This window comes from Telmatherina bonti (genome assembly GCF_933228915.1).
Source record: "Telmatherina bonti genome assembly, chromosome: 6".
In the NCBI taxonomy this organism is placed as follows: Eukaryota; Metazoa; Chordata; class Actinopteri; order Atheriniformes; family Telmatherinidae; genus Telmatherina; species Telmatherina bonti.
In genome coordinates, this window is record NC_136624.1 from 35,474,891 (window position 1) to 35,592,201 (window position 117,311).

Here is a 117,311-nt window from a genome sequence, read left to right on the forward strand (position 1 = left end):
AACAGTCTGGCACTTTGGCCTCAGTGCAGCACCTGTCTCCCAACCATGTGATGTGTACAACGTTCATATCATCATCACCTGCACAGGTGTTTCCTCACTTCTTCTGCAGTTAGATCAGATAATATTTTCCAGTCGGGTCCTCTGGGAACAGCATCGCTTTAGCTGTCCTGCAGGTCGTTTGCTATCCTGTCTGTAAGGTCAGCAGCCGGATGGTTGGGGGGGGGGGGGGGGGGGGGGGGGGGGGGCACAGAGGACGTATCCACATACAGATGAAGAGGTTGGCAACAAATAACTTCTAAAAGTAAAGCACCGATTGTTTGAATACAGAGACCCGTAGGAATGTTCCCTCCCTCCACAAAGTACAAGGTAGGGGGACGACGAATAAATTAACAAAAATAATTCACACAGTTTCAACAATAACACCATTCAGTCACACACACTGAAAGAAGAGTTTTCCAGCGATGTCTAAGCCCAGATCAGCAACAGTCAACTGATGAAGACGTGACATGATTATCCGGCGTGTTCAGAAGCCAGACAGCCACAACCGTCCGAAACGCAGCACCAGAAGTCCAATCGATATGTGAGCAGATTCATTCTCTCACTGTCTGAAACCTCGGCAATAGAACAGAAGGACACTTTCATTTAGACCCAGGCTGCGTGGGGGGGTAGTTTTCAGATCAGGTGGGGAGTGGTAATGCCTGGTGTTTGCACCGTCCCACAGACGCAGGTAGCACCGCACCTGAATGGCACTTTCAAAATTGGCAGTAAAAAAAAAAATTCTGAAAGGCATTTTTTAAAAATCTTTTTAAACTACGCGATCCATCGCTTGATTGCCTCGAAAAAGTTTTTCATCTCACATGTTGTCGCTGGAAGTGAGCAGGTCACTGATCAGCAGCTGAAGTTCCAGCAAAGTGGCTGACTAAGGATCCACTGTCACTTTGGTTCTCACCTCTTCCTCCACACCTTGGACAGCCAGATCTTCACCGTCTTGTCGCTGCAGAGGGAAAGGGAGGGATGTGATGGTAAGCAGAGGTTAGGAGAGCACAACAAAGGGTGGGGGGGGGATAACAGAACATCAGTCAGGCAGCGCTCCCTCAGAACAACTCATCGTACATCAGACGCAACGCCAAGACATTGACTTCAAAGTGCATTTCTCTGACACACACACACAAACGCACTTCATTAGAAAACCTTCTCCACTGTGTCAGCAGCATCCCTCCAACCTCGCTGGAAAGTTCCGTACGTTTGCACGCGGTTACATGTGCACGTTGTCATGCAGTAAATCCACTTTCCATTAATGAATTAGTTCATACACACGACAAATGCTGGCCAGGGAGGTTGCGCTCTGGAGAAGGTATGACTACAAAGTGGCTTTTTCTCAGAAACACTAATAGCTTTCTTACTATGGCTGCATTAAAAGGACTACACTAAACCCAGAAGCCACATCAGTTTACTCACACCTCACGTGCTCCTGTCCAAATGTCTAAAACCAACTAAAATCAAAATACTTCTCCTCACAGACGAGTAATTATCTCATGTACTTAATCTCTAATTACTACAATTTGTGGTTTTGCTAAATATAATTGAGAACAACAAGCACAGTGGGCAAATTTAAATGGAATACATGAGGACAGGATTGTTATTCCGAGCACAGCAGAGGAGAAGATGTTTGCCTTTGAGGGCAGCAGCGATCTTAAAATGAACCAGTAACCATGATGAAAGTTTAAAAGGAAAACAGAGGCTAAATGGTGCCAAACAGAGCAGCATGTGTAGAGACAAAAAACAACAAAGACTGGAGCTACAGACGTGGAACTAAAATATTTCTTTTCTTTAAAAGGGATAGAACAGCAAGGGGGGTGGGGGGGGGGGGGGCGGCAAAATGGAAGCTACAACCAGTAAAAGGTACAGAACAACATCATTTCAAAGTGGGGAAAATATGAGGAGCAAGGAGAAAGAATGATTGGTTAAGAGAGTACCAGAGGAGAGGAGGGGTGGTGAGCAGAAAGTGGGCAATCATGGGAGGCTGGTGGCTCGGCCCTTGATGGCCAGGACCCGACGAGGGAGACACGGGGTCAAACCTGGCACATAGTTCCACAGCTTCACCCTGCAGTCACTGGGATTGGCAGGACAAGGAGGTTGGGGGTGGGGCAGAGGAGGAAGAGGAAGGCAAAGTTTGAGAGTCCACTCAAAAGGAAACATTTGCTCACAGAGAAGATGGAGAAAGAACAAGAAAAGCAGAAGGTTTTAAATGTGATGAAATGAGGGCGCTGGAGGAGGCGGGAAGCAGAGGAAGTTAGTCCACTTCAGGTAAAGCCAAACAGCTGGATGAGAAGTGGGAAGAAAAGTTTTTAATAAATCTGTAGGATCAGCATCTGAGTAACTGAAACATACTTACTAATGATCCATTATTTTATATAAAGACCTTTTTGTTTGTTTTTTCTGGCGAAGGCCAGACGCTTAAAGTTTCAACTTTACAGACTTTAAAAAAAAAAAAAAAAATGCAATCATTAAAATGTCTGGCTCTCAGCTTTCAAACCCTCGACTATAATCCTTTGCAGTATCCTCTGAAGTTTTCCTGTTCCATCCCTCTTAACAAACCTTTACACAGATCCGACTTCAAACAACTAACTTTTTACAAACAAATCTCTTTATCCTGTCAACACAAAACAACAAATAATATCCGTTTGGTGGACATTTCTGCTTCACACAGCAATGCGACGACACAACTTCAGTCTATTTATGCTGGATCACTGTTGTCTTCTCTCTTAAAACGTACCTGGACGCAGTGAAGATCTGTCTGGAGTTGGTGCATATAGCATTGATGGGGCTGTCGTGACCTCTGACCTCTCCTATAGGTGTGAAGTTTTCCACGTTCCACACCTTCAGCATGCCCCCCCGACAGCCACTCAGCAGCATGGGCCTGCCAGGTACGTATGCCAGGGCGCACACCCAGTCCTTATGAGCGTTTGGAATTTGCTGTGAAGTCAAAGCAGAGAGAAACTGTGAGAGGAAAAAAACTTTTACGTGCTTTTCAGCATGCAAAAAAAACAACAAACAAAAAAAAACCCACCCATCTCGGTGCATGTGACCCATCTGGGATTCAGCGTTCTTTGAATAACAGCACATAAACACATACATGTGTTTAAGGCAATTATTCTGCAGGTTTTGGATGTATCCTGTTGCAGCACACCTGCCTGTTCGCCATTCATTTTGAATCAGGTGTGTTTGATCAAGGAAACATGTAAAACCTGCAGGATCGCCGCCTTCTTGGAACCAGAGCTGGACACCCTTCATGTAAGCCATTACCAGTGCATCCGCATTTTCCCTGAATGAAAAGTGAACTATGCCGTTGCTAGGCAACATAAAAGTGCAAGTATGGTTAAAATTCACTTAGAGACTGTTTTTAGATTCAGTGCTGTAGTTATTCTTAGATTGTGTGTCAGTGCGCTCTGCGTTTTACAATGGACTCAAACAGAATACATGAAGTGAGAATGTTCTGCTTCGTGTTCACAAGTCACGTCAACGTGACGCTGCGTTCTACAGGACAACAGAACAGTTATATACATATATGTATAAGGTTCATTTGAGGTTAATCTTAACCCTGCAGGCGAATATAATCCATGCAATGTCCAAGTTTGCATAGTTTGCAAAACTTCTGGTGAACCAGGTGCTTCTACTCTCTTTTTGTCAGGGTGTGCATGTGTGATTAAGTAGCAACTCATGTTTTTAGCCCCGTTCTTTACCTGTGAAGTACAAACTGTGACATGAAAACATCGGACTAAAAGCTCCAGGCTGGATATCATGTTTTTTATCATGTTTTTTTGCATATGAATTAAAGAGACATTATAAAACAGAGGAACTGCAACCGTTATAAATCACTATAAAAGGTATATTCAGTTCAGCTATCCTAATTATTTAAAATTCAGGGCGAACACACAGAGAGCAATTCAAATTTTATGCAGGGATTTATCAAACTTTTATGACTCCCACAGTTTCGGTTTTAATGCTGTTCTATTATTCTGTGTACCTCAGCCAACTGGGCTGCACATTCATTTAGTTGCGAGCCGAGGAACACATGCACTGGAAGACACCTTTTATTATGCTAATCTGTGTTTCCATGCCATGTTTTCCTGGCTTCTCGTTACTTTCATGCTTTTTTTCTTTTTTTTTACTCAGATTAGCAATAATCAAAATAACGACTACAACCAAGTTTTCCATGTTTTATTTTTCACAACCATATTAAAATGGATTTCATTCATTTTTCTCCTCATCAGCCCACAAATAATTCTGCACAATAACCATGCAAAAGCCAGACTTTTCCATTGTTTGTTGGGATTTTTTGCATCTATAACTGGGCCAACTAGGAGAGCGCAGACCTCCACTAAGATACTAATTTCCACATATATTATGATTTCCACCTGATGTTCTAGTTCTACTCTCACTGTATATGTATAAACTATTAGATTCCTAGATTAATGAATCCGCAGTGTCCCAGCTCCATTGTGGTGTTTGTTGTATGTTTATATCTTCATTTGTTCTCTTGCACTGATGAAAATACCAAAGATCTTCTATTTTTTCCTGTTCTGGGTTGTAATCTCTAGAATTTTGACTGGATCCAGATCTACTTGTGTATTTTTTGGCGAAGCACCCTGAACATTTACTTAGGAGTAACATGCATATATGCTGAAAATGGCCTTGTCTCGCAATGATAAAGAATCTTTTTTTTTTTTTTAATTCCTGGATCCAGATGGTGATTCACTCCTAAAATTTCATGGAATCTAAGTTAGACCAAGACCCACTCTTAGGAAGAAAAATCATAAAAATCCAAAGAGTAATTTTTGTATAAATTTGCTAACAGACAAATAGATAAATGCCTGCAAAAACAGCCTTCTTAACGGACAGTTCTTATTCATCTCTGGCTTTCTCGTCAGAAAAATAAACCTTCCCTTAAATCAAGATACTATTAAAACATTCATTTTCTGTTCAGCGATTCGACAAAAGTCTGAGTCGAAACCACTTTACTTACTGCAAATGACATTATCCAAACTGCTGTAATTTGCTCTGTACCTCATAATTTTGTGCGGCAATCAGTGTGTGACGAGTCTGAATAATTATATTTTAAACAGCATGACTCAAAAACTGTTTTTTTTTTTGTTTGTTTTTTTTAGTGGGAGATAGAAGTGGGGGGGTTCACACAAAATAACAGAGATGGGACCAAAATTGTGTTCACTAATGCTGTTATTTATTAGACAGCGGTGCTGACAGGAGAAGCTGCATGTGGATTCACGCTGTTTACACGAAGTCAGATGCACTGCATCAGCATGACATCTTATAAACAAGATTTGATGAAGCAGATCATCCTGTTTACACCCTGAAACATTCAAATCCACAGAAAATGTCAGCGCTGCCTGATGGCAAGTCATTCTTAACTGGATTTCAACATTACAGTAAATTCCAGAACAATATGGAAATCTTTTTTATTTCTTGTAATTTCCCTCTGGGATAAATAAACTACTTTTCATTTCAAATTCACAAAACTGAAAAGAGTTGATCTTTTCATCCTTACTGTCAGCAAACCTGCAACTGCTGGTTACACAACACTGCACATGACTGTCAAATTCATTCACCATCAAACGCTGCATGAGTGGATAGATACGTTCACTATTTGAGTATTATACTGTAATTATCTGTAACTAAAATAAGAGGCTTTTAAAGGTCTCTTTGCATCTACATAAGGCCATCGGATTGTTCCAAAGGTTGACAGAAAGGACATGGTTTAACTCAAAGACATAATCCACTCATTTATCAAAAATATTACTAAAGTCTGATGTTTACAAGAAAAGTTTGGGGAACTGTGTTGTAGCATCAGCAAATGACAATCCACAGTGATTTGGCTTTTTAATCCAAAGCGACGTACATGTGAGAAGGGATCTTTCCTCAGCAGTTAACCTAACACGCATGTCATCGAAATAAACTCTTAGAGTTTTGACTTCAGTTCAATTTCAATTCAACTTTATTTATATAGCGTCAAATCACGGCAATGCCGTCTCAAGATGCTTTACAGACAGAAAACGAAAAAAAAAAAAACATAATTAAAGCCAATTCATAATAGCCTATATAAGGAAACCAACAGATTGAGTTGGAGGATCCAACTTCACAAATTTGCAGTCAAACAGATGTAAATGGTGGAACAGTGGAAAGTTAAGACCACTGTGAGATCACACAGGATTGCTTAATCAACTAATATTTCTGCAGAGAACCCAGGATCATTTCCTCAAAGTCCTCTATCAACTGAATTCATTGGCTTCAGAGTCCACCACTGGACGTTGGTGTCCCCGCTGCATTTTGCTCAACATGATGAGAAGAAGACAGAGGGATGATAAAAAAATGTTTTGCAGATGCATTATATGAGCTTTTCTCAAACTAGGGGTCCCAAAATAATTTCAGGGGGTGTCAGATCATTGTAATAAGAATAATAACAAAAAATATTTATATTATTATTATCATTATTATTATTTATCATTATAATTATCATTATTATTATTTATATTATTGATAATGATAATAACAATAATTTAAAAAGGCCTACATTTATCAAATAAATTTGGGATGTTTGGCAGTGAACTGAATCCATTAAAAATCCCTTTATTGTCCCTTTTTTCATAAAGTTTATGATATTTTTCAAGCCTTATATTTTGTATTTTTATCATCAGGTGTCCAGAAACAAAATTATTACAGGTTCTGTTTTAAAAGAATTTGTACAGACAGATAGTTTGTTAAAGCTATTAGTATTATTCACTAAAAACCTTTTTTATTAAGAAGATTTATGAAGATTCTGAAAGTTTTAAAGGCTTACATTTAGAGGATGGCCGCAGGATGAGCCAGATGAGATAAAGTACAATATTAACGACTTATTAACCGCTCACATGTGAAGTGTTATAGTCTAATGTAATTAATTTATGCTATCTTTAAACCATGCTAGTGGTAGTATCATGATTATTAAATGATCAGTTATTATTTACAGTGGTAAATTCTAGCTGTAAAATAGCAGGACATTTGTACAAACAGAAAAAACAAGACAACCACCACCTTATCAGTTGCTCCACAGAATGGTTGAAAATAGAAAAATGTTCATTTGCAGATCAGAGTAATTCTGTCATGACTTTAATTGAAGAGAAATGTTGTGGAAGGTTTCATCAGATGCTGGCAGCAAAGGTTCACTGGAACGCTGAATCATTTTTCATCAGTGAAACACCACGGTCTGATTTGTTTAATTATCTTCTCATTCTCCAATTTTCATATTTGTGTGAAAATCTGCTTATTTCTGGGTTGCATTGATTCACAATTACAGGTTACCATGAAAGGTTCACAAACACTGTCAACAGGTTTGGAAAAAAAAAAGAAAAATACATGTGGTGTATAATAACTGGGTTGACGTGGCCATGTAGGGTAAGGTTGAGGAATCATGGAAAACTGATCCTGGGACTCTCCGACATGACAGTATCAGAAGCAACATACACGAAGATGAAAATGTGTAGCCAGCGAGTTGCATAAGCTCACCAGTAAAGCAATAAAAAATGCACACACACACATTTGAAACTGTTTTTGGAAGCTATATTAGAATTTTTTTATCGTGCAGGTGGGAATCAGTAAACTGCAGTGTACAGTAGTAATAAGGAGATTACTTCACATATCCCGCAAGGAGGAAACTCTACAGAGCATGCATTTTATCGAAGTGGTCAGAGCAGAGCAGCTCCCAGCTTCTCCAGCTCCTGGAGAAGGCAGAGTTTCAGTCCACTGTAATATGTTCTATTACACCCCGAGCCACAATTTCATCCTATTACATAATTAGACAGAGACTACTGAGTTAGAGAGGCTGTAAAATGGATTGTGTTGGCTACTTCGCAAATGAGGTTAAGGTCATCCACCGAAGTCTGCACGACGACTCGACACATTCAGCTCCCGTCTTTAAAAAGGAAATGATCACTGCAAGTGCTCTGGTTTCGTCTGTTCGGATAAACAAGGGCTCAATAGAAGTTATGCAAAAAACAACTTCAGAAAGTACTGTGCATGCAAATGAGCACGCCACATCCGCCCACGAACCGTATTATTATGCATTATTAACTTATGCAGGCAACAGAGTATACACAGGAGATGCCTCACAATTCAGCACAGCCGCACAAAGACACAGTGGAAACGTTTCTCTACCAGTACCTGCAGCTGTGGGGTGAGCGGGCTCCGACACGCCGCTGTTGACACATCGCTTTACTGCCACATTGCTTTACTGCCACATTACACACGACGACACACTGTTGACTACCTCCACAGTGCAAGCACTCTGGGTAGAGAAGACATGAAGGGAGCACTCGAAGGCTAGGAAGCTGCCCGCCAACTGAGCGCTCAACCAGCAGCACAGCTTTTCACTGCCATTGCTGAGCCAGATTCAGAGAAGAAGTAAAACACAGTCTGCACAAGTGTATGCATGGAGAATGTGTGTCTGAACTGAGCGGAAATGTGCAAGTTAGATATAACAAGTGGACTTACAGTCTGCAGTCTAAGCAGGCATGTCTAATTTGGGTGATAATTGAAGAAAATGTTAATTATTCCTCTGGCACGACTGCATTTCAGTTTTATTTCTGTTCAGGCTACAACTAACTGACCCGTTTCATTTCACTTCATTTTAGCTTGACACTGGACTCATTTTATCCCATTTTTTAAATATAATTTTTAAGTTTTTCATGTCTAATTTATTTCTCACATGGTCATACAAAAGGTAAAACAAGACTTTACAGTACAAAAAAACAAAAAAAAACAAACAGAGCACCATGCTTGAAAAGGATTTGTTATAAGAAGTTGTTTGGGCCAAGCCAATCAGCAAAAGTGACGTTTCCATCCTAACGACGTCGATCAGGGCATTAATATATATATTAATATAGATATATATGAGCAATCCACCTCATGACAACTTCTGCTTCACCATCAAATAGACTTACGTCATCATTTATGAAGTTATTTTGCAGCTGCTGTTCTGTTGTCATGGATTTCTCATGATAAATAGCAACATTACAAGACGGAGGTGCAGCGCTCGGACTGGCAGAACAAACCCATGTGAATTATTGGTTTAGTAACAAATAGAACTTTTCATTGATCAATCTTTCATCGTCATCGTTAAGCGTCTATCTAATGAAATGACAAAAAGCAAGGCAGCATTTTTTTTTTTTTATCTTTAAAGTCAAATATCATGAGATCTATGTGGTAACAATTACATGTGTAACAGAGAAAAGCGACACATCTGACCCGACCAGTTTTCCTGTCTGTCAACAATATTCCAAAACAGTTCTGTAAATTCCCCATCCTCGCTGACGAGAAGCGTTTCACTGCAATCATCCACTGAAGTACCTCGCTGGTACTTTTTCTGCTCTCCAGACTCTACAGTGAAATAGAAAGTCTGACTCTGCCCTGCAGATGATGAGGGTCAAGAGATCATGAATTGTCTTTCAGTCTTTTGAACTTTCAAGCCTGTGAACTATAATTTTACATCTGAACTCCACATTCATATAAATATGAACCCATTCCTCTTTCTGTTCACTTAACCGGCTGACTTCAGACTAGTGGAGGACTTTATGATTAGCATTGTTTAAGTAACGCTTTGCTTCAGCTTGTATGTTTTAAACAAGAAACGAGTGCATCTACACACACCTGTATGAGTTCCTGCTGCTCGAGTTCCCATTTCTTGATGCCGTTGTCTCTCGACCCACTGAACAGCACATCCCCCTGAACTGCCAAACACTCGATGCCGTCGTAGTGTGGAGGCTCAAAATTATGAGTCGGACCTACGTTGCCCAGAGATCCCTCCGCCACATCAAACACCTGCAGAAAGGATGGAAAGATAAGGCATCAGTTTGACTCCTCACTAGAAGATTATTTTGGATATGAACCTTAGATCTGATCTGTATAAGTGTGCATGTGTGTGTGTGTGTGCATGTGCATGTGTGTGTGTAATACCTTCACATAATGGTCTTTGGAGCCAGTGATAACGTGATCTTTGCCCAGCAGAGACCGTCCCACTGTCAGACACATGACAGATCCAATGTGGCCTGTCAGCTTCCCCGTTGCTTGCATCCTACACACACACACACACACACACACACACACACACACACACACACACACACACACACACACACACACACACACACACACACACACACACACACACACACACACACACACACACCGAACACCAGGAGGTGAGGCAGAGGTCTGTGAAATTCATTACTCACACAAATCAGATTTTCAAGGTGCCTGTGTTGCCAAATGAAATCGCTTTCCTTCTCTCAAGTCAAGTAAAACCAGTGAGACACAGGAAGGCCACTGGCAGAGGGGATGCAGAAATGTTTCATACATTTCAGTTTTCATTTCTGGAGGCTTCTCACACATCATTAAATAGTTTGGAGCCCCTCAGCATCAAACTGTCTGGTCCAGTCTGTTAATGATGTCATTCCAGAAGCAAGCATGGCGTTGCCATGGGATGCCAAAAAGCTGGGTCATCGTGGAAACCATGCTTCACATCACCAACTCTGAGCTTCTTCACTGTTTGGTCTCAACTTTTTAAATCCCCCCCCCCCGCCAGATGTTAATAAGTCTGTGAATGAACTATTCATGAATCTAAGACTAAACATTAGTCGGTGAAAGAAGTTATGAATATTTTCAATAAACAAATGACGGACGGCATACTTAAGTCTGTAACTGAATAACTAATCCATGAATAAATGATCCTCTGAATAGATGACAGATTGAAAAAAATGTACCTGTTGAGGTCCCACATGCGAACAATGTTTCCAGTAGCAGCATAAAGCACAGATCCTGATGGGTTGAGAGCGATCTGATTGATCTGACACTCGCCCTGAGCAAAGGTTATTGTGCGAGTGGTCGTGCCGGCGCAGGCGTCACCTGAAACCACCTGCCCTGATGACCTGTTGGGGTGCAGACAAGCCAAACAGAGTTTCCATCAACAAGAGAGTTGATGGAAACAGATCTGGTAAGAGACACAGCAGTCCCTTTAGAATTGGTAAACAGTTTAGCGACATGAAGCATCTGGTTAAATAGAAATGGATATTTGCAAGTCAGAACCATCAAATCTCACAGTTTCTATTCGTTTCAAAATGTTAAATCAGGCTGATTCCATGTAGGAAAACTTACGTGAGTGTTCGGATACACTTAGCAGAGTCACGGATGTCCCACACCTTGATGTACGAAGTAGAGACAGAGAAGACCAGACCAGAGGATGGGCAGTATTTCACCGACACCACGTTGTTGGGGTGGCCTTTGAGGGTGGCGATCTCCTGACCTGTCACCAGGTTCCACATCTTACAGGTACGATCTGGATCAGGGAAGCAGAAACATTTATAAACCGGTGTAAAGTTGATGTTTGTTTTCCAAACAGCTCAACTTTCCTGTGTAATGCTTGATATGTTTGATATTAGTTGTTGTTCTGGAAGAGGACAAGCCAACGTTTAGTAGGTGTGTGTTGAAATCAGACACATTTTAGTCTTTATGCTACGTTTGTTTTTTCACAAAAAAAGCAACAATTACGGTAGTTATGTTTAGTGGAGACAAGTAAATTTTCAATTCAATTCAAATGTATTTATTCACCATATTTACCACGACCTCCGTTGACCAAGTGCTGACCAGAATTACAATCAAGTACGCATACCAAAGATATCAATAAAAAATATCTTTGGTTTAAAAGAAAATGCTATAAGAACCGGTAAAACATAATAATACAATTATAAACAACAATAAAACCCTAGTAAGAAAAAAAAATCAGTCAGTAAAGTCAGTAAAAATTTAAATAAAAAATAAAAATAATAAAATAGCCTTTTAAACTGGACCTATGTGTAGGTAATAAAGAGCCTGATATACATTATAAAGTAATTTAGAACTTTGGGAAATGCAGTGTTTTGCTTTTTGAAAAATAAGAACAATCAATCAATTCAGTAAAATAGATTTCAGTTGATTTACAAATAAATAAATTTACAAAGAAATAATCTTTACTTTTATTTTTCAGTGTGACTTAAATCCACCTGGGTTTGAGTGAGAATGTGGGGCAGAAAAACCAGTCAGACCAGTAGCTGTGAGGAGGAACAGAAGGTAACTGAAGTTTATAGAAGCTGCAGATGATTTTAATCTTCTGGTTAATCATATTACAATAAAAATGCTTTTTATCAGTAATATCAGGCTTTCGTCCATCAGTACTATAAGTTGTTCTCTTATATTCTTTATAATAAAACACAGATTAAGACATGTTGTCTGGGAGAATCAAAAACTCATCTCTGTTGTCTTCAACTTCAATGTAGAAACTTCAAATTGTTGAGAAATAAGCTGGTATTGATTTCGATACGAATACTGTATCTCGATTGGTTTTATCTGAAAGGATCACTGGGAGGTTCATTTTTAAAATCACATCACTCTCAAATTGGATTTCAGTGTCTCTTGCTTGACTTGTTGTGTGACGTACATGAACAGGTCAAAGCCAGGGACGGCAGAATCAATAATACTTATAGCATAGTGGTACGTCGGTACAGCTTTGTGGACAAACGCCCAGCTGAACTCTGCATGCTAGCACCTCTGGTTGACGTTTTAGTCCAGTAGAAGCTGAAAGAAAAGCCTCCATTTCAGATAAAATGTTCCTGACTGCCACCCCGCTACCAAGGCAACACATGCAGATTGGCTGGTAAAATTCTCATTCAGTTCCTGGTAAGCTGCAGTCAAAACAGCCCTTTTCTGAAGATATGAATGGAGAAACAACTTGGTTTTAATTTAATTAACATTCATTTAACAACTGTAGCTGGAATTTACAGGATTTGTTCTTTTAACTTGTTCTTTTCTGAAAGCATAAAAGAAAAAGACACAACTTATTAATAATTAGACTAATGTTGGTACCCTGATAAGGTAAATGTGTATTAAAAAACACATTTTCCAAATATTTCCACTTAAATGGGCCATATTAACACAAAACACTTCTATTTAACATTTAGGTTCTACAAACAAACCTACAACACCTAAAATGATTTGGGCTCCACGCTGCGCAACGTTATATCTACAATCACACTGAAGAGCACATCAGGAGGAAGTTGGTAGTTCAGCATCAGTGGGAATCAAACCACTGACCTAAAAGGAAAACAATCACTTCTGGCATAATTATATAATAAATGTGAAGATTTTGTACCTTTAGATCCAGTGAACAGCAGCTCATCTGTAGCATCCACACACAGAACTGGCTTTGAGTGGCCCTCAGCTACAGAGACACATTGCAGGGGTGCCGTCCGGCCCCCTTTCACACCCCCGATGGGATTGATCACTCCCCTATATTTCACAAAAGTAAAACACAGTGTCAGTCCCAAAGGGTCAACCAGTCAGGATCATTTCTTTCAACAGATTAAGAGCATGTGCACTATGAGACAGATCAATCACACACATGCACAAAGAAACAGCTTCAAAAAATGTTTGTTTTTTTAATCAAACGGACAAAAAACAGAAATCTACACATTACTGTCACCTCAGGTGCACTGAGTTTTGGTGAGTTCACAGAGAACTACTCAAAACGTATGAAGATTAACATGAAAAAGGAAGTAAACCATGTTAAAACTTCAAAACTTTATGCATCAGGACATAATAAATGGGAAAAAAGGAAAATCCTTAGCAGGTTTTAAAACTAGCTGACTTCAACTCCAGGTGAACTACACACAACACATCTCACTGTGTCATCTTTTATTTAAATTTAAAAAAAAAAAAAAAAAAAAGTGCAGAAGCAGCGTCTGAAAACCTGGACTAATAAAAGTAACTTATTACTTCTAAAGAAATTAAGAGGATAAGTAACAACCTGGTATCCACAAACCAAATATACCTCAGCTGATCATCAGCAAGTGTAAACGCCACTAAAATAGCAAAAGTTTTGGCGGCTTTCTGGTCTGGAGCACTGAAGTGTGTGTTAACACCATGCAAAGGAGGAAAGACAACAATAATATTATAAAGCAACAGCTGCCGCTGGTCAGTCTGGGAACGATTAAAAAACTCTTTCTACATAAAGTCCGTTGTTCTGCAGAGGTAAAACTTAAAAATGGAAAACTATTAACAGTTGTCACTGCATACAGCATATCAGAATAAACACCTCATACATGCTGTTCAGCATGAACTCGTCTGCAAGGCAAAAACCATCAAGGCCAAAACGGGGTCATGCAACGGTAAAATTATGCCCCGCCCAGCAGCAAACTTCCACCTGAACGGCTTGAAAACGAAAAGAATCAATGTGTTGAAAAGTCCCGGTCACAGTTCGGACCTTAACCTGACATAAACGCTGCGTTGGGACCTTCCTAAAACTTTGCATTCAGTTAAATGAACTGAAACGATGCTGGAAAGGAGTGTCGTGACAGAATGAAAACGCAGCTATTTCTGCTCTAAGCCGGTGAATTAATGGGCATATTGAGGTTTTTTTTTTTTCTTTTACATTCCACTTCTGCATTTTAGTTGCGGTTTTGTGAAACAAATTCATTCCCACTTTGTTGGTCATCTGAAATTTTACTCACCAAAACTGTAATATCTGGTATTTTATGATCTTTTCTATTATATCCTAATACAGTAACCACTTTCCTGCTGGTTGAAGCACTTCTCCTGCATCTCTCATTCTATCTCCATCCCCTTCCACACACTCCAACAAACACACACACACACAGATTTGTGGAGAAGCCCAATTAATGCACTATAACAAAGAGAACTCCTTCTCTTTTCAACTGGTCTCCACAGCCCATCTCTTTCTTACCTACCCTCACACATACAAACACAGACAGACCCTGCTATATTATGTGCACTCAATCTCTCAAGCTGGACCTCTGCCACCCCGCTGCAACCCCTTCCCAATCTATGTCTCTCTGACAGGCCAGAGTCCCCTTGTGCCTGCAGAGCAGCCGGCAGAGTGAGACAGAGAAGAGAAAGGGTGAGAAGAAAAGGGAGGGTTGTGGAAAAATTGGTCCCCGGTGGGCTTCACGGCTAGTGGTTAGTGTGCATGAGAGAATGCAAGTGTGTGAGAGTGTAAGAGACAGAGAAATGTGAGGAGAGAATATGAGGCTGTGATTGCACACAAAGAAATCTGGACAGATTTGTTTCTGCGAAGAGAGAGCTAAACAAAGACGGCAACATGCTCCTCTTCTGTGCTCACTGATGTCCAACCATGGAAATGTGCACAAATGAAACACTAACCACACAATCTGTCTTTTGTGCAGTACGTGAAAATGCCAACTAAAGTCACAAAGTCGCATTCGCCGGTCGGTGAAAAAGGCTGCCATGCGTGTCTGCCAACTTTCACAAATCACAAAAAAAAGCCCAAAAAAATAAAACTGAACTGCACAGAACAGGCTAAGAAGCGTTTATTAGTAACAGCCACAGCACGGACACCCACATCCACAGACACCAACCCCCAGCACAGCATGCCAGGATGTCATCAATGCAACATGCAACCTAATGTACATTCTCGCCTAAAACTCAGGAGGGAGCCGACTCTCAGCGCCTCCGCAGCCTTTGGGGCTCGGGGAAAAGACTATGTGGCACATGTGGGCTAAGTGGAGAAATGTAACAAGCTGACAACAACGTCACATTATCAGCTTCTGCAGAGCCGAGAACCAGATGTGTAGAGTGAAATCAGCATCCAGTGCAGCTCTCCCTGCACTCTTTAGACCACTTTCATTTTGCAAAGCTGGGTTTTTAGGAGTCAATACAAATCTATATGCAGCTTAGACTAAAAGTAGGGCTGTGTAAAAATAATAAAAAGTAAAAAGAAGAAAAATAAAAAAAGAAGAAAAAGAAGAAACTAAAAGCTCAATTAATTATTGCAATCTGAAGACTGTTGACCAAATTAGAACATTTAAACCTTACACTCCTTTCTTATTAGTTAAAAGAAAAATTCAGACGACACAAAGTCATTGTGTTCTGTTAAAGTAACAACATATTTAATGGTAAACATAACAAGATAATATGTTCACACAGAATCCATGGCCAAGAGATTTTTTATTTTGTTTCTAAGAAGCTTTAACAGTGTATCAGTTTGGACACTTCCTTAAAGTTTCTCTAGGTTTGTTTTTTTTTTTCTCTTCGGTTTTCTGGTTTTTTTTCAATTCCAAATGACCTTTAGGACAGACTCTACTATTTGACATGGAGCTCCATTTCTCACTACAGTGTGAAGTTCCAAATGATACAAATTGCTCCAACTCTTATCAGCATCTGTGGAGAATATCATGGTGCGTTGCGTTATGCACTACATGAAAGCTGCTAATGGATGTTGCAGGGCCAAGACCTAAGAGACCAGCACTAATGAAAACATGGAGGGGGAGATCAGCGTGCGCTGTCTGCAGTGCACAGCAAAACAGAAGGGTCTTACTGAGAGGTGCATCTATTTCTGTGTGTTTATGTGTGTTTGTTAAAATAAAATCAGAAGGAAAAAAAATATTGCAATGAAGAGGAGAAATTCAGTTTGTATTATTACTTTTGTTTTCATTTTCAGATTCAAAGTGTTTGTATTAGAGGAAATTAACGGAATAGCCAGCAGATTATTAGCTTAGCTCAAATTATTAAGATGAGAACATAAAGTGTGCAAAAGCAACCCTGTGCAGAGCAGCTGAGAGTCTGCATTTAAAGGTTAATCAAGTGAGAAGAGATTTTATTGTTTGTCAATTTTTTTCCTTTATAAATGAACACCAAAATAACCATGGAAGTATAGTGTGGAAACATTTAGCTTGGACTCCCTCTTTCTGCAGCTTTCACACACAAACTCCTCACAGTGGGACGTTCACAGCCGGAAATATGTTCTCACAACTGGAAACGGTGCAGTGTGGAATCCAGGCACCGGAGGCAAAACAGGATGCTTAAGATGTACTCAGTGGAAACCACAGTGAGTATGTTTATGAAAAATAAGCGAATACGTTCAAACTGAAACTGGACTTTTAAAATGATTATTCAGCCTGAACGAAACCAAATGCATTCAAACTTCTCAAAACTGGACCGCGACACTCTGACGATGTTCTACGGAAACACTCAACTGGGTTTAGGTAAACGATGTCCACCATCAGTTCCTGAGAGCCGCTGTCCTGCAGGTGTAAAGGTTTCCCTGCTCCAACACACCTGATTCAAATGAAATAGATCTCCTCAACAGCGTGTTGTCCACCGAGCTGTTAATGGGCCATTAGTGTGAGACGGATGTATGAAAGCAGGAAACCCTGAAAAACCTGCAGGACAGCTGCTCTTGACAACCCACATTAGACATCCCTGGCTCAGGTGCTCAGGTGTTCCGCACATTAAAAAGTTCCTCCTGTTGTTTAACCCTATATACGTGTCTACCACACGTATATCCAGAGTGTGTGTATCGCACATACTTCAGCAAATAACGGTTTAATAACGGTGTAATGTACTGGTATAATGTAATGGTTTACTCTTCTGTACACAAGATCTACTTTGGCAACCAGTTCAAACCCAAATAGTGATTAAACTGAACTGTACATTGTACAAAACTAAATGTTTTTCTTACATGTCAATGACAGCACATCAGGCCAACAATTTCAACATATTATTAACTCCAATCAGTTCACATTAACTAGATTAATTTCTGCACATTTCACTTCAGTTCAGACAACTTTATTTATCCATAAAAGGCAACTAAGTTTCATAAAGTGCACAGCAGACCTGAGCAGTCTACTTCCAGCAACACTTGCAACTGCCTCCTAACGTAGGCAGCACAGAGATGAGAAATTTGCAAAAAATAAAAAAAGACACAAATTACAATTTAGAAAATGAATAAATATAAATATATATCAGAAAATATTCAAATGTGATAAGCCACGTACATGAGCATGGTATTGATCACTCAAGAACCACTAACATAGTAAAATAAGTATCAACATGAGTTACACAAGTGAAAACCTGGTGTTTTGCACCCTTATGGAAGGACATGGAGTCGTGATTTGTGTTGTGAGATAGCTTTTAAGTGGTGACCTGAAGTATTTGCCTGCACAGATGAGCTCATTTGACCACTTTCATGACATCCAACTGAATAGCTGAGAGGAGGACTGTGTTGTAAACCAGAACCTGTGGCGGGCGAATAGCGGCACTGCTGCTGTAATCTTCTGGAAAAATCCTGAGGAATATCTTGGGACACAGCTGTTCTCACATGAAGACGCACAAGAACCCGTCAGAAACATTTCAGAGCTACATTTACAGGTGGAGTATGTAAAATTTTCGATATTTAAAAAAAAAAAAACTACAATCATATTTAGATAGTTTTTTTAACATGTAGGTTCCAGTCTGTCCATTTTTGGTGCGTTATTAAATTACAAGTTTAAATAATGACAAATGACAAAAAGCACTTTTTTTTTACTGGTAGGCAAACATTTAAGAAGGGTCTTTGTCAATAATTAAACTTGTAATTTAATAACACATCAAATATGGACAGACTGGAACCTACATGTTTTAAAAAACTATCTAATTATGATTGTAGTTCTTTTTTTTAGTTCTTTTTTTTTTTTTTTTTTTTTTTTTTTTTAAAATATTGAAAATTTTAGATACTCCACCTTTAACATGTGAAAACAGCTAAACATGGTTAAGAAGTTTGACTTGGACAATCGACTGTTCCCACCTAGTGGCCATTAGAGGTATTGCAGATTAAAGCAACTCCCACATGAGCTTTACTTTTTAGATCTGAGAGTTACATCCATTCTTAAATAGATCACGAGTTGAATAGATTCGTTACATGTTGTCTGAGACTTCCAGCATTCAGAGGTCAACAGTCAAGCAACAGTCAGGACATAGACTTGTGTCTGAGACGTGTGTGTAGTTTTATCCAGTCAGCATCACCGTTTCACTTCAGCATTTATGCTCAAAAGTCTTGTCTAAGTCTAAACAAGCTTACAAGTGTTTCAAGCTTTTCATGTAACTCATGTATCACAATCTCATGCACACCATGTAGGTGGTTTATTGTTGCATTTGTCCCATTTCATGTCTGTTTATCTGCAGATTGCCAAAACGTCAGTATGGTTCATTCATATCCTGCATGTGACCACAGAGAAACACACCAGCACAAAGATAGAAAAACCTCCTGTGGTTAAAACATGCACCACAGTGACCCCACCAATGGAGGGCTACAGGGGAAGTGGACGACTAATGGAGACAAGACAGCGTGCGAGTTAACAGGCACAACGGGAAAACAGAGAGTGACAGACACGATTCCTCTACCTGAGCACCTCGGAGAGCGAGGAGTCGCTGTCATCCGACCTGGAGGCAGAAGAGGAGCAAGGAGAAGGAGGGGCGGGGTGGGAAGAGGAAAGGGTTAACCACGCTAAGAAAAGACAGAAGGGTTACTGGCAAAAGGGTTAAAAAGGGAGGAGCAACTAGTAGACGGGTTTGAGATCTAAAGAAGTGCACAAACTGGAGGGAAAGATCAATCAAATGGCAGAGCTTGTCCAGAGATAATCCAGCAAACATGTTTGTTTGAAGAGAAAACAAAAAAACCTCAACAAGCTGTTTTCTTTGACCTTTTTCTGCAGATGTGCTACTGTAGGTAAAGGCACATTTTCTCCAGCGGGGTTAGAACAAACATTCAGGGTTAATAGTTGGAATAAAGAGAGATGTTTGGGGAAATGCAGACATTTGGATTCTTTCCACGAATTGAGAGGAAAAGACGAACACCGCTCAACAGCAACATCAAGCAGCTATTTGGCTTAGCTTAGCATGTAAGAACGGAAAGAGCACAAACTGTGCACAAAGATGACAAAATCTGCCCCTCAAGTACCACAAATCCATATAAACACCATTTAAAGACCTTGTAAGTTGGTTTATAATGAGGTTTTGTATCAATTAAGCGCAGAAGTCAGAGCAAACTCGGCTGCTTTGGAAGCTTTGGAGCTGCTAATAGACAACTGTTTTTGTTTCTTTTGTTTCCCCTGATGGCTGCAGAAACAGATCTAAATTAAGCCAAAAGCTGCTGGCTGTTGCCTCACATTTAGTGAACAGACATAAAAAGCGGTGTCAGTCTTGTCATCCAAAGCTTTGTGAGAAAGCAAATATTTTCAAGTGTTGAATAATCAGTTGGAAGAAAGAAAGAGAAAGGCACCCGGAAAAAAGGGGAGGTGGGCAGAAAGGAGGATAGTCGAACATAAAGGTTGCAGAACACGACCGTTTTATACTTTTCTGCTCTTTATGTTTGACTATGAGGTCAGATTTTTCTCCTTAGTTTAGTCTTTCCAGACATATTCAGGATATTAGTACAGAAAAGGTATGAGGAATAGCACACAGGGTTAACAGAGGGAACAATCCAGCTGACCGCAGGATAAAGGAAAAACTCCACACTGCACCCACACCTTCAGCTGAGATCAGACAGAAACACCAGTATGTGTGTAACAGCGTATTAAACATGCTATTATACTGTAAATATTTTATAGTTTCTGGTTCGTCACCTTGAGGGCCCGTGATGTTCTCCGAGCATGAAACAATAAAAGTAAATGTTCTGGAAATGTCTGCAGGGAACAGCAGCATCACAAGGTGATAACAATTCTGCCATTTTTCCCATGTTTACTGTCAGTTACGGTGGCTATCAGCATTAAAGTATCTCGGCTCTCACCACAAAACCCTTTTAAAAATTCAAAGGTTTCACAAGTGTGAAGTGAATTTTAAAAATGGGTCTCAGATTCAAAGCCTCTTCATTCAAGAGATAACAAGAAAACTTTGTTGTAAGTGTCTCTTCTTCGTTTTCATCTTGCGTTACGAATCCACGTCAAATGCGTGATCTCAGTCTCCAAACCAAATTGCTTTAAGATAAATCAGTGGAGAAAAAAAGGCTAATTAAAGTCACGCAGGAAAAAAAGTCTTACTGCATTTTAATGGTTTTTGTGAACTAGTAAAGCATCAGGATCACCTTTCTTTGTTTCGCATCGGAGAGTTAGAGATATAAGATTATTCAGTTGGCTTCACATTTTAACATACCAGCCACATTTACATATATATACATGAATGTATGCTTGTGATGGTGACGTTAAGGTCTGAGTTCAGTCAGTGTCAGGGATAGAAGGGCAACGAAACAGGTCGAACGGAAATAATGGGTTAAATGATAAATACTAGTTGAAAAAAAAAAACAAAAAGCTCTGAAATAATATTTGTAAGCGCAGTATTTAAATCCAACACACACAACAACAAAGGGACTTCTGTTTATATTAAAAAAAAAAAAAAACACAAAGGAACAACAAACGCCTGCAATCAGTCCGAAAAGAAATCTTACACCACTCCATCTTCCTGCACCACGCTCGATGAGAAGTCATCCCCTGTGCAAACCCTATGAGAGCCCATGAGTATGCACGCCCTCCTGTGTTTTCAATCCAAAATGGCTACAAACTGCAACAGCTGCATGACAACATGACATCAAATGAGTCATCTCATTTACCTACCCCTGGTCCAGATAATGAGGAGCCACAGGCTCCAGCGAACACAACACATGCAGTTATTAACACATACAGCAGACATCCGCACGGCAACAACACCCTAACTCTGTCTCACACTATCACTGATACCAATTAGAGGGTCTGTAAAGCTAGGAAATGCCCAATAACAAACACAAAATAAAGGACTTTATAGCAGAGGCTGGTTGAAATCAACTGCTGACGTTAATCAGAACAGAAAGCTGGAGTTGAATGTGAGGAGAAAAGACATGAGCCTCGTATCGACATTATTCCTCCTTCTGATTAAGCAGTATACACAATCAGGAGCATCTTTTACCTCGTTGTGCGTTAATGAGTAGGAAAATACAACATCAACCTATGGACAAACTCAATGACTATAAGTTCGGATTAATTGCAGAGCTTTTTTAATCTAATTCTGCACGATGACACAAGCTTCACGTCTCCTCTATGGTCAGAATGTACATAAACCAGATCATCTCACTGATATACAAAAGCAACTGCTCTGACAGCACATCGTAATGGAGGGTCTTACTATTTGATCTTCCAAATAGGTTTCCTGGTCTGTCCTCCGTGTGGATTGAAAGCACACACTAATTACATCATGTTGATACTGTTACCAGATCCACGTTTAAAAAGCCTTTGTGTATATACATATATATGTAGGTGGGTATGTATGTGCATATACATGTATGCATTGATCTCTTTCTTTTGTTTTTTTTTTTTTGTTTTTTTTATGTTCTCTTTTCTGTTCTCTTTCTGCCCCTTTCCTGTCCTTTCCGGTCGGGTCCAGTAGCATAAACTCTGTAATACAAGCTATTATCCAAAACAAATTGAAAAATAAAATAAGAATCAAGAAATACAAGGGGATCATTACATCTACAAAAGTTCCCCTTGGCAAAATAAATTTGCTCAGCAGAACACAGCATCCAGAACATCAGTCTGCTTGCTTAAATGCTGGACAAGACAAAAAAAAAAAAAAAAAAAAAAAAAGCCTTTGTGTTTCGACTCTTAATGCATTTACCAGTCAGATTCGATGACTGTTTGCACCATTTCTTTCTACAGCATCTACATGCGTGCCAGAGGAAAAGTCAGAGATTCATCTGCTCTCAAAAGGCCTGACCTTCACTCTGTCTGCAAAACCTTAAACCATGAGCAAGGAGAAAAGAAAATGAGGACGAGGATGGCTAAGATGCTCAGGTGAGTGTGTGTGTGTGTGTGTGTGTGTGTGTGTGAACAAAACGGACAGTGTGTCTGCTTCTACGCGACACTACACTCACTTGTCCAGAGCAAAACCTTGGGTTTGGTTGCTGGTCAGCCTTGAGAAGACATTTCGGTCATTTCTGGTCCTCAGAGGAGGCGAGGAAGGGGGGGTGTATCCGTCAGTGGGCCTGAGGAATGCGGGGAAGGTAAGAAATTAAACTTGATGTGGTCGGTCAAACAATGTGAGCAGTCTGCAAGCAAAGTAGCTGAAGTTGGAGGGTTGCACATACCTGTACGCACGGTCGTAAGACTTCCGCCGTGTTATGGGGGAAGTGTCATAACCCCGGGACTGCCTGGGACTGACACAGACAAAAGCAAGCAAACTAAGAGGAATTTCAGGGAGATAAAAGCTACATGCAAAATTACAAAAGAGAGAAATCAATGTTGACAGTTGGAAAACTATCAGCAGCAAAGCTGTTATGCTACTGGACCCATAGCTGGTCTCAGATTCATCCAATCATCAACAGTTTGTCACGGTTAGACTTACAAAGTGTGTCCCCTAATAGGCAGGCTGATGGTTCGGGATGCTCTGTCCCTGTGGTAAGGTTCACGCAGGGCCAAGCTGAGTCCCAGAGTCCCTGGAACCAGACTCAGACCATCCTCCTGTATATCTGTCAGTGATGCCAGAGACTTGGTGATGTGCTGTTTGCTGCCTGATGAGGGGTCCAAAGTGGGACCGAGGTACTCGGCTGACACTGCCTTCATCTGGGCCGACAGACGAGGCTCCATCTGGGTGAAAAACGCAACCAATTTGTGTTACAAAAGAACCACAGAAGAAGAATAAAACGAAGAAGAAGAAAATGTGAGGCATGAAATACAAAATGAGAATTTAATTAAGACAGTCTGAAAAGAGCAAAGAGAATCTGGAAGCAGCTCCGAAAACAAGAAAGAAATTGATTCTAGGTCATCCATTCATGGGGTCAAATAAGGTCAGGCTACAAAAAAAACAGCAAATGAATAAAATAAACAAAATAGTGATAAAAGGATAAATGAATTTGTGTCAAATCTGTGTTTCTCACACCAGCAACCTTTATAAAGAGGGTTTGTTCGAAATGTTTGCCTGCACTGCCACTCTGTGGCTGCAAGACGGAACAGCAGACACTGAAAAACAAGGCGGCTTTGCTGCACACACACTTGCAGCATCCTGGTTCTGACAGCCAGCGACTGGTTTTACCTTCAGCTTAAAATCATCCTGGCTGTTGGACTCCTTCATCTGAGACACACTGCAGGAAAGACAAGGAGAACACAGGTTAAAAAAAATAAATGTTTTTTTTATTTAACATTGTAATTTTACTTCAAACTTTTTTTTAATTGAATAATAGATAAATCATTTCATTTCATTTGTGTGTGGTTGGTGTTACCTGCTGTCGGAGGCTTGGCTGAACTCAGACGGCTCCTCATCAGTGCTTGCATAACCATTTTCTGCAAGTACACAGAACAAAAATCTATAAGCCTCCAGTACAAAGTATAGACCAGGGATCTGCAACCTTCACAATCCAAAGGGCCATTTTCACCATCAGCCCATCCACATAAAACTTCTGTAAAGCCACAAATGAGAACACTTTTATACCTATTTAGTCTTTAATATAAAGAAAAGCATAAAACTTTTGCAAAGAAGAGAAATGCATTTTCTTCTATGGGATGTAAATATTTGTAGTGTAATAAAACAAAGAACAGTTTCCAGCCTAAAAACAAGAAAAAACTGATCTTAGTGTTAAGTTGCGGAAATTCAATACAATTATTCCAAGAAAAAAATGGTAATAACCTGCTTTTTTATTATATCTATATATATATATATATCTATATATATATATATATATATTTATATATATTTATATATCTATATCTATATATATATATATATATTTTTTTTTTTTTTTTTTTTTGGTAAATGTTAAATCTATATACATTTGTTTTTAGCCAATGTTGTCAAGAGTCAGGCCGGTCCCTGGTAGAGATTCTAGATTTTTACTTCTAGGAAAAAACTCTGAAGTTACATGTGTTGATGAGAAAAGGAGGAAAAGAGGGAAAAGAAAAAAAAACTATGAATATCACCTCCTCATTATTTATTCTTCTCTGCTATTTGTGCAGATATACAAAAATCGGCCAATTCCTACAGGTTGGAAGTAATAAAGTACAAAAACATTACTACGATGCTGAAGTAATATACCAGTAGGTACCAATACCAAAATATATATATATATATTTATATATATATATATTTTTTTTTTTTTACACTTTTTTTTATTTGACCATTTTTTAACATTTCTTCTACTTCTGGCATTTTCAAAAGAAGCTTATTTTATAGAAGTTAACTTTGGGGTTGCATTTGGCTGATGCACTCTGCATAACGTGCACATTCCCGAGCTCACACACACACTTCCACTTCAGCTCGCTCAGTCACGTCTGTCAGTCTGTCATGAGACAGACAGCTGGGTGTCAGATGGATAAAAAGGTAGGGAGTAAAAATACCACATCATAACAAGATGCAAACAGCTAAAATAAGGCTCAAATTACTTTTAAAGTTGACAAAAATTATCTAAACTGCAAGTTCAGAGCTAGTGAAGCTAACTGATAAACCTAAGCTAGACTGTCAGGTTTACATCACTCTGAAACGTGTGCAGATGAGAGGGATACGTTACCTTGCTTTATTTTCATTATTAATATTTTTATGAGCATTTTATTAGTACTTCCATTGCAACTATAACACCAATGATCCCCCAGTTAACCAATCCCAGTTTAATCCCTGCTGTTTGATGGGAATTAGCCTTTCATCTTTATATAGTATCTAAATGGAATTCCAAACACTGAGGCCAAATTTAACCTACAAAAGAGGGCAAAGCTTATAAAATGAAAACTTACTAAACATAAACAACTAAATAAACAAGCGTGGAAGTTTAATCTGATGAGAAGTATCAGTTATTAATGACAAAGAACCAGACAACATGAAGTTGGTACTAATCTTGTCAACTGCACTATCAGTCTAATTACATATCTACATCCTGATGGAAGGATAGCTCCACTATATTATTTATTATATCCTAGATCAGAAAGATTGAGTATTCTGCGGAACATTTAAATAAGCCTCAGTTAACTTTGCATTCCCGGAGCAGCAGGAATTGTCCTCACCCTGCTGGACGTTGTGGATGAGAGCCTGAAGTTCAGGGATGTATTCAGCCTTTTCACGTAGAGCATCCAGGATGATGTGATTGTGGGATGAGCCGATCACGTCTGTCTGCCTCAGCTGACCCTCGAGAAGCCTGATCTGAGCTTCCTTCTGAGCCACCTGTAAACTCTGCACACACACAAAGAATCAACAAGGTCCAACTCTACAAAACAGTCCTGCAACAATAAAACTTCACACACAAAATACTCCATTAAAAATGCCATGTGGCAGTATGAAGACACGCCACTAGGTGGCGCACTGACATTATTTCCAGAATCCTCAGAGGGCTGCTGTGTCAGGCAGGCGATAAGTTTATTTGTACAAGAACATTATACCTTTACAGCTGAGTGCAGAGGAAGCATTAAAACATACATTTAAATGAAATAAAATAACTTAGATAAATAGAGAAAAAGTAAAAAAATAAAATGGAGCAAATAAAAGTTAAATTGTGAAGAATTAATAATTGTTTTAAAGCTGGGGTAGGTGATGTTGGAGAGCTAGTAAGATGTGAAAGTGGCGCCCTGTCTTGGCTCCTCCCCCTCTTGTTTTGCTCCTTGCATGATCCAAGGCTTTTTTTTTTCTTTTTTTTATTCGCAGCTTTTTCCACCAACGATTTTCTCTTTCTCGGATGTTTAGCAGGAGGCAAATGAACCGAGCCGGGTAGGGAAATCCTTACTGCATTTTCTCAGCCATGTTTGCCTTCAGAGTTTCTTCTTCACTACTTTATATTTCATCCTAACATGCTATTTATATGCAGGGTGTAGCTATCAGGTATGCGCGGCGGGAGGGGGAGGAGGGGAGCCGGGAGAAGAAGCTTACGAAATATAAGAAATAAACAACTTCATTTGGGTCCGAACGTTTGGATTGGTCAAAGTTGTTACAGATTTACAGTAAACTGAGGGGTCTAACTATATTTCTTATTGTTTATGATTATAAATGTATAGACTACTATCAGGACGAGGAACCACTTCCCACTACCCCAGCTTTAAATGGCTAATAGAAAAGTTTTTTTTAAAACAACTGTGTGTTTTAGCAGACATGGTTTCTGGGCATTTGTTTCACATGTGAGGAGCATAAAAACTGAACGCTGCGTCTCCATGTTTTGTTCCGACTCTGGGAATTTGACCCTGATGACCCGAGGGTCTGTTTAGTTCATAACAAAGCAGGAGAACCTGAATGTATTTTGGCTGTAAACCATTCAGAGCCTTGTAAAGTAACAGAAGGATTTCAAAGTCAGTTCTTTGACAGACAGAAAACCAGCTTCTGATCTGAGGACTGGACTTATGATCCACTTTCTTGGTTTTAAACCTGCTACATACTTCATGTTCATGTTCTCGAGGCCCGGGAAGAAAAATAACATCATTTCGTTCTCGCAGTCGGTTCTTGACACATCGGGCTGATAGAACTTTTATGATTGGTCAGATTGGTTGGACATTTGAGGTGGGCGGGGTTAACACAGAAAAGCATGAAGAGGACAGTTGTAGCTTCAGCATTTATTCAGGTTTAACAGATTGTTTTAATAAAACAGCTGATCAAAGTGGTGAGAAAGTATGAGTACTTAAAACATGTGGCACATGAACACACAGCCACGGCCAAAGCTTCTGGTAAAATATGAAATAACCAGGTTTATTGCACATAAAAGTATCAACATCACTGCCCGCGGTGATCCTAACCCTGTTGCTGATTAGGCTTCTGGTGGAGTACGACTTAACCAGACAAAATACTTTTTTCTTGTTCTTGTGTCATTGAGAGCAAGAACAAAGTTCTTGCTTCTCGTGGAGGATGTCAGACGTAAGAAGCGAGTGAGGACTGAAGCAGCTGTGTTCTGGACTAACAGCAGCTTTCTGATGGACTTTTTAGGGAAACCTGGAAGGACAGCGTTACGGTAGTCTAGTCTACTATAGATAAATGCATGGAGGAGTCTTTTTTAAAACCCTGCTGAGACATCAGTCCTTTAACCCTCCAGACTTTCTTTAAGTGATAAATCTCAACTTGTTGGCTTCTGACGACTGAAATCCGAACATTTGCTGCCAGAGACACCAAATGACGTCTGCTGTGACTGTGAGGTTTCTGTAGTCCTAGAACTCATTACTCTGTGTGTCCTGAAAGATGAGCCAAGCTGCTGGCAGAATGGCGCTCTCTGCTGTAACAATGGCTGGCAATCTATGAGGTAATGCAACTGCTGAAGTTCAGGTCTGAGTCCATGACTAAGACAAGATTTCTGACTGTGTTAGTTTTTAACTGAGCTGTTTGAGGCTGGGTACTGACTTTCAGTCTCTCTTAAGTCTAAAAGGTCTGCCTGTCATAAGTCCTCTTATTGTCTTTGATTTGTTTGTTTTTTTCTTTATTTTCAGATTCTCTGAACAACAACCCACCTTATCTATGGAAGCTTTCAGGAAGTGGTCCAACAGGTGGCGGGCTTCAGCCAGGGAGCACGAGCTGATCACCACTGAGGTGTCCACTGAGTCCAGCTCATCCTGTAAACACAGAAACTGGAACATCAGAGGCATCCTGAGAGGTGCAGCTATGCAGTTGTTTTGGATGTTTTCGTACCTTTGTTTCCTCTATTTGCACAATGGTGACCTGGCAGTCCGACAGACTGTCATTGATGTAGTCTATATTAGCATTCAGCACCTCAATGTCCTCATTAATCTCCAGGAGGAGGCGGTCCTCAGCCTCTGGTCCCTCCCCATCTGCCATCAGTACCTCCCTCTTATGAGAGAGCGCTTCCTGCTGGGCTGTCAGCTCTTCTCGCTTCTGACTCATCAAAAACACAAATGCACACATAGCAAAAAAAAAAAACCAAAACAATAAGTGCCTCTATTACAGATAAATATGATAAATCTGAACTATGACACTTACTTTAATGCTCTGATCTCTTTGCAAAACGAATAGTTAAATGTTTTTAAGATGGCTGACTTCACACATTTGCTCTCTCTCCCACATTTGAACATAAACAACTACAATTTAAAAGAGGAAGTAAGAGGCCCGCACTTTGTTTCAGTTCTTTAATACTGACTTGAAGTAAGTCAGACAAGCTGCAGGTGTAAACCAGCAACCACTCAGTTCAGCTAACCATCAGCGCCTCATTCTAATAACCACTTTCAGCTTGTTGTGTAGAGCTGCAACTTAAACCCACTTCTTCCACCAAACCACATCCAACCACCTTGATGAGACGATCCATGTCTGCTTCCACATTAGAGATGGTCAGTCTCTGCATGACTATGTCCGTGATGCGGCGCTCCAGGGCCTGCCACTTCTGACGGGCGGATTTGGAGAAGCTGTTGGCTCTTCCAGCTGCTGCAGTGCTGCCCAGGCCGACTGGCTTCCGCTGCAGCTTCTTCCTGCTGCTGGGAAGGTGTAAAGAAAAAGGAGAAGAGATAGAAATTGAATCCTTGACAAATACAAACAATGTTCCCTTTGACAGACGGTTATGCGAGGTCTGAATAACAGTATTTAAGCTTAGATTAAATCAATTCTTTTCTGTCAGATTTAAGTTCAGCGAGTACAGAATATATTCAACTTCCTTAACTTTTAAGTAGCCAGCATATGCAGCACATTCGCTTACAGATAATTATGCTTCTGAATGCATATTTATCAGTTGTGCAATTCAATTCAATTCAATTCAGCTTTATTTGTACAGCACCACTTCACAACAATGTTGTCACAGGACACTTTACATACACATCATTTCAAGCCAATTCATACATAGCATGCACACAGCAACAGTGGGAAGGAAAAAACTCTCTTTTAACAGGAAGAAAACGTCCGGCAGAACCCGGCTCAGGGAGGGCAGCCATCTGCCTCGACTGGTTAGGGTGGAGAGGACAGGAAAGACAGATCAACATGTACAGCTGCACTTATTCAGGAAGACCTGCGGAAAAAAGGAGAATTAAGTTAGATCGTATCAACTCTTCTTACCCAATGACCCGCGTTCCATCCATGCTCCCCTCGCTCTCCCCCAGGTATCCGTAGACATTGTTCTTGTTGTTCCACTGCCGCACCAACCCGCTCACAGTCTTCGCGGTCTCGGGCTCAGAGCTGCTTGCCGTTGTGCTGGCTGACAAATCAGCTCCAGAATCTGTAACCGGGGGTGTCTGGTTCCAGCGGGCCACCCGCCCAGCTACGCGATCCGACATGGGTTTGGCCAGGCGCCGCAGGGCGGTCACCTCCTGCGTCTTCCTGCGCAGCACCAGCTCTTGCTGCCGCTTCTGAGACTCCAACGCTCGAATCTGGTACTGATATGCAGCAGGAGGACATATGCAGGTTTTTATTACTCGGGCACAATGTTTTTGGTTTTTTTTTACATTTTGTACTTAAATGTTGCTTCAAACATCAAGATGAGCCTGTTTACTTTTCCACACAAGATACTTAGAAAGTTCCGACTGAGAAGGGATTTAAGACTTAAAATGGGGCCTTAAATAAAAGGATTACAAAGGAAGCCCAGAAAAAGACAGTTTTAACATTTTCATCCTCGCTCATAATCCCACCCCTCAAGGGAAAACAAATAAGGTGGAATGTGATGCTTGAAGTGCAAACATTAAATATGAAACAGCATCACATGCATGAATCCGGTTTTACTTGTGCCAGGCGAACAGATGGAGGCGTTTCTGCGCATCGACACACATTCGTGCATTCTGCTACCAACTCAACCGCTTTAAGGAACCTTTAAATACACTCAGACTCTTCAACTGTGGATGAAGCAGCGACATACCTACTGTAGCATTTGCTGAATCTGATATTTTATAACAATTTCCCAATAATTGTAGTTCTGACACCGGAGCTAAGATGTAAATATGCATGCAGTCGGTACGGCCTGCCGTCCCTGCTGTCTTGTCAGATTTATGTTCTCCTCGCTCAGATGCTGCCTCACCTCCTGCCGTCGCTGCTCCTTCTTCAACTGAGCGATCTCACGGTTCCTCTTCGCCTCCACCATCCTCCTCCTCTGCTGCTCCTCCTTCATCTGCTTCATTAGCACCACCTGAAAACAGCAGAATATGCACCTGGTCAGACATGTTCTTCCTCCCTGCCACGATCCCCGACTCCCCTCATCATCTCCTCACCTTGGCTTTCTTCATCTCGTTCACCTCAGCCTGCAGTTTCTTCAGCTCCCGTTCGTACCTCCCCTGGTTTTTGAGGAGACGCGCGTGCTCCTTCTGCGCTGCTTGCAACTTGAGCAGGTCGCGGTTCATCTCCTTCAGGCGCTTCTCATACTCCTGCTTGATCTTGTTGGCTTTTTCCTCCGTGTAGTTTTCCATGGACACTGCACAGCGGCACGATACGGTTATAAAGATGCAGGCGGGACGCTTTACGTCACGCCCGCCACATTGACTGAACTCACTGAGGTTCTGCAGCACGCGGTCTCGCTCCAGCTGCGTGTCGCGGATCTTGTTTTGCAGCAGGATCAGCTTCTCTTCGTACTGTAGCTTCAGCATCAGCAGCCTCCTCTGGCTGTTCTCCAGCTCATCTATCAGCTTCTGTTTGATCTCAATCTCACAGGTCAGGTCTGCCAGGTCTGCCTGGAAGTTAGCTGCTGGTTTGAGGGTTTACACAAGTTTTAAACTCTATTTAAAATGTTTTGCACGTTACATGAATTTTGAAAGAAAAAAATATTAAAACAAAAGAAGTGGAGGAACTTTTAACCTTTCCTATTTAGTGACCCCTGTAATTTGGAAACTGCAGGTCTGTGGTTACATATCTAAGATATCTTCATCCTTACTGGAAATATCACATGGAGCTACAAGATGATCAGATGCGCATAAACAAGGAGACAAATGCTGAAAATCTCCGGTTATCTTTTGACAGCAGCTGTCACGAGACAAACCTTTCTCGTCTGAGTCAGAGTCTGAGTCCACCAGACTCTCGTCACTTTCGAAATCATCCTCCTCCTCCCTGCCCTCCTCTTCGTCCTCACCCTCATCTTCATCACAGCCACTCTCCTCCTGCAGCGGAGACATGATGTCCTACACACAAACACACACGTGTATAAATCAGACTTTGTTCTGATCGTACAAAGACCAAATGTGAACGTACACGTGCGCCTCACCTCGACGTAATTATCATCCGAGTCGATTTCTCCATTCTCTCCGTTTTCACCACTTCGCCGATTCTCTCCGTTCTCATGGGTGTGCAGCTTTACTCTTTTCTTCAAGCCCTTCTCCAGCTCTGGACTGCAGAACAACAAACATCGGTGCACGTGTTACGAGCATGTGGATCCACCAGAAAACCAAAAAGCAACACATATTTATGTTAACCTGCAATAGTAATGCAGATGGCCCTGCAGAAACACTCTTCATCCACAGAGAGATGGCACACACTCCACACAGGGTTTTAGGTGTGTTGCCAAGTGCAGTATTTATGCTAAAATCATCCCTCTTAAAAGTCTACTTCAGTGCATCAGTTTTATTACCACTTTCATTTTCCCCCTTTGCTCCTCTCTTTTACGGTGTTTATCACTCATCCCATCTGTAAATCCCCCATCCTCCTCCATCTCTATGTCACTAACAACAATTAGCCTGTTAGCATGTGTACTCTGCTCTACCATGACCCAAAGGCCAACAGACGGAGACCTTTTTGTGTCCGAGCCAACGTTACTGCTGAGCAGCGGCAGCATTTCACACCCATAATTGACTCGTGATGTGGCTTTTAAAGAGAAAAGTGATGAAGAGGGGAAGAGGATGAACACTGAGAAAATTAGTCCCTTTTGGGGAATAAAATGAGCAAGACGGGGAATTTAGAAATACAGTTTCCAAAGATATATGACCACTGTGCACACTTCTTGTGATGTAATTCCTGCTCTCTCTCCATTTTTTTTTTTATTTTTTATTTTTTTTTACCCTGTTCTGTCCAGCATCATAGCATGAAGAACGGCAGTCTGTGTACCAGATAGATTTACTCTGCCAAGGCAGACATGTCATACAAATGGCTGCCCTTGATATTCTGAATATTTTAACTATTCTTTTTAATTATAACAATCAGTTCTGACATAGTAATGCTAAACCTATCAGGGGAAAAGATTAAAAAAAAAAAAAAAGCTATAGATACAAAACATTTAAGGAGGAACAGAATTCCAGCGTCAAAGGAATAAATTTCCAAGCGACCATGATGACAGTATTCACAAATACAAAATAAAATGCTATAGTACTACAGGAAAAATAATGATATGCAAAAACACAACAGCTATAAAGAGAGCAGAGGAGGCCCCACCCAGACCAGAACCCCAAGGTGCGACCAGGCAGCAGCAGACCTGGCGGGCAGCGAAGTGCGGGCCGAACAGAGAGCCTGCTTTAAACTCAGTCATCAAGAAATCTGCATCCCTTTCTCCTCACCTCAGCCTTCTCTGCCTTCTCTCCTTCTTCTTAAGCCTCTCGATGTCCAGCTTGGCACGGCGCAGCACATCTGACATCTCGGCCTCCATGGACATGGACACAGGAGAGGATCCTGGGGGGTGGCCGGGGGCGGGGCTCAGATTAGAGGCTGGGAACGGGGAACGGGAGGAGAGCCGAGCCACCTGCCGACGCAGTGATTCATTCATGGCCTGGCTCTCAAAAAGATTTGTTCTGACATGGGCAGAGAAGTAGACAGAGAGAGACATTTCAGATCCGATTGACTGATTATGAAGCGCTGTAAGTCTCAGTCAGAATGAAAGCTGCAAAACGCTTACCTCAGCTCTTCAATCTCTCGGATATAGTTCTGAATGAGAGTCCTGATCTCCTCGTTGCCTTCACCTGCACATGAAAAGGAAAAATAATCTAATTCAAGCATTTTAAGAAAGAGACTGTAAGACTCTCAGCTTCCAATGTTTAACCCTTAAAACTCTGGAAGGTACGTTTGGCTAGTTTTAGTCCACCTGTTTTTGTTTTTTGTTTGTTTGTTTGTTTGTTATCTGTTTACAGAAAATTGCACGTAGAACCTCAACCCTCGAAAGCACAATAAATCTAAAGATTTTTTTTAGGATATCCTTAGATGGCAGAATAAGACATGAATGTGATGTAAAATTAATAAATCAATAGATGTAACCTCAGAAAGACCAACCAAACAAGCAGAGCTAACTTATTATTGACAACATGTAATAAACAACATGGATTAAAGGTGGTCAACCATTTTCTTATTGGTAAATCATTCTTACACAGCAGAAACTATTTACTATTTACACTTTTTTCCTTCAAGCACTGTTCAGTATTTACTTTATTTATGCTTCTATTCACCTGCTATCCTCACAAAACAAACTCTAACTCAACTTGTTTTTGGTGCAATTTAGCTAAAAAAACGTTTATAAATGTGGGTTTATTTTAGCAACAGAGCACTTATGACTTGACTTATTTATTTATTTATTTATTTCAAGACATAACTTCCTTGTCAACCGTTGATCTTTGGCTGCTCCTGATTGGATATTCCCATCAATTTAAGATATTTGATTGGTCGAAAGTTTGAGGGGGAGTAGCTTCAACATCATTTCTGGGACCTGAAAATAGAGGTCAGGTTTTTTTTTTTTTTTTTTTTTACAAAAATGTCATTTTTTTGCTGTCATTGATCATTGAAAGTGAATTTACCATATAGAGACTCTAGAAACTCACTACGGTTTGCTTCTGGACTGCAAACCTCAGATATTAATCCCCAGAAAACTTCTATTGGTCGCAATTTAGGCCACAGAGTTACTGTACATGATGAACTGTGGACAGAAAGCATGAAAGCACTCAGGATGAAGGTGCTCCCACAGAGTTTTAAGGGTTAAACTTTACATAAGTGACTAAAGATCTTTTTCACAAACTTGATTTGGTGAGGAGGGCATTGATCTCATTGGCCAACAGATGTGTGACACGGGTGTTGAGGTGGTCAATAGTCTCCTGCATGGCCTTCACCCTGAGACGCAGCGTGTCATTTTCTCTCTGCAGCATGGCGTTCTCTTGGTACAGGTCGCTGTAGCCCTCCGAACCGTCCTCACATGCGACACGCTTCCCCTGCAGGGAGCAAACAGTCAGCACCAAGAAAACAAAAGACGCTCCAGGCCAACCAAACACTAAGTGATTGTATGAAATGACTCAGGTTGCCTGTGGCCCTTCAATCTGCTATTGTTGAATTTTGCAAAATAAATCCAGCAGTTTAAGCCTCGAACAGAGTGTCACTATCTAAACCAGTCATAGCTCGCGATGCTCCATTACTTCTAGTCACATCACATCCCTTATTACCAGATCCAGGTCAACTCGCAGCCTCGTGTCAGTCACTTCCCTGTAGTAACCATGGCAACCCTCTTCGCTTCTACCACAGACTGACTACTTTTTTTTTTTTTTTTTTTTTTTGGGTTACAATCTGGAGGTCAAAGTTGATGAAAAAGTAAACTTTATGCTTGCCTCTTATTTTTATTTGACTCAAAAACGGAGCTGTAAATTCAGTCGAATGATCAGATAATCTCTATAAAACAATATAAGATGCCGATATCTTGTCAATTAATCTTATTCATAGCTATGCTGCACAATAGCAAAGGCATAAGTGGAAGTGTGTGTGTTCCCCTAATGGCATCTAATGTAATATAGTTATCAGCAGCTGCAGCAGGAATGGCTTCTGCACCACCATCTTTTACTTCCATTAGCATTGTCCATTTTCTTTTTCTGCCCAGTGACTGTGATCTCTTACGGCTTTATTGCATCAGTTAGACTGACAGCAGAGAGTTCGTGCTCTCTTTCAACTTGTTCATTTCCATTTGTCATGTCCTTCCCCCCTTCTGTTTTTTTTTTTTTCATTTCTGTCTCTACCGATGTTCCCTCTCCTCTGGTTCTCCTTTTAAACTCACCGCCTTGTACTCCATCAGCTCCATCTGGAGTCGGGCTATCTCGGCACGGAGAGCGCTGATCTGCTGACTGGTCTTGTCTTGATTCACCACCACTTTGTTCTTGATGTTACGGGCACGATTGGCATACTTCAGCGTGTTTAGTGTCTCCATGAAGTCCCGGTCTGACGGACTGACGCAGGCGATCATCATTGTGCGGCTAGAGGAGGAGGATACAGATGCAGTAATCAGATGCTCGAACAAAGATCAAATTCAGCTTGTTTTATCGGTGATTGAACTAGTGAAGTGTGTGAGTGTGAGTACCTGTTGCCTCCAAGTGAATCTTGCAACAAGCGGGTAAGTTTGGAGTCTCTATATGGGACGTGTCCACCCTTCTTGGTCTGATCCCCCAAAGCGCTGATCACGTTTCCTAGCGCCAACTATCACAAAGAAGAGGGATGTGTGATCAAACACATCAGAGTAAAGTTACACACACTTAGAGCAGGAACAAAAACTTCACATGTTCGGCCCTCGACTCACCAGGCCACAGTTAATAGAGATGCCCTCTCGGGCCCTCTCCCCAGTGGCCCCTGTACGCTTCAGCCTCTCAGAGCCAGCCAGGTCCACGAAGTGGAACTTGGCCATGAGGGTTTCGTACTCTGGCTGGGTGATGGGATTTGAGTCCACACCATTCAGTTCCCCATTCTCCCCTGCTCCATTCTGCTCATGGGGGGACAAAAACACACATCCAGGGAAACAGCATGTTAATAAGTCACAGGATCTTGCTAGGAACTGGTTAACTCTTTCATCACATTGTATGATGCGATGTTTAATACATGAACTTTTTAATGTTCTTCAAAAACATCTCATCTTTTCTCATTTTTGAAAAATGCATGTTTTGTTTTGTTTTTTTTAAACCCATCATTTGTTTTACCTCTTATTTAGTCTAACCTCAGTAACAGCTGACAGACTTTTACATAAGGAGATGAAGATAAACTTTTAATAACATCTGCCTCACTCTGGACCTCCCTGTCATGTGGTTTTTTTTGTTTTTTTTTAATGATTTTACTCCCCTACCATCTATAAAACCTTCTCAACTCTAACACCCCCCCCCCCAGTCTCACCATTTGCGGCTGCTGACACACTCTCATTTGACAGAGATGAATGGTGAAGATGGCGTGAGAGCGGGAGCTTTGGGCATTCATCTGCGTGCTGGCTGTAGTGCGGGACAGAGCGCCAAGCTTCAGACACTGCAGCAGCTGCAAAACACACACACACACACACACACACACACACACACACACACACACACACACACACACACACACACACACACACACACACACACACACACACACACACACACACACACACACACACACACACACACACACACACACAAAACATTTAGAACATCATACTTTTAGTTGAAAATCCCAGAGACAAACTGATGGTAAAGGGAAAAACAGGCCGGCTCAGACATTAAAACAAGCTGCATGCAAATTTAAAACAAATGTCGCATGATGGGGCTCAGGTTTCGAAGAAGAACTCCACACACTCTCCAGTTTAATTCATGGTGGTGAAAGTCTTCATTTATTCGATTTTAAACTTCCTACTAAACTGTTCTTGACATTTCTGTCACCTGCAGGAGTTCCTCTGCTGCTGCATCCTCTCCTCACGGTTTCAACAACCTTCCTTCTGTTTTTCCTCCAAAGACTCCATCATTGCCGCACTTCGCCTCCCTCATCCTGTTGTGACAGTTTCATTCTTCTTTCCCACAGGAGTACCCATCTGTCTCCATTTGTGTCTCAGCTGTTTGCTTTTTGGGAATTTAATTCACAGATTAAATTTTTATGCCTTCTCTCAAAATCTGCTCACATTTTTCCGTTTACTTTGTCACCCAGTTCTGAAAAAAGATGAGCAACGCCGCACGTTTTGTCCGACCAAATATTTACTATAACTTTCCCTTTTGTATCACCACCTGCTTTTTGTGTGAACCTGAATACCAGACACGCATTGTGCACTGCTGACTCCTGTCTGCATCCATAAATTATTACTCAATCCTCACATGTGAATGTAAACAAGCCAGCTTGGAGAAAATTCAATTTTCTACATCTTATATAAAATCTGATGCATCACATCAGAGTCAGGTGTCTCATTATTCATAATCTATTTGTTGTTTTTTTTTTAATGATCAAACATCTACTTGTTCCTGACCTCTGCCACGCTGGTGAGGTGCAGGGCAGCTCATTGTTCCACAAACTTTGTTTTTTTTATATCTTTAGTTTTTAAGACTATTAAGGCAACAATTTCTAAAGGATTCCTCCATTTGTCATCATCAAGAAAAGGCAGCCAATGGAGATTAAGTTAGGATTAATAAAACTGAGAAAACTGTTCATCAGATTGTAAAAAAGGCAACTATAAAATAACTTTCATGCAGAGTTATCAGACTTTGTGGTGGAGGTGAACTCCTCTGTTGTGCAGCTGTGCAAACATGGTCGTCATAGAGGAGCCATCAGATAAAAACAGAAAACAATTCTGCAACTGTAAAAATTTTAGAAACATCCTAAGATATGAAGAAGTTAAACATAAAGCAATTATCTTTTTTGACTGCAATTAGCAGAGATGCATTAAAAAAAAGTATGCACACTGCCATTAAATATCACGTCCTCTAAAGCTTATGCTGCAGCCAGTGGCACGGTGAACACTGCTGCTGGAAGGAAGGATGGATAAAACAGAAAACAGAAGCTAATTCTTATGGAAAACATCTTTTTATGGGAAAAAAAAAGGATATAAAGAGAAACGTTTCCACAACAGGATACACTGATATTTTTGTGGTCTGTACAGACCTCTGAATAAGCATCAAAGATGATCATCAGATAGACCTTAAAAGAGAAGTGCATGAAAGATCTTTTGTGAGGAACGAATAAAAAACGATGAAAAATACTCTTTGCTAGCTTCAAAAAGCCAGCACACACACACACACACACACACACACACAGAGAAACGAGGACCGACCTCTTCCTCTGAGTGCACCAGTCTGGATGTGACCCCTGTGGTGTAGATGCTGCCACTGCCATCCTCATGGATTCTGATGTTGGACTTCCTGCTGCGACTTTCTGGGTCTCTGGCTCCGTCGAACAGGTCCAGGATCTCCTCATTGTACAACTACAACAAACACACACGTCGACACATGACCAGTCATGACGCATGCTTCTCCAGAGCGTGATATGACCCCTCCTATGTGAGAGAAACATAGCTAATGTGTGTGTTAGACAGCTGTTGTATTCACACCACATCATTGTTAAGCTGCAAATGAATCCAATTCTACAGGAGAGTTTGCTTCTGTCTTTCTTCATCACATCAGTGTTTGTTGTTGAAACACAGTTCTGCGCCCACAGTGATCAAAATGCTGAACTCTCTGAATCTGCTTCAGAGAGGTCAAGGGTCACAGAGGTCAGCTGGAAGCTCAGCTGCTCCCACCTACTGCTAAACACACACATACACACATCTGTTAACCATCAATGAAGATAACCTTTTGACCTGAAAATCTGCAGAAAACACACTAATAACAAAAAGCAGGACCAAAAGGAATAAATAGAAAAATATCTGAACAAATGAAAGAAAGAAAAACGATTTGTTGTCAAATTGGAATTTCTATTTACAACACGGTCATTAAAGTAATCAGGTTATACACACACACACACACACACACAGCAGTACCCTCCCAAATCCAGCCCAAACATTTGCCTGCCAGATATCCCAGAGGAAATGATTAATAGCCATATATCTCATTTCTCCTACATGAGCATCCCTCCCTCCCTCTGATCCTGCGCTCTTATCTGTCTTCTACCCCACAGTGATGAGGAATAATGTCAGAGGTAATGGCAAACATTAATCAGGACCAACAAAGAACGAGCAGACATTCCAGCCCATCTGTCTTCAGGCTGTCACTTCCTGTTTGTGGAAGAAGAGGCTGATCTTGTTGTCTCCCCATCTGGTTAGAGTTAATACGGACCAGCACTCTCTCACACACATTCACACACAACCGCAAACAGGTACGTTTAGCAATAATACAGCCATGTTTAAATGTAAGATGGTGTTATGTACCTCCAGGAACTGGGCGCTGACTTTAAACTCAGGCGGCTGCGTGCCAGCATCCTGAGCACGTGCCCTCCTGTTCTGGATCCCCTCGAACAGCTGGTGAACGGCCCGCGGGATGATGCCTTGCTCGGGCGGACTCAGGCTCACATCGAAACCAGTCCCCATGGTGTAGGTCTTCCCTGAGCCCGTCTGAAACACATTTCATCAGCGCTTTTTGTGCACAATGACCAGTATTCTGATCATTTATGGTAGTTTATTCAGTTTCAACAAACTCAGAGTAAACTTTTGTCTGTATAAAACCAAGTTGTCTACAAGAGTTAAAAAAAAAAAAAAAAAAAAAAGTGTTCTATGTAAATGTTCTGTGTGTTATTTCTAAGGATTCTTGCTGTCTTACCTGTCCGTAAGCAAAGACGGTGGCATTGTAGCCCTCGAAGCAGCCCTCAATGAGCTTGTACACACAGGTCTGGTAGATGTGCTGCTGCTCTGACTCGATGTCAAACACAAAATCGTAGGTGAAGGCTTTGTCCTTTCCCAGGAGGACTTGCGGTTCTCCAGGTGTGACCAGTGTGCACACATGGCATCCTTCTATCTTCTCCTTGGCCATTTGAGGACGAATCCTGCAAGAAACGGGACAAAAGAGTCGAAGATAAGCAATCAGAAATTGAGAAAATAATAACTTGATGTGGGAAAAAAAAGAAAAAATGTGCAAATTTAGTGCTTTCACACAATCTCAGCCTACAAACTGAAGGAACATAAAACTTTTAACGCGTTATGCAGGTAAACCGAACAAGCTTTAAAGCTGGGGTAGGTAATCTTACTCAGAGACATGTTGTTTTACTCTGGGTGAAGTAGTTCCTCGTCCTGATAGTAGTATATACATTTTGTAATCATGAACAATAAGAAATACAGTTAGACCCCTCAGTTTACTGTACATCTGTAAAAACTCTGACCAATCCAAACGTTCGGACTGAAATGGATTTTTTTTGTTGTTCATTTCTTATATTTCGTAAGCTTCTTCTCCTGGCTCCCCTCCTCCCCCTCCCACAGTGCATACCTGAAAGCCACACCCTGCATATAAACAGCGTGTTAGGATGAAAATGAAAGTAGTGAAGAAGAAACTCGGAAGGCAAACATGGCTGAGAAAAAACAGGAGGGATTCCCCGACTCGGTTCGGTTTATTTGCCTCCTCCCGCTAAAAAGCTGAGAAAGAATCTTACTAGCTCCTCAACATTACCTACCACGGCTTTAAACGAGGAACAGTAAGAATCTGAGATGATGACATTATTTATTCATTCTTATAAACTTTTCGTTTCAACAGGGCAGCTTATAAAATGTTGACAGGGCAACTAAAATCAGTAATCGAGGGCAGCATCGTCGTATGGATTCATGGATGAGCAGACACATCTTTACATTGTTTTTTGTTGGAGTCATTTAAGCTGAAGCTTCCTGGACAAACTAGATCTTCTACTTCCAAAACCTTTCGAGCTTTTGGGAGCTGAGATACAGCCATCTGCTTTGTCAGCAGCCGCCAAAGCTAAAAACTTTCTGTGATTTCAGTGCTTTAAAAAATTTTCCACCTTCATCAGCTGATGACCATGATTATGGTCTGGATTTTTGACATTATAAAACTATACTGAAAAGTTTTGGGTCATTGCTCATTAACTTTCCATCTATGCATTACATGAACTAGTCAGCAGTTTACAGCGAAAGTGCTGAAAATAATGACTTCGCATCACCGTCTGCTCAGGTGGGATGTGTACTCTCAAACATGTGCTTCAAGTACGAGGAAGACAGGCTCATAAGTCATTATTACAGCTGCTGTTAATCCTCCTGCTCTGGCTTTTGGGTTCTGCTGGGCTTTCCACCCTGACAGGTAGTTCTCTGCAAGTTAATTGCTTTTACCTGACATTCCCTGCTTTACAATAATCCCTGATAAGACGCTTCCATAAGGAAGCAGTCCTAACTCTAGAACATCTTTGAACTTGCTGACACAATGAAGGCCGAGTCATTTTAATTTATTTGACAGCACCACGGCAGAGAACCTTCCGGGCTGATTAATTTAGATGTAGCTGTTAAAGATGGACCACTTTGTTTTGTGCTTGTGCTGCAGTGCTGATTAACTGGGAGAAAATATGTTAATCTCACATAATGGGCATAAAACAGAAGGTCTGACAGAGCGTGTCCTAGGCTTTCAAAAGGTATCATGTGGACAGAGTGGGGAGGTAATCATTTTAAGCTGCAGAAAAATCCATGAGCCAGCATTTATTGAAGTACTGGGTCAACCTCACCACATGCAAACCCCCTCCCCCCAGGTTCAATCCTGAGAGGATGCAAATCAACTTCCCCCGCAAAATTACGACTACACCACAGACCAACAAAGACACATAGAAATAATGTATAATCCCAGAGAAAGCAAGACAAACCCCCCCAACCACACACAGCTGTGGTAGGATGGGGAGCAAACTGCAAAAACTCCCACACAGTAACTCTGCAAACAAGTGCTGTACACATGCATGTCAAAACAACCACTGTACTATCTTCAATTCACACAGTGTGCATTAAGTACCACACCCACCACACAGACACACACACACACACACACACACACAGTAAATCCCTTCACCACATGTCTTTATCGTGCCACAGAAACATACACAAGAGCCTTTTCTGGCCCTCATTCAGGCTTTAAGGCATCTCTAAAGAATCCTCCAGGAAGGAATTAAATACATTAGAAAAGTGCGATTCAGCAGCACGCTCATCCAGAAAACCTGATTACTAATCGTGCAACTTTGAAAGTAGCCTGCAGATAGATGAGGTCCTTTTATTACTGGATGTGACCTTGGCACAAAGGTTAATGTATCTAAAAGTGCTGTTTAAGCCAATTATAATCATAAAGTGGATATGGAAGAGGAGCAGCACAGAGGCTCTGTACTGCAGTGGGAATGCGTGTGCGCACGTTTTTCTGTTCACACCTCACGGACAGTTTATAAGCAAACATTTAAGTCAATGTTGGACAAAACAGAAAGAAAATCAAATTAAAATGGATCAAAACATGAAAAAAATATTTTAAATCCCATCTTTGTACAGGAATATCTGGTAGTCAGCAAACTGGACTGGAAATGAATACATCTATAAGAAAGGTCAGAGCAGACTCTACTTCTTAAGGAAGCTGAGAACATTTAACGTCTGCACCAAGATGTTGCATATCTTCTATAAGTCTGTTGTGGAGAGTGCAGTCAGCTTTGCAGCATCTGCTGGGGTAGTAGCATCAGAACCAGAGACTTGAAGAGAATCAACAAACTGATCATTAAAGCTGCTTCTGTGCTTGGAGGAACTCTGGAGCCGCTGGAGCTGATTGTCCAAAGAAGAATGCTGCACAAGCTGATGAAGATGATGGAGGATTCTTCACACCCTCTCCACAACACAGTGATGAAACAACAAAGTGTGCTCAGTGAGAGGCTTCTTCAGGTCCGATGGAAGACTGAAAGATGCAGAAGATCATTCCTGCCAGCAGCCATCAGCTTCCAGAACAAGACCTCCTCAAATTAATTATCATCTACTACAATACTGAATTTCACTAATAAAATCAATTTTCACCTTTGATTCTTTTATCTTTCCATTTCTTACACTCACATTCATGGACAAATACTAATATTAGCAATGTCCAGACTTTTTATGTACCAGTGAAGCAGTTTTCCCCTTTTTCAAGCTAAAATACCAACAGAAGCCGAAACACTTTTGTTAGCTGGTGTTAGCATGCTAACACAGCCAGGTAACAATGAATAAGGCAAAACTACTGAACTAGTTATACAAAAAAATACTACCGCATCCAACCATCTTAGTAAACCAGATCACTCTCCAGATAGCAAATGAGGAACAAATATGACCCACATCCGCAGTTTTGTTTAGCACATATTGACTTTTGATGACTCCGTGCCAGTGCGGTCACATGACCACCACATGCAGCATGCAGGAAAACTTCTATGTTCAGGCTGGCTTCTCATATTTGGACCAATTCTGGACCACACAACTAACAGCTGGATCACATGTGGCCCAAAAGACACATCCCACACCTCATGTCCAGGTCAGAAACTGTCATCTGGACCAGATCTGGTCCACACATTTGCCAGTGCTGTAACCATAAGTGCAAGACGTAGCCCAGATTAGGTCAAAATGTGTCTGCTATCAGCGTACAACTGATGCAAAGCTCACTGTGGGAAGATGTTAGAACTTGTGTTTACATAGTAAAACTTGTTTGACATCTTAACATTCCTAACCAGCTGGAAAAGTTCATAAAAACAGGATGAAATGCAAAAAGAAGCCCTGTCAGAGTATTTCAGTGAATGGGTGAATATCGCACATATTGTTCAGCTCTTCATTTAACCTATAAAAGACCAAGATGCAGTGTGGAGAATTTAGCAGAATCTTTACTTTCCTACAAATGATGAGAGACTATAAAAGGCTGGAGAAATGAGCTTGTGAAGGGAGATGGACATAAACAGATTTAGTACCTTAGGCTAGTCATAACACCACAAAATAGTTTGCTCTTTATGGAAATGTAATGTTTTAGAGATATTACCTAAATTTCTTTCCATCATCACGCAAAAAAAAGGTTAAAGCCCTCTGAATCCGACCAGTAGATCTAACATGAATATTTTAATATGTAAGAGACACTCACGCACAGGCACAAAAATGACAATGAGATCCTGTCAGACGCCCCACAGGGCAAAGAGACAACAGCTTTCAATAATCAGTCCAAACACAGACACACACACACACACAGTCACACTGCGGCTCAGCTGGATGAGCATTTAAGCCAGCTGCACCCACAAAGGATGGGATCCATAGCATTGATTGAAAGAGCAAGTATAGCACACACAATGCACATACAAAGATCCAGACCCAGACCACACATTCAATAAAGCACATCTGATGCTAAAAATAAGCCACAGCAGCACGATTAAAGTCTGAATGACACAGAGGCGTGACGGTGAAGCAGATTGTAAATCTGTGGTGCATCAAATTAAAGTTTTTATCTCTTCTCATCATAGTCTAGAAATGGGGAAATGTTTCAAATATCCCAAGGGGTAAACAAGATCCCACAGAGCCTGAATACCAGACATCTCCTGGATAAAATCCTCACGTCAGCTAATGGGAAGGTGGATGGGATGTCGTGTTTTCACTCACCGCCTCAAGAGTTTGTCAAGAGGATCAGACTCAACTCTTTGATTCGTAATCAAGATCTCATTATCCACAAGCTTTTAGGGAATTCGCTTATGATAATATCCAACCTCACAGTGCTAATTAGCAAAGTAATGAAAGGCACAAACAAACACATGTGCACTGCATACACACACACACACACACACACACACACACACACAAGTATCACATCAGCCATGACAGGGTTTAAATTCACTGATGCGTGACCTGAGGGCGATGCTATCAGCAGCATGAAGGAGGCAGCAGATGTCAGAATGCTGAGTCCTCCAAAGTTTTCTGACATTTTCAGCATTTCTCATCAGATTCCTGCCTCTTAAAGGTAAATGGCTCCTGAGATTTACAAGCAAACTGAAATGGGAACAAGGCACAGGCCAAAAACAACAGGTGTCTTTAAAAATTGGACACGTCACCAAATAATGGGAGTCACACCAGCAAATACCCAGACCTCACGGATACAGAAGAGGAACAATAAAGATCTCACTTTTAGACTAGTTCCATCTAAGTTTAGACAGTTTGGGTAGTTTCTTGTGTGTTCTTGTTTTGTTTTGGGCTTTTTTTTTTTGGGGGGGGGGGGGGGGGGGGGGGGGGCTAAGCTAAATTTGAATTACTCATAAATCATCTTTGCAGACAAAACAAAAAAAAAAACCAAAACATAAATAAATCAAGCAGGTTCTGCCTGTTTTTGTATGCATTAAGGTTTTGTCTGTCACCATCTAACCTGGAGACAGTTAGCAGGCATCATACCAGTGCTGGTGGGTCTTTCATTGCTAAGGCAGCGCAGTGGGAGGAAGTGGACAGGCAGCAGGAACACAGCCGCATAAAGGAGACAGTTACTGGCAGATCACATTTTATGAGAGAAAAGAGCAAAATGAAACAGGAAAACTGCTATTCTCTGTTGTTATATAAGTATACAGTCCTTGTAGGTACTAAATATTGACATGAAATATCAAGAAAAAGTTATTTTATTAACTATATTGGAGGCTTTTTTACTTTAATTTAGTTGATGCTAAGCTTCTGTTATGTTATAGATGTGAAATGTAAAAAATTGTTAAAATATTTTAAGAAAACATTCTGAGTCTTGTAAGCTGCCTGATATTGTCAACTTCCTTCTGTAATTAAATTTTCATATTAAATCAAAATGGTCAGCAAATAATATGAATGTGTGAGTAAAGTTACAACATTTTCTACATTAAATTGGCAAATTTATTAAAAATGATGACAGTTCTGTCATGCTGTGTCATCTGAAATGATCTGGAAACTAGTAAATTAGCATCACTACACTTTACAATACACACACACACACACACACACACACAAATGGCAGTCCTTTAAAGAGTCTAATTTATTTGGGAATACACAGACTGCTCAGACTCTAATAATTGCTGCATATATGAACATATAAACATATGTTAGGGTTTATGATAATTGAATTGTACAATCCTAGTGCTTAAACTGCAAAATGAAAATGCTAATACGCAATCATATCTGCTTGTGCTTAATTTTAACCTTCAACACAACTGCTGACCTACAGTCCAATTACAATCCAGAAAATAGCCTGGACCAAATGCCAAGTCGGCTGCCAATAAGAGGGACGCAATCATTCCGTCATGCAGAGATCGCTGCCTATGACAAGAAAGTGCGAGAGAAAGTCGTGTGTGTGTGTGTGTGTGTGTATATGGGCGTGTGCATGTGTGCGTGCGCTTGTGTGTTTAGTAATGGGTGTGAGTGTTCATGCTCAATCAGCCTTCAGCGATAGGCTGGTGATAGCCAGAGAGTTCATTTCCCTAATGTAAACACTTCAGTTAAAACAGCACACACACACACACACACACACACACACACACACACACAGACGGGGTTAATCGTATTCACTCGAGCTGCGAGTGTTTCAGAGCTCTGTTGTCTCGTCTCTGGCACAGAGCCAGCGGAGGAAGCTACTGTCCATTAAACACATCGTTTCTTCAGAGGACAACCTCTTCATGTTGTAGTCGCCTACTATTTGAACAAGCCGGATCTTTTTCTCGGCTATTCTTATTATCTGTACGATCGCTGCACTGAAAAGAATCACTTCTTTTCCGCTCTTGTCCTCCCTCACACCTCCCTCTGTTTTGAGCCCTCTCTCGGTTTGTTGCCAACGAAAGCAGACTAGCAGGACAAAAGCTTGAAAGGCAAAGGCAGCGGACGGGCTTGTTCCATTTTCCCTTTCCTCTTGATAACAGGAGAGATGGGTCATTAATGTGCACTTCACCTCTATCCCTCACTTCCTCACCCTCAGGCTCTCTTTCTATCAAATGTCAGCTGGTTAAATGGAAAAACACACCGAAAGCTTTCTGTCTGTTCCTTAACAACTGTTTTACATGCAAATAAACATTCATCCCCTCCTCCCATCTCCGAGCGCATCCAATACCCGTTGACAGATAACTCAATAGTGAGGAAGTGTTCAGTTGAAAGGCTGAACAATCTGCACACAAAAGACAACAGGCAGGGAAAACATACAGAAAAATGTTCATTCAGGACAACATGTGCATGAGAGGAGCAGTCTCAGATGTCTGTCCACGTCACCTTCTTACAGTTAGAGTTGGGAAAGTTGGTTTATTTTATCACTATGAACAGAGGTTATTCATTCTGAAGGAAACATATTAAACACTGAGATATTTACGAACAAATGTGGGTTGATATCAGTCCATCTGCAAACGACTGACCGACTCACTCAAGCCTGCAGTTTAAGCTGCACAACATGATTTTACCGACTGCTGCAGAGCTCGTGTTTAGTATAGAACATGAGATGTTTATCGCCTGACAGCGCAGGTTCTCCAGGTCAGACATTTGTTTTGGTTTTACGTCTCATGACGACAGTTTTGGTCCAGTCTCTCCCTTCATTTTCCACAGGGAGCTGTTTTCTGTGAAAATGCCGAGGAACTTTACAAGACGGGTCAGCTAGGCTGAACAGATGATGGTGTATCAGGGGAAGACGCGTCAGAAAGAGCCTTGTCACTGTGTCATACTTTCCAGTTGTTTCTTTTGTTATTAAAGGTGGATCACATTAAATTCACAATAAGGAAGAAGAGTAAAAATCTCGCCATCTTTCTCCACGACACTCTCTAAGCCTTGTGATGCACAGCATGCTACCTTGTTTGTTGTTTCTCTCTTTTTTACCCAGCGCGTAACTGAGAGGGTTTTGTTGTAGTGTGTCAGGTGAGACACAGAACACACACACACACACAAACACATAAAAAACATCCACAGTGCCTGAAGGATACTGGAGAAAATCTTGATGCTGGTTGTTAAAGCTAAGGAAAACTGCCACAAACAGGCCATTATTTATTTGCTTTTTCATCTATTAATCAGAGCGTTTGCAGGAATCATTCAAACTCAGGAGAGGGAGGCATCTAGAAATAGCTGCAGGGATGTTAACTTTGCTTTGCTTCCATGCTGATATTTATGTTCATTTATTAGTCCAAAACTCTGCTGAAAGATGTTCTGAGCGTTGCCGTCTGACCCTCCAGGGTAGCAACCTTTCCGTTAACCTCTGATCTCCTCATTTCCATGTAATGAATAAAATAAGAATATGAATTTTGTGGAAAAATAACACAGCAGCGGTTCATTATGCACTACTACATGTGGAGTGAAGCTGCATGAAGTGGAAACGCATCAAAGTTTCACTAATTCTGCCAGACTGGACTATTTGGATGGTTGACAGCTGTCGTGGGATTTTCCTCTCAGTTGTCACAGAAATAATAACAATGTTATGATTATGAAACTAATATGTCTTCATTTATTTCTCTTTAAGTTTAGGATCTTTAAGTTGGGCTGCCAAAATTAAGGTGTTAATTCATGAAATGATTATTTTGTGGAATGAACTGAATCGTTTTTTTGTTTTGGCATTTAAAACACGAACAACAAAGTTTTTACCTGTGCCTTAGTAAAAATCTGAACTTTGCATCTTCTCTGTGAGAGAAGCTGATTTGGGGCAGGCAGGTGCCTTGTCACAGCAGTGGACCGAATCCACCATCATGTAGTCTTCTCCTGTATCAATTTGATTTACAATAAATAACCTGATATGATGTTTTGAATAAACATGATTCCATATCAACTCATTTAGAGATGTTTCTATAACGGCAATAGTTTCTCTTGAATAATAAAGACATCATTAAACTAAAAAAAAACTAAAAAAAAACAAAACACAGAGCCCATTTATACAAACACCAAAATCAGATATGTGGGAGAAATCAGATTACTGCAATAATCTGATCTGATGTATGTGCACTTGTGAAAAACAATATTTGAAAGATTTTTATCTACATCAACTAATCCATTACTGGATTTATTTGAGAGTATCCCACATGCATCTTAGTATTAGCTGTGAATGTGAGCAGGTCATAAACTGCTACCTTTAAAATGGGATGCAATGTAATGGTGGATGTAAGAATAAGAAACAAGCATTATCTCAGCCTGAGAAGCTGCTGTAGTTCAGGACGAAGAGAAGTCGTCTACCAGGATCGATTCCAGGCTTCCTGACATGCCTACTGTAATGCCCTGACTATAAGCAGCTGCTTTTTTCACACAATTTTAACCCTGCGGCTTAAACAACAATGGCTTCGGTTACATGAGGTATTTTCATTCGGAATTAATCATTTGGAATTAAATAATTTGCTATTAAATATTTTGGAATTAATGTTTGCCCTACGAGTTTACTTGAAACACGTCCTCACTTAATTCCTCTTTAGAGCGGCGGGTTGGGAAGGGTTCTGTTTGGACAGAGGCTGCACATGAAGTATGACGCATGCGGGAAATAAACAAAGTTGGCTGCCCTGCTTCTCGTCTTTGCAGTCGTAACTTGTAAAAACTACATAAGTATCAGTTTCGCCGCTATTTTTATTATAAATGTTAAGTAGCAGCTCAACATGAGCATACTACTTCACTTCATGCAGCAACTGAGAAGGAGAAGAAAGACAGACCACCGAACACGGAAGGCAAAACAACACGCGTCATGGGGGCATTAGGATTAGGATAGGATAACTGTTTACATGGTCGTTTTTCATCAGTTTAAAGCGGAATTAGCTTTTATTTGTTTTTAAAAGGAATTAAAACTCCTATGTAAATGCAAGGAAAGTGGGTAATTTCTTGAGTTTTACGGTGTAACATCTTAAGGAGCTGCGTGTTGACGTGAACAGCACAAGCTCAGGAGTGAATTTAACTTGGTAGGTCTGTGACATTGAAAGCGACAACAAAAGAGACTGAAAAAGTGTGTGATGAAGTAAATCTATTTAATTTTGACCCTGACGAAGACAACTGTAACGGTTTTTGTGCACACGAGGAAGTTTAAGACAGCGATCAATGACTTTTCTTTCAGGCCACTGTGTCATCAGCTGCCGGTCACCTTTTGAAAAAAAAAAAGCACGTATTTAACTCAGGAGAGCACAGCGTGACATATATGATAAATACAGTTTCTGTATCTTTATTAATCCCAACTTGGGAAATTAATAAATTGCCCAAGTTGGGAAATTTAGTAGATAAAATTAGACTACAAGAAGAAGATTACACTTCTTTGCAGATTACAAGGAAATTAAATTAAAGATTACACTTTAAAAATGTTGACAAATCACACAACAATAAATGGTAAACGTCCTTAAAAAAGGTAGCTACATTTTTAATTTACATTCTGTTAAAGGGACAAATAAAGATTTCATTTTAGAAATGGACTTATCTGATTGTCTTTTTAAAAACATGCTTCCACAGCTGACAGGCTGAGCAGCATCTGCATGAAAAGCAAACAGCCTCTGTGTGACGGCTTGCAGAAATTACTGGCTGGCATTAAAGAAAAGCAGATTCCTAACTGCAGCTGTCTGTTTCCAAAAACCAAACCTGGCTTCATGCTGATGCCTGGCTCCCATCCCTCTTCTCCCAGAGCCTGCTGGAGAGATGCTTAATACTCCTGAGTCATCATCCCACTCACTTATAACCACTCAAAGAGGTGAATGCAACACTGGTCACTGCACCCACTTCCCTGCCATCCCTCTTTCACACACACCTCATTTTCTTTGTATAAAGAAGTTTTTAAAAGGCTCTTGGGCTTTGGCAAATATTTTCAGGGAAGTCTTTTCACTGTGCAGTGGTGCAAAACAAAAGAATGAGAAGAGTCAGTAAGTTTATATTTGTGTTTATATATCCATTATGAGATGATCCAATAAATATCTAGATACATGGAGTACAATACAATTTAATATACATTTTACATCTATTGTAATAGAAGTAACATGTCATGAAAGCCATTAAAAACGCTGCAAGGCTGCAGATCTTCTGCAAGCGAAGCTGCAATAACATCAGACAGCGCCTAGTTATGAATAAGTTGTTTTATTTATTGGTGATGCTGCTCCCTCGTGCAGTAACTGTAGTCATGTCCCAGGATTCTGCAACAATTTCACTAATCTGTCTTCATAAGTTTATCGTTTAAATTTAACAACGTTCAATGCTGCAAAAGGCAAATGACAAGATTTGTCCCATTCTTCTTGTTTATTGATCCAAATGTTTTCTAGGAGTTAGAGTCAAGCTGCACGTTGCACAATATCCCACAAGTTTTTGTTATTAACTCGCACGCAAAGATGGAAGTCATAAACGATTTACCACCCCTAAAATCTGGCTTGCCCCGACATCGCACCACAATAAAAGAATCTAACACATACTTAGTCTAAACAGACTTTATCTGAGTTGACCTCAAATACCCAAGTGTAAGTAAATGCAGTACGTAATCTATTTGTCCTCGTTGTTCTACATCAGCACTGCCACGTTCTTCGCGGTCATATTACGACATTCATGCATCGTCATCTGATCAAACCACAAGTGTGATCATATCTGTCAGTCCAAACTGTTTGTTCAAAGGAAGTAAAAGTCATAAAGTCACCAGATGTGACCACTGTGCAAAGTTAAATGATTGTTTTTGCTGCAGAAAGATTGATTTAAAAAGATTCAGGTCAAAGGAATATCATTTCTCATGAGCAACAAAGTTATTGTCATCAGTGTTTGCGCAGCAGTGATTAAAATCATAAAAACCAGAATCATCCTGAGTAAACAACTACTGATTTAAAAAAACTAAACGACTAACTGTTTAACAAACTTACCTTATTTTTTTATTACATGATTACTAATCAGTTCATTATTTCCTAATATTTACACCCTCAGGTGCCTTTCTTTTTATATGCATCCCTGGGATCTGAGCAGATCATCTGGTGAAAGAGCTGCAGATGTTTGCCTGATGTGCAGATTCAGACAAATCTGAGAGGATACAGTGCAGATGCATTAACATGGCTCTCATGTCAGCAAAACCTCAGTCAACAAACTTTTAACAAAAGTCTGTGTCCCTCATATACATTATGGAACTTTTAACGGGATGATTTTGAGTTTGTGTTTTAGTTTCGATCAAATTTTTATGTTAAAAATGAGTTAATTTAAATATTCTAACGTTTACACCCATATTTATTACAATAGTCCTGTTTACTAATAGCTGTGTTTTTGGTTTTATTGCACATTTTAAATAAGAATTTAACTCCTGAGTGTTTTTCTAAATGACCTAACCATCTAAGGTGTTAACCTGCAGAAATTATCACTGCACAACTAACTCACAGTATAATCCTGCTCCAGAATGAAATAATCATAAATAATGTGATTTAGGAACTTAAAGCTACGCTGCACACCGAGTTAAATAACATACACTTAGCATCTTTTCTGGAATAAAAGATTATTTTTAGTCTTTTAAACTTTTCTATTCTCGTGGAAAATTTCAGAGCAAGTTCACTTTCGAGCCATATGTGTGCACACGCCTGCAGGAGATCTTACATGAGACGGATGCCAGTCTGTCTGTGTTTGCATATTTAGATCTGAGAGGCAATTTCCAAAAAGACCTTTGAACATTTTAGTCCAGAAACTACACAAAATATGCAAATACAGTAGAGCAATCCTAAACTACTCTTCAAAATAAATTCTATCATTTTATCTCATAGCCTACCAAAGATTGTACTTATTGATGTTATTAGTATTTGTACTTTTAATTCTATCTTTGTTCAGCTGAGGTTGTGTTAAATGTGACATATAAATAAAATTTGAATTGAAATTAATTTTTTTTTTAAATATTCAATGTGCTCCAAATTATTACCCGTCCATACCAGAGTGTGATGTCTTCTGCTGATGATAGTCGGTGTTCCAAACGGCTTCAGGCTGATTTCACCGCACCACAGCCTCACCACACTGTCTGCTGCTTGGGTGTTGCCTCCACACACACATCACAGGCTCAGTTTCTCATAAACTCTAACAGCACTCTGCACAAGCACCTCCATTTATCAGCAACTCAATCACATTGATCCTCAAATGAGCATGATTGTGAAGGTGCTTGTCGAACTGCTGCCAGACTCAAAGCTCTGCATGTTCATGAGCATAGAAAACCACAGAGGCCTCCAGGATTTCAGAGAGGACTCTTCGGGAACCTTTAGGAACAACAATTCATCTCAATAAGTCGACAATTCAAAAGCATCTTTTTGTCACTGCTGAATGTATTAAATAACTTTTCTCTCTCTTTTATTCTGTCTCTCTCTCTTCTGAAATGAGATTACCCAGCCTGACTGAGATTACATAAACAGGAGCACTGAGTCTCCATCTGGTTCTGTTCTGCATGCTTGTACCATACCTCCGATTAGTGCTTCGTCGTTTATCAGAGTTCAGATTAGGTTTAATCCAACTGCCATGTGTGTTTGTCTGCATCCATGCCACGCAAAAATGATCTTGCTTGTGGTTTCGGGTATTACATTAAAGGGACTATACGTGATTTTATTTTAATCTCGTTAAGAAAAATGCTTTCTAAGCTCTGTGTAAAGTGGTAAAAGATGTCTTTTTTTTTTTTTTTTTAATTTTTAAAAAAGCTCATTAATTATGCAGGCTTTTTTAGTTGGTGGAAGCTGCTAATGCTAACTAGCTGCTAAGCTTTCCATGTCAGTTTTTCTCTGACAATTCCTAAACGTAGGTCGTTGCCGGAGCAACTACACCGTCTCTCATAGCGATTGCACAACAGATCTTTTAAACACAACAGCAACGTCGCCGAGGGAAAAGATGGGGATTTAATTAAAAAAGAAAAATGTCATCGACGTGGGGTGCAGCCATTTACTGAAACCACAACAGTAAAATCACTGGAAGATGCGACTTTCGTCTGGTGAATCGTGCACGAGAATGAGATGTCGCGTTATGACATGAATATGGAGTGGGAGGAGAGAATAAGGGGGTAGGAGTGTTTCTCACAGGGAAAGGTTGGACTAAACTGTTCTCCTCCCTCATGGTTCAGAACTGTGCACAATCAGGCGTATTTCTTCTGATTGTTCTTGTTATTGTTAGAAAAACATTGTGGCAACGCTGACAACACAGCTGATTAAAAGAGTGAATAAGGTTTTAATGTCATTTTTAAAACTTTTCCCAAACTGTGAAAGAAAATCATGAAAACAATGGTTAGTTTCTAGATTTGTTAAAAAGGCAGTAACAAAAGCTCTCTGAGCTACATGTCCAGTTTGTGTCCGAGTGTGTGCTCGTTTTAACTCGGGCTCTTATCACTGACCGTATGAACATGTCTAAACTATGTTTCCATAGCAACTGGGAAAAGATAACTGTGCAAAGTCTCTCAAAAGAAATTCACAACTGGGGGGGGGGGGGGGGGGGGCTTCCTTAAAAATAAGGAAGTACAACATTTTTTCCTCCCTTTTCTTATCAGTAAACCAAGATGTCTTAAAGGAAATTCCACCCAATCTGGACAAGTGTAAATTCACCTAAGAATGCAAGGCTGTTAACAAGAAAGAGAGATGGAAATGAAAAAAAAGAAATTTTAGGTTCTCTTAAGACATTGTTGACAGAAAATGGAGGAAGAGAGACAAACGACGGCATCTAGGAGAGAGGTCTCCGTTAGGGACGAGGATGTAAGTTGTATTTCTTTAAAAGCTCTGTGTTACTGTAAGGAACACCAGATTGACTGATTTGTGAACGGAGCTGAGATTGAAACGTGGTTTACAAATCTCAGCAGGCTTAAGGTGTCCTAGAAATTTGCAAGAGCACTAACGTTTGTCACAACGTGCACCTGACAGAAAACTTCTGCAAAGCTGTAGTGCTGGAGCTTATTAATGCTCTCTGAAGGGTTTTATCTTTCTTTTCCCCTCGCTGTGTCTTTCTGTGCCATACAAGGGAGCATAAGAGAAATGAAACCAAGTACAACAAAGGGTGGGTAAAATGGCAATTCAGGAGGACTGTCGCATGTTTGACATGAAGAGCCCTGAGAAGTCAGGAAATTTAATCGGCCTATTTTGGGTTAGGAGCACTGGGCATATCAGTGTCTATGGGATGAAAAGAGAGAGCCCCTGAGGTGCAGCAATAGATGGAGGAGAGGGAGACCACTGGCTGCTAAGGTCAAAACAAAATGACTAACAAGAAAGAATGGACAGAGTGGAAATATGTGGTCCAGGAGCAGATGGTCAGAGAGTCGTCCAAAACATCTGCAGCAAGCACAGAAAGCAGTTTTCAGACATTTTTAAGAGTTTAACCCAAATTCCATGTTTTCCATTTCACTCAGCGTGTGAATCGGCACAGAAAAACAACAAAAGCCTCCACTGGGACCAACACCGCAGGGAATATCTCCAGCTTTTCAGGTACTTTGTCAAACAGTAAAACAAGATATTGTCCCAGTTAAAACAGCAGCTCAGTTTCATGACCATGGATGATGACTGAGGTAGACCAACATGTCCACACGCCATTTACATGGTATAGAATGAACAATAAGTTTTTGCAACAACATCTTCTGCAAAAACTGCATCTTATTTACCTAATGCAGCCTTTCTGAGCAACATAGCAAAAGCTCATATTGCTGAACCCTGGACCAATCAGCACCTTCTGGTATTTTAAAGCTTATTAAAAACCCCTCTATCAAAGTGCTTACTCACTTATTTCCTGCTTTTAGCAAGGAAAACAGACTCCAGAACAGTTTAGCTGAAAGATTTTGTTTATGTAGCTTCAGGAGGCATTTCTGTCCCATTGCCCATTTAATCAGCGCTGCCATTGATTTTCTGGATCAGCAATCTGCAGTGATTCCACACATAAAACCATCAACTGTCTCTCTCTCTCTCTCTCTCTCTCCAGTCAACCTTCTCATCCCTTCATCTTGGTCTTCTGCCAATCATAACCAATTAAAGACACTTCTACCATAATGCCTATGCTATGCTCTTATTGTAATCAGTAAGTACCCTTGTATGAGTGCGGTAAGAACACACCCTCTGCCAGAATGGGTCACGGAAGTAGACTATTCAGAAATGTGTCTCTCGCTTTGGGCCTGCAATCTTCCACATGGGCCCCGACGTCACAGCAGGCCAGCGGGTCGGTGGCCTAAGGCCTGCACACACATTCAGAGTTTCATATGCTGGTCCACGAGAATGGATGAAACAAACAACAGACACCTATCTGTGCCCTGTCCATGGCAAGCTAAGGTCTGTTAGCTCTGAAAGACAGAAGATAGCATCAAATTAAATGGAATAATGGCAAGAGAGGTTGTTTTTTTGGCCTTGAGCTACAACAGCAGCACAGCAAGGGAATAAAGAGTTTTATGAACACACAAAGTTTTATGAAGATAAGTGTTTGTATGATGGGAGCAGCACCAGAGAACAGCATCAGAAGCCCTGCTCTACAGACCGCATGTTAAAAATTGTTTAATTGCAGAAACAAAGAAATTACTATGAATCTGATAACAACTCACAATTCAAAACTCAGTTTTGGGGTGACGATTTGATTCAGAATCGATTCTCAATTCAAACAGATTTCCGATTCATAATCATTACACTTAAGTGAAAAATGGAGCTAATTTCCCAAGTTACTTTCTTTTTCTTCATTTTCATTGTTTATATTGATAATTTCACTTGTCTTCTTGTCTTCGTGGGCATTAAAGCAAGTCTAGCTAATGTGTTGTTTTTTCCTAGTTGAAATCAAGAAAAATAATGAGCAAAATGAAGTTTTGTGAAAAAAAAATTTGTTTAAATTCGGCAAAAAAAAGCAATATTGAAGAATTGCAATTAAAATCAAATCGGCACCCAAAGAATTGGAATAGAATAGAATCGGGACAAAAGCATATCGTCACAGTTCATATTATATTAATATATATATATATATATATATATATATATATATATATATATATATATATATAAAATCGTCACAGTTCAAAATATATTATATTATATTAATGTTTTATATATATATATATATATTTTTTTTTTTTTCATATATATTAGTTTTTATATTTTCTTTTTCTTTAACAATAAGAGATGTAAAACAATTAGAGTATTTCTCTCTTTTTCTAATAAAGCTGTCTTGTGAGTAATTGTCTGCACACCCCCACAGACATACAGTACATGAGATCCTGTGTTTCAGTCCTCCTCCACATTTGCCTTATCTATGAAACTGCCTTCATAGACCGGCAACCCCGGTGGCCTGAGGCAACACTGCCAATTGTTAATCTGTGATGGGAGAACAGGGTTCACATACTCTCTGCACATTGGTTTGACTGGTTGTGTTAGCATGCTGCATCCCACACTGGAGAACAATGAGCGAACTGGTTCACTAATGTTACAACGAGCATTTCCTTAACAGAGACCGACGTCAAGGACAGAGTTGTCCCACATTATCTGGAAAGACCCGGGTCAACTCTTCCAGAGGTATCGGCTAAATGAACAGTCGTCTTTCAATGTCTCCATCAGGAACGTATTTCCAAAAGACTCAGACTGGTATCGGACAAATAAGGCCGTCCAAATGCACCACTATGTTTCTATTTTGTCAGTTGTCACTCAATGTGATTTCATGCTCCATAGTTATCAAAGGAAAAAGAAAGAGGAGTGAAGCCAAGATTTCAGAATGGAATCAAATTTCCCATTTTGGTGCTGATAATATCAGGTAAAGTAGGACAAAGCTGTGCAGAAAAGCTTAACAGATCGAGCATGAAATCTTGGCTGTGAAAGATGCTGGCAAAGGCTTAAAGCCATCAAAAACTCCTATTTGCCGTCAGAGTCGCTGCCCTAAAGCTTCTCGCCATGCTTACAGGGCTGAAAAAGGAATAATTTACCTGAACATAGATGCTTTGTTTTACTCTTTTTGATAACACCAATAATGAAACTACACAATAACAGACTTTTTTCCCCCCAATCACAGTAAAACCAGAGAACATTTAAGTCCTTTTTAGTGTTGAAGGCTCCAAGACAAGCTGTAAGAAACTAACTTCTCATCGCTGTCAAATGCAGCCATCATTCAGCTTCAGATGAGCATCGCTCATTGTTACCGGAGCACATCATTCCGCATCATGCAAGCCAATTCTGGGTCAATCCCTACCCCATTTCCTCATTCCCTCCCCCTCCCCTCATCTGCTCTGTCTGCTGCTCCATGGGGGGAGGTGGAGGCATGACAAAGAATCAAATTAGCTTCCTCTCCTACATTTTCATGACAGACAGTCTTGTCAAGGTCAGCGAGGAACCATCCCATTTGATTCTAATGAATTTTTATGATTGGAAAAAGGGAATGAGAGAATATTAAAGGTTGCAGATGGTATTGTGACTTATAAAATGTGTATTGTGAGAAACACAATAACCTCAGATACCATAAACTTGGTCAATAACTTAATTGGGATTAACTTGATTGGAACTGGGAGATCGAGGAGGGATTTTCCAAAGGGATGAAAGTTTAAATGCTAAGTAGCAACAAGAAGCAACCCGTAACATAGACAGAGCCAAACTGTACGCGACATACAATTCTATCATTCTGTATAAAGAAGATTTTGCCATCCTTGTATTTAAAGCATGTGAAGTTTGATACTTCAGCCTTATCTGAAATTACAATGAAATCTATTTTCAACATTTGATGTTTTCCATTTAAAGATGAAGAAGCACCAATCTGCTTTTCTTTTTGGTTCTGATCCGATTCTGATTTCTAATAATTTGGATATTGGCCGATACAGATGTCTTCACATCAGTTTACGTTGTTGTCCTTATGGTCATTATTGCTGTTATTGTGTAAGCTTTCATTAGTTTGCAATAAAGCACACATCACTTCTTAATATGATAGAAATTGATAAATAAAATGTTTTTAAAAATTATTAATACGAAAAGAAAAATTCTAAATTACATCAGATACAATGTCTGTAGTTGCTTTATAATCTAAATAAAAACAAAGGTAGTTATAACGGCTTTTTTATATATATATTTAAAGTCCAAGATAATGTGTTGAAAGGGAACCAGGATGTATGTGAATAATCTGGAAACACGATCTACTGTTACAGCATTGCAGACAGACTGTAGTCTATAGTATCAGCTGCTGAAGAAGACTTCTGATGATAGACGCCAGGGGTCAATCTGGCCAGAACGTCTTCATGGCGCCGATTTGCAAAAACGTCTAGTTCAGTTTGAAGATCCTAGAAACGGAACTGTGTGCATTGCGAATGGTTGAAATGCTCCACAGGTTTACATGCATTTGTGAAAGTGCTGTAAACTTAGCCTGTTAGGCTCAAGGATCCTTCATGTGAGTTACATTACAGATGCAGGATTACAGATGTTCTAGCTAGCAGACTATTCCAGAGTTCTCCTTGACGTAGATCCACTGCCCAGAAGGATGAATTGGAGCAACTTTTCTCTGCGCTAATCCCTTGTCTGCTGGAAGTTTACTGGAATGCTTCCGCAGTCCCTAAAGCATGCGCGGTAAACACCGTTTTACCCTGGAAACTAGGGCTGTGACGATATGCTTTTGTCCCGATTCGATTCCAATTTTTTGGGTGCCGATTCGATTTAAAATGCGATTCTCACAATTCTTCGATACTGCTATTTTTGTAGATTAAAAGCAAAAAAAAAAAATGTATAAAACTTTTTTTCTTTTGCTCGTCATTTTTCTTGATTTCAATTGGGAAAAACAACACAGCAGCCAGACCATCATTCTGCTGCTATAATGCCCAAAATGACAAGTAAAAAGATCAATAAAAACAACAAAAATGACCAAAATTTTGTTATGAATTATATCTATTCATTTGAGAAAAAAAATTGTGATTTTTTTTAACAAAAAATCTATTTTAAAATTGTGAAGCAAAATAATCCAGATTTTCAATTTTCCAATTCGATTTTCCCACCCCTACTGGAAACCTTGGCAATACACACTTGTCAAGTTGCCACTTTGCTTTTTATGTTCCCAGACTAAAACCCATCCAAGTTAGTGACACGCTTTAGGAGCAAAGGCTGCTCGTTCCCCATCACACCAGTTAAAGCAGGTGTACAGGTAAACGTCAGATTCATGGAGACGGGAGATGTGGACCCTAATGCCAGATGAAGCACAAGACACGAGGCTGGTAGAATGCTGTTTTTCTTAGTTTAATGAACTGATGGACAACAGAGGAGTCTAAAAACAGCAAACTGGGAATTGACAACTGAACCCAAGTAGTCTGGAAGTAGTAGGTGGAATGGATAAGCTATGTGAAACCAGGTGAACTAATGAAGAGGAAACCAGGCTAGACAGAAAACACAAGGGAAACTACAAATTAAAACAGAAAACCAGAACTTAAGACAACAGAAAAAGCTGTCAACATATTTTATGAGGCTTAAAACTGCACAATAACAATAAGTTTGTACATACAGGAGCTCAAGCCCGATATCCAATCTGTAGATACCGTCAGTATCAGAGACCAATATGGACATTCGATTGGATAGTTTAGAGGATTTATTACAAGACAGGAAAGGGAACTTGTGTCTAAATTCTCAAGAACTGAAATCATGTCTCCTACATGCTAAGGTGGCGGTATTTCATTTATTAAATGTCACAAGTCAAACTAACAGCCGTGAAAGCCGATATCTTTGTTCACCTTTTTCTCTCTAACACAGTGTACAACAAATGCAGCTGAGCGGCAGACTGCTCCATGACTCTGCTTGTCTGTCTGGCCCCCTGGAGCGCTGGTTACCATTACAACCTGCCCCGCCTCCTCCTGTGTCAGACAGCATTTAGCATGAGCGCTAATGCCGCCAGCCACCATGTCTCGATGTCTGTCTGTAGGAAAGTGAATTTAGCCCGGGGATCCAGACTTTTACATCAGATATGTGCACACACACATGCATCTTCCCCTTACCATCTTGGTAAAAGTGTAATTTATATGATATATGGAAAAAGTTTGGACTTTGACCTTACAACAATGATTATAGAGAATGTAAAGCAGACGTCACAATGTGGAGTGTTTAAGACAGCTTTGAGGATCAGGATACATCTTGCAAGGAAGAGGGCTTTTGAATGCACACAAACTTTAATAATCATGTTTTGATGCACACGTTGTAGATGTGTGTACAACAATACTACAAATACAAAACAATAGTGTACAATGTGCAGGGATCTAAAAGAAGGTAGTGCATCAGAGCCAGGGATTCAGTAAAAGCATATCTCTGGCAAGATTACCAGTTTTCTCCTTCTCTCTTCTCCTTTACACTTGACCATTCTGACCTCATTTTTAGCCAATCAAAACCAACCACTGATAGTTTAAAGGCAGCAGGGGGCACACCTTGCATGGCTCCCTGGTCTAACATAAAACATGGCATAGATGAATCCTTATATTCTCCATTACCCCATAAAAGGTATAATGGTGCACCAAGGGTCTCAGTTTCAGGTATTTTGCCAGTATATACACATTAAAAGTGTGTACCCAGCAAACATAAAGATGTCCCCTGAAGATCTTGAAACACCCCGGCATATGTTGCTGTAAGGGATTCATTGTTATTTACCAAGGACACCCGTATAGCCTCCAGCCGACTCTCAGAGGAGCCTTCAAATCAAAGCCAGTCCTTCCACAACACAGTTACAAACTACAATAAGTTCTACTGTACAACAAAAGCAATTCCCAATTCTTTTTTTAAATCTGATTTGGACGGTTAAAATTAGATTTTAAAATTGATCAAATGCACAAGTATTGAAACTGTTACAGTGAGTGACTTTATAAATATGTGTATGAACAAACACACAACAGATATAAATGATGAACCTGCAGTGGCGTTCTGACACTGCCCTGCATGATGAAGGAAGAGAGTGTGATCCAGAGGACCTTAAAGGGGACATCCTTGTAAGGCTTGATTTGAGTCTCATTTAATATTTCACAATGTCACTTCACAACAAACATCTCATACATCTACAAGGGGTACATTTCCCTGTAGATGTATGAGATGTGATACCCCTTGTTTGCTGTGTATTGTCCTGCAAGGTCTTCTTCTGGAAAGTAACATATAAACAGTCTCACGTTTAGTTTGTTGCTCGTACTATTAAAAAGTAAATTATCCTCATCAGTTGTAAAGCTAAAAACGGTATTTTTTAACTTGTTCTCCTCTCTTATAATAATTGTGAGGAGCCACAAAGTTGTTTTCAGCACACAAGTTCTATTAAACTTATTGTGCATATGTTTGAAAAAGTTAGCTCCATCCAGATAAAAACAGCATTCAGCAGCTGAACAAAAATGCATTTTTGATAAATACATAGCAGAGTTGAAGAGGAAGTAAAACAGACTTGAATGTTACTGTTACTTTTCTGCCAAATAAGCGATCACACACAAACTATTTACAGTCATGAAGCCATGTTAGCTTGTTAGCATTTTCCCAAATGGACTAATTAAGTCAAGTTATTGTCTTTCTGCAAGATACCATCATCATGTCACATAAACCTGCCAGATAACAACCATTACAACTTGTACCATACACTTCTTAGCACATTTTATTCCCACAACACACTTACTAGGACAATTTGAACTTTGATAAAGACAATTCTTTCATTTTCACTGTTTAATATTATAGCATGCTAACATTTGCTGACTCACTGTTAAAAAAAAAAAAAAAAAAAAAAAAAAAAAAAAAGTTGAGATGATAATGATGGAAATTTTACAAGTTTTTTAAGCCTAAAGCATTAAAAACTGTTCTGGACAAAGTCCTGAATTATAAAGTAATTACATTTCACAGTATGAGCAACTAATTTCATGCTGATTTCAGCTACTTTAAAGCCAACTGTCCTGCTGACACCTCTGTCTGTCTGCACATAGTGACAGAAAGCACATTCAGAGACACAAACCCCAGCCGTGATTAAGCCACTTAATCTTGAAGGTGATTATGGGCCAGCTGGTCACTCACACACACACACACACACACACACACACACACACACACACACACACACACATGCCATCTCTCCATATCTACCCAGCAGAACGAGGCTGAAGATAGGAGAGTGTCGATGTGTACAAGAGTATGCTTCAGAAGAGCAATGACACCAAGAAGAAGTTGAATTCTTGAACATAACATTCTTCTAATGTCATATTTTTGCTATTCGAGCTTCATTTCCACTTCAGAGCCGGAAAAAGCAGAAGAGAATGTGAGTTTTTATTGTTTATAAAAGAATGACCCGGATGAAAATAGAGAAGTAAATAAACACTTTACAGTCTAGACACAACACCTGAGGGCTTCCATCTCTCTGCCTCAGCTTCTCTCTGCGGGAATATGGCAAACACGTGCAGCTGCGCCCAAATTATTCATACGCTGCACACTCAGACACACACACACACATGCAGTTTATATTTTCACGCTACAGTAGCCCTTTTGACGGCAGACCAGACACTTGCTCCTTTATCCCACTTCACCCCCCCACCTCTGTGTCCACCATCTCGCTTCTGTGTCGATCCGTCTTTGATTTTTCTTTGTATTTGCTGCGCTGAATTGCAGGAAGTGTTGCTCTTTTAGAGGAGAGAGAGAGCAGTTTATAAACCCAAGACAACAAAAGAAACAGAGTCCACAAACCTCTCCTTTTCCTTTAAAGCCTTCCACTCTAAAAAAAAATACTCTTAAAAATACTCCAGTGTCTTTATCTGTACGTGCATGTGAGTTTGTGTGTGTGCAAGCTCAGCAGAGTCCACAAAGACCTGCAGTGACATCAGGCTCATTCACACTGTGTCCTCTGTCTGTGCTCGCCCATGAGGTGCTCTGTTTAAAGGGCTTCTGTTAACCCCCCCCCCCTTTCCCCTTCCCCCTCCACACACACAGCCTCCTGTGATCTCTAAATGACCACAACAATGTCAACACACACATATGGTTCATCAGAATATGCGGACAACAAGAGATCTCAGACGGCATTTTAAGCCAAATGCAACCATATTAGGAAATTCATTATTTTCTACTCTGACCGCACGAGCCGTGACAAGGGTTTCCTTGTGTTCAAGCTGCATGAATAATGACAGTCAGGACTGTTCAGAGCGCATACTGACATATGATGAGACCCTGATAACAGCAAAATGCAAATGCTAGATTTGACTGGAGCACCTTTCCTCACTGAATTCAGATAAATATACATCAGTTTGTCTGATGTCTGCATGCATGTGCATAAGAGGAAGATTAACAGGTAGACGAAGCTGGTATGAGACAGTAAAATGGTCACTTTCAGGCAATTTCCCCCTCAGTGCAGGCAAGGGTGAACAAGAGGAAAGAGATGCATTTAAAGGGAAGTTTAAAATGGCGTTGGATGAAAAGGGAAGACGGCTTTTATTCAGCAGAAGACAACAGAGTTGCAAACGGACCCCAACAAGGTAAGTCACAAAGGCTCCTCGTTTGTCGTGAGTCTGGTTCAGTAACTCAAACCGAACAGTTTCAGCATCAGCAGCTCATAAGCAGGAAGTGAACAGGAAGTGTGGATAGTTCAGCAGCAGCCTTACAGGAAGTTATTCTGCAACAGCAGCACACTATTTGGGAGTGCTGATGCACTGAATCAGGAGAAGTTCATCAACTGACTGCCCACAAAGCAAAGACCCAAATATTTTTATCCATATCACATATAATCTGCTACAGCTTGTCTTATTTCTGAGTGCACAAACACAGCTTCCTCAATCATCATCCTGCAAATTCACACCAACATTACAACTTGCAATGTGACTCTTCAGTCAAATTATGAAGCGATGCAGCTCGGAAAGTTCAGATGTCTTTGCTCTGCAGACATTTTTTTACACTCTTTCAGTTACCTACAGTCTGCTACAGGCCTTATCCCAGAGAGAAAATGACCAGAACCCGATTGTGTCGTGACTTGCTGTGTGTACACGTGTCTCATATCTTGTGTCAAAGGGGTTTTTTAGTGTCGTGACACATGCTTGCAGCTTCATTAGCAGTCATACCACAAATTACATTCACACAGAACCATGAAATATTGGAGGGCTCAGAGATAACAGCAGCCATAAAAAACAAAACAAAATGTGACCTTGTGACCACAAAACCCCCAGAGCAGCCTAAGATCAATAAAAGCCCGAAAACCGCCTCCAAAAACAAAATAAAAACATTTGAACGCCACTGGGCAAGGAGGAAGTGATGCACAGCTGCAGACGGCCAGCTTGGGTGTGTGCTCTGCCACGTTTCCTGCTCCTCTTCCACCCCCCCCTCCAGTCCAAATCACTGATTAGAAACAACTTGGGAGCTGCTCTCATCGACTAATCGGCGCTTTCACTTTTCCAAACCTGTGAGTGTAAATCTGCATCAAGCTGCTGGGGGATTGGCAGGGCGGTGAATGTTGAGTCCAAGTGTAAGAAGGCTCTGATGTGATACAGCAGCAGTACAATCCTGTGACCAGTAGCTTTGTCTCAGACATGCAATCTTTCCCACCAATTTCAGCCATTTAAACAAGAACCCCCCCCCCCCCCCGGGGAGGTGTGTAACACAGACAGAGCCTGTGTGGCAAACTATTAACACAGACAGGAAACAGGCGAGACGAGCAGCCGACACCAGACATACGTCCAACAACAAAACACCTTTTTTTTCTCCCATTTAAATCCTTTGTGTATCAGCTGTGAGGGACTCTTTCCAAAGCTGTATTCTTCTACTTCTTTGTATTGGAGCAAGAGGAGCACCTTAATGGAGTTATTTTTTTAAATTGCATCAGAAAAAGGGCAATTTAAGATTGATTGATCATGAATTCATCAGCTGAGCTTCCATCGCCTTTCAGCTACAGATGCCCTGCGTCACAAGGCCACATAATGCCCCAGTCACCCACCTGCGGTTGGCAAAGAACACTGAAAATGTTATGCTCTCTATGCAGGTCTCGTTGCTGTTTCTGTTTCATTCTGCCTCATTGCAGTCACCCTCTCGAACCACAACAACATGGAGCACAAAGAAGTCAAATCTTTGCTGATTCCTTAGATAATCTGCTCAAATTAAACAGAGAGCGAGGCCTCGAGAGAAAGGCTGTTAAGGTGAGAACATCTAGCAGCGGTCACAAGTTCAGAGACCTCAACTTGTGCTAAACAGATCTGTCTTTGTGCCTATTTATACGCAGCCGCGGAGGCTGACTTGGCAATTCAGCGTCAGACAAGAAGCTCGCTGGCCTGATATGAGTAAGTGACAATAAGAGAAACAGCAGGGGACAGAGATCAATATGCAAATAGGATTTTACACAGTGCTCATAACTCTCATGTCAAGTTTCACCCAACATGCACATAAAAGCTGAATTATTGACATTTACAGCCACACATGGAAACACTCAGGGCCAGTTTTAAGGTAAAGCTTCCAGTGTGTGTGTGTGTGTGTGTGTGGGGGGGGGGGGGGGGGGGGGGGTGTAGCACTTAACATAAAATCAGCAAGAGGGGGTGATACTAAGCTGCAGGTGAAGTAAAACCACACGTGCTTCTCCACATGTGGTTTTATAGGGGGGGGCTCATATGAATCTACTTATCCTTATAGAGTGTTTGCTTCACACTAAGCTGATTTTGTAATAAATGCAGCTGCATAAAGATGCAAAAATCCAGACTGCAAGCACTTCAACAATACTTACATTATCGTGCGTGCATGTGGTCATGTCTGACCTGACAGCAGTGCAGGTCCAGAGTGTAAAAGAGGGAGTCTGTGTCCAATCCATTCCTCAGGCAGTTAAGTCTGAACGTAGGACTGTAGGCCATGTCGCTGGGTATAGAGACATTGTTCAGGCAGATATTCAGGAAGTAGATGTTGGCGTTTTCAGTTAGCATGTTGGTTTCAACCTCGCAACAGCCTCAGTGACCTCCACGCACACGCAAACCTGAAGCGCCGCGCTGCATGTAGTTTGTCTGAGGGCAACGCAACATGGGAGCAATTAAACATCATCCCCTCTTATCAGAGTAGAGAATTTTCTCAGAGAAAGGAGGCTGTCGGGGAGAGGAGGGGGGGGATTCTGGTTCTGCAACAGGAAGTTATCCTTCTCCATGTGTTTATTTGGCTGCTTCCCATTTCCTGTTAAACACACACACACACTTTTTGTGGCACTCACAGGGCATTTAAAAATAGATGACACATGATGAAAAGGAGCGGTGCAAACTCACCCACGAGGAGCCGCGTAATTACACAAACTCTGCTCAAGTTCACGCTAATTAAACTCGTTTAATTGTACTGTTGTAATTTGGGAAGTCCTTTGTGTTCATTAGACTTTCTTGTGCCATTTTAGTGTGTGACAACAATGGAAGCGAGCGCACAAAGCGATACAAACAAAGCCATGTATCACCTCACAACGTGCCGCTGCACAGGGCCGGGTTAAAAGTGCACAGGCCCCTGGGCCCAGTGAGCCCCACGGGCCCCCCTTCCCCAACGCAACATTGTGAAAATTGTTAACGACATTTCTAACATCCCAGTAGCAGTACACTATACACTGTGGTGTAACTATCTGGCTTTTATGTACATTTCGTCTCATGTCTAAACTCCTGGTGTATGGCCTATGTGGGTCCCACTAGTCTCTGAATGGACCCCAAGTGGGCGTGGACCCCTGGGCCTGTGCCCATAACACCCACTGGATAATCCAGCCTTGCCGCTGCATTGGTCTTCATGCCTTATTTGATGACTTCAGCTGAGCAGCAGCAACCAGCCGTCTATCTAGTTTCTCTTTCGACCTTTTCTTTTTTGTGTATTTATGTGTGTGTGTGTGTGTGCGTGTGTGTGTGTGTGTGTGTGTCAGCAGCACCTACTCTACTTCCTGTTTCAGTTGGAGCTGTGAACAAGCACAAAGGAGATTCACTCGATGGCTGACGAGAGACTGAAACATCCCCTGAGGGAAACAGAGCGACTGGTTTGGAGTCTCATCTTCGTAGGACCGATCCCTATTCTCAACCCCCGCTGAGCTCAATCTGCCGATTTCAAATGGGGTCTTTCACCTTTAAATGGGTCCTAACTCGTGCACAATTTAGCCATTTTTCACTTTTTTTGCACATGTGCTGGCAAAATGACAAACCCTGCGAGGTGACCGACCGAGCAAGCAAGCCTTGGTTGATGTGACTGATTCTGGGAGGGTCTGACTTACATGAACTGTGGGTCTTGTCAGACCACCACCTCAGCAGCATCACACTGTAAAACGAGCACGATTACAGACACAATTATAACAGCCCGCCTACTAATTTCAGAGGCTGCCATCAAGCAAGTGCCAGCACACGCAAGCACATTTCCATGATCTCTTTGATTCTACTATTATTTTTAGCACACAAAGCGATCAAGCAACCACGACCCTCACTCATGTTCTAAAGCGGTTCTGCTGGCAGGTTTTCTTGGCTTCATATCCATTAAGGCAGTGAATGAGACAGCAAAGGGAGGAGAGCATCTCTTTGTGCTCATCTTACTTGCAAAGGCAGGACTGAAAAGCACAAAAAGGCTTCCCTGTCCTGCTTATGGAAGTAACTCTGCTATGCACATGATAGGAGTAAACCAGATCCTCTTCAGATAAGGTAAAGAGTGAAGGTAAAGTAATGAGAAATGCATGCAGAAAAATGGATTTGGAGAGAAACGCCCATTCTCCTCCCTGCACCTGCCTGCAGCTGCTCTTGTCACTTCATCCCGTGTTGAAACCTGCATGTGAGCTCCTGTTCCAGAGAAAACGGACTAAAGCTGAGGACACCAGGGCCCCAGCATGAAAACAGTCATATGAAGATCGCATGGCACAGACAACATGTTTTGACTTATCAATACAGTGCAGAGCACCACCCATGTATTGCAAAACAAGGTGAAATACTGTCCCCGATGCCTCTGCATCCTAATAAGCAGGGGAATTATCGGCTTTCATAATGAAATGATACCCATGTGTGTGCACGATGCATTGAACTGATCGCCAAGAGGCACAGACACAATGTGGTCTGCTAAGGTCGGCATATTTCTAGCAGACAGACGTCGGAGGAGGCTTACCTCAACGCAACCTTCACACAACAGTCTCCCTGGCTCGCCATGGTCGGATGTTTCAGCTCCACCGGCGGGATGTGGAGTTTTTCCCTGCTACGTTTGGTTTTCGGTGTGTGAACCGTGTCCTGCTGCGGCGGGCTTGGGTGTCTCAGGTCAGCGGGAGCAGCCGTCAAGACCTGCCGGCGGTGAGGTGCCTCATCGGGACTCCCCTTGTCTTCTTCCTCTCCTCCGCTGTGGCAGTCATTTCTGTCTGACTTGTGTTTTTTTGTCGCATCTCAGTATTTAACCCGCTTTTTTTTCCGTCCCGTGTTCTGTGTCAGTTGCTACATCCTGTTTAAACTGCGTGTAAGCGAAGCGTGTGCTCCTCTGCAACCACAGCGCTTCCCTGGACGCTTCACGCTGAATGAGCGCTGAGAGCGAACCAGACAGGGTGCTGCTAGGTTCACGGACCGTCGGAAATAATCAATGCCATTGGAGCTCAAGAACATGAGCTACTCCAAACTTCTCACTTCAAAAATAAAAGCAAGATAATTTAATATGATGAATAATAAGAAAATAAAGAAACCTGTTTCATGAAATATGTTTTCATAAATACCCCAAATGCGATGCTTGGCAGGGATAAAACTTGCATTAACTATCTTGCATTAATTGCATTAATTAAATTTCCCTTTGGGGATTAAGAAAGTATTTTAATTTCATTTCATGTCATTTCTTTTCGTTAATAAGAAGCTTAAATGTTGATAGAAATTAACTTAAAATATCAAAGTTCTCATGACTATTTAATCAGTAAGTAAATAAAATGATTGAGTTTATTCACAATCTTGATAGGATACCAGCTAAAACTCAGCAGAAACAGCTGCAGCTATAGTCATAAAGTAGAGCCATAGTAACTGCTCCAAAGTCTAGTTCTGAGAAAGCATGTGGGTAATTGCCTCAAATTAGGCACAATGGTTTCAGTGGGAAATTAGAATAGCGTTGGTGGCTCACATGTGAAGGATTCTACATGGTGACTATAGATTATGTTTGGAGAAAGAACCTCTGTTTGCTTTTTGGCACACAAAAAGTTAGATTTGACTTTGCCAAAGAGCACAGAAAATATGTCTGATGAATGTTGGGATGGCATCCTTCAGCCAGAAGAGATCAAGACAGAGTTGAGTTGCAATGAGAAGGTTAATAATATAACATGTGTTTTTAAAGTATTCACTTTTGTTTTGAAGAAAAGTGCTTTATGACGAAGAGTTATATGGAGTTATTTAAAACGACTGCCACTGTAATGAAATTGAAAGAGTTTGCTATATGCATCACTTTGTCAAATGCAGAGAGTTTGTTTGTCTAGATTTTTTGTTTTGTTTTGTTTTTTATGTTTGTTTGTTTTTTGTTCTGTTTTGCGTTTTTGTTTTGTTTGGGTTTTTTCTATTATTTCTTTTTTGTGATTTTTTTCGGTATAAATCGAGGGAAAAGTGCGCTGTTGTCTTTTATAACACAAAAATACGAGCAGACATTGAAAGCAGCATAATCGCATTGGATTGACATGGAGCTGTACTAACAACTAAATAAGCTCCGCCTTTCTTTAGACATTTAGACCAATCAGCGTAGTCCTACGGCTGCTTAAGCACCGCCCAGCGACACACCCACAGCGTGCTGCACAGACTGATGCTGGCCTGGCAGCAGCCGGTTTTCTGCTGCAGCGGCGACATCTGAGGTTCGTTAAGCTGCCATAAACAAAGAGAGACTGTGTGGCCGAGAGGAGGGGCCACCGGTGTGAGCACCTTGGGGGTCAAAGGCCGAAAAACACTCAATCTTTATTATATTGGAGATGAACAGTGGAGTTACTTTGCCTTGGTTTGCATGGAAACTGCACTCAACATGCGTCCCTCTGCTGAGTCACGTTTCTTCAGAAGAGGAAATTGAAATCCTTTCTCACTGTTGAGTCAAACATGGTCTCATTTTTTTTTGCCACTATTCCTCGGGTTTTCTCTTTTCCTTTATATAATCTCCTCAAGTAAGTTTGTTGCCATCTGCAGTGCAGCTTTCTGTTCATTCTTTATGCTTTCAGGATTCCACTTGACTTCTTGGGAGTAATCCATGCAAAATGGATGCACCACACTCTAACTAGTGCCAGTGCTGTTCTACATTCTGGAGAATTTCAGTCTTACTCATCCCCAATCCTCTAAATCATCCATGGCTTTCATCTGAATGTGATGAAAACTGACCAACAGTTTGCATGTTTGCACTGCAGTAAGCCATTTCTCAATATAACGCAAATTTCACAAAACCAGGCAAATCCGTGGCTTTGCAGTTTAATTACATTGTGCTGTAAACAGGATCTGGCACTATCCGCTGCACACTGATTATAACTTACAGAGGCATGCACTCTCAAAAATGCCACTTTTTAAACATGACACACAGTTAAAAGAATAAATGCATACAATTAAACCTTTATATTTGTGCAGGCAAAGAGGAGCTTATAAGTGTTGGAGTGCTGGGTGAGCAGGTGCAGATGTGTGCTGTACAGTACCAGCAGTCGTGCTGGATTCCACACAAGATTAACATCCAGTTTTGAGGATAATGCTGCAATCCCCCCAGATCTGCAGGGAGCCAAACATTGCAACTGGGGCAACAGAATGCACAAAAACAAAGGTGGCCCATGCAAAAACAGTCGTCTTATTAATTCTACTGAACTTTTAAAACCAACTCATATCAACTCTTACATAATTAGGCTGCCCTGTTTTCTCAAGCATGTTCTTTCATTCCACTTCAGGATTGTTTACAGTTTCCAAACCCACTCTGGATTAGTTTCCCCCTTGTTTGGCAACATTTCCTTATTTTACGGTGGATAAAACACATTTTATAACCATACAGTGTGTGGGTTGTAAAACCCTGAAGATATTTTTGTACAGCTTTTCCAAAACTGCGGCGTAATCTCCATATTTAGTGGTAAACTGTACACAGTCAAATTAACAACGCCTAATTGCATAAGCGGCACCGAAACACAATCAGTCCAGCCGCCTTCAGATTTCATCAGTAACAGTGAGGTTTGCAGTTTTTTTTTTATTTCTTCGTTACAGATTTGGCATCATGCTTTTATATAAGAAAATCTAATTCACCCACATCATTCAGCATTTTTGGGCTTATCTCTTGTATAATGTTCTGAAAAGATGAAGATGAGTCACATATTTTATGCGCTGCAATATTTTCATGGCTGTTTTTAAATTATATGTGTGTCATTTTGAAATCCAACAGACTGGCTTCTGAAAACAAAATAAAAAGTAGTAGGCCTACATCCTCTTTCAATTTTCAGGCTTTATGTATCAGAATAAGATAAAATACCATCTGATCTGGTGCAGTTTCTGAAGAATTCATTAAGATTTGGATTTTTTTTTTTATGCACAGCTCTTGCAAGGTCTTGCTGCAGCATTGCCACCAGGTTCAAAGCTGGACTGTGACAGGGCCATTGTAACACCTTGATCCTTTCTTCTACAGTCATTTATTTTGTATGTTTGCTTGTGTGCTTTAGATCTCAGCTCAAGTTTCATGACCTAATTTAAACTAAATGCAAATTGTAAGACAGTTCATTGCACATTTGACTCTGGAAATATAAAGAAAAGGTTCATAGCCAACTTAACTTCACTAAACTTTGACTGAAGTGCCAGTCCTGTGGCTGCAGAACAAGCCCAACTCATCACCCCTCTGTCTCCAGCTTGGCGGTTAGAAGTGTTGGTTTTCACCAGGCAGAGCCATGCTTTATGACCAAACATCTCCACATCAGTGACTCTTCTTCAATTCTTATGGCTTGTTCAAATGTAACTCTGCAAACTTTACTCATGCTGCCATTTTCTTTTAAAGAGCGGCTTTCTCCTGCTTATCCTTCCAAAAAAATCCACATTTGCTCAGTCTTTTTAAATTTTACTGCCATGATATTTAACATTAAAAATACTACCTGAGGTCTTTAGAGTCTGGGGATCCCTTGGGTTTTCTGTAGTTTGTTTCATCCTGGCATGGTCTGAACTTGCTTGGACATCTGCTCCTGGAAAAACTGGAATCTGTTTTGTGAAAAGTTTTTTTTTTATGTGAATTTTTCTTCTTATTTTAGAAATAATGACTTGTGTTAATGCAAACCTCCATCTTTAGACCAGGTCCAGATCAGCAAACAATCAAAGTTTCTCCTTTTATAGCAGTACTAAAAAGAAGGGGTGTTTTTAGTTTTCACTCAGCTTCTCTGCAGTTTGGTTTAAGTTATTAATTTTACAAAAATGGCATCATGTAATATGTCATGTGCTCTTGTTCCTTTATGTCTATGTTTATCTACTTTCAAGGTACATTTGACATTAAACCCTCACAACGAAAGGCAGCTGTATTTCCTTATGCTGCATCTACTGCATATAAAGAGGTAAAACAAGGGAGAGGAAATCCCATTTGCACTGCTGCTACATGCATTATGTTGTAAAAGCCTTATTAATTAGCATTGTGTAATAGACTGAGCCTAGATGAAGGGCAGTGTTCGACATAACTGTCCAGCTTAGTAGTCATGTGACCTCCTTCAATGATAAAGACCTGAAGCAAGAAAGATGAAAGATGAAGCTGCACCCTAATGTATTCTCCATCCTCATTCTTATACTTTGATGTCTCTATAATCCCTCACATGCATTTTCTATATTTGGCTTTGAAGCCCCATCTAACCCCCCCCCCCCCCAATTCTTTAGTGGAACAAAACTGTTTGAATTGGGCAGGATTACGCAGACACACGTTTTCCAGATTTACCGGCTTGCAGAGAAAAAGGTACGTTGCCAAAATGACAAGTCAGGTAGTTGAAATACTTCTTTTTTTGTCTTTTACAATTCAAATACATGGCATAGTTTAATAAGCATGTGTGTGTGTGTGTGTGTGTGTGTGTGGATGTTTGAAAGTGTCTGTGTGCAACAGAGGAGATGTGTTTTAGATTTATCTGTGTCAGCTACAGAAGCAGAGCTGGCTCTTGCGAGATCTTGGCAGTGTCGGGCCCCCTGTTGTGTTTCGTCCCGTCATCCTGCAGAGCTCAACTCTTGCTACTTCGTTCCACAAAAAAAAAAAAAAAAAAAAAAAAAAAAAGGCATTTTCTCTGAGCAGCTGAGTGAGATTAAAATTGCTTGTTTTTATTCAGAATCTTGATAGGATACCAACTAAAACTCAGCAGAAACAGCTGCAGATATAGTCGTAAAGTAGAGCCATAGTAACTGCTCCAAAGTCTAGTTCTGAGAAAGCATGTGGGTAATTGCCTCAAATTAGGCACAATGGTTTCAGTGGGAAATTAGAATAGCTTTGGTGGCTCACATGTGAAGGATTCTACATGGTGACTATGGATTATGTTTGGAGAAAGAACCTCTGCTTGCTTTTTGGCACACAAAAAGTTAGATTTGACTTTGCCAAAGAGCACAGAAAATATGTCTGATGAATGTTGGGATGGCATCCTTCAGCCAGAAGAGATCTAGACAGATTTTTTGTCCTCTTTGGAATAAATAGGGTCTAATTTGTTTAAATTGAAACGGGACAAGTCAATATATGAATGAATAAATGAATGATCAAGGAATGCAGGGAGGCGTTTTATTCTGGTCTACCAGGGAGACTAAACGTTTCATCCTGTTGATGGGTTTTTTTTGTGTTTGTTTGTTTTGTTTTTTTTGTCTTGTCCAGCATTTGAGCAGGCAAAATGGATTTTGATGAGCCTCATCATCAAAGCTTCTTAGTGAAGCTTTGATGATGAGGCTGCTTAAAGTCAGATATGAGTCTATCATCACTCCAAGGTTACAAACTTGGTCAACGGTTTTGAGAGCCCGAGTCTCCAGGTGTTTACCGGTGCTGACCCTCTTCTCTTTGTTACCAAACAGAATGATCTCCATTTTGTCCTTATTTAATTGTAGGAAATGTTCTCTCATCCAGGTGTTTATTTGCTCCAAACACTGACACAGTAAGCGCGCAGGACTGCAGTCGTGTGGTGAGTAAGAAACATAAAGTTGTGTATCTTCTGCATAGCCGTGATAATCGATGTTTTGTAGTATTTAAAGATCTCCACATCACCATTATCTTATATGCTGGGCAGAATTTCATCTTCCACCACAAACATAGAAAATAAAGAAATAAAGAAAAAATATCCAAATGCCATTAATTAAAGGTTTATTTATACCTTTTGCTCTGACATCCTGCTGCAGGGCCTTTGTTTTTATTGTAATATTAAACTGTTATTCTTTGATTTAGCCCAAATACACCTCTGTTAAACTCTGGATTCTTCCCATTATTCAGATGTGACACAATTTTGGATCATCTGACATTCAAATCAACTTAAACAAGGGGTGTCCTTGATTCAGCTCTACAGTGTAGCGTGACTAACTGAGATGAATGAGCAGCTGTTTCGCACAGTGACATTTCTGGCCAGTCAGAAACGAGTGCCCTTAGGGAGGGGAACCTCAGTCAGAGGCAGGAGCAGCTTAAACCTCGAAGCATCTAAATATCTTCAGAAAAAAATGGCTGCTGAAAATAAACAGTAAACATGTGGATTTTCAGACAGAACATAAATTATTTATTGTTTGTTAAGGATCCATGTGCCAAAGCTTGGAATACTGCGGCTCCAGATCATTCACACACAGATCATCAGTCAGGGACGTAATGATTGTGAGTGATCAGAAATGAATCCCCTATAAAAGTAGACCCACATTTCAGTTCCCCATCCCCAGGGCACTTCCTGACCCCACACTTTGCTGCATTTCTACCCCAGCTCTGATGTTTCCTGCTGGGCTGTGAGCTGGCAGTGGCCGGGATGGAGGCAGGGAGGTGGCTCAAAGTGGCGGATTGCTGCAGCCTCGGGGTGCTGACCGACTTAGTGCTGCAGCACAGGCTATCAAAACCAGTGTGTATGCTTGCATGTGATGAGAGGAGGAGGTCAACAAAGGGTGGTTGTTCTTAAGTCTTCTGCTCTGAGCTCAGTGTGGGCTTTTTGCTTTTGCTCACTCATTCATAAAAAGACTAATGGAGTCCATCTGTGTCAGCTGACATTAGGCAGACCCCTATGCTGCAAGAATAACTGTTATGAAAACAACAAAAGTTCATGTAATTACAGACATTTGTCATATGCGCAACTTTAGGTGTCACCTCATCCCATAACCTACGGTCTTGTGTCTTCAAGGGTATCCTGCACCTTGTTTCTATGGAAACAGCCTCTAAAGCAGGCAGGCAGGCAGAGAGGGACAGGAAGAGGTGCTGAGATGGCAGAAAAGCCTCTTTGTGCACACAGGAGCTTTTGAAAAAATGGTCCAAAGACAGTACAGAGGGCTAACCACAGACACAGACACAGACACACACACACACACACACACACACACACACACGACTTCCACCTTGTGCAAAAGACACAAAGGCATGGGCATCACTAGACATCTGAAACAACCAGAGCTTAAATCATCCAAAACTGACAACAATTAGGTTTTTATGTTGAGATTTATCTGTGTCAGAAGAGTGTTCTACATTTGTTGCCTTTTCTCCAGTATGGATCATTGCAGCTGCTGAGTTCAGTTAAGAAAACTTTGAGAAGCCTTTTGGAAACTGGGACACATCAAAATAATAATGAAAGATAAACATTTTAAAAATACACACACACACACACACACACACACACACACACACACAAAGGAAATGTGAAATTCAAAGCAATTTCTCATACACAAACATACTGAGACATTTACATGCTTACATGAAATCTCACTCTATTCTGTATCACCAAATTGGATTGCAGCTCCGGGTAACTTGATTATAAACAGCTTCTGTCTCACACTGAGGTTGTATCACTTAATAAAGCTCAAGAGCATTGGCACACACAGATTGTATGTGGTTACACACCCTGCCAATGCATATTACTGTCTTCAAAGTAAAACAACATTAACCAAACTGGAAAGAAACAAACATTACAGTCGCATAAGTATTGTCAGGATTTAAAAGTTAACACAATGTCAAATATTTCAGGGTCAGGCTTGTGAAAAGGTGCCTTTAAGTCAACACATTCCCACTGTTGTTGTGCAACAACACGCAGAACAGGCATGGAAAAACACAGCAACAGTTTGTGCAGCTGTTTTGTTCCGTGTGCACAACTGAAACGAGTGGATTTACAGCTTATGCAATGTTTGCTACAAACCTCCATAAATGATCAAACTAATTTCACATAAAGATTAGATTTTACTGAAATACATGCAGCGGACGTGATTTGGCATTCGATTTTAATTCTTCCCATGATGGATAGTGAAGATTGTCATTTAAAAGAAATGACACAACTATTTATTCATTTATTTATTTATTTATTTATTTAAACTGAATCCAAAGCATCAGGAAAACCTGTCACATCATTTCACAGCAACCATCATGGCCTTGAAGTTCACCAACTTTTATACACATTGGTTTCTGTGTTCACTATGTGTGCCAGCAGTTATATTATCTAATATTCAGACAGTGTTGTCAGTTGTTGTTGTTTTTAATAAATGATCGGAAATACCTTACACGTGCACTAATGTGTAGAGAGTAGAAGGTATCAGTGATCATTTCTTATGACACTAGGTGTTTTTTTTGTTTGTTTGTTTGTTTGTTTTTTACATGTCCATACATATTATTTTGAACAAATTTGTGCTGCAATAAGTAAACAATTCAAGTGGTTTCCACCCACTGCCGCCCACCAGGAAGCCACCATGCATAAAAAGCACTCTTTTCAAATTAATCTCAGGATTTTTTCCTGTGATTTGGATAAGTTCATCTAAAGCTTAGTAGCGCCCTCTAGTGTTTGATTAGATGTACGACATACAGAGCTGTGTGTAAGAGCAAAGATCTTAAACGTCTGTCCTGATCTAACTCAGCTTAAATGGATCCAACAGCGAGCTGACAAGTCCTGCACAATGTGACATTCAGTTTACTAAACTGCAGTGAAGCAGGGAGACATTTAAATTCTGCTACACGAGATTTAAATGTTTTCTCCGACACACCTGAATGAAATGAAAGACTCCTTCCTAAGCCTCTGCAGAGCTGAATGACGTGCACGAGGGATTCGACCATTTGGTTCAGGTGTGTTGGAGACACGATGCGTCCTGGCAGGATAGCAGATCTCTAGGAGAGGACCTGGAATAAATGACTTTCTGAGTTATTTATTCAACTCGAATTTCATTTTATTGCATTTTCTTAACTTTTTTACTTTTATTAAAATAACTGTTTCAGATTTTTACTTTGATATTACTTAGACCAACTTCCTTTACAATTTTAACGTTTTAATTAAAAGTAAGTAGAATGTATAAAAAATGAGTGAGTAAATACTTGTGAATAAGTGTCACGTGTTACTAAACGTGGACAAACTGCTTGTCCATCTCTTTCTTCAGAGGATCTTCTGACCATTAATCATTTAGCATCAGTCGACCACAGCTTTCCCTGGTAAAGAGCTGCTAACAGAGGAGGGACCATCAGAGGGACAAGACCCTTCCTACTGATGATTTACCCTATTTAGTTTCTTTACAGGCTTTATTCACCTCTCAGGTGAGAGTATCTCATGCGCGCAGATGTGTTTTCAGCACCTGGAGCTGTCCGTGGTTTTGAATTTTGCAGACTTTTCAAGAGGGGCTTGTTCTCTCGGCTGTTTTTCAGAAGACAGAATGAACTTTTAAAAGTATTTTTCTACTAAAACTTTCATCCCTGAAGAGAAAAACTACCTCCCAGCTCCTACAATGCTCCCTGCTCAGGAGGCAGCCAAGATCTACCACACCAATTACGTGCGCAACGCTCGCGCCATGGGCGTAATGTGGACGGTGTTCACCATTACCTTCGCCGTTATCACCGTGGTGGTGTTCATCCAGCCCTACTGGATCGGGGACAGCGTCAACACGCCACAGGCCGGATACTTCGGCCTCTTCCACTACTGCATCGGGAACGCGCTCACCTCAGAGCTCACCTGTAAAGGGAGCGCGCTGGACTTTGGCTCCATCCCGTCCGGAGCTTTCAAGACGGCCATGTTCTTCGTGGGGATCTCAATGTTGTTGATCGTGGGGAGCATCGTCTGCTTCAGCCTCTTCTTCTTCTGCAACGCGGGAAACGTGTATAAGATCTGCGCCTGGATGCAGCTGGCCTCCAGTGAGTTTGGCCAAACCTTCTCTGCAGCCTCTTATATATACACTTGTGCTCATATTTATTCATACCTTTTCATTAATGAAGGGAAAAAAAACAGCTGCCCGTAAAATAGGCTGAAATTGATTAAAGTAATAGGAAATAAAAAAAAAATTTTTATGTAAATCATCACATTATTTTCTAATTCTGGTTCAAGAGAAACATTTATAAAAAATAAAAAAAAATTTAAAAAAAAATTAAAAAAAACCCAAGATAATTTATTACATATTACATCACTCATAAACTAATATTTTGTTGAACAATCCTTTAATGTTTCTGCTCCAGTCAGGTGTTTTCTGTTCCTCTCAGTCAGACTTCTGCACCTGTTGACAGGTATTTTGTCCCACTGTTCAACAGAAAAGTGCTCTAATTTTTCCAGGACCAATTTGGGTTTGTTTTTTTTTTGTTTGTTTGTTTGGTTTTTTTTTTCTTTCTTTAACTCAATTAAATTAAAAAAAATTTAAAAAAAAAAAACAAAAAAAAAAGTGTCTTATATTACTAAATTATATTTTTGCAAATTTTTAGTTATTGTTCTTCTTTTAAGCCTCCAGTTATTTGAGTGTTGTAAATTCAGCCTTTTCTTTAATGAAAGGGTATGAATACATATGAGCACAACAATGTGTATATATATGTATATATATATGTATATGTGTGTGTGTGTGTGTGTGTGTGTGTGTGTGTGTGTGTGTGTGTGTGTGTGTGTGTGTGTGTGTACATATATATGTTTGTGATTTGTTAATATTGTAAATTAGCTTTTAGTCTCAAATCACTTGATGGAGACAGAATGGACACAAATAACACCCAACATAGCAATGTCAAGGACTCCCAGTACAACAGTTAATCATCACTCAATGATGTAAATGTTCAGGAAGAATAACAGTAATATATGAAAAACTGAATTTCCATGTAATATTTAATGCATTTTGCTTGTTCCCTCCTACACACACACACACACACACACACACACAAACATAAGCGAAACACAAGTCTGTGTTTGAAACATGAAGCCGTTTGTGAACAGATGTAGCTGGAAGTGAAAGGACAAGCCTGTAATGAAATAAGTCAAGAGAGTAACTTAGGGGTGTTCTGTTACACTCTCTCCTCTCCCTCTTCAGACCACTCACACCTGCTGTTAAGCATGGATGTGTGTATGTCATGCACGTGTCTTTATGTGGCCCTGTGTTGGTGTAGTTTCTCGGTCATCCGTTGTCTTCAGAACTTGAATCGAAGACAAATGGACTTCTTTTTGTCCCTTGGAAAGGATTTGCATCTCATACAAAGTGCTTATTCAGTTTTAAGCTGACAGGTGAAGAGTTGCAGGCTTATAAACTGTTGTTTGGCCATTCACACTTGAATGTTGCTGGAGTTACAGAAGTGTCATTAACCCATCTGAAGGTTGTCAGGACTTCTGCCATCTGTGAGTTGCTCACCTTCAATGGGACTCTAAGTGTAAAAGGTTTTGAGCCTTCCTGGAAAGAGAGTCAAAGCTGCACCGCTGGTGTTGGACAGATGAAACCTAAGACCACCTCATCTGTTTAATGTGTTTTTTTTCCCTGTTTCACTCCTCTGTCAACACATCTGCCTTCCCTGTGACTATTACACATTGGCTGCTGATGCAAGTGAGCAACTCACAGGTGGCAATGACGCTAATGACCCGCAAGATGCTTTGGTGGGTCATCAACACTCATGTGACCTGACCTGATCAAGTGTGAATGACAAAAACAGCCAATAAGACGGGAACTCTTCATCATCAGTGCAGAACTGAAGAAGAGATTAAATGATTTCAAGGGACATATAGAAGTCCAGTTGCCATGGAAATAAAACATAGTAGTATGCCTCTGTCAAGTCTCTTAACTGCTTAGTCCAATGAAGGGAAGCTGGAGGCGGTTAAAGACAGATTCTCCTGAAAACAAACACAGTGAGTGGAGGCATCTGGATGACTTACAGAAATGGTTTAAAATGTTTAAAATAAGGCAGCATGCAAGTTGATGAGCTCTGAAAGCGAAATGGTATGTGAGGAACAGAGTGAAAGTGAGATGCAAGATGTGTGTGTGTGTGTGTGTGTTGTGTTACACCTGATCATGCTGAGGTGAGATGACACACGGCTGACTGTCTGCGTAGTCAATAATAGATTAACAAGTTCATCTTTCTGAGTCAAGATGCTCTGAAGTTGCCAGGCAACTTTGTGTGTGTGTGTGGTTGAAGTGTGTGTACATTTAATTTCTCTGGTTGCTTCATCATTTTGTTGCCTGCTGTTTCAAAACTTAGAGAAGAGAACGTGTCTTCAGATGTTGCAACCACCATTATAGAGAATTGAAATATGTAAAAAATTGACCAGTTTTTCTACAATAAATTACTTGAACATGATGTGTTCCAAAACACAAATGGTGAAAAATGAAGACAGAGCACTGAAGTTCATCCCCCTCATCAATCCTGGTGTCTCTCAGGTACATGCATGGTGATTGGCTGCATGATCTATCCTGACGGCTGGGACTCTGAAGAAGTGAAGCGCATGTGTGGTCAGCGGACCGACAAATACACCCTAGGCAACTGCACAGTGCGCTGGGCGTACATCCTGGCTATCATCAGCATCATGGACTCGCTCACCCTCTCCTTCCTGGCCTTCAGCCTTGGCAGCCGACAGGACAAGCTGCTGCCTGAGGACTTCCAGGTGGAAGGAAAAGGTATGAAGATGTCGAAAAGCTGGGACATGAGATGACAAATGAGAACACTTTTCATGAAGAATAGTAAAACAAAGCAGAACACAAAAAGAAGAAAAAATATACTTTAAGGAGAAGTTATGCAGAGAAAATTTCTGGACTTTGCATTGTTTTGGTTTAAGGGCCAACTCTGAATGAAATATTAAAAACAACATCACTGCAGCTTTTTTAGGATGTGGTCAGGGGGCAGTGCTGTGTAGATAAATCCACCTGCTTCTATTCTTCTGGGTTTCCTCAGACATATCAGAAACTGCACATGTAAATAGACCTTAAAATAGCATATATGTATGTAGATTAACATCGTAAAGTCAGAGGTCTTATACCATCACTAAAAATACAAGTTTAACTACAAGCCTCAAAAACCAAAAATAAATGCAGCAAATAGCAAATCTTGCAATGAATCATTTATATGGTGTATACTTCCTTATTCTGTTAGTGAAATTAGGCTTGTGTTGTGTCTTCTGATGCCTTCATAGTAAAACAACATGGTATTTCACAGTTAGTATGATAAGAAGTAATTCTTTCTGCAGTGAACAATGGCTAATCTTGCACACACATGGTCCCATCCCGATACCTATTGCACACAACCTGTAGACATTATGTACACCATAAAATTAAAAAATAGTCAATACAAATAAATATGAATCATAAAAAAATCATTAGTCTATCGCACGTCTGCATTTGCACATTTATATTCACAATAAAATCTAGAAAACACACCCAAAGGTGAGACTGTTTTACTGTTTCATTACAAACATATACTCATCTTGAATTTAATGGCAGGAGCATGTTTCATTAAAAAACACATTGGGACAGAAACATGTTACTACGGCGTAGGATAAAACAGCTGCTCAACAGTCCTAGGTCTTTTTTTTTATTTATGACGCCCCACATATTTCAAGTTGGTGAAAAGTCTGAACTGCACAACGGCTGGTCCAGGACCCAGACTCCTCTACTTCAGAGCCATGCTGCTGTAATAGAAGCAGCATGTGGTTGTTTAGCACTGTCTTGTTGAAACAAGCAACGCCTGAAAGACATCTGGATGGGCTTCTTGCTGTTTTACAACCTGGATATACTTTTCACCACTGATGGTGACTTTCCATAAGTTGCCAGTTCTGTAGTTAAATGTTTTCCACACATCATCAGGACGTACGGTTCTTGTTCTGATTGCTGATAAGTCAGAACATCCGTCTATGATCCAGAGAAATATAGCATTTTTAGATCATGTACACACGACTTCTTTGTTGCATCACAGAGAGCCTACCTGTATTTATAGATGGCATAGAGCAGTGTCGTCCAAAGTGGGTCCTCGAAGGTTGCTGTCCTGCAGGTTTTCAGCGTATCCCTGTTTCAACTCACTTGATGGATCCAACGGCCCATGAAGTTCTGCACAATAACTCATCAACTTGAACCAAGTTTTTAGAGCTGGGATAAATAAAAAACATGCAGGTCTTCAGCCCTTAAGGACTACAGCTGGACACAGCTGGCCCAGAGAAGAGAGTTTAAAGACGAAGATTTGTGAAGGGCTCCCCTGCTTGTACAGTGCTCGTCCATGATAGAACTGTACTAGTGCTGCTCCAAGATCACATGCTTCCAGTGCTGATAATCAGCTAGTTTCCTTCTACGCGGATGCCTTTAGATCAGGGGTGTCTAAAGTTAGTCCTTGAGGGCCGCTGTTCTGCAGGTTTTCCATGTTTTCCTACTCCAACACACCTGGCTTCCATTACATGGATCAATGGAGTTCTGCACAACGAATGATTGAGTCAGATGTGTTGGAGCAGGGATACATCTCCAACCCTTCAGGATTGTGGCCCTCAAGGACTGGAGCTGGGCACTTCTGCTTTACATTCTTTGGATCTTTTAATGATACATGTATTGTTGATAAATAAATATTCAGTCTTTGCATTTCGTATTCAGGAAAAATACTAAGAAATTATTCTTCAATGTGTAGCCAGTTTTTTTGGTGGATTACTAAACTCCATCTATCTTTACTTCTGAGACTTGGCCTCTCAAAGCTGCCATGAAAAAAAAAAATCTGCATTCCCATCATGACTTTTTAATTCATTCAATTTGGCAACATTTTTCTTTAATTTTAGTTAGACTTTTTCCTACTTTTGCTCAGTCCTAGGTGTGGTGCTGCCATCAAATTCAATGAGCTGACTGTGACTGAAAAGCTACACAAACATTCAGCATCTGAGCTTTGACAAGCTTTAATGTAATATATATGTTTATTTTGGGTTACTAGGTGTGCAAGTCTTGCTGATTGATTGCTCTACACTCCAGATTTGGTGTGAATGAACTTGAACCACTGTGTGAGTCCTTGTGTGAGCTGATTATGTTAATACTAATGATGTTTTTCTCTTTCATACAGATAACGCATAGACTCTTGAGGGATGGCAGAGAGAGGAGGGACTTTATGAAGAGTGAAACCAGCTTGATATCATTGAAAACAAACATTAACTCCAAGGCTTCCTGACAAAACAAAAAAAAATCCTCAAAGTAACAAAAGCTTTAAAGTTTGGAGTCACCAGTTGGCTCCAACTTTGGTCCATAATTTCTTTGAACATGTGGGCCATGTTTTCAGGTCTTTCTTTATAAGTTTGATGAATGTGAAGACTATTTTACATGTTAAAATAAATTGTTTTTAAATACATCTAACGGGTAAGTGGTTATTTTTTTTCACTGAAAAGTAATTTAGTAGTAAAAAAATAAACAGTAAAAAAAAAATAGTAGTACTCAAGTACTGCACTCAAGGACAACTATGAGCATTTATAAACTCAAAAAGGACATTTTTCTTTGTATTATTTTGTTGTTACACGTGTTCAGTATGTTTTATGCCTCGTTGCACATAACATTCCTCATTATGCTGCAATCAGGTGCCTGACAGTCATCACCCAGGGTACAAATAAACTGCTTTGCACTGGCAGAAAAGATGTCCAACTTTTTCATTAGCACAACTCACTCAGCTCTGCTGCTTGTCCTTACAAATGTGGCTCCATTTAAAAAAGAATTTACAAAACAGACTTTCTGACAGTGAAAAATTAAATGCCAAGAGGCATTGCTGCAATAAATATCAGCAAACTACAAATTTCCTGACTTTCTGTGACAGGTTTTAGCTTTCCTTTTTGGCTTCAGAGGCCAACTACATGTAGGCAGAATCAGGAACTGGTCATTCCTGTCTTTCAGTTTACAGTGGTCTGTACACCAGAACATAAAGGTAAATGTCTCAAAAACTGTTGCCTGGTGTCGTGTTAGTCTGAAATTATGATGTATGAAGAGGGCTGTATATCTTTAAGTGGTTATATTTTTTTTTATTTATTTATTTTTTTTAAGTGGTTATATTTATATTTTGCTCAAAAATGTTTTGAGTCGCTCAGATGAGCTTTGCAGAAATCTTGCTTGTCATTCTTATGAGGCAATTTAACAGATTTTGTAGAGGTGATAATATATTCACATAAAAATAATCTTAAAGAACATGAGGAAAATGTCAATTTTGAAAAATGTTTATTCATATTACCTACAGAAAGAAGTAAACAAAGGAGGAAGACATGGACTTAGAAAAACAAGCATGGCAACTATGATGGCATTCAGATGTGTTTAGTACAATCTAGTTTTTTTCCTTTCATTCCAGCATGTCCACACAAAGCAGAAAATATTGCAAACTTGAAACAAAATGCATCTGATTATGACTCAATCCACTTCCAAAAGTCAGTTTTTTCTTTTTAATCAAGCCCTTCAGATGGACCTTCATTCCTCAGTCTTGTTTAGAAACTCTGTGAAAGCCGAGTCTTTGGTACACTGGACCGTACAACAGATGTGGCGTGTTTATGTGTGTAAAAAAAAAAGAAAACTCTCCAAACAAGCAATGGAATGCAAGTATGGAAAATATCATTTACATAAAGAACCTGTTTTTTATTCAGAGCGTCGTACCAAATTCTGTGTTCCAAGATGACATAAATTACTGCAGAAATTAAAAAAATGGATCAAAAACAGGAAACTAAGTAGTTCTCAGATGGGAATCTGGTTGAATCTCTGCTTGGTACGAAATACCTAAAATGTATATTGTTTATTTTCTGATGCCACCTGTGTACAAATATACAAAAGGGTTTTTTGTTTTTTTGTTTTGTTCCTGGTGGTGATGAATTTAACTCGACAGTACTTTTAAGTCTATTGTTATTAATTCCAGTTAGCACAATGCATCAATGTACTCTGAGCGCTGTTTAAAAGTAAAATGCGTGAAAGCTGACCCACGTTTGGCAAACAGATCCAGATCATCCGACTGTTTTGATGGCAGTCTTCATGTTTCTGTTAGCATCCTGCCCTCTGCTTTAGTAAAAAGTGCAATTTCATTTTAATTCTGGTGATGTGCAGCAAAGAGAGCTGCAGTTGGAGAATACAGCCTGCAAAAGAAACAGAAGCATAAATGCAGGGAGAGAGCATCACGCTCCTTCTATAAACAGTGAAATCCATTTCAGGACTCAAGAGCAGTCCATCTCTCCGCTGTGTGGAAGTGTGTGGGCAGGCTGGGATGTGACTATGTGGTGCAGGCACGATAAGGCTCTCGCAGACAAATGTATGTAAATTTTCAAGTTCAGGGCCTTCAAACCAGATTGAGTTCACAATATGAAGTGGAGTGGTGTGCTTGGGTAGCTTCTAGGATGTGAGCCATGGATGGGAGAGGCACTGGGCCGCGGTGGCCCTCCTTTCAGGTACCAGGTCCAGCATGGGGATCAGGAAGCTGCTGAAAGAATGAGCCTCCTCTTTGGACCACTCATACTTTTCTACCAGGACATCAAACAGACCCCAAGGCTTCAGCTTGGTGATGTGACGCAGGTCACCTGGGAGAAACATGGTTAGTACGTTTTATTACACATGTTAACAGAGTCTTGTCCACACGTAGCAGGTATCTTACAAAACAGACATTTTTCTCTGATTTGGCCTGTTGTCCACACAAAAATTTAGATTTATGCAATCAAAAATCTAAAAAAGAAGATGTGTGAATATTTCGTTTGCGCATCTGCATGTGGACATTTATAACCATGGTTTTAGGTTTAGAAGCGTGGGCCTTGACGTCACATGTGTGACCTTTGTTTCCAACAGCATGGACGTCCTTAAAACTATGTTGTTATCCATTGTCCAGACGCTTTGTGTCTGTTTTCACACTGCGGTCAGTACTGCTCCATGTAGACGACCAAAGGACAACATTATGGACAGTTATTTTCCGCTAACCTAACCAGATCAGATACAGGCATGTTTCATGTTTTGTGGAGAGATGTTGTAAAACGGAAAGCTATTCTGATTGGATAGGATTAAGGTCGGTACTAAAGGTTTGATATAAATGTGCTTAACAATGTGGTAATGTGCATGCCTGGATGGATGGACCAGGTTGTGTTGACTTTTTTTTTTTATTTTACTGGCCGGACGGGGGGGACTACATGTGTACATAGTCTAACATGCATTTTATTAAAAGCATAAATCCACTGATTGGTTGGGTTTTAAGATGTAGGTCTGAGGAACTACAGATGAAAACTAGCCTGTTGGCTAGTTCTAGCATTTTTAACTCATCTATGTCATGTGTTTAACAAATTTACAAAACCCCTGAATCACATAACCTTAAACCAAACCACTGTACCGCCTCCATGCAACTGAAGTGGCTGAATTGAATTAACACTTTCTGTGAGAAACAGAGCAGGTGGGTGGTGGTCTTAAGCTGCCAGGTATTTAAATAGTAGCTTTTGCAGTGAATAACTCAACAGTATCATAAAGTAGACATGGATACAGCTACAGTAGACAGCTGGTAGTAGGTGGGTGCGTTTACCTTTCTTGGTGAAAAATTCCTTGGAGTATTTGCCTGCCAAGATCAGTTTCCGAGGAACTTTACCGAGCAGCTCAATGATCAGTGCTATGTGATCTACAAGGATCCAGGAAAACACAAAATTATGAGGAGTATCAAGAAACATTTATGAAGTGACAGATAATTCAGATTTAAGAAAAAAAATACACCAAAACAGTTCATGATTAAATAGTATTATATGTTACAGAGAATAAAGTAGCTTAAAATGAAAATGAGGGTTTACTGCAATGTGATTTGATGACCTCCATACATTGTACATATACACAGGTGGTCCTCGGTTTACCAAAAAAGTTCCGATCCTACCACTGCGACGTAACCCGAAATTCTACTTAAGTCGGATTTTTATCCTTAAATGCCCCATATTGCCTCCTTGATCACTAAATAACTAGCTAAATACACATATTATACATCATTTTAATAGGAAAACAGTACAGGTTATTAAAATATGCACTGAGGTGTCATCTCAGCCTCTGTGTCACACGTCGTTAGAGAATATGTTGACCATTGTAACTTCACAAATTGCTTTGATTTGATTTAATTTACATTTATTTATTGAGCATCATAAAGTCGAAACGACAGGAGTCGAGAAATGAATAACCCGAGGACCACCTGTATATTATATTGTAAAATATTATATTATACACACATATATATATATATACATATACACGTTTTATTTATTTATTTATTTTTTTTATGTTATAAGGTATTAAGGTTGAAATGATTGACATGTGATACCTTCATCTCTGGAGTAGTCTTCTCCAGAGTGCGGCTCAAACAGATAATCTCCCGTTGCAAGTTCAAAAGCCTGAAGAAACAAGTGATGCAGAGTCAAAAAGAGAAGTCAACAATAACGAACAGATGAGAGGGATTAATTACTCAGATGTACGAAAGTTAGACTGAAAAAGCAAGAAACATCGACACTGAGTCAGGATTTGATCATATCTCAACAGCAGCAGCTGGAGTTTGTGTAGGTTGAGTTTTGTGGAAATATTTCCAGCCCAGCATGTTTCCTCCCTCTCTGAAAGACTTCTACGTAGGCAGAGGTTGAACTTGCAGTCGTCTTTATGAATTTAAATGTACACTCAGGAGGTTTGTGTGCTGCCATAGAGAAATATTTCTAACTCCTTCTACAGATTTACAAGATTAAACATGTACATAGATATGTGCCAAAGAAATTACACACACTGCTGAAAACAGGATATCAATTGTCAGTGGCCACTTCTAAGTTTGGCTGGTTACTTGAGTCAAGACAATAGTTTGTGAATTAGAATTTTTGGAATGGAATGGAATTTGTGTTTTAATTATGTATATGATACAACACACAATGTGTATTTGGTACGCATTGTGTTTTCACTGCTTTGTCACCTGTCTTTGCAAAACCACAAGTTTTACATTGCATTGTTAGTCTTTTTAAAGCCTATTTAACAGTAAGTGACTAATCTGAAGGCAAATCTATGGAAACTATGGTACCACCATAGGATAACCCTGTGTTCATACACACCCAGCTTTATAAGTTGATATTATTATAAATGGTACCAGTCTTTACTGTGCTGCATTCAAGTCCTGCTTTCCTAAAAACTATGTTAAATATGTAGAACCAGATCTTTAAGCTCATAAAACATGAAGTCAGAGGGACTATATGATCCTCACAGGCTACCTGGAGGAACCAGCTGCAACCAGTCGTGAACATTTGTGCGGTTCTAAGTTAGAAGTTATGAACAGGCTCCTTTGCATTGTGATTACAGCAGTGTACACACAACCATGGGCCAAAAAGCAGAGCTCATCTGTGTGTCTGCTGAAGGAAAGCCCCAAAACAGTTGACAAGTCAGTAAACTCTACCAAAACTTTACTTTGAATGTTGGATGGATATTATACAGAATTTTACTGGGATTACAGGATTTTGTTGAGAGTCAAACAGCAGGAAAATCTCTGCAGTGCTCCTTTTGTGTCTCATCTTGATCTTGTGTTGGAAGACTTCCATCCTAAAACTACAGTCAGGATGTATGTGTGTATAGATAGATATTTACCTGCAGTCATATTCTTTTGTAAAAAGTGATGTGTGTATCAGGTCATGCGGTTGCTTTCTCACAAATGTAATATTAGTTTAAGTTTGGGCAGGTCTTGGATTGTGTTGTTTATAGAGTTAATTCCACCATATTTACTTTAAATGATGCCGATTAAAGGAATGTGGCCTTTCTTGTGTCTAAGGTCTGTGTGTGTGTTTTTTTTGTGCATTTGCATCTGTGTGTTTTACCATGCAGGCTGTGCTCCAGATATCTGCAGGAGTGCTGTAGCCGGATCCAATCAGCACCTCAAGGGAACGATATTGACGAGTCTGGATATCATCTGTGAAATGTTTGTGCTGAAAGAGAAAAAAAAAAAAAGTCTTGTTGGAGTTTAAAAGATGCTTCAAAAGATGATTGATCAGATACAACATCTAAAAAAAAAAAAAAAGAAGAAGAAGTCACCAGTGGTCGCAAAAACATGACTCAAACAGCTGAGCGAGCTGAGGCATGATCTGCAGGCTCTTTAAAAGGTACAGTGTGTAACTATAACTAATATTAGCAAAAATCAAGTGTCGCTTTCAAAATACGTATTTTTTCAAAATCCAATCACAAACGCATCCAAATAAAAGCGTTCTCATAGCTTAGAATGAGTTATTTATAAATACTCAGGTAGCGGCGCACCCATGTTGCATCGCCATCTTTGAATAGGGTAGCTGAAAAGGGACACACTTGTCGTTTTCCATTCAATTGGAGGAACAGCTATACTTTTTGCCCCACTAGAGGGAAGAAAAAATAGCCAAGGAAAAAAAAAAACAGAAACAAGGGTCTACATTGGTGTAGCAACCAGATGGAGACAGACAATGAGAGAGGAGGAGTTCAGAACTGAGGCAGAGGTTGCAGCTGTCTGCTGGACAGACGAGCTAATTCAGTTTAACAGTGAAAATTAACAGGGCAGGTAGTCGAGCTACAAATGTGTCCTCCTGTTTTAGTCTGATAATTTACTGTTACTTGTGATATAAAATGGCAGAGACGCTGGTTTGTTTGTTTGCTTGCCTCCAGTGGAAAAGCTCCGTTATAAGCTTTTAGTTGCAGTTACACTTCCCAGAAGTCATACCAACAGGCGACGGTGTGCTTCTTTCAGAAGTATTTTCTGAGTCTTTTATTCGTGTTACATAATTTATTTCAGCTGTTTTGTCAAGTTGGGTGGGCGTTCTGTACGTCATCACCTAACAGGACACACCAACTTGTGCAGGATGTTGATGTTCTCACATTTGTAACTCTCTGCGGCTTCAGTTGTGGTAATAACATGCTTAAACAGCGATGCGCCAGAGAGGCTCTGCTTGGTTGTTTGCATTTAATTAGCAAGCCACTACATGGGAGTAATTCTCACACACTGGGACCTTAAAAACAATCAATTTTCTGCAAGAAGCACTGAATCAAGCCACACCCACAACCCACACAAATGCTGTGAAAACCCTCAAAATCCCCAGTTCTGATGCCACAAAAGGGACACAGATTAAGGACATGAAGCTGAAGGTTTTAATGTTGCGACTGACTGCTGTATATTTTTACTCACCACCCAGCAGGCATTGCCAAGGTCAGCGATCTTAACCTGCAGCTTGTCAGCATTTAAAGGTTCCAGGGGGTTTACTAACAAACTGCCTGCTGAACCTGGACAAGAGGGGAGAGAGAAGGCAGACAGAACAGATAAGGGACTGGACATTAATCCATTCTAAATCACAGTTTACGTACAGCTGAGCTTTTTGTTCATTATGATTCTGAACCATGCTTTACAGAAGACCATCTCACTCACATGCATGTTATACTAATGTACAAATTTAAGCACATTGATTCACGATGGACTGAATAGCCACGCATGCAGAGACATATAATATTAGATTTTGTTTGAGTGAAACAATCAGCATAAAAATTATCAATAAATTTGCAATATAAACAAAGTGTTTCACACAATGCTAAAAAGGAAAAATCTGAGTTCATTCTTCAACTGACCATTCTGGTTTTCATCATCTTCATTCACAATTTTTGTCTCCCCTTGAATGTCCAAGTTCTCCACCTTCTTTTCCTCTTTTTCTTCCTCCTTTTGCTCTGCAGTGACATCTGGGGTGAAGGAATCAGGGAGTTGCTGCAGGGTTGGATCATTTTCTCCGTGTGAGGTGATACAGGTCTGGTCTTCCTCTTTCTTACATAACATATCTCGGTTCTCTGTGCTGTTTTCTGGTTGGTTTGCATTCTGTTGATCCTCCTGTTCCTCTGTAGACTGCTTGGTCTCCTGTACGTCTGTACTGGCATTGCTTTCCTGTAAGGGTGTATGGCCGTTGCAGTTGACCTCCATCGTGTTCTCCTCCTCGGCTGCATCTGCTTTCTTTTCATTTGGTGGAAGCGTCTGTTCAGGCTGCCCATCAGGAGTGGAGTCTGCATCAAAAAGGAGCAAGTTTATCCTACATAGTCATATTAATATCTTAGTCTCTAGGAACAAATAAAACTCCTTTCTTTTTAAAAATAATCTTTAACCAAAATGAGCATGTACCAGTGTTTTTATTTTTCATTTAACCGTTTGCACTAGAAATTAAGGCAATTAAACATGTGGTATTCAAAGAACAAAAAAAGTAACTGAGTCCACTCTTGCAGTCCAGGATATAGCAATGGCAGCAAAAATCAGCGTGTGCAGCTGGGTGTTCGGCCCTCATCAATGTTTATTTGATTTAGAGCTGATCAATACCTGCAACTTCTACAACTCCATCATGCAAATTAAACCCTTTTACCAATTCAAGTCGAGTGTTACAGCAGGGATGTCCAAAGTCGGTCCTCGAGGGCCAACCATCCTGCAGGTTGTCGATGCATCGCTGCTTCAACACACCTGACTCGCATTAAATGGATCCAACAGCTTCTGCACAGTGACTCATTATTATAGGTCAGGTGTGTTGGAGCTGGGATACCTGGAAAACCTGCAGGATTGTGGCCCTTAAGGACTGGAGCTTGGCACCCCTGTTATGAGCATGCTTTGGCTTATATTTTTCTTTTTTTTTCCTTGACTAACTGTGCATATTTTTCCCCATGAGAAGACCAGAGCTGGTGGGGATTGAAGAAGGGCACCAGTACAACTTAGTCCCATGTAGATGATGACACTGGGACAGGAAATCATAAAAAGATTGCCATGGTAACAGAGGTAAAAGAGTCAAGGTAACAGAGTTTTGGGTGGAAAAAGGGTTGAGAACTGTCTCAAAATGAAAATTTGGCAAATCCTGTCCATGTAAACATGAACTGAACTTTTTTGTCTGTAATGGACTGGTGACCTCTCCACGTTGTACCCTGCCTCTTGCCTGATGAATGCTGGGATAGGCTCCAGCCTACCCGCCACGCTGAATGGACTAAGCAGTGCAGAAAATGAATGAATGCTGTCTTTATTACCATCTTGCATTTGCGTACTCAGGTCCTCTTCACACCCACGACAAGCAGGTGTGAAGAGGATTGCTGATATCCGTGCTACTGAATCTTTGACTGATTTTGGTCTCTTGAAGCAAACCTGCTTATTTGCACAAAATGTATGCCATCAGCAAAGACATATGCATAACAAACCCTAAATAACCCCAACACCTCTTTACGAGCGCTTGTTATGTCTTCAGGTCTGATGAAGATGTAGTGAAGATGTTTGGTGCGCAGTTGAAAAGGTTCACTGCCCTCTACAGGCCAGGCATGCTCACTACATTGTTTCCAGTCCTGTTTGCATTTTCAGTCTGAATGGAAAAAATCCCAAAAGAAAACACCCAAAGGGAAAACATTTTATACAATGAGGTATTTAAAAGCACCCCCTCCCTTCTGATTCATAATGAGGATCTGGTAGGCATTCACCTGTGCTAGTATGGTTTGCAATGTCTTGCATTGTTGTAGAAATAGAGAGAGTAGCTGAGGAAGTTGTATCTTCCGTGGTCTCGGTTGTCTCTTCATCTTCCTCTTCTTCTCCACCATCTGGCAGTGCTCCACCCTCCATCTCTTGGATCCTCTTCTCCAGTAGTTCTGCCTGCTTCTTTTGCTTCTTCTTCATCTTTTTCTTTTTGTTCTTTGACATTTTGGCCATCTGGAGCAGAGGACAGCAGGAGAGTTTATATTCTGGCTGGAAATAAACTACATTTTGTACAAAGACATCAAACAAACAAAAAAAAATTGAACTTACTGGTTTGGGTGCTGGTGCTGTACTCACTGTAGGAAAAACAGGAAGTTTCAGAGGATTACAATGTTGAATGATAAGTAGCACATTCATTGACTCTATATTAGTATTCTGTTCAGGTTGCTGAGCTGATTCACACCAAGTTGTACTAACACACTGCCTCTACAGCAGAACCAGGCTCAGCAGGAGTCTCACACACTCTTATAAGCAAGCTGGTAATTTCCATAAACAATCCAGCGGCTGATTCATAATGACATGCAGCTAAGCTCTCCTCTTTTCATACAAAACATCTTTTAAGTCAAAACACTCAACTTTCAGAACACTACCACAACCAACACATCAGATCACAAGATGTTGGAAAAGTAATCAGCGAAGTTGGTTCATATTTGTTGCGATGCATCATTCAATCACAACGCGACAAAACCTGCTGAACAGCAAACCTTCATTCCGTGAGCGACATGTCCATCAAACTACAAAGGTTGTTTTTTTTAGAGCAGAGCAAGAAGGGTTATGACCTGCAGATCCAGAGGGAGGAGCAGCACCAGACTTCTGCCACTGTGTTGCTTCAGCAGCCATTTTCTTGATGTACGGCTCATTGACCGTCAGAAGAATGTTTTCAGGTTTTATGTCTGTGTGGATGATCTGACATTTGGTGTGCAGGTATTCTAGGCCCTGCAGAACCTGCAGAAAAAGTCAGAGCATCAGGATGAACAAATTTCATGGTTAAAGGTGAAAATTTTCCTGTTGAGACAAAACTAAATGAAACTTTCTCAACGACAGACTTAAACACTGCAGGTATGTCTGCTTGCTTTATGATTATATTCTGTATCTGTTCAGTTCTGGAGGGCAGTACCTGTCGTATGATGCTTTTAACACATGGTAGAGGCAGGCCTTGGTAGTTTGACTTTATAATCCACTTCAGGAGGTGGTAGCCCAGCACCTCGAAGACCATACACACATCTGCAAATGTAGGTCAAGAACTAGTAACATTCTTACATTAACTATATAGGTTTTCCATCTTTTTTTTCCAATATACTTATGGTAAGGTGATTTAAAAAGAACAGGTTCTTATCCAATGATCTATATGTTTTGTTCATTTCAATTGAAAAAGCATTCTGTGTTCCAGACGGCCTGAAAACAGCAGCAGATCTGATGATGTGGGAAAAATTAAGCATGTGTCACTGCATGAAGAACTCATAGCGTTAAATACATGCAGAACTAGCTGAATGTCAAATGAATATCTCAGAACCAAGAATAGCCGAGCACAGTGTCAATCCGGGGGTGTAATAAATGGCTCTGTGCTCGAGACTGTCAGATGACTGACACTACAACTGGATCTTGTCACTGCTGTTTGTACTCAAACTCTGATTTAAGATGTGGGCATCTTTAAAAAGAACCCAAATGTGTCATAGATGAGCTAAATTAATGTCCAGCCTGAGGTGGAGCAGTTTTGGATGTTTCGCACTAGCATGGAGAGTAACCACACCATCAAAGTGAGAAAGCAAACATGGGAAAGAGCAGACAGAAATATGCACAGAAATAAAGCCTCTTTAGTGTCACTGCTGCAGTTCTTAGAAAAAACCCAACATAGAAGATTAATCACAGTTTGCAACCTGATCCGAAGCTTAAATAGTTTCTTATAAAATAATTCTTCTTTCTGGCTGAGGATACGAGTTCCGTTCATGCCAGAAATTTTGAAGTCATCTAGCAGCTGTACCACTTTCTCTCTGTTCGGGTCTTTGGGATCAGTGTTCCTCACCTGGAAAACACAGATAGGGATGAGACAAGTTACGTCTCAAATAACTACAATGTCCCAGTAAATGTGAAGACTTTGTGTGCCTTACAGATTTGAGAAGCTTGATTTCATCCAAAGCCGTCTCGGTGTAATGTTCAGCACTTTTTACAACTTTCATGGCTACAAAGCGCTTCTCCCTGGAAATGACACAAACATTGCAATCTGAAAATGTAAAATCTGTAAAGCGTATTTAAAAACAGCAAATCATGTACACTACCAGTCAAAAGTTGGGACACTTTTTCCCATTAAATCCAAAGGGAAAGTGTGTCCAAACTTTTGACTGTCAGTGAATATGTCCAATCATTACATCTTTTCTAAAAACTGTGCTAAATTCTTTATTAACCCATGACAGGCAAAATATCAGCAAATTTAAGATTAAAATTTAAAAAAAAATCTAGTATTTGATCTTTGGTTAAAAGACAAAAAATAAATAAACATGTTGCAGTTGAGGAACCCTCTTACTGGATGTCCCAGGCCAGCCACACAGTGGAGAAGTGCCCCCAGCCAAGCTTACGGATCACATGGTATCTCCCATTGAACAGATCTCCAATCTTCACATGGTGATATCCACCTGATCAAAGACATATGCATACACGCAGGTACTGTGAAACCATGCTGTATTCTTACTGTGTGATCAGGGCTTGTCTTTAAAAAAAAAACAAAACAAAACATTAAGAGTTAAGAAAGCCTCTTTCTGGGAAGCTTCAGCACAGCTCTGAGCTGATTTTGGAAGGTGATGAAGACTTCAGTAAGAAGGATATAGAAAAGAGGGATGTATGCAAGTTGGGTTGCCTGGACCGATATACTAAATATTGAATATATTGACGTGCAAGACATCTGCCAACATAGGCTCTGCAATTTGAGAATTTTTACCAGAGAAGCCAGACGTGGACATAATGAACCACATCAGTGAACCATTTCTAGCTGCTGACCTCTATCCCAGCATTGCTGGCAGAAAACAGCATGACAATGTGAGTTATAAATGTTCATCAAGATATACAATGTCTGTCAAAAAACATCCGAAGTTAACTGAAGTGACACAAGAACGGGTCAATGCCTTACTAATATCTGGGAGGACAGTGGTGAATAATGATCTTTAATACATTCAGAGGAAAATTTGTCATGATCATAAAATCAAAATCCAACAAAAGTTACAATTAAATCCAAGAAAATCAAAGTACTCTTACGGTGTGTTCAGACCAAACGCATTTTGAGCGTCAAGAGCAGCAGGTTCCCATGTAAAGTCTATGGGAAGGCGCGGCAAGGGGGCGTCGAGCTTTCTCGCGTCGCGTTTTGGGCGTCGGCGTTCCAGTGTTAAGAAGTGTTTTAAGCTCGACAAGCGTTCCGCGTGTCAAAAGCCAGTGATGGGCAAAGCTGAACTTTGGCCGCTTGACGCGGGGCGTCAACCAATCAGAGCGATCAGCTAGCAGGTCCTGGAGGATTCCTGTGGTGAACCCAGACACGGGGCTGAGATGCCATTACTTTGTGCAATATTTAGCATAACCACTCCTAAAAAAGAAAAAAAAAAGCTGAGTGTTTCTGATTTGGCAACGTAGCAGGATAGGTTGCCTAGCAACGCTTTGTTTGGGGACGGCGGCGCCTCTCTGCTGAGTGCGGCTCTTGTTGCATTAACACTGACTATCACTCCCCTATGACAACGTCCTCTAGCTTTATTTATTAAATAAAACCATGCCATCTCTCTACTGAATCCGCCATCATTCAAACTGACCGGAAGAAAAGCGCCGCCTCCCTCCGCTCTTTTCCGCCGCGTTTGCCGCTCGCTCCAGACACAAGCAGCAGACGCGGCAGGAGCGTTGGGAGCGTTTTGGGCGTCGGACACAAAAGTGGCCGTTTAGTGACCAGCGTTGAGCGTTCAGAGTTTTCGACGCTCAAAACCCGTTTGGTCTGAACACACCGTTAGTTATGTAGGAGCATTTAAAGCATTTCACTACATGCAATAAAATAAAACTTTATTTATAAAGAAATTTTCATATATTAAAAACATAGCACGAAGTGTTTTACATATTTAAAAACACCTAAACCGGCCAGAGCCACTAGCAGCCCCCAGTGCAGATGGCCACCATTAAGGAACACTAGAGATAATGTGTAAAAAAAAACCCAAAACAAATTACATAGGCTAAGAACATAAAATAAAAATAATTAAAGGATTAAAAAGGTAAATAAATAACTAAAATAAGAAGAGAACTCAGTACTGGAACTAAACACAGAGGGGCTTTAAGAGAAGTCCCCTATAAGTACGGCCGATCAAAAAGCAAATAAAGATTGATAAATGTAATTAAAAGCGGTCTGAGTCAACAATAATCAAAATCAGACTGAGGAAACCATTGGCTATTGGAAAATGGTCAACTTAACCTTTCATTCCATTTATCACAACATCATAAATTTAAAGCATCGATTTACAACTCAAGTACACATGTCAGACATCTGAGCAGAGAGAAAGAGAGCGCTTACCCCGACAGTAGTCGTTAGGATCCTCCTGTTCATCGTCATCAGAGCCCAGGATCTCCTCATCCTGCTCTGGAAGGGGAGATTCTGCCTGGCCCTGCTGAGAGCCACCCCCACCCCCACGGCCATGAGGCTCTGGTCTGACAGAGTACAAGAAATACAGAAGCAAGGCTGGTAAGGAAGTGTGAAAATCAGGACAGAATCTGAAAGAATGGGAAACAAGATCGTGCAGAAGCCTGATAAAACAGGACAAATACAACGTACAAAGCACCAAAAAGGTTACTGTATCATTTTCATTTGAAAAATATTGTATTTTCAACAATGAGGAGAGGATGTGAAACAGTCTGCAGCTGACCATCTTTGGTCATGTACATGGAAGGAAAAAGCTGGAGCAGGGGATGCATTTTGAAAAGGTGTTTATACTGCAACGGACAGGCGACCTGTCCAGGGTGTACCCTGCCTCTTGCATGATGATTGCTGGAATAGGCTCCTGCGAGGACTTACTGGTAAAGAAAATGCATGAGGTATGTATAGAATGCGACATGAAGAGGTATATGCATGTACATCAGGAGAGGGTTTATTTAAAAATCCAGTGTTTTCCAGATTTGATTTATTTTTCTCAAGAAAAATACAATCCATCAAGGAATTACCATTGACTACAAACACTGTACATCACATCAGCTGCATTCCTTGTGGCCAAACTGCATTGTCCCCATTTAGATAAACTCTGCTAATGTTGAGGGAGAAATTCATTTATGTCAAGCTTAAATACCAGGGCTATGACGATATGTTTTCACCCCGATTCAATTCAATTATGATTTTTTGGATACTGATTCGATTTAAATTACAATTCTTATGATTCCCCAATATTTCTGATTTTTGTAGACTAAAAACAGACAGAAAAATGTACAATTTTTTTTTTGGTCATTTTTCTTGATTTAAATTAGGAAAAAACAAGACAGTAGCCAGACCATAATTCTGCAGCTAGAATGCCCAAGAAGACAAGTAAAAAAATTTCAATAAAAACAATAAAAATGACAACAATTCTATTATGGATTCATGTTTTTATTCTTTAAAAAAAAAAAAAAAAAAAAAAAAAAAAAAGGATTTTTTTTTAACCAAATAAATCCATTTCAAAATTGTGCAGCTAAAAATCTCAATATTCGATTTTTCAATTCAATTTTCCCACCCCTATTGAATACCTATGACAGGATGAATTAAGTAAAATAAAGATGTTTAGAAGTCAACAAGTCTGTGTTCTTGTTAAGTGGCACGATGGGCAAATGTCAGGAAAGCAGAGAAATGGAGGACTGACTCATCTGTACCAGCAACTACGGCCCCCACCACAAAACCAAACAGCCTTGAAATATGAGACTCTTTTCCGCAAAACAAGATATCATGAAAGACTAACTGTATTGTTGGACAACGAATGCTGATTTCACACTGCTTAAATCAACAGCTTGTATAGGGAGAATCTGAACATAGAATAATAAAATATTAAAACCATTCTTCAGTTGCTTACATGGAACAGACGGCTTGTTTGTTTCCTTGTTAAGAGCATACACACTGGATTCAAGTCATGAATTAAACAAGCACAACAAGACAAGATAATGAAGGTGCAGAACTGAACTACAACTGATCTAAAACAGAGCATCTGGCTTATGCTACTGTAGAAACTATCCACAAGAATTGCTAGAAAGTTAAGCATGTCAGAGGATTTCTGCATAACTTGAATCAAATTGTCACAAATTTCTCATCATGAATTTTTAGCACGAGTTGATTTTTTAAAACAAAACAACCTTTTGGTGCTTTTGAAGGTGCTGATGGAACAAGTTAACCACCAGGTCTTGCTAGGCCCATGCAACTGAGTGATAATCTTATTAACAAATATTACAGCATCACTACTAGGGCTGTGACGATATGCTTTTGTCCCGATTCGGTTCCTATTTTATGGGTCCCGATTCGATTTAAATTGCGATTCTCACAATTCTTCGATATTGCTGATTTTTGTAGATTAAAAACAAAATAAATGTATAAAACTTTTTTTTTGCTTGTTATTTTTCTTGATTTCAATGAGGAAAAAAAACAACACAGTAGCCAGATCATCATTCTGCTGCTATAATGCCCAAGAAGACAAGTTAATGGATCAATAAAAACAATAAAAATGACAAAAATAATCCATTATACATTTTTTATTTAATTGGAAAAAAAAAAAAAAAAAATTTTTTTGTTTAAAAAACTAAAAAAAAAAAATAAAAAAATCTATTTTTTGTTTAAAAAAATATCTCTTAAAATTGTGAAGCAAAAAAATCCAGATTTTTTATACAATTTTCCCACCCCTAATCACTACCAACAATTAAAATTGACACAGTAGCATGGAAGGACAGATCCTTATGATTCGATACTTGCAGTCGCTAAGTAACCTCAAAATCCATTTATCCAGTGAAAGTTTCCCACACAATGTCATTACTTGAGGGACCACCTTAGTAAAGTGATGTACACTTCCAATTATAGTCCAACCTTCTAACATATATCATACTTAAAACCCAAAGCAGGGAATTCTGCTATTGTTTGTGCAGATCTTTTATTCAGTCTACCAGCCCTCACTTACTCACACATACAGTAGATCACCCCCCGCTTAACACAAACACACTGGATAAATACAATCACAACAGTAATGGTAGCTACCGTCACCAAACACATTTCACAACTTTTATGGCTCTTTTTGGAAAATGTCAACATCACTGCATCAACCTGTAAAACAAACCTTAAATTACTTTCTATAAAAAGACGGCTTGACCCTCTCACTGCTCTTCTCTGCTTGAAGCGAGGTGGACACTTCATTTTGTTGCACTTAAGATAAAAATTATGTATATCTGGTGGCTGAATACTCAAACCCCATCTTCTCAGTGAATGGCAGAAATATCAAGGACTACAGGACAGCCACAAGGCATTCCTTAAAAATAACCCTTCAAATGAATAAAACAACTCTTTATCTGCAAATATTCAACAACACAAGGTCTGGAAAATCTGTAACAGTAGTGGAGCCTGTATTCTGAAGACAAAAAAGAAACTGTATGTTATAGGTAACTCAAGAAAATGCTTGAAAATTATTTTCTCAAAAAGAAATTTAAAAAAAAAAAAAGAGAGACCAACATGTTCCCATAAAAATAGACTATACTTATATGGATTTCTAATGATTCTACATAAAGGTTTAATGAGGAATTCAGTGGGAAACATTGCAATAAATTAGATAAAAAAAATAAGTAAAATAAGAAACTTAGACCTTAAATCTAATGTCTTGAACTAAAACAAGCTTCCAATCCAACAACACAGGTAGGAAAGGAAAGCTTAAGGATATTGTCCGTATGAAGGAAAAACAAAAACAGAAAAATTAACATATAACGTTACACATATTTGAAGACAAAAGACATCGGATGGTTTTGGCTTTCAAGTTATGTATGAGTTTGATTTTTTTTCCCCTCACTGCAGCACAGTGGACATTCACAGCTCAATGCCCCCTAATCACAAGACACACACCTTCAAGGACTTCTGCAACGCTAGAAACACATGAACTCTTCAAGATCTTCGCCAACTATCTGTCAAGTTTGCCTCCAACAAACACACATCTTACCTGCAAGACGCACGGATGCCCATGGGACGCAATGTGAGAAGGACAAGAAAGTACAGGTGCTGGAAAAACCTTTTACTCCATCCACCAGGAAGGAAAATGTGGTATGAGAGGTTAGAGGACAGAGCGGGACATAGAGAATAAAAAGTAGAGTGGAGGAGGAGAAAGTGACTGAAATGGCAGAAGAGCAGGGGTTGGTGAACCAATTCAGAACATGGGAAAGAGGAGGAAAGAAGGAGGAGTGGAGAAGAGAAGGGGAAAACTAGCAAGCAGAAGAGATATGTGGAGGCTTTGCTGCACGCTGTGGACCTGGACTGCAGGGGAGCGCTGCACACTCGCTGATTCTTGCTCACTTTTTTGTCTCTCCCACATTCACTGCTGCTCTCTCTCTCTCTGGCTGACCGAGAACTCTCCTTGGCTGTCGTCAGCCTCTGGCCCAGCCCCCTCTCTGACAGCTGGGAGATGATTGGGTGATAGAGCCAAGCACTGCATTGCAGGTGAGGTACGACACCAGCCCCCCCTCCCCCCAGACATCCTCTTCATCATACCAAAACAAGACCATTCCTCTTTACCCCTTGCCTTTCCATCATCATCACCACCCATACAGTGAGTCTGTCATTACAACGGTGCTTTAATCTTTTTTTTTTTTTCTTCTTCTTTTTCATATAAACAGAAAAGCCACAGCTTACTTTGCAATCTCCTTGCCCTGGCACCGTCCCCTGGAGGAAGCTCTACATAGAGTAAAGGATGACCCACATTCTGTCCTCTTGGTACAAAGTCAGTCTTAAATTTAGAGCTTAAAATCACATTAAATCTAATGTAAATCCACAATTAGAAATATTGCTTAATCCCATTATACTTCACAAACTCAAGTCTTGCCCAAACATAACTTGATTATATAGGTCACGCAATAAAACAAATGTTGAAGATGTTTCTCTTTCTAAACAAACCTGCAAGATATTTATGTTTATTCTCTTTTACACAATCTTTCATTAACAAATGACATGAAATACAAATGGTTTTCAATTTGATTGCACTTCTAAGAGTATGGTGTGGTTGGGGGAGTTTAGTTGGTCCATTTTAGGCTCTGGTGGTGATAAAGTAGGGGACAAAGATAAGTAGAGATAGATAGCTTCAGTGTATCTTAGTCGTTTGTACAGAAGTAGTGAACATCATGCCTCATTATCATTTCCTTGTTGCTTTTACTTGCAATAGGTAGAATTTCATTGATAGACTGCTGTGACACCATTAGAGATGTTACTACTACTTGATTTCACAATAAACTGCCATATTAATCACCATGATTAATGAATCATAAAGCACTCTCAGTATCATCACTTTCCATAAAGGGTGATGTCAGAAACATAAAGGCAGATTGATGCAACTTGTGCAAGGAGCTAAAACAACATTACACATCCACATGTTGCTGCTTCCATTGCTTTGTTTGCATGTTGTATAAGTTGCAGAAAAGGTGCCTGAGTGGGAAAGTATGACATAGGCTGAGTTGTTTCCCTTGAAATAGAGAAAGTTGTTATTATTGGATTCTTTTAGCAAAACAAAGAAAAAGGCTTAGTTGTGCTTATGGAGGACAGCTTACCAGGCGGCAAAGCTGCGGTGAAAAGAGGAAATATTAATGCAACACTGATATTAAATGTTATTGTGCCATTTGCAATTTTCTTATGATATATGACTCCTAAGGACTTGCAACACAATGTGACGAGTTCATCACCTAAAGCCTGCTACATCCTCCACGGGAAGCGAGAACTTCTCCCGTTCTCGAGGCCTTGAAAAGAAAATGATGTCATTTAATTCTCGTAGACGTGACTGAAGACAGTTCGACACATCTGGCGAGCAGAACTTTTTTCTTGAAGGGCTCTGAGAAGTATTGTGTGATTGGTCGGACATTTGAGGTGGGTGTGGTTGACACGGACAAGGATAAAGCGGAAAGTTGCCGCTTCTGCATTTTTTGCTGATGCAGGTAAAATGGATTGTTTTGAGAAAACAGCTGATCAGGGTGGTGAGGAAATACAAACGTTTTTACAACATGAAGCATTAAAACACACTGACCCAAATGCATGCACAACACACCCTGATGCGGATGAAGCTTCCTGTTATATATATAATATATGGATACATAACAGTTTAGACATCGCTGCCTGCACTGATCCTTCCCCCGTCGCAGATGAACCGACTTGTGGATAATAAATGAACGAGACAAAAAAATTTTTTCTTGTTCTTGTGGCCTCAAGAGCAAGAACAAAGTTCTTGCCTCTCGCAGAGGACGTAACAAGCTTACCGTATTTTCACGACCATAAGGCGCACATAAAAGTCTTAGATTTTCTTCAAAATGTGCGGCGCGCCCTATAGTGCAGTGCGCCCTTTGTGTGCGTGTTGTTGTAATCGGACGTATAGGGAACACCATGAGAACGTTAAAGGGTGAAGTGTGGGCGTTGATCGCATATAAAAGAACAGGTATGTGCGTTATGCAGAACACCTTTTTCTAACAACCCTGAAAATGGCAAAAAGACACGCTTATGAAGCACAGTTTAAACTGAAGGCCATCAACTACGCCAAGCAACTTGGAAATCGAGCAGCCGAGAGAGAATTTAAGATTAATGAATCGATGGTTCGCAAGTGGAGGAAGATGGAAAACGAGCTCCGACAGGTAAAGAAGACGCAGCTGAGTTTCCGTGGACATAAGGCAAGGTGGCCCAAGTTGGAGGAAAGACGCTTGGGCTAACGTGTCTGCTGGCACTGTTGTCCGCGCTTTCGCAAAAGCCGGCATCATTTCCGAGGAGCCGCACGGCACGGAAAGTGACTGACAGTGAAGAAAGTGAACCTTGCATGTTTGCTGGAGATTTAGCGCAGCTGTTCAATTCAGAAACAGAGGATGAGGACTTTGATGGGTTTGACTGATGACGATTACCGGTAAAAAAAATGTGAGTACCAAACTCAGTTTTGGTCCCGGTCTATTTTTAAATACGCACACTTGTGTGCTTGTTTTATCCATGTGTTTTACCATGCCCGCGCCGATGATTGATTGATGATTAAAAAATGTTAGTACTTTGTAATCAATACTTAAATAAAGCACAACCAAACTCGGTTTTGCTCCCGCTCTGTTTTTAAAAAGGCATACTTGTATGCTTGTGTGCATTGAGAATGTTAAAGGGGGAAGTGTGGGCATGGATTGTACCGGTATATAAAACCCGCGCCCTATGGTCAGGTGCGCCTTATGTATGTGTTAAATACAGAAAGGACGCACATAACTGAGACTGCGCCTTTTAGTACGCTGCGCCTTATGGTCGTGAAAATACGGTAACTTTACATTTTTCTGATCCAAAAAAGTATTTTAAATGGATATTTTTTATTTTTGTTGTATTTAATTCCACGTTTTTGTTTATGTATTTTCACAATTTTTCCAGTATTATGTTGCAAAAATGTTCAACGTTTTTACAGTGCATTTACAAAGAATCTTCCTGAAATTCAAGTAGAAGTCCAGCTGCCTTTTCCATCTGTTGTCTCTGTACTGACGGAAATATCTCATGCCTCCAAAATGCATTTAGGAATCTCACATCTAAGCAGTTTACTTGCACTGAGTAAATGAACTCAACCGTTTGTCTCATGCGTTTCATTTGAGCTAATCTGAGATCTGCCAATCAGGATGTTGTGCAAAAACACCCCCATTATCAAAGAGGGCTGCTTATTCTGTTATTTTAAGAGCTTTTATTGCATAATGATTCCTGTTATTAGTTGTGTGGACTGGGATATTCATGATACATCTGTCAGTGATGTGGAAAACAACAACTGTTCCTAATATTAGTAGAATTTTCTTGTAATGGTTCTGGTTTTGGATTTATTATTTAGCTTAGAACAGATGTGTTAACTTTATTTTAGGACAATTTCCTACTTTGAAATGGAAACTAAAAAAAAAAAAAGACTACATAAAAGGGGTGCTATGAATTATCATCTGTTGTAGTGTATGAACATCATGTACAGTCCCAAGGTGAGACACTTAAACACTAAAACTCCAAAAACTCAGCTTCACACAAAAGGAATCCCGACTGATCAATAATCACTGAGCAAGTAGCTATGTGTTTCCCACCACTTTTGTATGCAATTATTTTATTATATTTGTTAGTGTAACTCACTGCAGAATTGCCCCCTTTGTTGTGTTTGTCGCATCCTATTTGTCTCTGAGACTGTCATCTACATTACTGCCTCTGAAGCACATACATTTCTCCACTGAGGAGCCAATCGACTCTTATCTAAAGTGATGTGACGCCATATAATGACAAGTCAAGAGGTAACTCATTCTTAAAACCAAGCTTCACACTGTTTGGAGGAAAAATAACACCTGCATAAAAACTAAACAAGTAAACCAATAAGTGAAAATATAACAGGCAAAGCAGTAATGAGAGCTGGTGTGATTAAACTGGTTGTATATGCTTTCATTCTTCATTCAACAGAGGTATTATAAATATTACACGCTATCAATAAAAATACATTTAAAAAGCCAATTGTTCTTTTACTTTATTTATTCATTATGCAAACCATTTAGTCTGATTAAGGGTTGCGGGGTAGCTGGAGCCTACAACAGTTTTCAGGTGAGAGGCAGGGTACACCCTGGACAGGCCACCAGTCCATCACAGGCCATTGTTATCATTATTATTATGAGCTAGTCAATCTATTAATTCAATTAAGAAACAGTTTTTACAATAAATACTAGGATACAGATGGAGCGTAGGATTGGTGATTACTGTATTTTAGCTAAATCTGCTAACAGTGATCTGTAGCTGGCATCTGTACTTCCGATCGAACCATAAACAACCAGTGTGTGGGCAAAATTAAACATACATGTGCAATGGAATAACATAAATAATTACAACTTTTGCTCACGCAAAAACTTTGTCAACTGTTAACTATGAACTCCAACACACAATGAAAGTAGGAACCAAAATCTAACAGAATCACATCCTTTTGATCTCAACATCGCTCCAGAGCACATCTGACATGACAGTGTGTGTCAGTATCTCCAGCTCTCCACTGGCTGTGTTGTTTCCACCCATCCAGCCCCATTAGATCTCTGAAGTAAAATAAACATGGGCACAGGAGAAGACAGAGCTCTTGGGATGGAAGTGGGCCAAAAAGATTGCCATACCAGCTCCCCTCCCTCCAGACAAAATCAATGCAAACTGCCATGGCAGCAGAATGAAACAGCAGCACAAGGTAAATGTACTGAGGGTGCAATGCACACAAAGTGTAAATGAATGTAGTGCAGTGTTTTCATTTTACACCTACTGTCTTACACCTACTAAATCTTAGCAAGGATCATGCTAGGGATGTTGCTTGTTAACTTATTTAAATTCTTATTAGATTATGTTTTCTTTTCATTTTAGCTCCTGTTAATTAGCACATTAAGACTAATCAATGTTGAACCTAATAAGCAGTATAATAGGAGTTCACTCTAAAGGAATACTGCCAAAACAGAGTTTATTAAATATAATTATGTTAGTTTAAACATACAGTATATTTTTATGCTGAATGCATGGCACATTATAACAAAGAGAAAGATTGATAGAGTGAGGACATTACAGTTTTGAATGCTACAACATCAATTACACCACTGCAGGTTTTTCTTAGTTCACCACAATGAAATATTTCTGTAAAAATTAAAAAGCCTTAAAAACCAAGTTAAATTTCACAGCCCAATGCCACACACCAGCATGCACAGATATGCATTTAAATATATATTTCTGCCACTGTCAGGACAGGAAGAAAGGGATTAACCTGCAGTGTGAGGACAAAGGACAAGAAAGAAAACTGGAGGGACACAAAACTGTAAAAGGCCGCAGATGATAAAGAGTTTATTGGTTATGCAATGAACTGCAGCTATGGCTGGAAGAGACGCAAGAGAGATGAAAGCAAAATACAGCTGAGAGCAACAGTGCTGGTACATACACAGCAATACGGGCTATTCCTGCTTCATCCCTCGAGTCTAAAAGCAGTAAGAACATCTCAGCTGAAACAGTTACAGAAGAAAGTGGCTTTGTGTCTCAACAGATGCAAAAACACAAATAACAGTATGTCTCTAAATTACAACCTACAAACCTTGTCGAGTGCAAATTTACTTGAGATGTTTGGAGCCTTGTTTTCTGTCAGTCGCACACAAAATAAGCAACATGCATGAATACAGAGCAAAGGTAGTAAAGCCTGCATACTAAATGAAGAACAGAACAGGCCATCATGAGGACAGGTAAGCACTGTGTAAACGTGAATGTTATACACACAACAAAACAAGACTATCAGAACGATCAGCAAGTCTGACTTTCACATCATTTTTTCTTGCTTTCTTTATCTAATGCATGCAGAAGGGTTCCACTACTCACTTGCACGTTAAACCACTGGCAAGTTTCACTACAGCTGTATTGATGGAGAAGATCCAGTCCAGGAGCCACATGACTAAGAAGAAACTAACCTGCAGCTTTGTGACACCAAACTGTAAACTGGGCTAAGAAAAGGTCGTTTAAAGCTAGAATTACTACTGCTTAGAGCTAGGACTAGTCAGCACTCTTCTGCCTGCTCTGCAAGAGTACTGTGACTGCTGTGTCCCTCACCACAGCTGACACAGAGAGAGCGAGTGACAAGAGGGCGGGAGGGAAGGAGCATGGAGGGAGTAAGACTAAGATGGAGAGGGAGACAGAGGAGTTGGGAAATTGGATCACTTAGTTGTCGTTAATGAAGCTTTTTAACTAAAAACTGTCCCACTGCATTAATGGCTCAGTAGGAGAATTTCAGAGTGATGTGAGAAGAAAGAAGATCCAAAAGAAGACATGTTGTAACAGAAGATTGATCATTCAGATTTAGTCTAACATGCTGTGCCAAAACTCTCTTTACCATGACTTCGCAAACGTTGAAGGGCGTTCCTGTAACATCTTTATTGGGATCACCTTCATTATGGACTGCAGATGGAAATTAGTTCTGAGAGTTATAATCTGGTACTAGGCAGATTTTCTTTGTGATTAATGCTCATGTACATTGTCCCTGTCAAATAAACTAAAAAACATAAAACATTAAATTTAGCATCAGATTTCCCACATTTTTTATACTATATAGAGAAAAGCAGAAAATTGTGTGTAGAGCCATTTTTCGTTTTTTGGTGGTTGTTTTTTTTTTAATCACTTTCAGGACTTATGAGGAGCTTGACCAGGACTCCACCAGGCTTAATGGACAGGGCTTCTGACCCAACACAACCCACAATAACACACATGGTTTACCTGTATGTTAAGATAAGACGACGCAATATTTAAAAACAAGGAAGTTCAGCAGCTTACCAACCGACGGCAAGTGCTGTCTCAATAACCGCAATACTGCGCTATTGACAAGTCTAACCCGAGGGCGTGGCAAGCAACCGCCACCACCGGAAAAGTGTCATTTTTCCCTCCACACTTCTGTCCACATCCGGTGCACGCCACCCGATAGATCCATTCATGCTACTGATCAACAGATCTTGGCAGCTGTGCTGGTACCAAAGCCAAATGCAACTTTCCCAGTTTGGGAATATTTCGGATTTCACCCAGAACCAGATCATTTACAGGAGGCAATATGCAAGATCTGCGGCAAAAAAGTTCTTGTGAATCGCGGAAATATGTCAAATCAATACGACAAAACTGCCCCGGTCAGCAGCTTCAAACAGGACCGCTCAGGCTGGTGCCACCAGACAAGTTGAAATAGCTGAAGCCTTTGCACAAGTTGTCACATACAGCCGTGAAAGTAACAGGCATAAATGCCTTAAAGATGCCGTTGCGCAGTATCTGGTGGAGGGGATGGTCCCATTTAACACAATGGAGAAACCTGCATTCAAGTCAATGCTTCATAAATTTGATAAGCCATGCGAGTGGCCAGGCAAAACCTTCTTCTCAGATACTGCTGTCCAAAAAAATGTACAACAGGGTAAGAGCATCGGTGAAAAGCGACTGATATGTGGTCAAGTGCCACTATGACTCCTTATATGAGTCTAACGGTGCATTATCTGACCATGGAGTGGAATCTTAAATCACGATGCCTTGAAACTGTGTTTATTCCCAAGAACCATACGTCCGACAATATTTCAGAAGCTCTCCGTTTTGAGGAGGTCCCTGGATGAGAAGAAGCTGGCCTGCATCACTACGTATAACGGGGCAAACATCATAGCAGCAGTAAAAAAGGTGAACTGGCCTTGGCTTAATTGTTTTGGTCATAATTTACATTTGGCAGTGACAAGCGTTAAAGAGTGCACGGCCAGAACAATGGGGCTGTGTCACACTTTGGCCAATGCGTTTTCTCAGAGTTGGCTGAAGAGAAGACACCCAGCACAAGACGTCCACAAGAGGGGCTGCGAATCGCCAAGCATGGCTTCATACTGGTAAAATACCAAAATTAGACTATTACACTTTTATAAACATACTTGCAATATTTAATAATCTAGTTAATTGCATTGGCATGACAACCAAATGGGATGATTTAAACAAATTTTTTTGTTTGATAAAAATATATTAAAAACAAAAGATTTTTAGAAATGTAGCATTTATTTTCATTTTGTTGGCAAATTTCAGTTTAATAATGTTGGGGTACCAAACAGAGTCCTGGAGCAAATCCTGGTTATAAAAACAGTTTTGGTTGTTTTGGGAACATCTCATTCCAAGCTGGCAGGACATCGCGGCCCTCATGTCTGCTTTGAAACCTGCGGCTGAATTCACAGATCTGCTGTCTGGCGAGAATTAAGTGACCGTCTCATCAGTTAAACCTGTCCTGAAACTCCTGACTGGAAGTGTTCTGTGTCTATCAGACATCGAACCTCAAGCTGAAGATGTGCATGTTCTCGAGGAGAAATACAGATCAACAGCCCCACAAGAACTTTTGTCAAAAGCCTGCTTGCTGGGTCCTAGATACAGAGAAAACCATATCGAGGACGCAGAGGAGACAAAATGTGCAAGATGCTGGTTGTGAAAGAGGAGCGTTCGCAGAGTCAGTTGCACAAGATACAGCACCACCAGCAGCAAAAAGGAGGACATTTGGAGCTAAGAGCCGGGAAGTTTGTGCAGATACTGAACTTGCACGCTACCTGCAGGAGGAGCAGTTCCACTCGCCCAATAACCAGAGTAGATTTCCCCTGCCTGCTCTTTAAAGTAGCCCACCAGTACATGTGTATTTGCGTAACAAGTACACCATCTGAGAGAGTGTTTAGTTCCGCTGGAAATATTGTTACCCCTCTCCGATCCTCTCTGAAACCACACAAGGTCAACATGTTGGTTTTCCTAGCAGGGAACAAGGACATGTGAACCAGAGTCTAAGTCGTCAGTCTTTAAGAAACTTTGTATTTTATAATAAAGAAATTATTTCTGTTAACACATCCTGCCCGTTTGCATTGCACTTGTTTTGCACCGTTACTAAGACAGGCTGTACGTTTCTTTTGTTCTCCCATGCATACAGCTAATGCTCCGTTGTGATTTGCACCTAAATATTTAGCAAAAACATTTACTTTATTCATTGTTGTTTGACAATGTGTAGCAAAGGCTATAGTCTTATTTTCTTAAAGGCTTGCTCTTTGCCATGTCTGTGTTGGACAATTAAAATTTTATTTTTGTTTTAAAACTGTCATCTTTGTTATTTAAAAAGTGATACGCTTATTTTGCCTATAATAAAATCAGGATAAATTGTGTAATGTTGAATAGATCCATATCCTTTTATTTTTTTAATTGCGGTGACAGCGCATATCGTGCTGCTGAGACAACGTGCAACACTGCAAAGAAAATTTGTTAACCGCAACACCCCTACCCACCACCATGCACTGTGACTTCTAGTTGCAGTCAAATGTGCTGTGGGCAGTACATCTTTTAAGATAATGTAAAATAATCATAATCATTTGAAAAAAAAAACAAAAAAAATTAAGAGTGCCTGCAGTAACTATCTCATGTTTGTTTTTTGTTTTTTTTAACATAAATCTTCTTTAAGATTTCTTTTTTTTTTTTTTTTGCTTGCTAAACATCCATCCATTATCATTATTTGTTTAATCCAATTCAGGACAGTGAGAAGACTGAAGCTGATCCCAGCTGCTACCAGGCAGGCAGACCGGTAACAACCACTCTCGCTCATGAGTTAAAACTTCTAATTAGCTTTGCATGTATGTTTCTGGACTGTAAAAGAAAACCAGAAAAGAAAGGCCGAGAAACTGACAGCTAAAACTGTAAAATGAAAATTGAAACTCCAAGTGTTTCTGAATCTGAATTTTAACGATGACTTGAAGAACTCAGAGAGCAAAGACTTCCACCAAGACTTTGTCTTTCTTTTGGGCCAATGACTGTGGACATTATTTTTTTAGTTAGAAGCTCTAATGGCTAAATTATCACCTCATCAGTAAAAACATCCTTTAAAAAAACATCCCTGGATCCAGGGAATGATCCTGATCATTCCCAAAATGCATTCACTCTTTCTTCATCCCATTTCTGAGATTTTCTGAAAATTTAATTAAGATCTGTTCATAACTTTTTGAGTTATGATGCTCACTAACAGCCAGACAAGCTAACACCGCCAAATACATACATACATACAATATTAAGCTAGAACTCTCAGCAGGTGGTTTATCATACCCAGATCTCACATGAGAAAATACCAAATATTTCTCGTATTACCTGTCTAACTTCCTGTTCAGCTATTTTTAGTCATACTTACAGGATTCTGACATGTATGTTATGATATCTCTACTGTACTTTATTCAGCTGTGCATATTTGTTTTGACGATGCAGTAGACTCATGATGATGTACCATCTTTCTGAGAACATGTCAATTTAACACACAACTGAGCTTGTGTGTGCTGTATTAACACAACTGAGCACCCTTTTTTTTTTTTTTTTACTGTGATATGCAATTGCATATTTACAGATGACTTAATACTTTTTTCTTGACAGTGTTTGGTATTTTTGGTGAATAGCTGCACACCTTTGTTTGCTTTACAAGGCAAAAGCACATACGTCTTTCAGTGGTTTTCTGCCCTGACAGGGATCGGAATATATATGCACACCTTTTGCGATTATACAGTCATATGCAGCTGCTGCGTGCTGTACTGTTTAACTGTGTACAGCTCCATTCTCTGGGACAGTTTCAAAGCAGGCGAAGCAACATTTACAATGATGGGGTAAATGGTGAGGGAATTCAAGGGCAAATCTCCAGGCTCAGCAGTCCAACTACTGATATACAGCGAGGTTTGAAACTCAGAGCCTCAAGCTCTGAGCTACAAGCAGGCGCTGGCTCAATGACAGTTCCAGCCGCAGTGGCCTCAGAACAAAAATGTGGCCGAACACGTCATGAATTGCACTTTCTAACTGAGGCATCACTTAAAATCCAAGCATAAAACAATATTACATCCATCTTTATATGACTATAAATAAATGTCACAGAAAGATAAGTAAAATTGTGCTTAATCATGCCAATTAAATCTTTCTTGATATGACATGAATCCTATAATAATAACAATACTTTTAAATGTGCTGAAAAGAAAAGCTTTCCAGTTTGGACAATTAGTTTAGCATATGAAATGCTTCATACCTTTCAGATATTAAAAAGAAAAAAGGACACAAGACTCATTACGCCGCTGATAGTATTCAGAAATTATTATTTTTCTCAGTGGATACTGGCATGCCATTTTGTTTCTTTTCTAACTTTCAGAAATCTTTTTTAATACTCCATCTTAAAAATAAACGGTTGCGTCACAATTACAGAATTAATTCAACACTCTTTGATGGATATCAAACAATATTGTCTTTAAACACAATTATACATTACATTAAAACACAATTATCAGAAAACACAACATCTAATTTTAGTTATTCAACTTGCAACACAAATGACTATTTATTGAGCCACACTTTTGCCAAGTGATTTTATCACTTTAATGCCAACCATAATCCACTTTTATGGCCTTTTATTTAAATAAAAAAGTCATCAGTTTCAACATACTACGCTCATGAAAGCATTGATGTACTTTAATCAATACTTTCTACTCTGGTAGCCAAATGTTAAAGCCTTAATTTAACACATTTATCCAAATATTTGATTGTTATTAGAATGTCCTCACGCAAAACTGAGACTCATCTGACAAGGCAAAATAATTTCAAATGACTGATGATAAAAAAAAACAACAAAGAATCAGAAAGCAGCAGAGTGAACTTCCTGCTCTGTTCCCAGATCAGTGGAAAGAAACCGAATAAACGAGCACATTTGTCTTTTTACTTACTTTTTGCCAGGTTTTCTGGGCTTTCTCTTCTTCCTTGCTTGGATTGCGAGTACTAAAAACCAGAAAAGGGAAGGAAAATTAAAACAAATTGACATTTTCACACCCATGTGTGTGCGTATACATTTGTGTGCTTGGAAATATTTGAAGTAGCTCCGACTGCAGGTTTAGAAAACTTGTACAAACATCTAAAATTATTAAAAACCGAGACTGGCAGTTTATTTAGCTGAAATAAACCGGCCTTTGTGCTGAATTAATCATCTTTATCTGCTGAAATAAACTTGTTTATGGGTTTCGCTTTAAATAATTTCGATACCAATGATCACGTAGACACATTTTCAAATATGTTTATCGTGGCTTAATTATATTTTCATCCACCAGAAAGTTTTATCGTAGACTTTAAAAAATAATGTGAAGCTAATCTGATGGCTACAGCTAGCTTAACGTTACCACACATAATACACACACAGTAGAGCGCATGGTCCACTTTTACTTCTCATCAATTATAACGTAGTTTGTATCAATATTAGTTTATACCGTTCACTAAACAAGTAGCTGTTCTGATACATGTCCACCGGGGAAAAGAAGTTGTACGTTCTAAGTATTTCGTGTGAAAAGCATTTTGGTTTAGTTAGCAACGTTACCTTTTCTTTCCATGCTAAGTCAAGAGAACAGCTGCGTTCAGGGACTGTTGGAAATGTGAAAACTCTCAGATGTGCGCGAAATTGATCAAGCGGTGTCGTGAAGAAGGCGGCTTGAATGGAAACTCCCATTGATGGCATTTAATGGAGAGTGTTTGACATTCTTTTCAAGCTAATCTTACAAGTTGAACAGACTTTGTACACGTCTTCACTTTCTCTCCTGTATAAGATATTGTCTTCCAAAAATTACGTTTTTAAATTAAATTGCAAACTGAATATATTTTGCTAAAGTCATTTTTGCATTCTCAGACATACTAAAGGAGCCTATCATCTTTTTTCACATTATTAAATTCAAAACATCACCCAGCACCATTTTGCTGATGTTGCAGCCTTGTTGGGGGGTATGGTGACCATTAGGGCTGTGACGATATACTTTTGTCCTGATTCGATTCCGATTTTTTTTGGGTGCTGATTCGATTTAAATTGCGATTCTCACAGTTCTCCGATATTGCTGATGTTTGTAGGTTATATATTTTGAAAAATGTATAAAACTTGTTTTTTGCTCGTCATATTTATTCATTTCAGTGAGGAAAAAACAACACAGTAGCCAGATCATCATTCTGCTGCTATGATGTCCAAGAAGACAATAAAAATAATGAAAATGACACAAATTTTACAGTGGATTAATTTTATTTATTTAAAAAAGAATAGATTTTTTGTTTTTTTTTTTAAACAAAAAATCTATTTTAAAATTATGAAGAAAAAAAAAACTGTTTCCGAGTTGATTTCCCACCCCTAGTGACTATCCGGCCATTAAAAACTCAATCTAGGCCATGCTGTATCCCATGGCTTTTATCTATCAATTAAATTAAATGGAAATTAATCTTCATGTGTTTCTGAGCAAACTACAAACCTTTGTCTTTGTGAGCATTGCCAGTTGAAAGCTTTACAAATAGCTGCAAGCCTCTGGAGCATCCTGCATTGAAAGGTTTTGGGGATTTTTATAGATAATTCACCTTCAAATACCTGCCTGCTGCTCATCAGTGGCTTCATAACAGCTGTCATCCTTCCTGATGGAGACTTTTCATGATATGGGTTTTTCTGAACAAACCAATTTGATCTTGCTGAAATATTCCTGAAACATCCAACTTTTTTTTTTTTTTTTTTTTTTTTTTAAATTTCTTTGCACTATTTAATCTTTTTCATTTTCAGGTAGAGCTTTCATCTCTTCATCTAACAAACAGCACCAGTGTGGCTTGTTTAATCATGTGAAACAATCTACCTATGTAGTTTTCCCTCACAGACGAAACAAATTGTCAAACCTGACTGACATTGTTATCAGTGATCTTAACAGACAGGAGAACTAAACAAAAAAGATGATTTCTACAGAAAACCTAAAACACAAATGTTTGGTTAATGGAAATCCTACAGGCATAATCAACTGGAAGACAATGTAGTTGAATCATACTTTTTTCCCACCCTTTCCTTTTACCTTTCTTTTTAGTATTTTAATTGTTTTCTTTCATCTTCTGCAGAAATGAACTTCTATAAATAGTTTCATTCCTCATTACAAGAGGGATCCCAGAGGAAAGTATCAAAGCACCCATCAGCCATGCAGAGGAACTCTGAGCCCCCAGTGTTATACATTATAAACAAACCTTGACTTAATTACTCCTCAAAAATGCAAGGTCAGTGGAACATGTTCTGAACATTAGTGAAACCTAAAAAAAAAAAAAAAAACTACAAAAAACCAAGCAAACATTTACATTTTACTCCTGCAAATATTCAGCTAACTGTCTGACAAACTATTCTTTTATCATATTAACATACAAACACTGAAATTTCAGCATTTTTCTATTTAACTTGGCTGATTGTGTACTAGAAAAATCAAGTATTGCTACATTATTTGTCTCTTAGCATTTCCCTTGACTTTCCTTTGATGCTGTTTGGTCCATTTTTTCAGGTTTCAGCCATTCATAGTGGGAAACTCAGTTTACAGACAGATGCTCTAAAATCACACAAAATCCAGTCACTCACAACATCCATGACTATTCACAGAAAATAACAATAACAATCAGAAAACTAAAAAGCAATTAAATGAAGCAAGAAACAAGACACCTAATAACACTTGAATGGTTAATCAAATAAAAAACACTACAAGGGATACGTTATCCATAAAAACACATTAAAGAAGTAAAATGATTTTAGACTATTTAAAAATGCTATGACACGAGGAATAAAGGAATTTTTTTAAGTCTGTTGGTCTTGAGTCTTGTCATTCTGAATCTCAAACCTGAGGGAAGCAGTTCAAAGTCTTTGTGTAAAGGTTCTGGCTTCCCATGGCCCTAAAATCACATCTGTCCA

General features: G+C 40.0%; 3 protein-coding genes across 3 annotated transcripts; 1 reads left to right on the forward strand and 2 right to left on the reverse strand.

The window, feature by feature from the left end:
• Positions 1-2,013: 2,013 nt before the first annotated feature.
• On the reverse strand, positions 2,014-69,269 carry kif21b (kinesin family member 21B; the record flags this gene model as incomplete). The annotated part of the gene is made up of 34 exons (XM_079242143.1): positions 2,014-2,113; positions 2,777-2,976; positions 9,700-9,870; positions 10,006-10,123; positions 10,812-10,976; positions 11,203-11,383; positions 13,232-13,368; positions 19,276-19,314; positions 22,769-22,879; positions 22,982-23,050; positions 23,239-23,480; positions 23,926-23,974; positions 24,113-24,173; positions 25,881-26,046; positions 28,293-28,394; positions 28,471-28,674; positions 29,084-29,261; positions 29,839-30,155; positions 30,791-30,898; positions 30,981-31,180; positions 31,259-31,450; positions 31,742-31,880; positions 31,964-32,087; positions 33,246-33,476; positions 33,581-33,644; positions 34,688-34,877; positions 35,708-35,903; positions 36,008-36,123; positions 36,224-36,391; positions 36,808-36,942; positions 38,702-38,851; positions 39,794-39,976; positions 40,182-40,404; positions 69,229-69,269. The coding sequence occupies 34 exons, from the start codon at positions 69,267-69,269 to the stop codon at positions 2,014-2,016; spliced, it is 5,070 nt and encodes a 1,689-aa protein (XP_079098269.1).
• A 9,672-nt stretch (positions 69,270-78,941) lies between these two features.
• lhfpl5a (LHFPL tetraspan subfamily member 5a) lies at positions 78,942-84,482 on the forward strand (the record flags this gene model as incomplete). The annotated part of the gene is made up of 3 exons (XM_079242144.1): positions 78,942-79,347; positions 81,828-82,064; positions 84,472-84,482. The coding sequence occupies exons 1-3, from the start codon at positions 78,945-78,947 to the stop codon at positions 84,480-84,482; spliced, it is 651 nt and encodes a 216-aa protein (XP_079098270.1). The 5' UTR covers positions 78,942-78,944.
• Positions 84,483-85,644: 1,162 nt separating this feature from the next.
• On the reverse strand, positions 85,645-114,993 carry srpk1b (SRSF protein kinase 1b). Its single transcript, XM_079242506.1, has 16 exons — positions 114,951-114,993; positions 114,310-114,361; positions 98,417-98,550; positions 96,407-96,515; positions 95,994-96,081; positions 95,821-95,908; positions 95,003-95,109; positions 94,665-94,830; positions 94,156-94,181; positions 93,834-94,059; positions 91,974-92,396; positions 91,540-91,634; positions 90,212-90,319; positions 88,693-88,762; positions 87,919-88,011; positions 85,645-86,938 (listed from the first exon to the last, which is right to left on the reverse strand). Exons 1-16 carry the CDS (start codon positions 114,961-114,963, stop codon positions 86,754-86,756), a joined length of 1,983 nt encoding a protein of 660 aa, XP_079098632.1. The 5' UTR covers positions 114,964-114,993; the 3' UTR covers positions 85,645-86,753.
• Between the last annotated feature and the right edge of the window lie 2,318 nt (positions 114,994-117,311).

What these genes read in the sequence shown, in the direction of transcription:
- srpk1b (XM_079242506.1), bottom strand. An exon ending in TGCAAACCATACTAGCACAG is followed by an intron (nt 92,397 to 93,833) that starts GTGAATGCCTAC and finishes TTTTTGATGCAG; the next exon opens with ACTCCACTCCTGATGGGCAG. An exon ending in AGACTACTCCAGAGATGAAG is followed by an intron (nt 88,012 to 88,692) that starts GTATCACATGTC and finishes GGATCCTTGTAG; the next exon opens with ATCACATAGCACTGATCATT.